A 144,179-nucleotide genomic window follows, 5' to 3' on the forward strand; every position below is an offset into this window, starting at 1 on the left:
GATCCCTGGCGTCAGGGGCAACATCACCTCTTAGTCTGGACCCCTTTTCCAATCTAAATTGTTGGTTGAGAAATATGTGCTGAAATATATGCTTTGCTCTACCCTGATCCAAGAGCTGAATTATTGAGACGTTCAATCAACAGAAAGTCATGTTATAGAAGCATTTCTTTGGAGACATTAAAAATACAGTGCTCTGCGTAAATGAGTACACCCCTGTCAAAAAGTAACATTTTATATATCTCAATGAACACAAAAACATTTTCCAAAATGGTAACAAGACTAAGTTTAATATCACATCTGTTTAACTTATAACATGAAAGTAAGGTTAATAATATAACTTAGATTACACATTTTTCAGTTTTACTTAAATAAGGGCGATGCAAAAATGAGTACACCCCACAACAAAAACTACTACATCTGGAACTTTGTTTGGCCTCCATGATTTTTAATGACAGCACCAAGTCTTCTAGGCATGGAATTAACAAGTTGGGAACATTTTGCTACATCAATCATTTTCCATTCTTCAAGAAAGACCTCTTTTAGAGACCAGATGCTCGACATTCAGAAAATTAGATTGCTTACTAATTAGAACCATTTTCTGCTTTCTATCCATTGTACTTTGACTATTGATTAATGTTATGAATGTTTTAAAAGCACAGACCCAGCATCAAATTGGTAAATGAAATCAACCAGGCCATATGACACACAACATACCAGGCAGGCACAGCAGCCAAAAAACACTCATCTGCAGAATGAGGCCCACGATTTTTATAAATTAGAGCCAGTCAAAGGGTCGCAGAAACAGCAACAGCACACACCTTTGCACCCATATGCACAATATCATCTATAACACAGCATAAAGTAAATGGCTTACCTTTATTAGCCTGAGCATTGAAGTGGTCTCACTGTGGTCCGATGGTCAGGGAAAGCGTGACGACACTTCACACTGTGTCACCGCTGCTGATCTGATGCCAGGCCTACAGGCAGGAAATAATTAATCTTGGGAAATATCACTGGATTTTAATTTCAGGTCCCGAAAAATGTATCACACCCAGCCCGGAGAAAAAATACTGCTGGTAGATTTGGGATTAAATTACTGTAGCATTCACATCTGTCTGACTGACCGATACTAACTGCTATCTAACCGGAGTAAACGGCACGACTAGCGGCTTTACTTCTGGGCAGTTTTTTCTCACGTCATTGTTGTGTGAATAATTTAAATTGTCGTTATTTAGCTACACTTAAAGCTAACTAAAAGCTGATAGTTTGATAGTGTTCCAATCTTCAGACCCAAACAAAATGAATCCATTGAGGCCCACCATCATACGACTGTGTTCCAGCTGCATGATACCTTCCATTATTCCTGTTGACAGTAAATCCTGAACGTTGGGTTTACACATTCTTAACATAGTTCCTGCGTTAGGTATGCAGTGCGACCATACATAGGCATTTATCCAGATTTTTTTGACAAATTACGCACCAGTTGCATTTTGGGAATAGTAGGAATTGTAGTTTTAACCGAAAGTAATGGATAATAAACCTGCTAGATGGCACCATTGCCAAATTATCAAGAAACATAATCTTTTAAGTTTTGACAGTTTTCTAGGCCTCTCATTCTTAAAACTGACTTTCAAGTGTGTGAACAACCTTGCTCCAGAAATACTCTGCCAACTAGTAAACAAACAAAACAGTGGAATTAGAACTAGGAGTGTAACAAGCAATAATTGTAGAACAGTGAAACGCAGGTCAACATTCAGACAGTCATCCTTCTCAGTAGTAGGTGCCAGCCTATGGAATACATTACCACCTGCAATAAAAACATTGACAGAGCTCAAGGCTTTTAACACCAAAGTAAAACAATGGCTGAAACTGAAACAAGCCTGTGAACATTGACTTTTATATACTACTGTACTCGTTTAGTGTCCTGCCCTTTATGTTTTGTGTTTCTGACTATTGTTTATGTATCGATTCTGTCTCTTTCTATATGTTTTGTTTCTTAATGTTTCTGTACTGTTTTTAACTTTGCTCATGAACTCTGTTTTAATAGCAAAAGGCTAACCAGGGACAGGGGATGCAAATTAGCTTCGGCTAGAAAACTTGTATGCATGACATCTGTTTGGTATTTCATATGAAATAATATTGAATGCATTTTTCCCTGATCAATAAACGTCTAAATACAATAAATAACATATTCTATATACTTCTAATCAACGTATACGTGTATATGAAAAGGAGCCTAAGTATTTTGTACATTGCATCACTCTCTCCTTGAGATATTATTAAAGTTGGTAGTTTCTAAACTCTCCTGACAAACAATGTTGGGGAGAAAATAAAGAGAAATGTTGATCCGATCATTTGAAAACACTTTTTATATAAATATAAAAGTTATTTTATTGTGGAGAATGTTAACTTATTAAATCAAACCACAGATCTATGGCTAAAAGGATATTGTCATCAGGCCCGTTTCTAGGATTTTGGGGGCCCTAGGCAAAGAAGTTGTTGGGGGCCTTTAAAAAAAAAATTTCCGCAATTCTGTGCGTTTTAATCACAAAAGAGGTCAAACATACACTGAAAAGTAGCCTTTATTATTTTTTTTATTTCCTACTGAAACTGCTGCTTGCGGCCCTTGGCCTCAGCAAATGCAGACACAATCCCCTCCAAGTCCAAAGACCTGCGGACGTCACTCTCAATTGACATGAGTGCCAGTCCAGAGAGCCTCTCTTGGCTCATAGTTGACCTCATGTAATTCTTTATGCGCTTCAGAGATGAAAAGCTCCTCTCTCCGGAGGCAACCGAGACAGGAAGGGTCAGAAGTAGGCGCAGTGCAATGCTTAAATTGCTGTACAGGTCCAACAGCTTCTCACTGTATATGTAGTCCAGCATTTTAAATGGGCACCTGGATACTTCATCTGGAAAGGTGTGGACAGCAGAGTTGATCTCCAATGCCAAGTCGTCTGCATCAATATCATGGAGGGTTTGTTCCACTTTCCTGCATCTCTCATGCAATTTCCCAGTCTTGATTGTGGCCCTCATGATATCAATGCTGAACAGGAAGTCGTACAGGGCATACACCCCCTCCAGTCTGGAAAATCTGTCTTTTAGGCTGGTGATGGCAGTGTCAACCAAAGGCAGGAAGAAGTCCCTTCTGAAGGCCTCTTCTGGGGTCGATTGGGTTTCATCTGTACTCTCGTAAAGGAACTGCCTTTTCTTTTTACGTTGCCTTTTCTCAGGCAATTTCCTCTCAATTTCCAGATCTTCTGCAATCTCCATTGCATCCGTTTGGCTTGATGCGAGTCCATTTTCCCTGAAATCTTCTAGGTACTCTGTCACTCCCCTCGGTTTCTTTTTTCAGTGTTTGCATTGAAACATCCGGGCTCTGGAGGAGCTTGCTCATATGGTTAACCTGATACAAAACGTTGTACCAGGTTATTGTGCACAGAAGAAAGGACCATGTTTTAAGCTCACCATGTAAGCTTTTTGCTGAGGACATGGTCTCTGAGTCCCCCTTCTCTGTAGCATATGTCTCCAGTGCTGACAGTCCGTCTAGTATTTCAGGTAGATGGTACCGCACTACCTTCACACTGTCAATTCGGGCCTCCCATCTCGTCCCTGAAAGTGGCTTAAGGGTGAGCTGCTTCACATGCTGCTTCAAAATTGCCCAGCGGTGCACAGAGGAACTGAAAAGGTTGTACAGTCGTTGCAGCATACCAAAAAAAGACATGGACAACACTGAAGACTTGGCAGCATCTGACACAACCAGATTTAGTGTGTGACTGCTGCATGGGATGCATAGCGCCTTGTTGTTCAGCTCTAAAATTCTTGCCTGCACACCCTGTTTGTGGCCCATCATATTGCTGCCATTGTCGTATGACTGCCCACGGCAATCTGAAATGCTGAGGTTGTGCTTCTCCAACTGGTCAAGCAGGATTTCACTGAGCCCTTTACCAGTTGTGTCTTCAACATGTACAAATCCCAAAAAATGCTCAGCAATAGAAACAGGTGTTTCACAGTTGACAATCCTGAGAACAACAGAAAGTTGTTCCTTGTGGCTGATGTCAGGAGTGCAATCCATGATCACGGAGAAGTATTTTGCTTTGTGCACTCTTCTTGCAATCTCCTGTAGGATTTTGTCTCCGACCAGCTGAATGATTTCGTTCTGAATGACTCCACTCAGGTAATGCACCTTTGTCTCTTTGCATTGTATTCGTCTGATGTGTTCATTCATTACCGGATCAAACTGTGCTAGGAGTTCCACTTGAGCCAGAAAATTCCCATTGTGGCGATCATACACGGTACTGGTAGTTCCTCTCAAAGCCTGGTTGCGTTCTGCCAGATGGGAAACTATGGCAATCACTCTCCGAATCACGCCTTTCCAGTGTTCAACTTCAAGTTGCATCAACTCCATCTGTCTTTGATCAATCAGTGTACTGGTTTGCAGTCTCCTCTGAAGGTCGTGCCACTTTTTCACATTGTCACAGTGCACCTTTGTGCACTCGTGTTTTTTTAGGCGATAGGAAAGGTTCTTCCATCCACCGTAGCCACAGGTCGTTAAGGCATTGTCACGCTCACGCTTCCCGAAAACAGTACAAGGGAAACAGAACACTCCATCTGTGTGGATGGAATACACCAGCCACGATCGATGTATATTCTCACCATTTTTCATGGTTCTTTTGTAACTGTCCTTGGTGAATCTTCGAGGAGGATTGTCTAAGTTTTGCGGGAATCAATGTCCATGATTTGCACAGGTCCTTTTTTGACTATTTCACAGCGCATACTGCTTGTTAGGACACTGGGCCAACATCCTGGGTCATCACTTAATGTGGTGCTTGCAATACCTACAGGTACCCCAGTTCTGGATGGTGGGGTGGTCTCTGCCATGTCAATGTCATCTTCCTCTTTGTCCTCCTCATGAAGTGGAGATGGAGTTGATGGCACTGTTGAAAACATATAGTTGCAAATTAATTTATAGCACAATTGCCATGTGGTAAGTACAGCAACTAGGGAATGGTGATCTACTTGTATAATGCTTTAAAAAGAAAGGGTCATTTTAATACACTTTCATAGCACATGGGTGTTAGGTGATAAGTTGAAATTGTGCGGCTTAATGCACCTTCTGTTGAACCACTGCTGGAAGTGGTGTGATGCTTCCACTTGCTCCTCCTCAAGTCGTGATGGAGTTGATGGCACTGCTGAAAAATATGTAATTACAAATTAATTCATGGCACAGTTTCATGTGTGAAGTACGACAACTAAATGCTTAAGGTATGGTGATCTACTTGTGTAACGCTTTATAGCAAATGGTCATTTTAATACACTTTCACAGCACATGCTGCTATAACTTTGGGTCACTATGATAGGTGATAAGTTGAAATTGTGCGGCTTAATGCACCTTCTGTTGAACCACTGCTGGGAAGTGGTGTGGACGCCGCAATGTTGTCTTCCACTTGCTCCTCCTCATAAACATGTGACGAAGACGATGTTGATGGCCCTGGTGCAAAAATAAATAAATACATAAATAATATTCTTTTTATTTATATTGCACATTTTGCATGCATTGATCTCAACAACTCAGTTATTCATTAACATTAGTGAATGTCCCACATATTTGAAATGTCCAGAAGACTCTGTGGGCAAGTGGAATGAATACACACAACTATGACTTGAATTAGAAAAATGTAAAGTCATTTTGATAACATCAAGTGTGTTGATAGAAGGCACTAATAATAGGTAGAAAAGAACGTTACCTTCAGTAGCACCAGAGACAACACTTGGTAGAGCGGGATGAAGAAATTTCAGCAATGCCCCTTGGAGAAAGAATAAGTACTGTATGATTAGCTTGGTTATTTTTCAAATGCTTTTGAAATCCTATCATTTTACAGTCTGATAATTGTGGTGAAATAGATATTAAAAGCATTACACACAGTTCCTACTAGGCGGTTTAGTGGCGGTTTCTATACGACTACAGGTGAAGCACTGCTTCACCAAAAAAAAGTAAAAAAAAAAAATAATAATAAAATCTTACAATAATCCCGTTTTCACTGGTTTGAAAACAGAAATACAGTCACTAAGACGAGCTGTTTTCCTGAAATCAATTCTGTGAGTGGCAACAGCGCCATCCCCGCACCCGTGGTGTGTCTGTGTGTGTCTGTGTACTGTCTGTGTCCCATAGAAAAAGCTCAAAGCTATCGGTACAGTTTTTAACGGTGGTCCAGTGGTATTTACAGCTATCATGGAGACCAACAACAACAAACAGCAGAATAGGTTTAGAAAAGGATTAATTGACACTAAAGTGGCTGTTTTCTTCATGTGGCTGATCTGCGCCGGGATGTTAACCGTTAAAATGTAAATAAAGTAAGTAAATCAACCCAATGGTATTCTAGCAAAATTATTGTAAACTCCCATGTTAATCTCCTATTAAATAGCTAGCTACTACAGGAATAACTATTTCACTGGTTGTCTCAAGGCTCTAACGACTGAAAACATATGTGAAGTTTATTTAGGATATTAAGAGGAATTAATCATTGATCAATTTGGCCAGCTGATAACGTTATGAACTTATAGTGAAGTCAAAGGTAGCAGTTTAAGTTTGGTTAGCATGCTAGCATGCCAAACCACTGGTTCCTAGCTAGTCGTCGTTACAACCTCGCTACTCTAGCAAAATATGGTATACCCTGCCTGGCACAATTTTCATGCTGATTGTGTATATTCTACTTACCGGTGTCTTGTTTTCTTTTCTGCTCCTCTTCCCTTTTCTTCTTCTTTTTTTGATTGCCGGAGAGATAATTTCGCTTCATTTTAATTTTTCACTTTTCACTTGCACTTGACGCTGTCGCGCTAATGCATGGGAAAGGGGGGCCCCCTCGAGCTGGGGTATTTCGACTACAATGTGTCGTTGCGCTTTTCGGACATCGCATGCTCTAGGGAGGCGCTGTTGCTGCCCTCGCAGTCGCAGCAGAGCCCTTCATATACAGATGACTGCTTATTATTATGAAGCTATTTAAAATCGTCATTGCTGTTGAATACATGACCTGTCTTATTGGTATGCATGTTGTTTGATTCATGTTGCATTTGTATCAGACTTTTCTTTGAATTTGAAAAAAAAAAAAAAAAAAAAAAAAAAAATCTTAACCTGTCGTCTTTGGGGGGCCTCCTCCTACTCGGGGGCCCTAGGCAATTGCCTACCATGCCTACCTGAACGCGACGGGCCTGATTGTCATACTGTTCCACTCTTATTAGTAGGGATGCACCGATACATCGGCGAGACATCGGCATCGGTCAATGTTAGTCCTATTTACCACAATCGGCACATCGGTAAAATAAGGTGACATCACCGATGGCAGTCGCCGATGTTTATGTTTTGCTACGTGACCGGGAGAAGTCGCATTAGCCTCGTTATTTTTTTTTTAATCTGACGGACCAAATCTGAAGTCAGGGCATCATTTTAAAGGATTAGAACAGTGACTAGGTCTCCCGTAACTTTAAAGTCATTCGGTGGGGGGGAGGGGCGTCTCCTCTCCTCTGTGAGGAGCTGCTGCTGCACGCTGCGCATGCTGCAGGACTTCTGCCCCGTGTACCGGGTGTCTGGAGGATCGGTAAATTAAATCCATTCTTCAGTGTTCTTGGGAGGCCGTCGTATATATTTGTGACTGTCTTATACTTGCTGCTACTCCCGCTAATTTCCAGAAACTTACTATGGCTCGCTCAACCTCTTTCTCGCGCTTACACGTACCCCCCACTCTCTCTCTTAAAGGGATAGGCTGCCTTCTGCATTGTCTGCATTGTGCTACCATTACAGTTTACATAGTAAAACATCGGCCATCGGCATCGGCCGACATTTTTGCAATCGGATCATCCCTACTTATTAGGTCTATAAACCAATATTAAGCAATCATTTATTCAAAAGTTATGAGGCCAAAATGTAGATGCATGACAACATTTATCGTAAAATAAGTTGTTCAAACTTCAATATGTGTTGCTTTTGAATGTGACCTTAAATTGACGAGAAGTTTGATTGTTTTTGCTTTCTGCTTTGATGTTTTGATTCGAATAATAATTTGTTATTACATGCCATGAGGACACAAAATTAAACATTGTATGAGGTCACAAATTGATGTTCAACGAGCAACGCCTTTTTCTCATAGCTAAAAATCGTGGGGGTTTTCCGTTGGTTGGGTTTGACATTTTTGGTAACTTAAAAACCAGCTGATAGGATGAAGACTTCTCAAGACTAATGGAGACCGACAACTTCGTCAATATTTCATTCAGTGGAGTGAAAACTGAGTAACACGTCTTATTACAGAGCATCAGATTTAAACATTTGGACAAAGAAGGGGAATATTGTGTTCCACAGAGACCTCATCTGCGGCTCGGATCGGACAGAAAATTAGCTACTCAATTTGAAAGAAAAGAAAAAAAAAGACTGCATAGTATGCTCCAGAACAAAGGGACAGTAGATTGGTTTCTTCTCAGGACCACATGACCAGTTTAAAGGCATTGCCAGTCAGATGGAAAAAAGCAATCTCATAACAAAGCTTGAGCGTAGGTCACCTCTGCCCTAAAAGGAAATCAATAAAGTGTCAATTCCAAAAATCACCGTTGTTCTTTCCAGGAAAACCTTTACATATATACTAAAAACGCACAATGCTTGTCAATAACCCAATTAACGCACAAGCTTGTGAATTGAATTGTGATTTAATGCGAGAAATCAACTTAGTGTTTTCCTTTTTATCAATCTTTTTCCATCCAATCCCAATATGATCAGAACAAATACCAAATCTAAACTTCCACTACTTTTGATTGAGAAATATTAGCATATTCTTCGTTCAATAAAATAAACCAAATCTATGACTGCAACAGTGAATATCATTTTCTCAAACAGCTAAACAATATTTGCACATTAGAATATTCTAAAATGAGCTTTTCCTGATTTACATAAAACATATTTATAACAAAATAGGACTGGAAATCTGATAGAGCATGTCAACTAAATCTGAAGTGTTGCTTGAGATGTTTGAACGTTTTTGATACTGAATGCCAAAGACATAATATTTAAGTTGACACAAAGAAATACTGCTTTGCAGCCTGTGGCATGAACTAAAAAGGTGCTGAGTGATATGCCTGAGATATTCCTGAAACTGTGGTGATAATAAGGAGAATAATGTGGCAGTAATCTGATTGGGCTACACTATATGATCAGGAGACAGTAACAGAATACAATATTACAGGAGAGAACACCTAGTGCCCACCTGTCTGATTAGTATTGGCTGCAGTTTAATGAATTCTGTAATACTTTGAGATCAGAAGCAGATTCAGAGAGCAGCTCTATTTTCTCCATCTCTGTTATTCTCCAGAATATGACATTTTACTTTTGCTGCACTCTTTCATCACCAAGCCGTGTTTCTCTTCATCAAATATGTATTTGCATTTGGTCATGCTGACATACTGCTTGTGTAAAGATAAAGTTGTGACAGAATTTCTTTACTTGTAATGTTTGTGACATAAAATGCTTCTTCTGGGTTATTTATCCGTGTCAAATTATTTCCAAAGTGCCCTCAAAGGCAGCCTTGAGTGCATCAAATTCAAGCCGAAATTTAGACAGTTTTTAGCGCAGATTGAACATTTCAGATACATTTCCGAAAGCCCAAGGTGATGTCATTGAGCAACTTGCTTTGTCCGACTAGCATTGAAAACCCCAATTATATTTACATGAGCTAATAACAGTATATTTGTCACACGAGACATTGGAAGTTGGACGTTTATTTGCTTGACATATAACTGATGTAATAGATGATAATTTATCAAAATAGTTTTTCTATCCATTGATTATATAATTTAATCAAAATCAAAGTCTGTGGTATTGGCCGGTCTGAAGTATGAGGATAGGAAATTAAAACCTATTTTTAGATGACTAACAATTCTCATTTACCCAACTAAAGGCATTATTCAGTGTGCCAATTGTTCAACCCTTTTAGCAATGGCCGTTTTACATTGCTGCAATAACAATATAGAATTTAGAATTAGAGAATATAGGCAATATGTTACACACACTGGTGCACTGCACACAGGGACATTGGAGGTTAAATATGTGTGACCATACACCTACTTGAAAGGCTCGCTATGGCCACGTAATGATCACACATGCTTGGATCCTCAGGTTGTAATTACAGGCTGCCACAGGCAGGCAAGAGCTGCCACTTCTAATCAGGATCAATACACAGACAAACAGGCACTCACCCACACGCTGTCACTGATGCTTTCCTGCTACAAAAGCCTTCACACAATCAACATGACAAACCACTGTCCAAGTTGTAATGACATTTTCAAAGTACACAGGATGATGCAATAATAATGAATCTCAATCCTCACTTAAGAGTCACTAAAAGTTCATGGCGATTTCTGTTTCTCCAGACACTCTCCCCTCTGTCCTTCTCATTTCACATTTAAAGGAAGAGCTTTAATAGGGGTATGATCTGTAGGCAGAAACAGCAAGAGCATGGACTGATTTAGCTTTAAAGGCTCAATTAATATATTTTAGTGACCTTGAGAGATATCTGTTTTGCATATACTGTACGTGCAAGAAGTTATAGGAATCAATGAACATGCACCTGCTGATGATACTTATTGAATAGAGGTTGAAGGGACAAACATTGCCATAGATGTCAGAAGAAAAGACAACAGGTTTTTGTAAACCGTTGTTCATCACCACAGGACAAATATAGATCCACTAACACTGTCAAGGGCATGTTATGGATTAAAGTTCAGGCCGTAGAAATATCACCAATATTTGAGCTCAAGGCAATGACACAGCAGAATTGTTATAAAAGTATTGTATTTACATTAAAGTCTGACAAGCTACTAGTGTAGCGTTTTAATTTGGCATAAAAAGAATCTGCAGCAGCGCCTGGCAAAACATATTTAAAAAAGAGAGATCTTGCTGGAAAATGCATTAAAAAACATGTTTAAATGTAGCTGCATAATTAGGAAGATTAACAATTAGCCAACGTTTTCAGGAAAGGAACATGCTGCAGTGTAATGATAATCTTAGAAGTCAGGAACTAATCCAATGAAGAACATACGTTATAGATAAGAGCTAATCCTCCTGCGCTCCTCTGTCATGCATTTCACAGGATCATTAACACAAAGCCTGCCGATAGTCTACCTGTGGCCTCCATCTGTCTCTAAAGGACTAAGCTGGTAGTACGTGCACTAGGAGTGAGGATGTGAGAGTGAGAGATAAAAGATCCCTTGGATTAACAGTGTAGTGTTGAAAAGGAAGGAAACGCTTAATCGTTTCTTTGCACTTTATAAGCCACTCAAGTGACCAGCTACATTTATTCTCAAGCACTTAAGACAAATGGGTCAATGCTGGCACTGCTGCCTTTGTTTTCTTGTCCTTTCACAGTCTGTAGCCAAACTTGGGAAGTTTTCAGTCTGTAGAAAAGTGTCCTTTTAACTTTGTAGAGCCACTAGAGTACATAATGTATGTAACCATTAAAAAAGTCCCCCCCTGTTTATAACTTACTATTGCAGCATTCCCAGAGTTATACACTGTATGGAAGAAGCAATATTGCTCTTGTTTTGTCAAAGGTCATAATGAATCGACATCTTTAGATGAACACAATTAAAGAAAACGTCCAGGAAAGTTTATAGGTGGATTTAATTAAGTGGATGGGATTTAACTATGATTGTTAGGGCAATATGTAAAGCGTCTTTGAGTACCGTAAACAGCGCTATATAAATGTGATTTATTATTATTATTATGATTGTCCACAAAGACAGTGGCACACTGTTGCAAATAGTTGTAATTTTATATAAAAAGGAGATAACTTTACATGCGGCTGCAGGAATGTTGATGTTATTTGGTTAGTCCATCACTTTGCTCAAGACTAACATATTTCATCAACTCTTAAGGGGATGGGTAATTTTGGGGGAAACTTTTCAATATTCGTGTTCTTCACAAAAAACTTGTTGCTTCTAGTGACAAGATTTGTGTCTTGTACTCTGGGCAGATGCTAGCAATGTGCCAGTACAGCCTTTCATAACACAGATAATAGTAGGCTCTTATCTTATGTTCTTCAACACCTGTTCAACCTGAGCCTGATCCTGGAGACCGTCCCTGTGATCCCCATCCTGCATTGTTCCGGTCCCTAAAAAGATGACTCCTTCTGGGCTCAATGACTATCGGCCAGTAGCTGTCACATCTCATGTGATGAAGGTGCTGGAGAGACTGGTATTGTCTCATCTCAGACTGCAGGTGAGATCATTTCTAGACGGTCTGCAATTTGCTTACCAGCCTCGCTTGGCAGTTGATGATGCCATTATCTACCTGCTGCAGCGTGCTCACTCATACCTGAATGCATCGAGGTGCACTGTGAGAATCACATTCTTTGATTTCTCCAGTGCATTCAACACGATCCAGCCACGGCTACTGAGTGACAAGCTGCAGGATATGAGGATTGACGCGTCCATCATCTCCTGGATTACTAACTACCTCACAGACAGGCCACAGTATGTCCGGCTGGGCAGTGTCCTGTCTGATGTGGTGGTTGGTAGTACAGGAGCCCCTCTGGGGACTGTGCTGTCTCTCTTCCTGTTCACCTTATATACCACTGACTTTAAATACAACCGAGAGTCATGCCACCTTCAGACATTTTCGGATGACTCTGCAGTGCTAGGGTGTATAAGGGATGGATGGGAGGAGGAGTACAGAGCGCTGGTGGATGATTTTGTGGAGCGGACGGGGAAAAATCATCTACTTCTGAATGTGGGCAAGACCAGAGAGATGGTCATTGATTTCAGGAGGAAGAGGAGGTCTCCACTGCCCCTGTGCATTCTGGGAGAGGATATGGCTGTGGTGGAGGACTAAAAGTACTTGAGAGTGCACCTACACAACAGACTGAACTGGAGGGCCAACACTGATGCTGTGTACAAGAAGGGGATGAGCCGACTATTTCCTGAGGAAGCTGAGATCCTTCAACGTGTGCAGCAAGATGTTGGAGATCTTCTACCAGTCTGTTGTTGCCAGTGCACTGTTCTTTGCTGCAGTTTGCTGGGGGGGACAGCATCTGAGCCGGTGACACCAGCAGACTTAACAAACTACCATAATTAAGAAAGCTGGCTCTGTCATCGGCATCAAACTGGACCCTTTTGAAGCTGTGGTGGAGAGGAGGACTCTGAACTGTTGTCCTTTTCTTAGGTCCCTACAAAATTGGTCATAGCTAGCATGTCAGGTATAATGCATGCACATCTGACATGATATTGCTCTTACTGAAACGCTCCTCTTATTCACTGCTGTGAGAGTTTAGTCCAGAGGAGAAGTCCATCTTCATGTCTTTCTTCATGTCATTGTCAGTGCAATGGTGATCTTATTTGCAAGAAATATACAGACTCCATGTAAGTCGAAGGCCGATAATACAATCCTCGAAACAGTATCAAGGACTCATGGAGTTGTTTTTTTACATGTCAGATCTCATGAGTAATTGAATTACACACAGTAATAGTTTGGCTAATTACTGCAATTTATTGAATGCTTTGGATAAAGCAACAAGGATTATTTCCCATCACAGCATAATCAAATGTATAACCCAAAAACATCTCTCAACTGTACTTTGTATTAGGTTCTAAACTTCATAATTTTGGTCATAAACAGAATATGACTACGGATATCATCTACTGTTTAACCAGTTAAGAGATGAGCATGAATAGTAAGAAAGGTCTTCTGAGAGTAAAGGACAGATAAGGCTCAAAGCATAAGGCCGTAATACTGACTGCTACTCAACTTTATCACAGTGTCAAAGGAGCTAGTGTTAGCATCATCTCCTTCCCAGGGAGGTATTATTAAACCAATAAGAGCAGATAAACTTATATTCATACATAAAATCCAAAATAATAGATTATAAAAGGCAGGGCAGCCAAAGTAAATCACGTTTTTGTAACGGAAATTATTTATACATTTAGACCCCATTTTCGATTTTGCGCGAGTCATGTCCACATACCATTTTGGTTCCAATAGCCTGACATTTATCCTTTTTCTTTTATAATATGAGTTTTCCAAACTTCCAAACAATTAATTGTGGGAGAAAAAACACACACATTTTTCAAATCAAATAAATCAAAGACTACTCTCCAGCACTTAAAAGTCCTCAGTGGCTAACAGTAAGACTTGTCTTATTAATCTTGCAGTCAGTCAGTTTTTTTTGTTTTACAAATTGCGACATGAAATATAGCAACAGTTCAAGATGAGGTTCTTTATGCAACTAAAGCCTAATTTGAGCATTACTGCTGCACTGCTCCGATGTTTTCTACCACTGTGTTAAAGTACAATGATGAGAGAAAATGTACATTTGAGAAAAAGATGAAAACAGATGAAACAGTTTTTGGTTATTAAAGTGCTCTGACACACCATTAATTAGCAGCAGTATGTATTTACATAACATGTGGTTAAGCACTCTTATAAATCAACCATTAAAAAAAAAAAAAAATTACCCATTAAGCAGTCGAAATAAAATTCTCTCTAAACCAACTCAAAAAGAAACAGAAACACTTGACTTCTCTCAGTAGTTGCAGTGACCTCTGGTTATGAAAACATTTTTGTTTTAAATGGATGAGAACTTAACACAAAGTAAAAACAAAATAAAATGTAAAATATCGCCATGCAGCATATCATCCATACTTCACATACATACAAAATTACATTTCTATTTTTCTCTTTTTAAGAATATATTCTGTAAACACTGCTTTACTGTAGGTCCTTTAGGTACGGTTCATCCACATTTCTGCTACCATCTTTACGTTTCTTCATAGAAAACAGTCCGACGCTCCAGCTCTGGCAACTGCAGTTCATTATTTCTACATACTCCTCCAACCCAACTTTTAATACCACTCGGCCAATTTGTTACCCAGTCCAGAAAGAGAATAAACTAGAATAATTTAGTGGAAGCTCTTTTGTGGTGATGATTGTGGCTGTGAAGGCACTTCGACTTTTTCGAAGTACCTGAAAAGACTCCACTTGAGAAAAAAAACAACATAAAGCATCCAAAATAAAAAGAGAGGGATGAGGGTGTTAGCTGAGGACAGTCCACAAGGCTAGGGCTGAATATAGATAAGGCAAAGCATGGGTAGGGTTGGGAAGGGATGGATTAGCAGTCCACATCTCGGGCAGATTAAAAACCTTTTTGATACTTTTCAAAAATGTGGGGAGAGGGTAACAGTAGACAAAGGTGTTTGTGAAAGGTAATGAAGGATTGAACATTCAGAAGCCTTGAAGGAACTCCTGGAGCTGCCTGACCAGCTCCGTGTCCACGGTCTCCATCAGCACCGCAAAGCCCTGGTCCCCCATCATGGCCTGCTGCGCCTTCAGTTTCTCATAGACAAACTGCTGCAGGGAAACGCTGTGCACTGGGTCCTCCAGGGCTAGCTGTGGCAGGACAAAGAAAATCAAAAAAAATTACAGTTAGGATGCTGCCTGAGGAGGTGAATCAAAAAGGAAACTTCTCTTGTTATAAAATTGAATCAATTCCAGCTGAAAAAGGGTCACACTTTTTGCCAGGAGTATAAATAAACACTTTTCAAGCAACACAATGTCTGAGGAAAACAAATCTGAAAATTGCAAGCAAACATGATAATAAGAAAAAACAGGGAGGGGGAATAATTTGGCAGCAATTACAGAGCAATTTGGGGATTTTCGTTTCCCTCTCATTAATCATTGCAGATATGCTGAAGCTCACTCCAGTTGGAACATTTGTAAAGGGATTTAGGTCTGGTTCTGGCTGGGTCAGCATGGGCTTTCACACGATTGCTCTGTAGGCATTCCAGGTTTGATCCTGTGGGTAATACTAGCTTATGTTTCCTTCTCGTATCTTTCACATCTTCTTTGTAGACACTGGCCTGCAGTTAGGTGGAGATTTTTTGGTAAATTTAAAACGTAAGCCAAACTATGCACTTCACTGGCTGCTTACAGTGTAGTAAGATCTCACATTTAATACTGGGAGTCAATTGACCCACAGGGTGAGAAGATACTGACGACCGTGGTGAACTTCTCCTTTAAAATTGCTTCGGGACAAAGAACATGAAGTTGTAACAACGCCTGAAACTACAGGTATATCAGACTCTCTCCGAGTCCTGGGTTGATATAAAATCACTTACTTGAGTCTCTCTGCTAACCTTGTGTTCAATATAAGTCTTCAGTCTATAGAATCTTGAGCACAACTACACACTGCATATTCATTAACAGTTTGGAAATATCAGGATACTGCATTTAAATAAAGGTCTAATCAGAGTAAATGACAAAAACAAACTTAAAAAGCTGAGTCCACATAGAGCTTTCCTATGTAAGCAACAATCAACGCATTTGTTGACAAATAAATCCACAATTTGTTATTCTTCCATCCATTTCTGCTCAAGAAGGCATTATGATGCACTTTTAAAAGCAAATGAAAACGACATTCACAGTAGAAACACCCTCACACTGCTTTAAAGTGACATTTGACAAAAGGGGGGCAACTGTGGCATTGCTATCATTTCCAGATTTGACATACTCTATATAGTACATCTAGCACAAATCTTGCACTAGAGAAAATCACTCAATATATACAGCTGCTGCCATTCATCTTGCGCAGACGACAGCACTGGAAAAATAATCCTTGACAACAGAGTAAAAAGGCAGGGAAAAGTTGAATGACTGACTAGAGCTGACATATTTCTCTGGGCGAGCAAACTCGTCTATTTTCTTCTTCTAAAGGAGTGAAACAAGGGCAGAGGAAAACAAAACACTTCAGGAAAGTTTGAAAGTCTATAAATTAGAGGGTTTCATGCGTACCATTGTATAATCTGAATGTATTTCTATAAACAGGATGGCTGAAATTGTACTAAATTTAAAGGTAATTATGTTAATTTTGCTGGTACATATCACCAGGTGCTATAAAAGTGATATCTGTGGCGTGATTCAATTTCTAAACCTGTGTGTGTGAAACTTAATCCTGATTCTCTCACTCGCTTAAATTAACCCAGGGAGTAATTATTGTTAATTATGTAATTAAATTGCTTGAATTGTTGTCCAACCTTTTGAATGCAGGTGTACTGAAAAAGAGAAAACACACAGTCCACCGAGACTTCATCTTCTTTATGATCTGTCACACACAAAGTTAACCAGGCTTGTGCACTCTTACTCAGTCTCACAAGGGCTTCACACATCACAAACAAAAATAAATTGTGTCCTTTAAGAAGCAGAATATTGTACTGGCAACTCTTGGTATGAGGCCCATCACTGCAGAGCGAACACTTATCATGCTAATTAGTTCTTTGTCATTACAGTGCAATAACACTAGTGATTAGAGTCTTTTGGAGAGTGGCTTAATGGAAAAGCTGTCATCTAACCTGCTCAATTACCTTCAGCAAGAACCAGCTCTGTGTGTGTGTGTGTGTGTGTGTGTGTGTGTGTGTGTGTGTGTGTGTGTGTGTGTGTGTGTGTGTGTGTGTGTGTGTGTGTGCCCCAACATACTCTATTGATTTGTTAGTGTGTGTCTCTGTGGAAACATGGCACAACTCTGATGTGTGTGAGCCAAATTCAAGATCTGTTAAGCATTTTAATCTCTATGAACCAATCTAAGTGGGGAAATAAAATACATTCAGATATTACCTCTTGTTCAGTGGAGAAACATAAAATAACACATCTGCTCGAAGTACAGTAACAAAATGTCTCGTCCAAAGAAAAAAAGAAATCCAACATATTAAGTTTGTGTGCATGAGCACTTTCAGGAATGGGAAAGTTGTGTACATTGAAAATGTACGTGTAAAGATAAAGATTCAACAGATGAAGAGAACATTACATAGAGAGTGACAGCGGGACATAAACAGGATTACGTGAATAGACATAAGCGTAAAGGCAGAATGTTTTACAAAGCTGACATCAGAGCATTGAGATGAAGAGCAAACACTGAGGACACCTGCTGTGCTGAGGCTCTGCACACAAAACAGAAGTGATACAGTTAGAGTAGAAGCTAGCGATAAGAACAATAAGCATAATTCAGTGTCATCGCTAGGGAAAAACAAAGGCTGAAATGTGAAGACAAAGGAGAAGACAACAAAGAACATGAAGTGAGGATGTGATTGCTACAGTATGCCAGGGAAGGCAGAAAAGGAAAGTTAAGAAAGCGCAACAAGGAAAGAACAATGCATCAACAACAAGGAGTATTGTTGTGCATTAAAAAAGGTTACCAGGAAGTGGCATGATGACGTTGTGGCAGAGACCACCATAAAGAAATTGATAGATGCAAACCAGATGACGTGGGAGGTTATGAGAGCAGACAGCTGTACTGCATTGTTAAGAATGGAGAGGAGGAAGAAAGAGGTGTGGGCAACATGAGAGGAGTCACAAATGGATGAAGAGACACGAGGCCTGTGAAAAGCCCTCATCCATAATGCATCCCTGGAATGCAGCTCTTTTCCAAAGCAAACAAAGTAAGAGGTTCCATTCCATTAGTGGACACATCAATGTTATTTAAAATCACCCTCTGCAGGGGATTTGAAAAATCTCCCACTACAACACACACCAACAAGCGTGCCAACACTGCACTGAGCTGTCTAATTGACAGGCCCATTCACAGTCTGTTGCATTAGGAAATCTGAGATTGACAAGCAGCCGCAAATTAGCTGAAATTTAAAGATCTGAGTCAAGTGGGACAATTAAGGACATTTTGATTTTATATTTGGCCTGACCTCTCAAACCTCTTTTTATTTCCATTCCTTTCACTGTTAGTTTCTCACTACAGTAAGCTCCTCTAGTCAGAGGAACACCATGTTTGTAGCAGAGGACATTAAAGGAGAATAAGTCACGCAGGCAAATGTTAACCGGAATTAATGGTCAAACAACCTGCACTTTTCCAGCCTTTATCTCATATCCTGCAGAGCCACATTGTTTGACTACAAACAGGCAAATACAGTATGTGTGTGTATGTGTGTGAACAGATTGATGTAATGAGCTGTGGGGCTGTATGATGTACTGGAGTGTAAAAATGAGCACTAGTGTGGGGGGTTCAGACGATTACAGAGGAGAGATACTAATTTCATCAGAGAATTGTTGACACATCATCTAGAGGCCTTGCAATCCGGTCTACCTTCGGCAACACTAACTAGACTAGCAAGTCCTCAGAAATGATGCAAATCATCATAGTGTTCAAGAAACGTGTGTCACACACGTTTGAACAGTACCACAGTTTTATGGGACATACATTAACCTGGGTGTGGCGACGGATGAATGAGTATTTTATCAGTTTTGGGTCAGTACGTGTTGAAAATTAGGAGATAAATAGGTACCGTGTACAGTTGGAGCACTCATCATTTACCGTCTCAAACAGTCACTGCCTTTCAACCCTTATTACAGTTTTTGCAAACATGTTTTGATATTTATTACTGGATTGGGGATGTCGTAAGCACAAGTGGGAGACATAATCATAAAAACAAAACTGACTGACAAGTGTAATAAATGTGTTTTCAAAAAGCAACAGTATATTCCCACAATACATTCTTCAAGCAGAATGTCCTGTCCTTAAACCTCCATCGTCATATGGCTAGATTATGTAAGTCTGATGCACAAGAGCAGAAGGAACAATATATAACATATGTATATATGAAACATGTTCAGTTCAGGTCAAGGTGGTTTTTTCCATTTTTTAAGAGAAGAAACTGTGTTAGATTTTAAAGTTTGGATTGCCAGGAAGATGAATCAGAAGAGATATTCTCTGTGGATGAATGAGGAAAACAAAAAGGCAACAGAAAGACGGACCGAATATTCCTGTCGAGGCAATAATGCAGGGTAGAGAAGATAAGACCAGTGGAGGCTTAAGGTTAGAAAAGTAATGGGAGTGATGATGAGAGGAAGGGATAGAAAGAGAGAGACATGCTCCCTGCTGCTGCTCACTGCTAAAGAAGCACTGATCTACATCATTGGAAAGAGTGAAAGCTAAATGAGAGGCAAGGTGAAAAGATGAGAGGAAGACAGATGAGATGTGAAGAAAATGGAAGAGGTTTAGCAATTGCCTACTGAGAAAAAAAACTGTGAAAAAAGATTCAAGAAGCTTTATTTATCCCGAGGGAAATTGAGGTGCAACAGTTCAATATAAAGAAGGAAGGAGAAATATACACACAATATAACTAAACTACTAAATATACACTAAATATACATCAAATATTACTAAATATAAACTAAAATAACTAAGTATAAACTAAGTATAACTAAATGTATCAACAATAAGAGCAGCTTTGCAAATATGAAATAGTGAAATAGTTACAGTAACTACGTAGGTATATACAATATACAACAATACGTATAGTGCAAATGGCAGTACAGTAATACGATAACTAATAAAACTAAGCTGAATACTAAATACTAAATACTAAATAAAGTGACATGTGAATAAAGTGACATGTGAATAAGTGACATGTGAAAGTGAAAGTAAAGTGAAATGACAGCATTGCGATGAAATAAAGTGTCACTGAGTCTCCACTGTTCCTCTAACGACCTGAGGTGGATGAGTTAAAGAGTCTGATGGCCACAGGAAGAAAGGACTTCCTGTGGCGTTCTGTGGTACACCGGGGTGGAATGAGTCTATTGCTGAAGGTGCTTCTGTATGAGGTCAGCACCTGGTGGAGAGGGTGAGCGTTGTTGTCCATGATACTACGCAGCTTGCGCAGCATCCCCCTCTCAGACACCACCAGCAAAGAGTCCAGCTGGACCCCCAGGACGGAGCCAGCCTTCCTGACGATCCTGCTGATCTTGTTGGCGTCTGCTGACCTCAACCTGCTTCCCCAGCACGCAACACCAAAGAAGATGGCACTGGCTACCACCGACTGGTAGAACATCTTCAGCATGGTATTACAGACGTTGAAGGACCGGAGCCTCCGCAGGAAGTAGAGTCGGCTCTGGCCCTTCTTATACACAAGCCTCAGTGTTCTTGACCCAGTCCAGTTTATTGTCCAGGTGAACACCCAGGTATGTGTAGTCCTGAACAATGTCGGCAGTCACCCCCTTGATGGAAATGGATGTGGGGGTAGATTTCCTCCTGCGGAAATCCACCACCAACTCATCATTTCCCTCGCTGACACAACCAACAACTGCAGAATCGTCTGAAAACTTCTGCAGATGGCAGGACTCCGAGTGGAACTGAAAGTCTGAGGTGTACAGGGTGAACAGGAAGGGAGACAGAACGGTTCCCTGTGGAGCCCCTGTGCTGCTGACCACAGTGTCAGACACACAGTCCTGCAGTCTGACAAACTGTGGTCGACCCGTCAAATAGTCCGTGACCTGCATCGCCGTCAGCTTACCCCCCAGCAGGTCAGGCCGAATGGTGTTGAACGCACTGGAGAAGTCGAAGAACATGAAAAGCAGTGGGCGAGGTATGCCAAGGCGAAAAAACTGTAATTATGACGACGATTATAATAATGATGATGATGCCGTGCGCCCATAACTGGGTACCTCATGTAAGAAATATATTTTTTAAAATCATTGTAAACGTCTATCTGTGTTGACAGTATCAATAAATTCTAGAAGATGCTGAACATTTTTGGAGCTTGTATGACTTTGTATGACTCTATAAGACCAGGCTGACAAGCAAACAAACACCAACAATGAACAGATCCTTAATTGATGTTATCAATGACAACTTCTCTTTACTTGAAACCATGGACCAGATGGACGACTACTTCCTCCCACTGCACAAAAATGTGGCTAAAATATCTATATATATATGTCGTTTAGAGCCAGAGCCTGCGCAAACTGGTCAGAGCCGCATAATTGGGGTCCCGCCCTCACACACACGCATACAAACTAGAAACACTATTCAGAATATCTCTGTGAACACATTTTTACCACAATATATTGTCAGTGTATCCAATGTCTAATATTGGTTGTTAATTTATTATCTCTTGTTGCACTGGGTGAGATGTCCCTTCATAACCATTAATACAGGCACTCATTCATTTTGAGATGATCCTGCTGCTGTAAATACGTTCTAGAACACCCAATTCACCCTGAATAGAGTCACAGACAAAAGCACTATTTATTTCTGTTTAATTAATGCTGCAGTGCAGAGCTATTTTAGGAAAAGATTCAGCCTTTTTAAAATGTGTAGATCTTTGAGGAGTAAATAAAGATGTATATGGTCAGTAAGAACTGACATGCTTGGGGATGTGTATACTGAGAGTCATACACATTCAAGGGATTAGTTGACTATGAATAAATAAATATATATATAGACACTCATACATACTAACATATAAAAAATATATATATTTAAAAAAAAAATGTAAGTCCAGTAGAGGCTCAGTCAGTAACATTCTGCAACATTATTATATCAAAAAAGGGACAGACATTGATCAACTATACAAATAATACACAGCACCATGAAATACTCATTAAAAAACATCAGTTGGAATTTTTAAGCATGCAAGAAACGAACCACAACAGAAAAAGAGATGGCCTTAATTGGACCCCCTCCCCGAACACAGAAAAACACACATCTCTCTCATCCTTTCCTTTTCTGAAGATCCATAAGTCCATGGTCTTTTGACTTCAAGCGAAAATAAGAACTTAATTGCAGTCATTTCCTCACTTAACGAGGCAGCAGAAATGATGAAACCCTAATCAGCAACGTACAAGAGGGCGTAAATATACAACCCCCTTACCAGTTTGTCATATGGATGCCTATTACCAACACATACCATAAAGTGTTGGAGAGTGAGCGTGTACGTGCAAGAAATGGGGAACACAGAAGAGCTGTAAACCTGGGTAGAGCATGCTACCCTCAACCACTGAGTAATGATGTTGAAAAGACAGTAGTAAGGGAAGCCCCCAAATCGTCTTAAAAAGCTGTGCCTAAAAAGTGTGCATTCAAAATGGGAGAAGTCACTATGGGCTGATAGGATGAGCATTTACAGTTGTAATCATAATCCAAAGAATACAGAGACACGGGCTCACAGTGGAGCTTTGCATCGTGCTGTGGGGTTACCTGCAATGAGCAAAAAACACAAAGATACAAAGTAGGGATGTAACAAAATGTCATGGCACAACATTATTCATTATTTGTGTCAACAAACAGTAACTGCTCAGCCTTATTTTCCAAACCACCATTTGTATTCAGAACCTTTTCTTTGTGCTTTACAAGTCAGAATAACCATGGATTTCCACACAAGTTGACACTATTAAGTAAAGCAGGCATTTCTTTGCCTCAATTTGAGGTGCTTAAGAATAGATTTGCTTGTGTTTGTCTCTTTTATATCATTTCATTTACAATTTCAGTCCTTTTTTCCTGTGAAATTCAACAATACAGCACCATTTATCGTAATTGCTTTGTGAATAAGGCTTGCTGTTCAATTGCCCACAAACCCAAAAGGGGAATGGTTCTAAATTCTAAATGCTAAATGGATAAGCAAAACTACTGAAACAAACCAAGCATGGTTAATGTAGATTTTATTCAACTCTTTCATTGAGCCATGGACGGTCAACTACACTCAAATATATTTTATATTCCATCTTTATACATATAAATAACATTTCTACATTTGCACCAGTGTACATACAATAGATTTATGATGTCAACATAAGTAAAAAATACTTTTGGACTCCTCCGCTCTACCATCTTTTGAAATTGCTTGTGTTAGACAAAATCTCAGCAAATCTTTCAAAATCAAATGAAATAGAAACAGAAAAAAGGTTGAGGATGTGCTACAATGTAGGATGGCCTTGGTTGTCTGTAATAAATAAAGGCCTATTAATAAGTTTGTCAATTCAGAAACAACTTTACTTGTCAAGGCAAACATTAACAGTGCTCTGGGGTATTGGACGGTTGGCCTTGATTTAGAGTAACTGCAAATGGGGCTGTGTGCGACAAGCTGGGTCATTCTGTGATATACAACATACTCTCTGAAATCTGCTGGGCCATCTGGCATACACTGAAAGACCAGATTCATGTATAAAACTTGGGACGATGCAGTCAGCAACTTTTGCAGTTTGGAACTTTCTTCAAAGACATGCATGGTTACAATAAGGGAATGCACAGAATTAGAACGCACTCAGATTGAGGAAGAGCATCCTAGGGAACTACAAAGGAACATTTTATATTTCTTGCAACAACTATCTTGGTAAAAAAATTATTCAAAATGTATGACCCAGGATTTTAAAATGTGCAAACTGTTTAGCTTTTACATTATTACTTGCAGGGCTCAGGTGTCGGGCTTTCTGAGGATAGAGTTATTCTGTTTTGATAGCTAATTAAATGTATGACTATTTCAAATATTTAGAGGTATAGGACAATAATCGGTTATGACTTTGTCACACTACAGAAAAAAATTATAAACCAACCTGTGATATGTGAATGATAAAAAAGAAGAAGAAGAAATAACTGTCAGACTACACTTTTAAATGTTATTTATAAATTGATCAAACTCAGATAGAGAATCAGGTCATTTCGGGGGGTTGTGATGCAACAAAAAACACATTCACTGTTTCACAGCCATAGTGATATGCTATTGGGGCCTATGACAGTAGCAGAAGTTAGTGAGCACAGCAGTCTCTCATGTGCAAGAGACAGACAGAGCAGCAAAGCATGTAAAGACGTTATAGATGTATCAGTCCACCAGTCAAACAATATGTGCTTTTCTTACACCAGTAAGGTTTAGGGCTGAAATGATTCCTCAAGGGACTAGATTACTATAAAGATGTTTAAATAATAGCAGTATCAAATATTTTGACAGCTGCAGCAACAGTATTTTATACTATTGTCCTTGTGTAAATATTTAAACAGAGAGAAGATTCATGCAGATAAAGAATGAAGTTTAATATTCAAGTGGCACTATCAGACCAATTACCTTCCTTTGACAAGACCACATCTTCTTTGTCATTCTGCCAGCTCATTTCCCAGGGAGAATATTATTGCATTTGTAGTGATATATAAATGAGATAGCTTAGTTAACATTACTTAATGATAACTCCCTCTGCAGCCGACTGAAATATGACTGCTCTTGTTCATGCCAATCTGAAGAGGAAAGAACATCCAAAAGATAGGACTCAGGATGTTGTTCCTTTCACTTCTGCAAGGTAAGTTTTTACTCAGTGAGGAAAAGTATCACTAAACTGCTGCCATAATGATAATGTAATTATGTCAATTACATTTAGAGACTCAAGAGAGCCACTTCGTCAGTGTAACTTATTTTCATTATGTAATATCACATGACCCATTTAAGTTTGCGCTCTGTAGTTTTGATGTTGGTAGTACTTTTCTCAACAATCAACTGAAGTATTCAATGTTACCTACAGTGTAACATGTTATCATGGTAGGGAATTTGCTAAATTGTGCTTAACACCTCACACTGTGGGGGCTTTCTTTTTTAACAGCATCTGTTGCCAGTGCCAGCTTAATATTCATACAACAGCATCGACACGACATTGCATGATTTAATTAATCTTATTTGATTCATTATTCCAAAAAGTAAGTGTTTAAATCACTTTTAAAACACGCTTAGGGATATGATTAGTAAAACAAATTGGAAACATTTTGAATGAACTTATTTTGAGCTCTCAATCAGAACCCACAGTAATAAGCTACATACTGTACAGGCTGAATACCCTTCATACTGGTAATTAGTATGTATAAACATCAATTTAACAACTTATAATTGTCGACCAAAGATCAGTTATTCTTAATACTTAAATCTGGTTCATTAACTCACATTAAACAAAAGTTAAATACCGGGCACACTTTAAGCTGTATCGTCATCTAATCTGCAACAACGACACAAACACTGAAAGAGATATAACAGGTCAAATTATTCTAGCATTCCCTGAAGTGTATTGGATTTTTGTATTTTCAACAGCAGGCCAGGTGGCAGTTTTAGTTCAGGGTTTCATTTATAATATAGTGTAGGATCCACACTCAATGTTTGTGTGGATACAAATAAGGAAATGTAAATAAGCAAAAAAGATGTTGAATTATTACACAGCGCAATGCATGCCAGTGCGCAATTCCTTTTATTAATCCCATTTCAACCTTGAAATACCACAGAGCCCACTGGAAAAAAGTCCGATACTTTCACTGTATACTTGTTTTCAGTTTGTCTTTGTTTGCTGTATAGACAACGTGTAGTTTAAGTGTTTATATTTCATGTTTGTTTTAGTAGATCATATCTTTTGTGCAGCGGTTCCTTTACTGCACGACAATTTAAAATGTACACCACTGCATCTAGAATCCCAGATTTTTCCCAGGACTGTTTTATAATTACATCCACAATCATTCAATAAAAAATGTTTCAACGTTTTTGAACACTGCATTTTGTAACTCATACCAATCCCTCTAGAGCAGAATTAAAAAATGTTCTACTCACAGACATATGAAATTGTAACACACGGCCAGCCTCAGTTTTATTACTAAAATACAGGCTTGAGGCCCTTCAAAGTCCATTCATGTATCATGGTTTCCCCCGAGTAATCCTACTAGCATTGAAAAAGAAGTACAGAACACACTACCTCCAGTCTTGTCCCGGTAAATGGCTGTTGAGCTCAGAAGCGACAGAGATGGAAACTCATTTTGATAGCTGGGTGTACGGTAGGCAGCACAAAGGAGAATCTTTATATTGTGTGCTGCAAAAATAACCCTATCAGAGAGGTCTGTTATTCAACAAAACCACATTATGTTGACACTGATGGTCTGCTTGAGACTAGGAGCAATAATAAATATGAATGGCACATCTTCATTACTAAAGCTTTGTGTGGCCCAGAGTGAATTGATAGCACACTGAAACTCATTTCCTATAAATATATACCTACAGTGACGATGCAATTGTTCATTAAAATGAAATAATAAAAAAACGTTGAATGACAAAACAATTTCATGACTAATTGGCACTTTATCAAAGCTTCACAAAGCATTTACGGATCTCTCACTCAACGGCAGCCACAGGGTAATAATAATAAGATATCATTTTCTATCATTTCCTTTCTTTAACATCAAAGCATGCACATTTAATAGAATTGTCATTTAGGGAAACTAAGTCAGTCTTTTTGCTAATCTACACAAAATAATGAAAATTAAGTGGAAATTTCATGGCTAATTCATAAGTGCTGGTAAATGTTTTCCATTCACTCTGAGCAATAACAGCCATAGGGAAACAATGTAAGAGGTTTAATTCTTTATCTTCCTCTTCTCAAATTTCAAAGCACACACGTTTAACGGGATGTCCTTTCATAGCCCCATTCCATCAGTTACCGTTTGACTGGAGGAGCTCCTCTGATTGGAGTTTTAACTTAAGCCCCACTTTGATTACAGAGAGAGGATGTTGAATATTTACCATGCTCTAAACTTAGGAGTTCAGAGTCTTAGTAAAACTATGTTAACATTGGGGAAAAATTGTAAAATATGCTGTAGGGTTTTTACTTTCACAAAATGGCTTATTAATAAAAACACAAGTTTAATTTATTTGTTATACTATGTGTTGAGTTTGACTTTTTATCATTAGGTGGGCACAACAGCAACCCATAATGTACCATAATGCAGTAATTTAGTTTTCATTTTAGACAGATTCCCTCTTGCAATTGTTTGACATTCAAAAAGAACCTTGCCCAATTGGCAATTCAATTTATTTATATAGATAGAAGTTAGGTCTAAAGTAACCTCTGTTTTCTTTCTGCATCTAAGTCAACACATGTACTGTCTACAACAAATTCATGACTCCGCAAGATAAAAACATTGCTAAACAAACTTCTGCAACTGTGTTTGTCTAAGGAGTTATTATTCGGGGTTACAATCAACTTCTGCTGCTTTCAGAATCAGTGAATGTTCAGTGTATACATTTTCACTCGAATCTAAAAAAAACAAATGACCTAACTCTGAGCATAATGTTTATTATACTATCATATGCCAACCATTACTAATACCAACAGCAGAAAGAAGCACTCCTAAAAACTAACTCATTAGCCTAATTGTCTGGAACAAAAAAACTCATCAGTGACACATCCTGAGCACATGCTATAAATGACTAAACCAAGCATTCTGTTCAAATAAATCGAAACTACATTAAACAATAAACAGAGTAATGAGGCTTTTAAAATGGGAGTATGTAATTGGTCTGCACCTGGGTGCCTCCAATATATATAAAGCAATAAGAAGTAATGTGTCTGATCGGCACGAAGCCTAATGCCAAGAAGTGACACTAGAGAGGGTGTAGCTACTTGGGCAAAAAACTACATATCTAGTCTCTGTCAGGGTAAGAGTAAAATATATTTGGAACAACATGGTGTGTTTGAGTCTTGAAAAACATTCTTCAGTGCATCACAGTTTAAATTTCCTACATCATGATGTGTTGTCACCAGAAGTTTGAAAAGACAATTTCTATACACTAGCAAAAAAACAACAAAACCACAAAACTATCTGCATTGCTGCAGCACTGTTCTAACCATAGGAATGAGGGGCACGTATAAATGCTTGTTTCAAATACCCCTATCAGAAGAGACCTGAATTACCTCACACACAGGTAGCCTAAACCATGACACAGCAAAATAGACTAAAGTAAGCTCCATGTTTTACCAAGATTAAAACAAAAGATGATACTGCATCTGGCCTTCATCACTATTCATTGACCAGTCCAAGCAACCTGTGCCTCATTATATCCTGGTTTTATCTGCATAGTTGTGGGGAATAGTGCGCCTTTGTCTCATGTTGGAGTCTAATCAGTGATTAGCATTGACGTACTCCCAGCATATTAAGCTCTATGTTTGTTGTGCCTGTACGTTGGTGTGTAGTAATAAGAAGAATAAGCTTTAGTGTGTGTGCCACCAAAGCACCACAGAGGGAGCCCATGTCATTAGTACCTACTGGTCTTTGATGTTGGCTTTCTCTCTTCTTGTTTGATGGTACTGGCCTTATATACTGCGCACAAGAATCAAATGATGTATTATGTACGAAGGCCAGAACACAGCATCAGTTAGCGAAGTGTAGTTGCCTGGAAGACTCAGATCAAAGAAAGGGGCCCTTCACAAATCCCCAACAAGATAGAGTGGAGCAGTCAACAGCTTCCGAAACACAAAACAAACTCTAGCTTCATGCTCAGAAGAACACAGCAAATGAATTCAGGGACAAATCAGTACACAGCAGTAGTGGTGAGGCAGCCTGGACCATAAATATTAGAGCAGCACCCATGAACACGCCCTCTGAAAGGTTTGATAAATCGAGGAGATGATTTTTCCTCTTTACTATGATTATCAACTAATAAACTCAGATGTATGTGTGATTGTCACTTATCACATATACATTATAGGTTAAATATGTTCCTCTTTAAAAAAAACAACATTTCCATCAGATTTGAGTCATCAATAATGCGCAAGTTTTAGCTAAGACTCTTTCTCTGCAGCAGCCACAGTATTTAAATGACTGACACTTCTGAGGATGGGACAACAAGGGTACTTTGCATTTTACAAAATAAATTAACTTATACAACTTTGTATTGACTTATGTTTGATGTTGCGGTTTCACTTAATTTAGAAATGATAAATAAAGTACTTTTAGAGTAAAATGCGGATTTTTTGCATTGCTCTATTCCATTTGAACTACTCTGTATTTTGTTATCTATGCATTATGCAGAAAATAGTGTTGAAATGTCCTGTTTTTCTGGTACCACTTTGGTTAAGGTTACAAGCGAGCAGAGACAATGTAGGTGGAGTTAAAACACTGCAGACCACCAATTGGTAAGAGATAATTGTCAGTCCTGGAAAATGTGTCTTCTACAGTGCCTGTTCAGGATGTGCTTGTGGCGCTGCTTGATAGGTTTCAAAGTGAGTCTATTCCATGTTGTTTATGGTAATATTATTGTCTACACATATGGCCTCTTCTGCTTTGGAGAATTCTAAGTTCTGACTGGCTGAAACACATACAACCATCTTAATTTAAAGGATGGCGGACCTTTTTGTGTACTATGTACTAGCATCCTACGGCTTAGCAAAGGCGATTTTGAAAGGCCAGCCAGGCGAACTGGGTTTTTGTTGCTTGCACTGCTTAGTAACGGCACGCATGAAGTAGTTTGGTCAGGGCTGGTCTGATAATCAAAAATTAGAAACAGACCTTTCTTACCGATACTGCTAATTACTATTCTCTTCATTTTACCTTTAGGTGTCACAAACAACACCTTTTAGGCAGTAAAGTGGATTAAAATATTAACCACAAGGGAAAATTGCTCATTTTCTTTCTGCCTTTACAGACCTTACAGCTTTAAAAACCAATTAGTTTCTGACTTAGTCAGCTAAAGACTTTGAATCCATTTGATTTCTGACTCCAAAGTACATTCATATACAACACAGTTTTTTAAACTTTAAAGGTTGGAAGTAACAACCTTTAAAAAATGTTGACCTAGAAGAAAGCCATGTTAATGTGTATATATGATTAACCTGGAAATGTAAAATGATAATGAAAAGCGCTGAATAACCTTTATGTATTATTATAATTATTATGTTTGAGTCTATAGAAAAAAGGAAAGATTGCTGCTACAGACTTGACAGCTGCGGTACAGTCACTGTCATCTTAAAGAGAAAATGATCTGGAACTGAGGCCAGATATCGTAATAACCACCAGTGAGTGAATTCTCCAGGAGGTCAAACTGGACAAACAAGGGGCAGCACTTAAAGACCTAATACAATGGGATTCTATAGAAAATGTTAACTAGTGAAAGGAGGGAGGAAATATTGGATTTGTTATCCAAGCTATTTTTCATTTCTCCCTGTATTCACTCTTTTCATCTTTCATGTAAGATTGCAGGTGCCCGCAAGCAAGCAACAAAATCTAATTCAACAAGACAAACCAGCACAATCATACGAATACCACCTGCAGGCAGAGTAACTGTGATGAGACTGCTTGACAAGGGGAGGCGTGAGGAAGTAAGATAAGGACAGATGAGGGGGAAAAGAAGGGGTGGGATTTAACAGAAAGTAAAGTGCCAGGATGGATTGAAGTCTTTTAATATAAGGACATGTGTGTACTCAGTTAGAACATCTTGTTTTCTTTTCTGTGTCTCTGGTACCTTTCACAACTTACCAATCTTTTTAGGGAACCATGAACATTTAGTCAAATATACTCTACACACACCGAGCTCTACAGAAGGATACCTTAGAAGAAATGTAATAACATAGCTGCCGATCATCACATTATCTTAATCAGTAGACTGAGTTTGCTCGCTTGTCTTTTTATAAATGTAAATGCCTCTGCCTTAACTGCTGTTTCTCAGCTGGTGTTATGCTATTTAGAAGTTGAAACCCGCAATAACAATAACTCCGATACAATACAAATGTGGCGTATTATTCCTCGATCCTCAGTATAATATTTGTTCTACCCCTCAAAGACACTAATGTTCATAAAATTACAGAAAGCAAATAAGTAAGAAATCCACAGAGTGCAAAAATATTCATATGCACTAAATGTAAAGGGTACATAGTAGGGCTATGTCAGGGAATTTGGGACTTGACTAGAAAAGGAGAAGCAGGTAAGTCAAGTCTCTATTCTATTCATTCTTAGACCTCTGCCCTGCCCAACTATATCTATTTGGTATTGCTTCACTTTCCTACGTGCTCAAGCTTCTATTTTCCCAGAGGGGGGACATTTCACGTCCACATTGCCAGTTTTCACAGCCAGCCTTTCCGTCTTTACCTGCTGCATGACTGGTAATGCAGCAGGCTCCAACAACTAACCTTACGGATGGTGGACTTACATGGCAGCTTCTGAAAGAAGTTGGCTGATCAAAGTAGCGTGCCACTGAGTGCGAGTACACTTTGAATATAATCAGGCGATGTAGATGTGACTGCTTTAAATACTATCAAACTGCGCTGCGATGTTTGATTCTTCAGACAAGTGCATTGTTGTTTGAATATACTCATCAAAGCGATGCATTGATGCACAAAAGAGAGAGTTTGAGGTTATTACTATTTGGGGAATGTGCTAGAACAAACAATATCCTCTGTCTCTCACTAGCTCTCTCAGACCGGCAGAAACATACAGATTTTAAATGCAGATATGCTTTTACACAGATATTCACACACTGCCAAGCAGAGAAGCAATAAAATAAAATAAAAAATAGACAAATGTTTCAAATGGTCTTCCTCCTCAAACTGCAAACTGTCTCGCATCGGCAGACCCTTGACACTCACACATGCATTCATGCCTGTCCCCAAGCACACACACACCCACACGGGTTAAGAAGCAGAGCGAGGCGCGACTTTAACTCTCCTCTACTCTATTCCCAGGAGCAAAAATTCAGGGTCTGCACTGAGGTGATAAATGCACTGGGATACCGCCCAGCAATACACATACTCACACACAGCGCTGTAAGTCACACAAAGTCACTCTAGAAAATGAATACATATGTATTCTTCATAAACACACAAATCACATTTGTATATAAATGAATAAACACCAACATTATAATTGAACAATACTTTTTTACAATGTGAAGTAGTGCTACAATTTCTGAGCTCCCCAGTGTGACAGAAGAAAGCATCCTCATAGATAAATGCACCATTGTCCTGTTAATTGGTATACATCCCCCACTTGGGGCGTTTTAAAAGTATTCATCAACATCTGTGCTTACCTTAAGTGACTAAAAGCGTACTGCAAGCTATTATTACACACGCAAGCATCCAGGAGGAGGTACTCATGAAAAGCAGCTGAAGCAGCTTTTGAAGCTGAGAGGTGGCTCTAAATCTGTTGACTGGCTGTGTATTAAGTGACCACCTTTCTCTGTGCTTACTGGAGAAGTACATATAGACTGGTCTCTTAAGTATTGGGGTTATTTTAGTTAAGGGATCTTTACTATTGTATTATGAGAGCCAGTGTAGTATAATGTATAACACAGGGGAAAAGACAATCAGAGGACAGGGACGTTCTGTTCAGCAGCATCACAAGTAACACATATATTGAAGCTATTTGTCTAAAATATCAAATGACTAATAAATCAACAAAACAGAAGGCTTAAAAGGTCCCATATTATGCAAAATGCACTTTTTAATGTCTTGTATACATCAATATGTGTCCCCGGTGTGTAAGCAGACTCACAAAGTGTCAGAAAATACAACCCTCTCTCTTTTCCTCCTTACCCAAATCTCTAAAAACGGGGGTACAAACGAGCTGATCCAGATTTGCATTCCATATTACGTTATGAGGCAATTGTGGGCTGGTTTGACATTGAACTCCTGGCAACGTCCCACCCATGTGACACCTCCCAACCTATCGTCCGGAATATACAGTCGGCGAGCTGAACCGCCGCAGCACCTCTGTGTCTTTGTATTGTAGCAGGATGTCTGCAGCAGGGACGTACACTCGTTGTATATATAATACATATAATGGCGTTTATCTAGCGGTAAACACTGAAGAAAGAACCTGTCAAGCTATGTGCTGTATCAGAAACAATGGGCGACGTGTATCAGTATCTCCCGGTAGAAAACTTTCACAGAGGAGAGAGCTGCATGACGCTGCAAAGGGGCGTGGCCAGCTTCAGCTCAGCTCAAATCTAAAGCGACAGTCAAAGAATCAGCATTTCAGGAACAGGGCTGAAATAGAGGGGTATGAGGCATGCTACAATGGGTGATCTGTTTGGTATGTTGAGCAAAACACTTCACTTCATATCTTTGTATAGATATTGCCCTACAATATATTGTTCAAATATAGCATGATAGGAGACCTTTAAGTGATTGCAAAATGATATCCAACACTGTACAAATGTGTGAAAGTATTTCACTGACCAGTTTCTTCCTCTTGTCCTGCTCAGTTGGTGGCTCCTCATCATCACTCAGCTTGGGCTCCTCAAAATTGCTCATCAGCATGCAGCTGCAAACACAATAATATTTAATATTTGTAATCCCACATAAACCTGGACAGTAGGAGACTATTTCTGAACAGTGAGCATTCACTCACACAGACACACTAAAAAGGCTGAACCCTCTGGCACTGTAATACACAGCTCTGCCTGCCTGCTATTCAGATTGGTTCATCAGCATGCAGAGAGAATTTCAAGCAAAACCTTTGTGCTCAGTCCAAGTCTGCAACGTCTTTTATTTCCTTTTACTTGATCCTCATTGTGAGTAGAGATAAGGTAGTGGGTCTTAAATGTCACATTTTTGTACTTTAACACGTGGCATTTGACAACTGGTGATCAGAAACTTAAACAAAGTTGTTTCTAAACTCTTAACTAATTGTGATTTAAACTAGGGAAATATTACACTGGGTTTTTACTATCACAAATCTCATAACATGGCAGCGCATATGAACAAACAGCAGACATAGTTAGAGTCCAACAGGTAACAGAATTTAGCAGGTTCAGAGGTCTCTCTTAATGCAACACCAATGCTCCTCAACAGGACTGCAGTGGTACCAATTCTCTCCACTAGCTTCACCCCAGACTTCCAGTTTTACGCTTTTTCGTGCTTTGCTCAAAAGATATCAAATGACTTCTCCATTGTAGGCTGCGTCTACAATGGTGAGATCAGAGGACTGAGTCATAGCTTTGTCACATGGTGTATCAACCACAAAAATCCAGAAAATCACATTGTATGATTTTTAAGTAATTAATTTGCATTTTATTGCATGATGTAAGTATTTGATACATCAGAAAAACAGAACTTAATATTTGGTACAGAAACCTTTGCAATTACAGAGAGCAGACATTTCCTGTAGTTCTTGACCAGGTTTGCACACACTGCAGCAGGGATTTTGGCCCACTCCTCCATACAGATCTTCTCCAGATCCTTCAGGTTTCGGGGCTGTCACTGGGCAATACGGACTTTCAGCTCTTTCCAAAGATTCTCTATTGGGTTCAGGTCTGCAGACTGGCTAGGCCACTCCAGGACCTTGAGATGCTTCTTACGGAGCCACTCTTTAGTTGCCCTGGCTGTGTGTTTCAGGTCGTTGTCATGCTGGAAGACCCAGCCACGACCCATCTTCAATGCTCTTACTGAGGGAAGGAGGTTGTTGGCCAAGATCTCGCGATACATGGCCCCATCCATCCCCCCTCAATACGGTGCAGTCGTCCTGTCCCCTTTGCAGAAAAGCATCCCCAAAGAATGATGTTTCCACCTCCATGCTTCACGGTTGGGATGGTGTTCTTGGGGTTGTACTCATCCTTGTTCTTCCTCCAAACACAGCGAGTGGAGTTTAGACCAAAAGCTTTATTTTTGTCTCATCAGACCACATGACCTTCTCTCATTCCTCCTCTTGATCATCCAGATAGTCATTGGCAAACTTCAGATGGGCCAGGACATGTGCTGGCTTGAGCAGGGGGACCTTGCGTGCGCTGCAGGATTTTAATCCATGACGGCGTAGTGTGTTACTAATGGTTTTATTTGAGACTGTGGTCCCAGCTCTCTTCAGGTCATTGACCAGGTCCTGCCGTGTAGTTCTGGGCTGATCCCTCACCTTCCTCATGATCATTGATGCCCCACGAGGTGAGATCTTGCATGGAGCCCCAGACCGAGGGAGATTGACCGTCATCTTGAACTTCTTCCATTTTCTAATGATTGTGCCAACAGTTGTTGCCTTCTCACCAAACTGCTTGACTATTGTCCTGTAGCCCATCCCAGACTTGTGCAGGTCTACAATTGTATCCCTGATGTCCTTACACAGCTCTCTGGTCTTGGCCATTGTGGAGAGGTTGGAGTCTGTTTGATTGAGTGTGTGGATAGGTCTCTTTTATACAGGAAACAAGTTCAAACAGGTGCAGCTAATACAAGTAATGAGTGGAGAACAGGAGGGCTTCTTAAAGAAAAACTAACAGGTCTGTGAGAGCCGGAATTCTTACTGGTTGGTAGGTGATCAAATACTTATGTCATGCAATAAAATGCAAATTAATTATTTAAAAATCATAAAATGTGATTTTTAAATATGGATTTTTGTTTTAGATTCCGTCTCTCATAGTTGAAGTGTACCTATGATATAAATGACAGACCTCTACATGCTTTGTAAGTGGGAAAACCTGCAAAATCAACAGTGTATCAAATACTTGTTCTCCCCACTGTATATATATATGCTTGGCCCAACAAAAATTAAATTGGATCTGTTAAAAAGCTTGATATGTCAACATTTCTGCTTTCAAGTCATTTGTAGTTTATCTTTTTGAATTTTGATTAATTACATGATTTAGTTATTAACATATTACACATTGATATTATGCCAGGTATCAAACTGAATTGTTTGATTCCTGGCATCTATTGTACATGATTTATCCATGGCAGCAAGTTTTTCATTGTGATTCAATATCACATAAGAACAATTCCAAACTATTTATGATGACAGATGAATAAAAAGAAAGCTTTTTGATTTAAGATGGATAGGGTGATTACAATACTGACTGCTTTCTGTTGATTGCATTTATTAACTGCGAATAAAACAAAAGGGAATTAAAACAACAACAAAATCTGCGGCAAACTAAGAAACATTTATCCTAATCTTTCTGCCCAATATTTTAGTTTACACAGGTCTTAATCTTCAGTAGGTTAACATATATTAAGAAATTAGCACAATGCTCCCAGGACAGACAGCCAGAGGGGAAAGTGTGTCACATTCAAAGGGCTGTAATGTAAGCGACTACCTTTATTGATATATCAAAGCAACAACCAATCAGCAGATCTGCAGTGTCCCTGCTGCATTTCAACCATATTCATGTATCATGCATAAGCTTTCTAAAACTAAAAACTTAATTCACTGGTGAGTTTAAGGTTTAACAGTAAGATTTTGTCTATTTTTTCTGGTAAGAAACATGCATACTTACTCTTTGAAGGTGCCTGTTTCAGGATCTTCTGTCATTACATCATGCAGCGCCTCTACAGAGATGTTGATGATGCCACAGAACTTGTCCTGGATTACACTGATAAAAAGAGGACAAAGACCCATTAATCATACGGTTTAAAATTCAACAGCTGAGTGTTTGTGTGTGTTAAGTTGAGAGTGAGAGATAGATAGAGAGGGTAGGGTATCTGTCCAAAGAGGCAAATGGCCATCAAGAGCATCATGACAGCAGAGAGCAACAGTCAAGGTAAGATCCTGGCGACACTGAAAGTGATAAAGTGCCTGTCAAAAAGAAAAACATATGGTCATCCAAGGGAAAAGGGTAGCTTATCTATGCCTACCATCAAATAACGTGTAAATACGTGTCAGGATTGACTTGTGTGTATACATCTTTCACTCACCACTGAAGTGGCACAAAAAAAAAAGCCAAAAACCTTCATTGGAAGGGAAGATTGTGGCCGACCCCTCCCACCCCGGACATAAACTGTTTAACCAGCTCCCTTCTGGCAGGAGGCTGTGCTCCAAACCTCTCGCCACCTGAACAGTTCCCCCCCTCCCGCAACAAATAGCCTCGTTAACAAGGCCCGGGACCCCCACTGACCCTGACCCTCAGCCACATCATAGACTCTATGCATTACATTAATGCACACAATGTAACTATATGATTTTTCATTAAAATACTGTCAGTACTGCACGTCCCTTGAAATTCTGCAGACTGCAACTGCACATATTTTATTCATATTTTATTTCTACGGCTATACCTATACTTCAACCATATTCAATATGAATATTGCTATATTTGTAATGTTATTATAGTGTTTTTAAAATAGTTTTTTATCAGTGTTTTAATTGTTGTTTTATTTGTATGTATGTTTATGTATGCACCATGAACACCATGAGTTAACGTATGTGTTAACCTACTTGGCAATAAACCTCTTTCTGATTCCGATTTGGGGTAAGGTTGAAAAACTTTACGTTTTCGATCCCACATGAACATGATCCCATTGCAGTGATAAATCACATATGTTAATTGAATTTCCCAGCTGTAATCAGAGTTTTATTGTCTCTCTTGATGTGTGAACAATTAAAGTCAATGAGGCTTACTTCCTTTACAAACAGCCCTGCAGCCTGTGAGTCTCATTTTCATCGTAGCCACTAAAGCGATTCTTCCAGCTAAAGAACATTGCAGAACCTTAGCTAACTGAACCGGAGGTTTTTAAAATATGCTCGCTCACAACACCCACATCTGATGCTTGGAGACAAGCAGCAGTGATTGATGAATTATTTGAATCATTCTTTGAAAAAATGGAAAAGATGGAAGTGTGTTTCCCATGACAATAGGAATAAAAAACAAAGAGGGAAAAGAATTCAAAGAGACAATGAGCATGTATGTGGGTTACGGGCACTGAGGCATCAAAGGTTCTGTCAGTCTGAGTGCTTGGCTAGGGAGACCCCAGGCAATGCTGGATAAAGTCCACTGAGCATGAAGTCTGGCAAAAAGCTCAAAAGTAAGTGCATGACAGATACATACCCATCCTGTACCCATAGACCTGTCATATTATATTGTCATGTTATATCTTATGAATGGCAAAGACTACTGAAGTATTTACTCATACTGTAAATATTGACAACATTAAAATCATGAGCGAGCTCAGCCACAGCAAACGAGAGTCCATCTAGTGAGCCTTAGACTGTGCATGTGTTAGACTGTAATCCTTTGTCCACACTAGCATGTGAGATAATAAGTACTTCTCCAATCCATTCTACATATATATATGCACAGTAAAGAAGAAAGAAAAGTCAGGAATACAAATGATTTCAAATCTATAAGACATTCAGCACATTAATATAGCAGCAAATAAATGTTAACTCTGTTAAAGATAGTGGAGTAATGGTGTGCTGAGTCACATGGTTGTTACCAATGAAAAAATGTCCCAACCCAGCTTGCTGTTGTGGAAGCATAATGCCCACCCTCATGTTCCCCCTCTGGTTAACACTGGTAGCACTGTCAGCAATGTGGCTGTTTAAACTGTTAGCATCGTTAGCTACTAGCTAACGTATCAGCTGTCTCCATGTTGAGAGCCATTTGGAGGCAATCATCAATCATTACATGTCACTTGTTAGTTGCTTTACCCAAAGCGACTTACATTCTCAATACTTTAGGCAATCCCCACAGAAGCAATTTGGGGTGAAGTGTCTTGCCCAAGGACACATCGGCATGCTGACTGCAGTAGGGCTATAACCAGTGCTCCCCTGATCCGGAGATCAGTGCACTCAATATGAAATTAGTTTTGTATAAAGTCCTTTCAAGGATATTAAAGGATTTTCTCAAAAGAGAATGGAAACTGTTCCAGGTGAATTGTAAAACCGCTGTTCGTTCTAACATTTCACTAATAACATCCTTGGTGTGTAAAATACATTACTGAACACCTCTTCAACTTCTCAAACTGGCAGCCATAGCAACAACTGGTTCCAGGCATTGTATCACGATCCCTTATCACACATTTAAAGATGCCTGTCAATTCTAATTCCATCGAGGGCCAACACTTCTCCAGTGATTATTCTCTAATGGCTGACTAGTGTTAGCTGCTTCGTGCCTGCCATTCAAATCAGTGCAAGAGATACATGATCTGAAAGCTGAAGGTAAGAAGGAAAGAAAAACTGGTCGCAGCAACAACATCAGAATCAACTGTCTCTGTGTCCTCCTCCACCATAATCAACAGGAGGCAGTGGTTAGTGGCATGTGAAGGTTGCACAACATTACATTTGAATCAGTATTAGAATATGTATTAGTCCGTAAGCACAAGTGCTGTACTGATGTATGTGGCGAGTGCAGTAAATCAGGACTAAGGATTGGGTCAAGTTAATTCATTTTTGTATTAAATACGTCTTTAATTTGAAAAACATTCTAATAGCAGAAGTGAGAAGACATTTATGACAACTTGTCTATCTCACAGTTGGCAAAGAGATTGATATACTTGCAATAATTGACTGATAATTGCATGCAAATACAGTATAAGACGTGTATGCATTTGGGGTTGTCCTTGAATACTAGTCTAGACTAAGACAATACGATTTTGGAGATAAATGGACATGTGCTCATAACTTTCTTGGAAAATAGTAAATCTACACCTTGTAACCCTATATATAACAATTATAAAGGTTTGTCTTATTTGAAGCCATTGCAGTAGCACATAATATGTTTTGGCCTATCAAAAATGAATTACAGGACTCTTTGTAATTTGAGTTTGTATCTTTATGGTGTATCGCACTTATTGTCACTTTGGATGAGCTAAATAAAATGTAATGTAATGATTAGTTGATTGATTGACTAATGTAGAGCAGGCCTACAACGCTTATATGCAAGCTAACAGGTGTACTATACATCTTAAACTTCAGGTGGTGTATTAAAAGTTCACAAAGCAGATCAAATGGCTGAACTTTAAAACTTTAGCAAGGAAAACTGAACTAGGAGAATGTTTGATTCCTCTGCACGTAGTTAATTTACTAACTTTGAGAAGACCCCAATATAATCGCGATTAGACAAAATGTGAGCACAGCAGATCCAACCCATAAAGATGTGAATATTGATTTCTTAAGGTCCTTGTTCTTGTTGCTTTTCCATCGTTAAGCAAACTGTCAGTGGTGATGAACTGGGAGTGCCAAAAAAATGGCTGAACAAGAGGTTCTGATGACAAAAGCAGTCTTGGGTGAAAATAGCCTCATGGCTGTGCATGTTAATACAAAGCAAAACATTTGAGTGCGCTTAGATTGCACAAAAGTTTTAGAAAGTTCAGAGGACAATCAGCTTTCAATCTTAGAATGCATCACTATGCTATAACCAAGTTGAAAAGATAAGTTGACAGATCCAATAAAAATCCGTTTGATGAGCAAAAGTTGAAAAAGCATCGTGTCAGGTGCTTTGAAAATACTTTCTGAACGTGATGAACAGTGATGCATCATCTGAAAACAGGAAAGATGCAATTTTCAATGGCAGCACTTACTCTGTAAAATATGATACACAGTAATAGCAACAACAAATGATCCATCCCCTTCTTAAATGAAGCAGACAAAAACTGCAGGTTTATTAAAGAAAGCTGATTTATGCTCCACCACAGTGAAGCACCCTATCCAACAATGAATGACAAGAAATGCATAAATAGATAATACCACATACCATTTGCCTGCAGCGGTTTCACAGCCCTCTAGCGGTGCCTTTTTTACATTTCTGCCTTGAAGCAAATTCCCAAAAGTGCATTCCACTGTACTGTACACAATGCTGGACGATATTTTCTATTTTAGACATGAATTTAAAGACGATAAGTGGGACTTCTAAAGGTTACTGTCAATAACAGCATGACGACGGCTACTACGTTTCAATCCTGCTGAAAATATTGTATCACAAAAGACTAGAAATAGGACCAATTAGGATCCATTCTCCCTTTTAAACTCTGCTTATGTTGTTGTGTATTTAACTTCACCTTCCATGATAACATGTTTGATCATTAAAAGAGATAACACAAACTTCAAAAAATAATTTCTAAGAGTTATTAAATAGTGTACCTCAAGTAAAAGGACACTTCAGACACAATCAGACAGTCTCACACAAATTGTTTTCAGACATGCGCTTATCTCCCATCTGCTACAAACAGAAGCTCATTTGTGGTACTATATGAGTGTTTGAAAAGCTTAGTCTACATTGACTTGTGCTCGCTGATTATTCAATAATGCTTTTTAGGGTGAAAATAAATAGTTTATCATCTAAATCTTTAAGATTGTGGTTCGTTGTTCTGACCCATAAGGGCAGCTACGAACAAGATATGGACCTCTTCTGATTTGTGTTCCGACTATATGAGCGATGATTTGTCAGGCAGCACTTAACCAGGCGTTGCTGTTACAATTAATCTACTGTTGGAGAAGAGGATGGGGGCGTAACATAGGATTTCATGCCTGTCTATGATTACCATATTTTCATTTCAGAAAATGGAGCTTCATAAAATCTTGATAAAAACACGCAGCACCACAAAGTGGATGGGACATCACAAGAAAAGTTCATCATTAAATCCCACAGTTACTACTCTGAAACAAGAAAAGTTTTACTTTGAAAATGAAATTTGAAAACTCCTTTGATGGCAAGAGAGAAGATCTTTTGGTCTTTGGCCTTCCTGAACTTCTGCCACATTTAGGTGTATAAAACACCCAAATTTGTCAAGAGAGAGTTTAAAAAAAGAAACGTATTAGAAAACAATTGTTGGGGCACGATAACTTGTTTTGACAACATGTTCAACTTTGCAAAGAGCTTTTTAAATGGCTCCCATTTGTGTACACGAGTCGTGCGAAGGGGTACTTTGAACCTCATATATCTAAAAGAGTTTCTGCTGTGAATATTTGGCACTTAAAGTAACCGTCTGTGTCAGAAATATCACATTTAACAACCTCAGAAGATTTATTTGCGCAATAATCCACCACAATTCAACTAGTTGTGATACACATATCAAATGAGGGAAGCACAAACATAACTCACAGCAGCAGAAGCACAGAGACATGGGTAATTTACATATTTAACATTCACTGTGAATGTCTCTCAAACAGTCAGAAAGAAAGTAGTATGTTATAAAAAATTGAAAATCATAGAACATGTCTAGGGGTGTAAAAAACATGTGCCCCATGTTTGCCTGCACTGTGCATACATGTTTACTGTGCTGCCGTCTCATTTTCCTGGCACCTTTATGTTAAGTCTGCTGATTTTGTGAAGCGACAAAAGAAGGATCCTTCCAACTGCTATAGTCATTAAAAAAAGAAGCTGATTAATTCAATACATCTTTACTTCCACCAGTTCAAAGCCACATCTTCACACAAATGAATGACTTGTTTCTAACCTGTTGTCGGATGGAAGAAGGGAAAGCAGAGCCAGAGAGGACAGCTTCCTCCTCTCTGGCTGAGTGATGTTGTCCATGCGGTCGACCCACATCTCTATCACACTGCCAAACAACTCGTCCATCTGATGGGGAGAGAGTGGGGGGACGGAGGAGACACAAAAACAGGACATCAATTAAATATACAAAGAGTTTAAGAAAGAGTCACATAAAGAGATTGACAACTCAAGATACAGTGTACTGATAGATTTTTTAAATATGGGTCTACTGTTTTCATAGAAGTGAACAAAATCGACTTTCCATGTTTGTCCTGCCTCATTTACCTCATCGCCTTGTCCTCTATTGTCAAAACATGAGAAGTGTGATGGAGAGGCAACTCTGAAACTTTTATTTATTTAGATAAAGGGAGCATGTTAAAGGAACCCTGAGGCAAGTTTGTGATATTGGGCTGTATAAATTAAAATGACTACAGAACAAGGAAAAGCCAGTGTTGCACTGAGAAAAACAATATGTCAGGATTTTACAGGGGAATGGATGCCCACTCAAAACTAAAAGATTTGAACATTTCACCACTTCAATTCCTTGCCTCATTACGTTTGGCCTCGTTCAGAATCATCCCCTTTTAACAGGCACTGCATGCATACCTGCAAACTCAGAAGGGCTGAAAAAGGTGACAAACTAAACCGTTGTAGGGGGGTCTGGGGGGACCCCCCCCCCCCCAGCCTTTGTACACGTTGCCTAGCAACGCCGCACATGCGCATTATATCCTGCTCCGCTCCGAGTTATAGTAGTAGGCTATTCATGGGAAACGCATGAACAGCACGTTAAGATCTCGACCAAGTCGTAATTAAAAGCAGTTCTTCATTATTTAAGTTAAGCGGCGGTAACGCCAGTGTTAAACACGGTGTTAAACAAGGTGTTAAACACGCAAATGCCGGTTGGTGTGCGTACGGTACTGAGTGTTTATCGGTCCACGGCCGTAATGAACGTGTCGCATTGTATTGGTCCATATGTAATGCGCACGTTCTGTTGTTCCCATTGGCATAGAGCTATTGAACATTAATTTTAACAAAGGATACGGATAACATATCGCCCACGGCAGTTTTGTCATTGTATGTATAGCCTATATTTGTATTACGCTATCATCATTCAACATGTAGAATGAACGTGTAATCTATAGAGTCGATTTACATAGATAATTCACAACCATGAACCTAATCTGGATCTTAAACCTGCCAATTGCCAACAATTGTTACTACATATAAAATATGTTTTCGTTTTTAGATCGCGTGTTTCAAAGGCATCTGCGTCTTGTGTACATAACACAGCGCAATATGAATACTGTCATTTCCAACAGTGAAGCGTTATGTGCTTACTGTAAACAAACTCTACACACGGTCGCCAGCGTTTGTAGATTTTGTTCGTAACTCCAAACTTTTCGTAGCTACTAAAAAGTTGATGAATAGGAAACCGAAATAATTGATCCGAACGGATCACGGATCAAAGATGATCCGTTGCACCACTACTAGCTACTCACTAAACCACACACGGATGTGTATTTGTTCATTACGTGTTCGTTTTCATCCCTCTCAGATCTGACCACAATGACATAGCCGCCAGTAATATCAGTAACAGGACGGATGCTGTGGAGATTAGCCTTCACAAACCTATTATTTTCGCATTGAACGAGGTGACGTAGAACGGGTCTAGCTAGGCTAACTTTAACACAATTCACTGAGGTTAGCTAGCAACCTAACAAGCTGATAAGCTTAAGCATGTTAATACACTTTATTTGGCTCAAATAATTTTACTTCAGCAACGTTAAAATGATACAGCATACAATGTTTTTGCCAGATTAGCTGCTACTAGACCTACCTCAAAACTTGTATCTGTAACGTATCCCAAAAATTGTCCAGAAGAACCACTCGCTGACGACTGAGCAGTCCACTCCAAGAGGGACCGATGGGTAAAAAAACGCGCTGTGGTTTATCTTGCTTATGATTGGTCGGTGGTCGTGGAACGCGAGTCATTTGAACAAAGATTTTATTTATTGTGAAGATAGCAAACTTGTTTCTTGCTCATTATACAGTCTGTTATACAGTCTATGGTTGGTCGGTCTGTCGTCGGTCAGCCCCCCCCCCCCCCCCTAAAAAAAAACTCTTCGGATCTACACGATTCACGTCAATGACATATTTTGAGTTGCAAACGGCGAATTTCGCCGAAAGGTGACTAGTTTGCAGGTATGTGCATGTTATGTCTTTCGTATATTGACAGATACTTGTGCTGAGGAGACAGAAATAAAGCAGGGAAATCAAGTCTCACCTTCTGGCTGCGATCCGAGGCCATTTGAGTGAGGAGAGAGGAGAAGAAGCTGGAGTTTTGGAGCAGGACACGACCCATAATTCCTAGGTAGACGGACATCACCACAGGATATCTCTGTACAACACACACACACACACACACACACGATCACTAATTTTGACGCAGAGACATAACCGTGACAAAATGCTTTTACATAAAGCAAAGTTCATTAAGCATGATAAGGGGAAAGATGATGGCTCTACTGACACAGCAGAATCCTTAAAAAGGCATCCTGTGCTAAACTGAGCTAAATGATCAATGAACACCGCTCTACAGCCTCCATAATTCATTTTTCAGTGAAACGAAAGGGCAAACTGAAAGTAGATGCCGGAGCAGTACACTTTGTTTTTTAAAAGTTTATTAAGATCATCTTTTTTTGTTATTCAGTAAATTAGTGAACATGCACCATAGGTATTATTCTACATATTTTCGACATTGTGTTGAGGTAAAACTCACCTCACCGTCCAAGATACCTCTGAAGACAGCTGGCAGCAGGGGCTGGAACATGTGGGCTCCCAGTATGGGGTTCACCTTTAAAGCTATCTCTACCACCTGCAGAGACACATGAACAGGGAGGATTAGAGATGGTACTCGGAGAGGAAAGTAAGGAAAGTAGCAAGGAGAAACAGAAAAGCGGAAAGGGAGGACTTGGGCCAGAAAATGAGTGTGCCAAAGGAGAAGCAGTGGGGGTCAGACACAGGATGATATAAAGGCAGTAAAATGTGGGAGGCCATGCGGGACAAAAGGGAGTTAACGTGAGCTTCATTTTCCAGGAGATAATACAAGAGTGTAGAAAAGCCTCCTTATAATTGAGGGTCCGACCTGCAGTACGCCGCAAGGTCATTTCCTGAAGTTTGAGCTTCCTGGGTAATTTGCATGAGCATTTAAGGTGAAATAAAAAGAATACTTGAATTCAAAACCTTAAGTATAGCAACAAAAACAGTGGCACAATATGACAAACGTATGGTGAAAATGTAGTATTATATATAGTTTTCCCAAATACAATAATAACAATATTTGCGGATATTGTGGGGTGCTTGCTGTGATGTTCAATACCTCAGTCGTATTTACATTTAGCCACGGAAACTAATCTGAAAGGACAGTGCCGGAGTTCAAACCAGATGAAGTTCCTTCCATCCTGAATAGTTTTCCCTGATTAAACTACATCATTAATCCAGACTACAACAAAATGATGGCGCAACACCGTAGCATCACAATTGGCATTTTTGGGAAATTTAAGCCTGAAATGAGAATGTTTACCTGAAAGGTCAGCAAACACAGAAGCACAGGGACAGGCACTGGGAGGCTATATCTGTCTCTGTAAGTGTGTGAATGCATATGAATGTTTCAAAGGAACACAGGCTGATTACACTGATCCTTCTGTTCCCAGGTAACCCATGTGTGGTGAGCTGCTGTGTGCACACGTTGTGTAGGTTGACAGAGTTATTGTCTGCTGGCTCTCTTTCCTCAGAACAAAGGATTAGCATGAGCCAGATGTGCAGTAATGCCACTGAGCTTTACTAAGCTCCTTGGCATCACACACACACACACACACACACACACACACACACACACACACACACACACACACACACACACACACACACACACACACACACACACACACACACACACACACACACACACACACACACACACACACACACACACACACACACACACACACACACACACACACACACACACACACACACACACACACACACACACACACACACACACACACACACACACACACACACACACACACACACACACACACACACACACACACACACACACACACACTTCTCTTTACCAGTGTAAACACAAAATGTTAGTTGAAAAAGGATTGTCCTGCTCACTTTAACCCCCAAAAGTACTTTATTTATCCCAAGCTGGGAATTTTTTGCGTTGCAGCAGCAAAAAACAAAGAGAAGCAAAACAAATACAAATAATTAGAACTAAAAATAAAGTAAAAATAAAGTTAAAATGAATGAAATGAGGAAAATGAAATGTACAAAAAGGCAATAATCGTATAGTGTAAATGTACAATGTTAAGTGTAATTTGTAATGTCTATCATTTGTCATTAACTTAATTTAATTAAATTCAATAAACTTTGTGTTAGGTTTACTTAATGCCTTTTTTGTAATGCTTTGATCACATAACGATTTTTCAACTTTACCAAATTGACCAAATTAAGGGGCTTAGTGGCTTGTGGGGCCAACACCTGAACATATTAGCGTCCACCACGGGCAAGATTGCAGAGTAAAAAAATACTGTAATAAAGTGTAAAAATGATGAATGCTGGAAAAGAGAATCTATTAGAAGTGAGAATATCAACACTCCCTCTTGCAATATAATAATAATAATAATAATAACCTAGTATCAATTCAGCGCTGTCTGTGTTTGTTTATGGGTGTGTGTCTGTGTGTGCGGACTTTAATGTCTATCCTATCAAACCTCCTATTCAGTAGGCCAACCAGACAAAACAAACCAACACTGTGCTGGAACTTAAGAAGAGAGAGGGAATAAAACAACCCTGAGGGAAGAGAGAGAGGAGGAGAATAAACAGATGTAATAAAGTTATGTGGAAGAGGGATAGGGTGACGGTACCTTGAGCACTTGGCTCTGTCCCTCATTAGTGATGTCTTTCAGCAGATCGCAGAAAGCGCGACACAAGGATTCTGCATAGTTCTGTGGAAACATAAAGGCATGGGGGAGTTTTACATTTAACTTTATGTGGATTTTATTGGAGTATAAAAGTGTTTGTGTGGGATTCTCACCTGCAGGAAGTCTGTGGCAGACAAATACAAGTAGGCAATAATGATCTGAAAGCAGGTCCGCAGGTTCTCCGTGCTCAACTCTGAAACACAAAATTAGATGTTAAACTTCACCAATTAGACAAAAAGGGTTTAATTGATGTATTGCAGGGACAGGAGAAAATGATGGAAAGTCATGTATGTAAGATGATCGATGAACTGGATATGATGTACAACAAGCTAAGAGCTGGGGTTAATCTTGTCCTTCACCAAGGTTTTTTTATTTACTCTGAGACAGGTGCTTTGATGTTTTATCAAAACATCTTTTTGAGTGCTTCTATTTGTGCTCTTTCATTCTGAGAGGAACTTCAACAACAAAAAAAGGAAAAAAACTAAATGTGGTAATTTTAGAAAAAACCCAATTTTAAGAGGCAGAGGATTCAACAAATGAACAACTCAGCAAAAGCTTCACATGCCTTCAATTAAAAGTGTTGCTTATTTGCCAGCATTACGAGGTTGTAAGAGCAGGTGAGAATATATTAAAAATAAGTAATGCTTAATTGCTAAGCATGCTGTTGCCTAATTGTAACAGCATTAAATATTTGTTTTACTTTGTCTTGTTTGACTGATATTTGTCAAAATATTATCTTCAGACCAGGAAGACAGGAAACAGGACACAGAAGAGAAGGATGATATAGTTTGCAATTGGTGAGCGTAGCTGATGAAAAGGAGGACATGAGCAGTATGAGAAGGCTTAAATAAACACCACAACTAACATGTAGACAGTAGGATATAAAGTTTGACACTAATATAAGCTGGCATTGTAACAGACCTTGTTACCAATAATAGACTCCGCAGGTAATACAGACACACACAAATAGGGGGAGAAGTCAGGAAGAGAGGAGAGGGGACTGACAGACAGCTGATGGGCAGACAGGAACTACGACGTTATCACACATCTGCATGCCAACACTCCAAACACAGACTCAGCATATACACCAAGGTTGCGGTCGAATTGTCAGTTTAGCTTAGGAAGGTTCCTAACGGAGTGACATGACCCGAAAGTACCTCAGTGGCAGCCATGATAAGAGCTGTTCGCATTCTCTAGATCAGGGGTGGCCAACCCGTGGCTCTCGAGCCGGATGCGGCTCTTTGCCAAGTCTCATGCGGCTTCTCAGTTCATATCGAATTTTAATTGTGTGGTTTTTTTGCACATACAGTGGGGCAAAAAAGTATTTAGTCAGCCACCAATTGTGCAAGTTCTCCCATTTAAAAAGATGAGAGAGGCCTGTAATTTTCATCATAGGTACACTTCAACTATGAGAGACAGAATGAGAAAAAAAAATCCAGGAAATCACATTGTAGGATTTTTAAAGAATTAATTGGTAAATTCCTCGGTAAAATAAGTATTTGGTCACCTACAAACCAGCAAGATTTCTGGCTCTCACGGACCTGTAACTTCTTCTTTAAGAGGCTCCTCTGTCCTCCACTCGTTACCTGTATTAATGGCACCTTTTTGAACTCGTTATCAGTATAAAAGACACCTGTCCACAACCTCAAACAGTCATACTCCAAACTCCACTATGGCCAAGACCAAAGAGCTGTCAAAGGAGACCAGAGACAAAATTGTAGACCTGCACCAGGCTGGGAAAACTGAATCTGCAATAGGTAAGCAGCTTGGTGTGAAGAAATCAACTGTGGGAGCAATTATTAGAAAATGGAAGACATGCAAGACCACTGCTAATCTCCCTCGATCTGGAGCTCCACGCAAGATCTCACCCCGTGGGGTCAAAATGATCACAAGAACGGTGAGCAAAAACCCCAGAACCACACGGGGGGACCTAGTGAATGACCTGCAGAGAGCTGGGACCAAAGTAACAGAGGCTACCATCAGTAACACACTACGCCGCCAGGGACTTAAATCCTGCAGTTCCAGACGTGTCCCCCTGCTTAAGCCAGTACATGTCCAGGCCCGTCTGAAGTTTGCTAGAGGGCATTTGGATGATCCAGAAGAGGATTGGGAGAATGTCATATGGTCAGATGAAACCAAAATAGAACTTTTTGGTAAAAACTCAACTCGTCGTGTTTGGAGGAGAAAGAATGCAGAGTTGCGTCCAAAGAACACCATACCTACTGTGAAGCATGGGGGTGGAAACATCATGCTTTGTGGCTGTTTTTCTGCAAAGGGACCAGGACAACTGATCCGTGTAAAGGAAAGAATGAATGGGGCCATGTATCGTGAGATTTTGAGTGAAAACCTCCTTCCATCAGCAAGGGCACTGAAGATGAAGCGTGGCTGGGTCTTTCAGCATGACAATGATCCCAAACACACCGCCAGGGCAATGAAGGAGTGGCTTCGTAAGAAGCATTTCAAGGTCCTGGAGTGGCCTAGCCAGTCTCCAGATCTCAACCCCATAGAAAATCTTTGGAGGGAGTTGAAAGTCCGTGTTGCCCAGCGACAGCCCCAAAACATCACTGCTTTAGAGGAGATCTGCATGGAGGAATGGGCCAAAATACCAGCAACAGTGTGTGAAAACCTTGTGAAGACTACAGAAAACGTTTGACCTCTGTCATTGCCAACAAAGGGTATATAACAAAGTATTGAGATGAACTTTTGTTATTGACCAAATACTTATTTTCCACAATAATTTGAAAATAAATTCTTTAAAAATCCTACAATGTGATTTTCTGGATTTCTTTTTCTCATTCTGTCTCTCATAGTTGAGGTATACCTATGATAAAAATTACAGGCCTCTCTCATCGTTTTAAATGGGAGAACTTGCACAATTGGTGGCTGACTAAATACTTTTTTGCCCCACTGTATGTATCCAAGTTCACAAAGGGTTGACAACACACAAGTTCCATGCCAATCGTTACACAGAGTTTTGGACACTTTCCGTGCTTTAGCCAATCAGATCCTGCAGTACCGGAGGCGGGCTTTACTACACTCGCAATGTGACAATGAAGGGAGAGATCTGCTCTGAACTACGAAAATAAAACTCAGATAAAACCGTAATAACTCAATATAAAGTTGTCAAATCAAAACGGTAACCCTTTGCAGTTGTAGATGTGTGTGAGGGCTTGCTCACGGAAAGCTGGCCACCGACACAGAAATACTCCCGAGTTGCTGAATCGCCTTAACAAAATAAATAAGAGAGAAAGTGCATCTCTGTCAGCAGAGCTTCTGTCAGTCGGAGGGTAAAAGTTGAGATAGTTATCATGCGAGGATAATTAACTAAAATACACTTCATTTATTTTCATGAAGCACTATTTGAACCAACCTTAGTCATGGGCTTGTTTTAAATATGAACATTTAAATATTCTTTACAAGCCAGATTTGTAAAGGATTGTTCAAGGCAATGAATGCCTACTTAGTTCAAAGAAGCAACATGCAGTAATATAAAAGTAGTTTTCACATTATTTGAAGTGAGAGTGCACACAATCTTAATGAATGACAATAACTGGCCTCTGGTCTTAATACTGATTTCTGTCAATATCATGGTTTGTGACATTTACAAGATATCTGGCTGAGCAGAGGTATGTGTGTCTGTGTGACGGAGTGTGTGTCTATTGGAGGGTGTGTCTTTGAGTGTGTGTGTGTGTGTGTGTGTGTGTGTCAATTATTGTACATTTTTAGATTTTCATTTTGTATGTGTGAGAGATAGAAAGGGGCACAGAGGAAGAGAGTGAGGGATCACACCAGTGTCATAGCTAGGCCTATCTTAGGTGGACTTCAGCCCACCTAAAATGTTTAAAGCCCACCCAAATGAACATTTTGAAATTGAAAAGAAAAATACATATTTCTTTTATTTCTCATATTAGTGTTGAGAGTTGTGCCCCCTCCCCTTACCAAGACCACACAGTTCTATAAGATGTAGCCTCTTAATGTTGCTCTCAAAGTGCACCAGATGCATGCAATTAACTTTAAAATGTTTTTAAAAAGCTGTGCCCCTGGAGCACACAGAATGGGTGAGAGCAAAAGAGAGAGTGTGAGAGAAAAGTGGGGGGGACATGCATTCACTTTCTTTTTTTATTTCCATACAATTCCAACCTAATGAAGAATATACGTTTCACTGTTGTCCACGTTCATAAAGCATAAAACAACACCATGAGAGAACACGGTGCCGAGTAGATGCGCATTCAGTAGTCCTGTACAGAGAACTGTAGTTCCCCTACAGCAGATGCACGTTAATAACGTCTGCTGGTGCATCGTATATACGTGGGATAGTGTAAGTGCAGTCAGATTCTCAAAGCACCGCAGTCTGTTTTCCTAAGTCCTTTTGAATTCTCTATACACTATTCCTTAACCCCGTGACGTTTCATGCAAAAGTCAAGGAATAGCAGACAGGAATAGACGATAGGAGCTGATTTTTGGACAATTCGAAAGACTATCATCTTTGAAGAAGCCACAAAGGCTCTTTGAGTTTAATCAGATTAGCTTCGAATACAAGGCCATGATGGCAATTACTGTTTACTGTAACCAGGCGTTGAGAGGTAATCATTAAGTTCTTGATGGTTTTCAACACGTGAGAATGTTATTTTGTAACCGGTCGGGTGCTCAGTGCCTGCCTTTACAGAACAAGGTCTGTAAAGGCAGGCTCTGACCAGTGTCAATTTGTTTTAACCACGTGTGATTACCATATACACTATATAAAGAAAAGTATTGGGACACTCCTCTTAATCATTGAATTCAGGTATTTCATTCAACCACACTGAACACCTTTGGAATGAACTAGAACGGAGATTGCGAGCCAGGCCCTCTCGTCCAACATCAGTGTCTGACCTCACAAATGCTCTTCTGGATGAATGGGCAAAAATTCCCACAGACACATGATCTTGTAGAAAGCCTTCCCAGAAGAGTGGAAGCTGTTATAGCTGTAAAGGGGTTCCCCCTTTACAGCTATAACCCTTTATATATATATATATATATATATATATTATTATTATTTATTTATTTTTGTATGGGAGGAGATAAATAACTGGTAAGTACTTAGAGGACTTCCAGTCTAACCATGCCAATGCAAACAGGTTAAAGTTGATGTAAGCAATATGTTTCCCCAGCCATCTGCCAGCCACAGTAAGGTAATGAACATAATGTATTCGAGCATCTGCTATGTGTGCAGGTACATAATGTATTCCAGGGCCCTATTTTCGAATTCAGTCAGCAAACATAAATACTAAAAACAAACAACATATCAGGGAGTGTAACATTACGCTGAACACAGGCACTGTGCAGGCTGGTTAGGCGAGCTCAGATCAAGAGAGGACACTGATTGATTTTAAAACCAATCAGCTACAAAGATTATGCAAAAACAAGAATAAGTAAAAACAACATAGAGGCATGGTGTAAAATGTCAACGCGACATTAATCGCGCATTAAAGGAATTGTTCTTATGTTCCCTTTGTTATTGTGTGCAGTTTATTGTAGCATGGGTACTGGAACGTTGAGCCTCACAGGCAACAGACAGGCAACAGAGAGGGAAGGATGAAAGCCCCACTACAACAAATGCTTCCCTGTGGGCAGGTAAGGCCACTATTTTTCTAAAGAATAAAGCAAAGGCAACAGATTGCTTAACAGTGGGTGAACAAGGACACACTGTCAGCGGACAAGGAAGCATGACAGGTCTGCAGTACGGGAGCCAAATAAATCATCTTTTTCGTTGGCGCATTTTGAGACCGCAACTATTTTCATCATACTAACTAAAAGGCTGCTTTGTCAGTTTCTGTAGTGCACGGAGAAATACAAAAGGGCATCTACAATATTGTCCTTTTTATAGTATTTATTTTACTTTATTAATATTAAGTGACCTTCAATGATAAAAATCAGTCAAAACAAATCCACAAAATATGGATAGAATGGAAATATACACCAACGACTTTAGTGTACAAACATCCAGGTTTCTCAAAGCAGGAATTGAGGCATTACATCAGGTTGGATAAAGTATACAATCCATAACATTTGGGGATATATTTTCATTGAATCAAAGTGCAACGTCAACAATGCAGTTCAAGTAAATAGCATCGGTTGAGATCATCAAATATTAAAACAAATCAAATTCATCTGAGAGCAATTCCTACGACTTTAAAACCTGCCAATATTGATTTTTCACTGCAAAAAGAAAGATAGGATGTTTATTTATGCAAACAAACACTCCCCTCCAGGGGAACACAACCTTGAGAAATGGCAGTAAATAGTAAAGCACTCAGAGAGGAGCGTTGTCTGAGCCATGTCAAACAGTTATGTACACTACAATCACTCAAACAACACATAAACATGTGTGCGCAACCACTGAAAAACCCACAATATTCAGTCAGCACAAAGGGTTGTGCACTTATAAACTGATCAGTAGATAACAATAATTTACATACAGCACATATAATTTACATACTCTCATTCATGCATTTAGATTGTAATTCAATTTTTTGTGCATCTCGAAAGCAAAACAGAGGAGAAGAAAAAAGTAGCGCAGACTTAAACAAGCTTTTAGGATTGTTATAAAAGTAATAATGGTTGTGGGAAGCAAGTCTCACAGCTTCATATCGCAAAGGATGGAAGTTAAACACATTAGTCATCTTCACTGAGTCAGACCGTGAAACTGAAGAAGGCTTTAAACCTCTGGTAGCCTTTAGCTGCTGACATATGCCTGAACAGCTCTATAAGCAACCCTCCAGCGACAGCTGATCAACCTCTTATATCATTGCTTTGAGCTCAGACGCCACCAGTACGACTCCACAGGCCCAGCATAATGCAAATATGTAAGGGAACGCTTATGACTGAGATAGAAGACCACAGGCACAAATTGAAGGAAACTCCAGATTAGATAGCAGGGAAACCATAAGCCTGGACTGACACATTTAACAAAAGGTTATATCTGGAGTGAAGTGTGACCCCAGGAGGAAGAGTCCTGAGAAAACTCCTGAGACAAGGAATGCCTGGTGCTGTGGAATGAAAAGAGGCAATTGTCTGTCACATTGATACTGCACCAGCTTACAGTAAATCCCTATTTTTCTGTGAAGAAAATAGGGCTTTATTCTCAAGAGGGTAAAACACGAGTGTGGGGATGATTGTCATCCTAAGAATCAGTAAAATCATAAACTTATTTTTTGGTTGGTTTATTTCAGTTGGAAAACGTTTGCTTCAACTGCATGAGCGCTTGAGGCGAATGCTGCCCTAGTTCTGGGAGTCTTTGGATATTTTTTCACTTAAATCTCATGTATTTTTACTGGAATTTTTTGTCTTACTTTGTTTAAACTATGCTCTTCCGAAAATAATATGTTGCACGTGTAATTAGTTGTAAACACTTAAACATTAATGCAATCAACTCCTGTAGTTGTAAACCCAATAGGGCATGTTAAAGTGCGGTCGCAGCTTTAGGTTGATTTGGACAGGATTGGATTATTTCGAAAAATATTTTATAGTTTCTTCTTCCACGCAATGTAATAGCCATAGACACAATCAAAAACCCTAACCCTTAAACAAAATTGGGTATTTTGCCAAATCAATATTATAAATGCAATTATACTTTCACAAAGACAAGGCAAGTGAGGACACAACCACCCCCTCCACACACACCACCACCCACTATAATCAAATAGCCACAAAAACATCTGCTAAAGCACTGATTAAGCCTTAGTACATCCTTCATAGCCCTGGGCATTTGCTGCAGAATCCGCTTCGGTTATCAACATTAACAGGAAAATAAGCCTCACATCTGACTGTGATAACGGCCTCTGAAGTGCCTGTAATGGTTGTTGGGGACATTGCTCAAATTTTGGTCATCTCCCAAACCAATTTTGGCTTTACAGTGTATGATGGGAATGGCAATGTTTGCTAAATGATGAAAGTTAACAGAGACTAAAAAAGTGGAGCCAAAATATGTACAAAAGTGCCATAAGGACAGAGTGTTTGGGTATGGCTGAAAAATAGGACATGTTTGAGGTGAGTAAAACCCTATGTTGGGGGATTTAAATGGATAACTACAAATGGAAACTGACTATTTTATTTTGAAAATTGTATATTCCTTTTTAATTCAAGACATGACAATATAGGGAAGTTTAAAGGGACCATCGCAGGAGAGAAGTCAAACCATTTTTTACTGTGCTGATAGCTTTCGCATTGCTATCCTATTAAAGCTCAACTCCTTAAACACCTCCTAATGAGTAAACATGTACCCCTGCAGCTTTCCAGAGAAACCCTACTTGACAGGTTTTACGGTTCACAAAGGACTCATCGCGAAAACATAAAAACAACATGATGAGAAGCCAACTCCCACTGGTGAGGGAGTGACTGCAGTCTTTGAAAAATCATGGACGAGTAATCATGCATGAGAAAAGCAATAATAGTTCAGCAAGGGATTCAATGAAGTAGCAAAAAACAAATTTATAGGGAGACACCCAAGTACGAGATGAAAAAGGGAAAAGCGTTCTATAGCGCTGTGCCTGGAAAAAACTTGAAGCATCTCATATTAGTTCAAGCAACTACAGCTAAAAGATTGAACAGATTCAAATGATCTAGAGATTTAGAAAGATACAAATATATATATATCATAATATCAAACGTTGAGAAGCAAAGAATGCACAGGTTACAAATAAACACACTGCTACAGAGGTTGGTCCCAAATAGACTACCATTCAATCTACAGGAAAGAATGGCACTGGTGGAAACAATGGTTTTAAAGTGATATGGACGTCAGTAGACATACACACAATAAACACAAATGAGCTGGAATGACAATTACCATCTTGAAGATGTATGTCTTCGCCCACCAGTCAAGTTGCAGCTTTAATAAATGCATATCCCTTACATCAGCGGTTCCCAAACTTTTTTTGTGACGCACCCCCTTCTACGTCCCAACCGGGTTGACGCACCCCCTAAAAAAACGCAAAAAAGCTTTGTTTTATCGCCATATAAATAACTTTGTCATGAGACGTCCCACTCGACAGTTTCCCTGATTTCAGCCGGTTAATCATATTTGAAAGAATGCATGAAACGAGTTGGAGCGCATATATCCTAGGCTACAGTGAAACGTAGAAGACGAGAGCGGCTGTCTTCTCCTACGTTTCTATCAAAAACTAATAAATTATAGTTTTTTGATTCAAAATAAAAGGGATTACAAAGGAAATATTTATTGTTCCTGTTTGTTATTGTAGCCTATTGTAAGAAATGTTCTATGGAAAAATCCCAATTAAAAAACAACACTAATATTTTTACACCAGACCACCATTACATATTTCATCTCGCGCACCCCCTGGTGGCAGCTGCGCGCACCACACTTTGGGAATCCCTGCCTTACATCATTTCGCCATATTAGACCCAAATGATGACCAAAAATGTGTTTTGTAAAGTCACAGTTATCTTGAACGTTGAAAACCAAAATCTAATCAGCTCTTCTTTGAGTCAAAGTGTGTGCTGCAGGTGTTTCTGAGATATCTCGTACTGACAACCTGGCAAAATACACTGTTGTCTGAGCGTAGGGAAACATATTTGAAAGAAAAGCAAATTCTAAGATCACTTAATCTTGGCAAGACCAATTAGATCAGTTTATGTGAATTCTTGAAAATATATGCTTTAATCATTTCTCCGATTCCTGCAGAAAATATGTGCAAATTTATCCAACATCTGTGATAGCTGTAATCAGTCATCTATTCTAGTTGAAAGGCCTGTTATAAGAGGTTGTCCCTTGACGGGTATGTCCAGATTGATCCATGGAGCACATTAGCTGGGCAGTTAACTGCGACACCACATTCTTGCAGAGGAAAAGGATTAAGCTGAAAGCTCTCATTGCAGCATCATTGATCTTTATGAGGAAGGGGCTGCCTCAGTAATTGCTAACTGATCGGTTGATCATGAAGCAATGTTTTGCATTCCCAGCTTTGTCCTGTAATTACATGACTGAAGTAAAGGCACTTCATTAATGTTTTAATTTACCTTTAAACTCTAGATAGGTGACTGTAAGTGTCGAATTTATGACAATTATTTGTCCTTTAAGTTAAACAAACAGCAAATAAACCTTTAGTGGTTCCAGCCAGTGCTGAGCATTTTTCAACTTTGCCTCCAATGTTTTTACATCAACAGAAAAAGAGGTAGCATGATCTTTTCATATAGCACGAGCTACTGAATCGATGCCTTGGTGCGTGTACTCTACTTTCTGAGGTCTGGTTCTCTGCTCTTCGTGGTTTGACATGGAAAGTGACCGCCAAGTGCGTAATGTTGGCCTGTTTCAGACCTGGTAATAACATGAGTCTTGCCTGATTCAATCACAAGTGAACAGCTGTTTGTGCAGGTGTGAGTACAAGTCCCCATGGTTTCCGATATTTTCCCATTAATGTGTTCATTTGTTTTTGCTGCTTTTTTGAGCAAAAATGTGCATTTTCTCCATCTGTTTCAGACATGTTGCATGCCTTTCCCTGAACACCTTTTACCTTGAAACAGCAAGTTATTTGGATAAAAAAAGACATGGAAATTAATGGAAATTCTAGTCTATCACTTTCTCACACTAATCAATGTAGTGCCAACAAGGAAAACAACTTCCATGCTGACTCTCCATCATCACGTCAGTGCAGCACTGAGCTGAATAATGTCCGAGTTCAGATCGAGGAGGCAGTGATACAGAACGTAGTGCAAGTCTAACAATTTAACCAATGCAGGGCTCTTGACATACTAATTAGGGAATTTGCTGCTGTAGTTTAGCCGTGATAGAGCGGGGCTCTTTATCAGGCCGGCCAGGCCACACATCTGGCAATTTGCGACAACATACCAAGCCAGACAGTCTCAATGGCCCACCCTCTCAATGAACTAAATGAATGGACCAACAAATGTTGTGGTAAAAACCAGCCAAAGATGATGACTGACTAGTCTGACAAAGACAGAGAAAAAAAAATCCAAGGTACTTTTGTTAATGCTATTATTAAAACGTTATGTAAATAAATGCATGATTGTTAAATGTAAAATGATAATTCACTAATGAAGTGTTCAGTGTTACAAGGACGTGTTTCTAGTACAGTTTGCAAATTCGATCTGACCTTTGACAATAACTCCGAGCTATCATCCTTCATCACAGAAGCTTTGATTTGACCTCTAATACTTAGAGTACTTGGACAACTTAATTAGCTTCAATGAGATTAATATGCTTTAGACTCGTGAAAAAGGGGGAAAAATATGTTTCGCAATAACCAGAGATACAAAGACACAGAGAGAGGGAACGAGGGGTCGGGAGGTACAAAGTGCTGATGAGCAGCTACAACGCTGTAGTGGTGAAAACACACACTGATGGCAATACATTATGTTTAAATAATGGACCCTGCAAATAAGATAAAGGAAATAATAATGACCTTAAGGACAAAAGCATGACATCAGACTGCTACACAGTTTCTTTCGAGAGGAGAACAAGGATTTGGATTAATTCAGGACAGTGCAAATGTGGAGAAGAGAGTTTTGAAACCGAGGTAGAAATAAAAGGTGGTCTAATCTGGGTTTCACTGAGGAACAAAGATACTCTTTATCCTTATAAAAAACATTGCTACAAACAGAATGTATGATATGATCAGAAGCATCAATACAACTTCCAGATTCAGTGTTCCCATTATTCTCTCAACTGCTTTTCGGATGTCCATTAAAACACTACAGGATAAGGAGAAATCATAACAGGAGAAGTAGAAAGAAATAATGAGAATGATAGATGAAGCTTTTGACAATCTACAGTTCAAGGACAACTGTTTATAAAGGTCAATTGACATGATTAAAACAGTCTTGTATCAATTCAGTACTTTGCAGACTTCCACAGCAGATATAAAGTTATAGTTATTTTATTAATCCAAGGTTCTTAGCTAGATTTATAATATTAGTGTTATTGTATTGTCATGCATCGGTCTCACATTGTTAAATTACTGAATTGTCTTCGGTTTTTCTCAATCCACACTCTTGGTTAACATAAGACTGCAGGTTAACATGAAAGTGGTAAGGATAAGAGAAAGTAAGAATGATGGGCGTGCAGCATCAAAGCATCCACAGGATTCTTAAGCACAGACAAAAGCACTGAAGCGCTAATAAATGCATGTTCAATTCCGAAATGCATAAACAAGCAAAATGCTTGAAAGAAGAGAACATACCTTTAACATACATTTGGCTATTACGTTGTGCTTTTACTTTACTAATGGAATGCCGTTAGCTTTTACCTGGGGAGATGTGAATGCTTTTCATTTTCTTTGCTTTAATGTGTCGGTCACAACAAGAGAACAGCTCATCTTTGTAGTATGCACAGTCAATGATGGCAATAGTGAAAAAAAAAAAACTGATGTAACAACATAGCAAAACACTAACAAGCTCCTGTCGGATCACAAACAGAAATGCTATGGTCTTTTAAATGATATAAATACAAGATACGCTTTGATCTTCATCGATCATGGTGAAGCAATGAGGTCTACCATTTTTATTTTTACATTTATACGATTGCATGCAACTCAGGTTTTCAGTGAACTGTTACTATATTTTCCTTCTTACTAGGTTAATCGCCCTGGCTTGAAACAACTAATAAACGCTCAGTAACATGCTTTGGCATGGCGTCAAAGTGTGACAACCCCTTCCTACATACTTAAAATCTGAAAATTAAATAAAGAAAAGTTTGCAAATACTTGGCTTTTACATGCGTTGTGCAAAGGTTTCAAAGGCTTCCTGGCTGCAGTATTTTTAATCACCCTACAGTCACCTATTTGACCTATTGGCCTGTCTTTAGTCTAAATTGTAACGCAACTGTTGCCACTTTGTAATTACAAAGAACTTCTCTTTTCCTTTCCATTGCATTGGCCATTCATTTTCCTGGCATCACTTCTTATACCGTTCATTTCCATCCACGCTTCATGTATAAAGAACTTTTCCCTTCTGTCAAATCACTGCAATACTCTCCCATTTCATTCATCCGTGGGGATCTTCCCAATCCCTTGCTCTTATACTTGTCGTGGATTGTCTATCCACACCATAAGTGATCCAATTCTACAGTATAACCCAATAAGACTAAACTTGTGATAATATTAGTCTGGCTCAGGCGTTATGTGTAGAAGCACCAAATCAATAACACACACACACACACACACACACACACACACACACACACACACACACACACACACACACACACACACACACACACACACACACACACACACACACACACACACACACACACACACACACACACACACACACACACACACACACACACACACACACACACACACACACACACACACACACACACACACAGCATTAAGTTACTCATCATGTCGGCTTCTCTGTGTTTTAAAAGTACGTCATCATGTGATACAGCTTATTTTCCATCTCCCAGACCGACTGTTTGGATCTGAAATGCTTTCTGTTTCTCACCTCTGTACCACACACACCCACACACTCAAACTGATTATTTTAAGAGATATAAGAGAACCCATTATTTGACCTCAGGCTTATCAAAACTATCCAGATTGAATTATAGCAGCATGACTTTTTTCATTTTATATCACTAATTCAATTTATGCTCGTGTTTGTCACACACTAACACAAGTTGAAACACACACATAGCCAGATTCGCTTTTAAACAATGAAATCTCATGTGTGCTCACCCATCAAGGCTGCCATGTTCTGGAAAATTCTGAGCAGCTCTGGGGTTATGACTGGGCTGTTCTCCAGAGTCACCAACCTGCGTGATGAGAGAGAGGGGAGGAGGAGAGCAGGCAAAATGGAAAGTTAAAAGAGAGGAGAATAAATAAATAAGAGGAACACATTGTGATGGAAACTTCTGGAGCAATGGAGACAAAACTCAGAGAGACACAGGAGAGCTGGAACTTTGATGGCAAACACTGAAGGTTTATTATGAAGTTAACGGCCGGAGAATTCACAAGACATTTGCTGCAGCCACGAGTTTACAGAGCGGTTGCTGACCAATTCTGAAGATATCTACTACTATAAGAGGTTTTAACCAGTTCAGAGTGTATAATCAACATTATACATTAGGGAGACTAAACAAATATGGATCCTGAATCCAACTAAAGCTGTCGTACATAAGAAAAGAATGTACGTCAGGAAACCTACGTTCCAGATAAGAAGGGCTTCTGGAGGTCCCTAAACAATAAACTATCTCAGGTCAGCTTGTGCTCGGTCAGAAACTGTCAACAACAATGCGCCCAAGCTGCCCTCCTTAAGGGAGATTACAGCAACCCCAAGGCCAAAGAACTCTGCCATGGGAATAGAGACAGAGGAAGGAGAAAAGTCTGAACTAGGTCAAAGGTTAAACACCTAAGCAAAATATTCCCCTAACACACATCGGCATCCCAAAGAAGGAAAGATAATACATAGTTAAGTGAGTTTAAAAGAAAACAGACGGAAAGAAAGCAAAAGCAATTTGAGATTAGAGAAATGTCAAGACATTTGATGGTTGATTAATCAGTGAGTGTTCAGACACAATGTAGACCGGAGACAAGACAGAGACATAAGACTGTGCCTGTGTGCTACATGTTAAGCAGGGAAGATGGGACAGTAATAAAAAGGTAACCCTGGAAAATGTATTTCTAATAAACCAAACCTTTTGCACCCTATGCAGGCTTAATGCACTTTCAAAAGAAAGTGCAAAGTTTTGCAGTAAAATCTAGAGAGAAAAATCATTTGAAATGGCATGTGCTACAGCAATAACATGAAGGCAAGATTGTGAGGAACATTAATTATCACAGCTTCACCCCCCACCGAGAGTGGTTGTCTGTGAATAAGCAAATTATTCTGTGACAAATTTCACGGTGAGCCCATCTACCACTATTTTGTTTGGCAAAGTGTTTGCAGCTTGGCTCCTATATTTGAACTCAACATGACTCTGACAGTGAATGAGGATGACAAAGAAAAGAACTTCAGTAAATGAAGCGACACAGAAAAGAGTCAAAGACAGAAATGCAGTCACTGTATGGATGGGTGAGTGTGGAACGATGTGAGGTAGGAAGTGAGATCGGCAAGTTTTTCAAGAACGCCTGCATCAGGGATTTTTTTTTTGTAACTCATAAATGTGAAGTGTATTGTGTATGCGTGTCCGTACCAAAGCTCTAGTCCATCCTCCAGCAAATAAACATGTGGCGGCTGGGAAACATCGGTGCTCAGCTGGATGACAGGAAGAAGGAAAGGGTACAGGTTCTTACACTCAGCACCGAGGCCCTGTGAGAACACATAGAAACACAAAATCAATATCAAATTAGGAAAACCTGACAAAGAAAACAACTTTAAAGCCTTTAAGAACAGGATTGTGTGTGCTGATTAGAGAGGAGAACAATTGACTAATAGAAAAGTTCCCCATCCCAATGTTCTAGCCTCCCGGAAAGCATGCCTTCTAAGAACACGGTAATCGCTTAGCCACACTACCACTGCGAGAGTATACCTTGTTCTGACAATATACAAGACGTACGTATGTCAGCACGCTACATGTGCAACTGTTCCCGCTTTAAATTACAAGGAGAATGAATAAATAGTATCTTTTTGTTCTAATGTCTATGCAATATACACAGGGGTGATTAGGGAATATGGCACTTTTAAAACAGCATGGGCCCATTTCCTTTAATTGGATGAGAAACGGCTCAGGTACAGACGCTAACCTCATGTTCTTTATGTGGCTCTATACATTTTAATGGCGGTTCAATTGAAATTGGGTTGAATGGGATGATTGAATTCTCCTTCAGGGATAACTGGCCATTAAAATGTATTGGATGAATCAGTTTAATACACAGGGAACAGGTATTGGACATGTGGCCATAATAAAAGACAATGATGGTGTGAAGGGCCAGCCGAGCAGAGTGTCATTGACCTTGACCTCTAATGTGACACATCGCTCTAATCCCTCACAGGAACACGGTCAAGGACAGAGTAGCTGTGAACGAAATTGAACTCTCTCTCGAAAAAAGTAAGCTTGTCCAGCTCATGTGGAATAATCAAAGTATTATTAATACAAAAGTATGATTGCAATTACCTTATTGATTAAATATGTTATTACTTATTCACAGACTTCAATAAACCAGTTATTTTCTGAACAAACAGTGCAAAGAATACTGTTTTTTTGTAGTATCACAAAATATCACTTTCTTTTTTTGCCTTAGTCAGCACCAAGTGTTGTCTGTATTAAACTCTACATTAGTGTGTAGTTACACGATTTGGTGATCCAAACCCTTTCAGCTGTAAGTATCTCCCACAGCTTGCCAGATGTGTGCTTATGTTAATTTCTGAAAGGAAGTGTGTCTCTTATCACTCAGCGTTGAATCTCCCACTGGGAAGTAATGCAGCGACAGCCACATGGGGATCCCAATATTTCTGCAGGCTAAGACTTCAAGACTAATTGCATCTGCTGCTAACAGAGGGGTTGGACATACTTCTGAATCTAAGGTTCAAATCTTATATCTGCTGGTTTAATGAGCAATTGGATGTGATAATAACAAAGCTGCAAATACAGACGGGCACGACTTGCCTTCCTAGCCACGTTTACATATTTGGCAGGTAAGGAAAAGGTAGTAAATAAAAAAATTAAATGTGGTGCCACAGTAACCCAGCTGTTATGGGAAAAACACCGGACCCAGATCTCTCTGCCCAACCATTTGGAAGTCTGCCTCAGCAAAATGTGGCCAGACACATTTTCAGACACAATTATTCAGACTCACAATCAACACAATAAAGTTTAAACTAAAGGAGCTATGTAATCCATGGAAACATTCAATAAGGTCAACCTCAGTTAAATTGCAATAGCTTTTTGTTACTGTTACTGCTGAATCATAACTTTTGGTCAATTGTTTTTTATCTTGTGATCATGGGAGAGCTGGTTGCCTGCGATACCAATGTGAACCAGCCAGGTGTGTGCTTATAATGCACTAACATTGAAAATAAGGGTGCAACATACCTGTACCAGGTGGATGAGAGTAGTGAGGATGGCACATCGTAGCATGTTGTGTTCTTCAGATTGCTTCCAGAGCAGGGGCAGGTACTGCACCAGGCAGCCTACATATGGCCGGATCTAAAAGGAGAATAAACTGCAAGTTAAGAAGCAGAGCAGATATGACGGGGAGACCATTTTAACCCATCATCAGACTTAAGATAGAGTCTACTATGAATGATGCAGAAGATAAAAGCATTTTCTTGGAGCATTGACTGGGATAGGAGGAAAGTGGTATGTACATTTGTCAATTACAGAAACACTCTTTAATTAGCCTGCGGGTGAAATTGGTCGGTTTTTCCAGCTAAACAGCCATTAAAAATGCATTTCACTTTACTTATCACCAACAAAGAAACATTATGATAATGCAAGCGCGATTATAAATGCACCAATATGTAACTATATGTACTGTTGAAAATATAGCATATTTGCTTCTTAGTATAAATCAGAACTCAACTGAGGTGATCTCCTGAGGCCTCAGTTTGTGAAAGCATATATGGAAGCCAATTTGTCTGACACGTGACGTGTTTGTGGATCAATGTTGACCAAGATCATATTCTTCTCAAGTATGCATTATGAAGATTTACCAGCTTCACTCATTAAGTTAAAGACCATCTATAAACCATTGTCCTCAGTCCAAGTAAGAAGCAAGGAGAGAAGAGCTGAACAGAGTTAACAATAACTGACACAAAGCAGATGACTGATATTGTTTGTGCAGTTACAGTAAAAATGAACAATTGCGCATAAAATTAGTTTGACCTTTTAAATCAAGCTGATTTGTATTTCAGCACTTGGTCAGTCACCAAGTGGTTGTCGTCAGTCTCGACCCTGTGTGAAATTGGAAAATGTCATGGCACACTCTGTAATTTAGGTGCAGTTGCTGTGCAGCCAGCCAACTGTGAGACATCCAACTTTGGCAGTGAATTACAGACTCCAAAAAGTGTTTTTTTTCTGCCATTTTCCTGTGCCTGCTGACCTTTGTGTTCCCTTTAGCTCACTATGTCCGGGCTGCAGACCCCACACGGGGAGGTTTCCTCCATTACACTTTTTTAAAGAGTTGGCTAAGGGCAAAGGGAACTGTAAAATGATAATTTGAGATAAAGCCTTGAGGAGATAAAAAGTAAGAAAAACAGACACACAAACCAGCCTAGGATGACTTCTGTGAGACTGACAGTCGGTAAAGGAGCTTAATCTCATATCTGTCATGTTCATTTCATTGCCTAGTTTGTGAGGCTGCCACTCTTTGTGGCTTTCAAATCCCTTGTGAGAAGAGTTAGAATAGTAATAGGACTTTTACTGACTTTAGATGTTTAGCCAAGGCCGGCGACTCAGAAAGACTTAACCAGACTGACAGTTCACAATAATGAAAGCCCTTTCTGTTAGATATTTGAGTCAGGGGAATGTTTAAGGAAGGTCCTTAAAACGGACCGGAAAAGCACCGTGGGAGGGTCATGAGAAAGGCCTTTTAATAATGGTTAGCAGTTAAATGGATTAGAAGTAAATATTGGATCCTCGTAAAAATTCATACCACTGCGAAAGCACTGCCGTGCGATAAAAAAAAAACGTCGTCATCATGGAAAATGAGAGCAGACATCGGAACAAGGTCTGCTTTAGGCGCTGTGATTTTCAAACAGTCAAGAATTTGACTTTGGGTCACTTTGCCTGTTTCCCAGGGAGTGGAAAATCATTCACGCATATTTATCTTTTAAGGACAGATTGTTGCTTAAGCTTGGTGGTCTAGGGCTAGTGCAGGCTGACACATTTTGTTAATGTGTGTAATACACTGTTTTTGATTAAAGCTTAACACGTCCCTGCAGAGTTTTAATCGAATGTGACCTATGTTCTAAAATGTGACAATTAAACTGAACATCTAAAACTTACCTGGATGTTGACCCTCTCGATGACGCAGGAGATGACATGGAGAACCTGCATCTTAGTGTCACACTGCGTCACCTGCTGCAACAACTGGAAGAGCAGCCCAAAGATAGACTCGAGGTACTAAACGACAAAGAGAGACAATCTAAGAGTTAGAGAAGGAGAAAGGGAGAGCTGAAAATCTGAATTCATTTATAATCTTCTGATCATCACTTGATTTAATACATTCACAGTAAATCCACATTAGTGATAAAAAAGTACTCACTGGCAGGAACTGCTCTGTCCGGAATTCAAAAACATCAACGGGTAGTTATGAGTTAAGGATGAAACCAAACTGCTTAGGACAGATATACTATATGCAAACAGGTCATAAGTTCCTAAGGAACGCCACCAGATGCAGTGAGGCTTTAACAGCAAACAAAGTAAGAAAAGTATAACTCAATTATCTGTTAAGGAAATACTGCTTTGAAAAGAAATAGAGGTACTGGAAGGATATTGAGCTTCAGGGTTGTAGCAGTCTCAATCCGCACCTATGAGAAAAAAAACAAGATAATTCATTTCATTTTTAGTACATCTGGATTAGTGGCCACATAGATAGAATAAATACAAAGTTTGTATTGAAATAAGAGTTAAATTTAAACAAAACAAATAAAAAGAACAGAAGGAGACAGGCACAGATGCACATTAAGCAATTAAACCGAACCAAACCAAACTAAAACTAAAATACATGTTCCTGAAATGGAAGCCTTGAAGGAACCCAAACATAAATATCTCACTATACGAATATATTGTAATAAATGAACACTGTAGGAGTTTGAGTTGCAGCAAACGAGCTGGAAACAAACGGTCAATTGTTATAGAATAAAGCAGCACCTCCACTCTCTCAGACTGGCAGTGTAATCCAGCAGTGACAGTGTGTGTGTGTGTGTGTGTGTGTGTGTGTGTGTGTGTGTGTGTGTGTGTGTGTGTGTGTGTGTGTGTGTGTGTGTGTGTGTGTGTGTGTCTTTCTTTAGAAGCTACATGTGTGAAAGGTCTTTGCCACAGACATTTGAGTCTAAATAAATTCAGGTGTATTTTACTTTTTCATAATGTTCTGACAGCTACATTTTCCCCGGGTCTTGCCAAAGGGCATTGAAATATTTTTGTATCCTCTTGTGAACGTTCTTGCGCTGACGTGTGATTTCTCTTTGTCTCGAGGATACGCATACTAAAGGACCAATCAGTTATTAACAGTTATACAACCAATTGTTTATTTTACAACAAGCTAATATCTTAGCACAGCAAACCAAAGCTGGTGTGTTATTTTCAACGACTGCAATATGAGAAACCATCACATAAAAACAACTTCAAAATGTTTAGGGCACAACTTGCCACTGCAATTCAGCTTTTTCTCTTAAAAGACTATAATTTTTGAAACAACAACATTGATTTCCCCTGTAGTGACATCCAAAAGCAAGGAGTAAAAATACAACTACTTCTCATGGTTTACACCCTGACATTGAGTTGTATAAAAGGATTTACATGATCCACACAGATCTCGTGTTAGTGTTTTGTCATAAAGTGTTAACATGTTATAATTTTGGTTATGTTATCCTAACAAAGCAGATATAGTCATCTTCTCCTTGAAGAACAGCATGGAAGAACATTTACAATTCATTCAGAAATACATGAAACCATAGTTCATGCGATTGAACATCAAAGAGACTTAAACTGACAAACTTATTTAATTGTCCTCCATTCACAAGATATTTAAACACTCATTTTACGTTCAAATGTGAAGATGAAAAGATGTAACATGTACATTCAAGAAAATGAACTGCTTGAAGCTTAATTGACACAGTGTGATTAAGAGATGTAAAAATCCCCCGCTGGGTTTGCAAGATCATAAAATATGGAATAATGTTTGAGTAATGCTGCATAAATTAACAAGCAACATAAGGAGTATGTTGATGAATGAAGCCCATCAGTATTGGCCTTGTTGGAAAATCAAACACTAATGAGATAAAAATGTATTCAGTTCTACAGCAAAGCGTAGAAGATAATAGATAGCTTCATGAACTACTTAGATGGGTCTAATGACACACACACACACACACACACACACACACACACACACACACACACACACACACACACACACACACACACACACACACACACACACACACACACACACACACACACACACACACACACACACACACACACACACACACACACACACACACACACACACACACACACACACACACACACACACACACACACACACACTATTAATTCAGTCAAAACATTTGCCTCATTATTATTCAGTTTCAAATGGTCTTTAAATGAATACTAAAAAACTGCAGGTTCAAACTGAATTTTAAAGTGATCAAAAGTTTAATCAGAGAAAATTGCACTGTACCACCTCACTGAATCCAAACAAGCCAAAGAAACACTTCGGCTTGGCAACCACTCATTACAAAGCAACACGAGAGGCCTGAAGATGTGCTGATGTAAATAATGACAGCTTTGATTTCCTGCATCTTAGATACATTTTTTAAAGAAAGACGGAATTGGCAATAACAGCTCTGGAGTGGGTCGAAGGTTCATTGTGTCTATATAGACAACACTACAAAGACAAAAAACAAATCAACTGGAAATATTATTCAAAGCACATTAGCCAGCTGTAGCTTTCAGCAAATTATTAATAATTACTAAAACAACCTGAAACACAGAACCTTCTTCTATATTACTTTTTTTAAAAGACCAATAAATTATTAATGATAGTTTGTTCTGATTTAATTGTGTGTCTCAGATAATTTAACTACACATTGAATAACTTGACACTGATTGGAAGATATACACAACAAATATTTATGTTTGGGAGCGGGACAATGCTGCCTGATGAAATTTTGATCTAAATTAAAGCCATTACCGTTCACTCTGACTCTAATGACGAGAACCAGTATCAGTCAGGATAGAGGATTTACGGTTTAGTAACCAAAAACATGATTGACTGGGTTATATATTGGTGGATTATATTCATGAGACATAAAATCCACATTAAAATGCCTCGAAGTCTCCCTGCAGTCGAGGAAAAGTTGGGCAGAAATGGGATATACTGTTGACTTGAATGGCTTCAGGTTGTCAAAGAGAGCTTTACTAAAAAATTCTAGAAAAAAATGTTACCTCCACTGGGAATGCAAATGTCCTGGAAATAGAGAAGTTTAACTTGCCAGCAAGATTATGTTTAGCCTTTATTTAGAATCTGTGAATACAAATCTGAGAAGTATGCAGCTGTTAGAAAGAAAGGGGAATGGAGGAAACGTGTATAGAAAATCTGGCACAATACAAAACTACAAGCTGTTGGAATCAGAGATCTGAAATTCATTGATGAGGGCCTATAAACTGCCTCACTAACAAAAGCTCCCATGGGGTGTAACTCTACATCACAAACCAGAATTAAATGTAGAAAGACAATAATAATTTCTATCAGCACAAAAAAAAGGTTATAGTAGAATATTTGACAATAAGCTGAAATAAATAAGCCTGTACAATTAACCTAAATGTACCCATTTCTATAGCAACAAAATAGAATATAATTTTGGCTCCTAAATGGTGAAATGAGCTCCCCATATATTGCCACAAACTGTGGCATCTGTTTCGATTGTATCGTGGCAATTAAAAAAAATTAATTAAAAAAAAGACCGAACTTTCAAGAGTTAGCTTAACGCTTGTAACTAATTACCAAGAACTTACAATGGTATGACTTGCTTAAACTTATTATATCTGCGCTTTCCTTGTTGTTCGGGGTTTGAATCGCTACAGTTTCGCACTTATTGTTAGTCACCTTGAATAAAAGCGTCCGCCAACTGAAATTAAATGTAATTTGGATTGCACCTGCAATTCATTAGCTGCTTTGCCAGGCAATTTGATTAACACAGATCACTGTCAACTCCTCAGGTAGAAATAGCATAACACACATATTAAGCCACAATGAACAGCATTCTGCTCCCAGCCCTGGCATCACGGATAACTGAGCTAATATTAAACTAGGTTTCAGTAGTGAATGTTAGGAGCAGTTAGTGGTTAGTGTTACTCAGCTTTTTGGATGTAAAAAGAATTCAACAGGTGTGAAAAACAAAGCAGCTTGAAGAAGCTGCTTTAAGAGTTAATTTGAAGAACTCACCAATTGCATTTAAGGCACAGACATGTCTAACAGTTTTACCAAGCTCATAAGAACTCCCTGTGAAGGCATATTTGTTGCTGAAGAGGGTCAGTATCTCGGGTGGTTACACAAGCAGATGATACAGCAGAAATAAAACAAAAATGATAACACTAAGCAGGCAGAGAAAAGATCAGCATCAAAAATGTGTTCATTCTATCACCAAATAAGCTCATCCTTATAAATGAAGACAGTTCTCACTTGTGCCCTGTTTACAAAGATCAAAGGAAACCGTTTTAGTTCAAACAATGCATGCAGTTAAATTCCCATTTTGATAAAACTACAACCCTACTAACTCTATAGATGTTACAAGTGTTTCTTGTCAATTAAACCTCTCAAAGTAAAAAAAGTCAAATGTCAGAGTTAAATATAACTGTTATCTTGAATGATTCACTTACATCTGAAGTTCAAAGACTGCAGGATAGCATGAGAGAAATTGATAACCGATCGCACTGATTGATAGAGAGCAGTTTTCTCCATTAGTGGATTGGAAGTTTATGATCAATAATTCATTCTGCCCAAGAGGTTATAATTTGCCCAGGCCATATTGATCAGGAGTCACAGCATGATTGGTGAGCTGGCCAGTGATCTAACATTGAGCTTGTGTGAAGAAAGACTATGGAACAGTTAAGGCTCATAAAACTTCAATGGATGGCAATAAATTATAAAAGCGTCTTTTATTAAAACCATAAATGACGCTGATTTGTTGTAGGGATGAGTATAATAGCCCACATTTAGATACACACAAAGATTAAAACTATAAAACAAGATCATATTATGTGTGACTGTCTTTCATCTGTAGGTTTATTAAAGCAATACTTCATGATGAGCCATTGAATGTATAGAGACAGCACTTGCTTGTATTATACGAGGTTATGTACACAGGTTTAGATCCACTGTAGCAGCCTGCTAATAAGCTATGAAGCACAAGTAATGAAATGAGCAAAATGTGACCGTTCTCGGTTAATTGGTATCCACGGAAAGAGGTGGCTTCAGGCACCATTGCAGTCTAAATGGCTGTGAAAACAACAAAATCCTGGTGCTCTAGACCTAGCTACAATTTATTTTACATTGTTAGTGTCACCATGTGTGCTTCCAGACCCACAAATGGATGATGCATCATGCATGTCACAACTGGGGAAATACAATTAACATTAGAGAGCTGCACAAATGCCACTGAGTTTATGCTTCCATCCATCACAATATTTTCAGAGCATGGTGTTTGTGTGGGCTTTGCCATATGTGTATTATTGCCTTAATTACATTATAATCTTAATTACAGTATAATCATATTGTAAGTGTATTGCAATAAAAAGGGAAGGCAAATAAACACAGATCCAAAAGTTCCTCTACACAAAGATGGTTTGTGAGGTAGGGGAAGCAATTAGACGCAGAGAGGTTGAACCCATAAGTAGAAAGGGTTCAGTCTAATGGGGAGATTAGGTTGAATTGCATTGTAAATAATGCATAGAACTTTTCACACACATCCAAGTGCATGACTCCTGACGCAGGAAACCAAATGATGGCAAAATGTAATTTTAAATAGAGGATGACTTTGGCATAATAATGGCTGCTTTTCCAAAATAAGGATCACAAAGAGGTTTTTCAAGGCCGAGTGAAAATGTTAACTAGTAAATTTGATCAAAACGAGTCCAACAAATAACCTCTTTAAAGAAAACAAAACAAAAGTTTAGAAATGACTTATCTTCAAAAATCCCTCACTTACTATGTTTGGCTTTGTTTGTACAAAGTTAGCAGGGTCATTGATGCAGTTCCATGCCGTTAAGCTGCACTTTCACTAATGGTTTGTTTAATTCATTTACAAAATGAACATATTCTGAGGAAGCTGCCACTCCAGTGATTATGAGCAGTGTACAAAAGAAAACACTGATTAATGTCCGTAACTGCCTTACCACCAAGTCCGGATCCTGCATGAGGCTGAGGATGACCTCGTAGAGTAAAGGTCGAAGATCAGATTTGAACTTGACAGAGATCCACTGACCTATTAGCCAGATCACCCGTCTGCGAATCAACTTGTATCTGAAGAGGAAAAAAGAAAGGGGAGATTAGTAAGTGCTGGCTGCAGAGAAATAATTTATCAAAGTTCTTCTGTGCACTTTTCATCCATATCATAATTTAGAGAAATGAACCAACTGGCTCTCTAATCCAATCTCCAGAATTTAGCTACATTATTTAGGGATCCATTAAAAATGACTGGGCAACTGATTCTACCAGTACTTTTGACTGATCATTTTGACCCCACATATCCTAACAAACAGAGCCAACACATGTGCAATGAACTGTAAATAACCAGAGTGTCAGTTAAATTAGAGTCCTCAGAGAAGTAGCGATCCCGGCACGATTAGAAACGGATCTTAGAGACGCGAAAGGATGACTAAAATCACGACCCGAGCGACAACCTAAAGAAAAAGAACTAGGTGAAAAAAGTGTTTGTTAATGGAAAAGAGGATTTCACTAAAAACAATGCATAGACAAATGTATCCCTCCGAATCATCACTTATGACCCACTAGAGGCGTGTAGCAGTGTCTGCTGAGACCCTTCCTCTCTACCTGGATTGTCTCTTGCCCCCGCTCTGGCTCCAGCTCTCCCTCTTCATCGGGATCTGTTCTGCCCTGGCTGACACTGTAATCAGTGTTGTCTGAGTCAAAACATTTGCTATTTGCCAGCTAGACTGACGTTGGATAAAGTCACTGGCTAATGGCATTCAGCCGGGTATGCGGGGCCAACTTTGAATAATGTGTTGACACATATCAGCGAGCTAATACTGCTAATTCTCCCTTGAACAATGATTGTGGTGTTTGTTTGTTTTTATGAATGCATGGTTGCAAAGCAGCCTTGTGTTGCATGTCCCAAATGTAAAGCACTGCATGTTAGGTGATTTTAAACAGTTGTTTTGGGCAGGCAAGTAGTATCCCTCTCCCTCTGCCCTCGTACCCGTAAAAGGGAGAATAAAGGATAGTGCGATGACACTTATGTTGTTTTATTTTCAAAAATCCATAGGGAGCCAGAAACCACAGTCTGCGCCACCAGCCAGAAGATACTAAACACAGAGGATTTGAGCCTTTAAGATGGGAAACAACACTGTCTTTTGTTATGTGTGTACAAGGACACGGAAAAAGAAAAAAAGAGCTGCTTTCTGTATTTTGCTTAAATAGTAAGTGTAATTGATTTCCAAACACTTCATATTTATCTTTGTCAAAAGCATTTGTGAAAACTTAAACTTGAGCCTTAAGATTACTAACAACATTATGCAAAATGCCATGTGGACTTAATTTCTTATTATCTTAAAAGCACACGACAGCACTTAGACACTCCTGGGTGGAGCAGTGGAGCATGCAAGGAATACAAATCAACTTCCAATTACTTCTGAATACACCAAAGGCAGTTAGATCTGATTTTCTACAATCTTTCATGGAGGCAGCAACATATGGGATAGTTCCAACATGATAGCGCAGGTACAGCTGTGTGTGTTGTAGCACGGCCATGTGCACACACTACAAGAGCTCTCTCAATATCCAGATTCCTAACAGCTTGGCAACAAAATACAGAAACTCATCACAAGTTGAAATCAATAATTTCCTTGTTGTTTTTGGAGGAGAAGAAAACAAATTAAAGAAATGTATTTCGAGTGCTTTTGATACATGGTGCAAAGTTCTGTAAAGGGCCATTGGCAAATATGTTTATGCAAGTTTAGACTTAAAGAACTCGCCTTATTTCTGACAATATCGTCCATAAGCTGATTATTCATCATTCAATGTATCGGTTGAATCGACTAATTCCCAACTCTGTATGCAAAATAAGAGTGTGCCGCATGTCTGTGAATATTAAGTACAAAATATAATCTGCAGCTGGAGAAGTTACGTCCAGTAAAGTCTATTATTAAAGTGCTGGCAAGGTGGAAGAAATGGATGAAAAGGCAGATGGAAGGGCGGGTTGACAGGGGTATTGGGTTATCAGTCAAAGGTTAGACATGACTAATTTACAGTAAATCTTCTCCTCCTCCATAAAATCACACAGCTGTCAGGGATCCTGCTCATCCTCCTGGCAGACACATAGGAAACCCATGTGGCCAAGATATGAACTTAATTAGTTGCAGAAACACAATTTCACATCATCCTTGAACAAGAGGCCAAAGCTTCCGTTGCTTCTATTCTGCACACATTTCGGGATTAAGGGGCAGTGTGTTGTAAAACAAGAAGAGGAAAAGTACAAGTCTAAGGCCTTTGAGAGATGCTTTTTTTTTGTGTGCGTTTCAATGCCCTCAAGCAGTATGGAGATAACTATCAGTAGTAACCTGATTAATTACATCTGGAGAAGGTCATTAAAAGGTCCCCTGTTATGCAAAATGCATTTTTTGATGTCTTTTATACATAAATATGTGTCCTCAGTGGGTAAGGAGACTCACAAAGTGTCAGAAAATACAACCCTCTTGTCTTTTCCTCCTTATCCACATCTCTAAAAACGGGGGTACAAACGAGCTGATCCAGATTTACTTTGGTTATGACGTCATATCAGAAATGTGGGCTGGCTTAACATTAAACTCCTGGCAACGTCCCACCCAAGTGAGACATCCTAACCTATCGTCCACAATTTACAGTCGTGAGCTGAATCCCCTCTGCAGCACCTCTGTGTGTCTGTGCAGGATGTCTGCAGAGGGACTTAGAGTTGTTGTATATATAATACATATAATGTCACTGTTCTAGTGGTAAACACTGAGAAGTCTTTCAGAAATAATGCTGGATGTGGTATGGAACATAATATGGGGTTTAATCACGGCAGCAGTTCAGCTGAGTATCTCCGTTACAAACTTCTCTCTTTGACAGAGAGCTGCATCACGCTCCAAAGGGGCGTGGCCAGCTTCAGGGCTGCTCAAATTTAAAGCGACAGTCACAGAATCAGCACTTCAGGAACAGGGCTGAAATACAGGGGCAACGGCATCTTGCGATGAACAACTCTATATGTTACTCCACATGTTCCTGAATGCCATTGCTGCGACTAAAAAGCCAAATATCCTTCCATTTCAACCAAAGATATGTAAAATAAAGTAGTTTAGTGTTCAACATTTCACCGTTTTATTGAATATGAAGGTTCAAACAGACATCTGTAGAACATGACTGCACTAGTCGAATGGCTTTGCGAGTCACAATGGGAGCCGATACAAGATAAACACATGTAAACTGAAAGTAGTATAACGGCAAGAATGGGGGTCATGAACCTGAACGTCTGTATCATTCAGCTTACCAGCTTACACTTACGGCAGCAATGAATGGGGTTCTTTTTGCTCAGACGTTAACTGTGTGAATATAACAAACTCAATTATGTTGGAGCATAAAGCCACAACAAATCCATACACAGTGGAACACACAAGGGAAAACTTAAGTTAAGCTACTCAGGGCACAGTGTCATTTTACAGCATCTATTGGCCCCCACCCTAACCAAACTCTAAACATTAGTTCAAGCCACCAAAGCCAAGGTCAAGGTCAAGATGCCAAAGTGTTCAACAGCTTTTTGTGCTGACACTCTAAAAATAGAATGGGGGAAAACACTCTGTATCTTTATCTCGCAGTCTGTCAAGTTGACACAAAAAGCTCACTGGCTAGTCAGGGATGTCGATATGGGTGATATTAGGGTGTATGGCTGTGTCCAAGTGGGAGAGTTTTTTATTTTTGCTTAAAAATGATTCTGTCAGTTCTCTGTACCAAGGCACGATTGCTTATTAGGGGTGTGACAATTTGAGTAACCGAGAGGGGTAAAAGATTGAGATTGAATCTATATGTGCCACAGTAATAAGCACTAAAGTATGACTACATGTGTAGACAGTACCCCCAAAAGTGACTGAAGGATTTTTGTAATGTAATTTAATAAATAAGTAAAGAATCTTACCGGCAGCCTGAGGCTCAGCCAGAGGTATAAGTCACAAACAAATGGTTTGGCTGACCTAGAGAGGCACAAAGACCAATGGGGAGAAAAAAATACCTAACCCACAAGAAAAAAGTAAACACATACAGAGCTTGTACATGTCCAGGAAGGATAAAAAAAAATAATAATAATATGTTTCAAAATTTCAATTAATCCTGTGGAAGGTAATGAACACCGCATGAAGCAGAGCGGTGAAATCCTGTTTTTCAGGATTTCATATTAGCAACTCAGATACAAAAATGTTCCTGAGCCTGAGATCATTGCTCATTTGAGTTATGAAGCAACTTCCAGTTAAACATCTAGATTCACACAGCTGTGTCGGCACCAAAAAAGCTAATTTTAACATTGCCAATTGTACAATAAATCAAACATAGGGCTTGGCAATATACAACTTATAGCAATATGCTGATATGGGACTAGATATTGTCTTGGATTCTGGATATCGTAGTATGGCAAAATTATTGTCTTTCCTTGTTTTAAAGGCTGCATTACAGTAAAGTGCTTTAGTTGTCAGAACCTCATCAGACTGTGCTAGAAGTTTAATTATTTGCCTTAATGACTTAATCATTATATCCGCTCTATTGATGTTTCTCAAAACCATTAACTGCAACCTGTCCTTATCTCTTACTTTTCGGGGCAGAGACAGGACACCAGGACATTAACCAGCCTGTCAACATAGAAACTCCACAGACTGTGGAAGTAATTTAGGTTCACCTGGTTTCTCATCAGACAAGGAGACCTTAGGTTCCTGTCATTGTCCCTCAAGTTTTCTAAAGTAGAGGTCCACAGGCTCAACAACACCTACAACAGATGAAGCTCTTTTTTATTCAATGTGTGTGTTTTTTGCCGTAAGGCTGCAGGGAGGAATTAACAGTCAAACTGTGATGCCAGAGGCAGTACAGGCTATACAGTCATTTATTTTGTACTAACATGTAACATATTGCTTGCAATGCAACACCTTTGCAACATTTTTTAAAAACATGACTGCTTTCTTTTCTAGCCCTGAAACACCTAGCTTCTATTGTTCAGCTACAATAGAGTTCATTACCGCTCTTTGCTGGGGTAATATGGAAATCATAATTTTGTCAAACGTGGTAATATGCCATGATTGTTGCCCGAGATAAGTGAGCAATTGCAGCACAAGAATATCTCAAAATGGCCCAAAAATTTATTCAGAACCAGGATTGATGAGAACAAATCTAAATGACCTGCTAAAGGGAAACAGCATGGTAACTGACAGTTCATCTGTCGTTTTAATAAATGGTAAGTCTCAATGGTGCCGAGCATATTGTTATTGATGTCAATTATCTTACTTTTCTTGGTGATATAAATCAAGGTACATGTAAGCAGGTCAATGCTCAGAGGGCCAAGGAAGGCAGGCAGTGCAGCATGACATGGGAATACGCTGGTAACAGCAACAAATGTGCACCAGTGCAAGTGTTTCAGCCAGAAAATCTCTTTGAATGTGACATCTGCTATCATACCATGTAATTATTGTCCTGCTGCTTTTCGTGAGGTTTTGCCAAGTTGGGGGAATATTTTAGCCACCTAGCCATGTAAACTTGTAATACTGTAAGACTTAGATTAAATGTTTACATTTGAAGTTGAGCTGAAAGAATAGAAATACTAACCCTTAGATAACCACCTTTCAAGTCTAAAAAATGCCTCTTTCTGTTTTGTTGCACTAATCAACACAAAAGGTGTGTTCCTCGTCTTGAGAAGACTTGTGGGCACATTTAAAAAATATAAAATGAGGTTGAGAGTTAATTAGCTATTCTAATTATCATAAAAGGTTTTTAATACAGATATTATTTTTCATAGAAATTAATCTGCCTTAACATCCCTTACTTATATTACCATACAGGGTTGTGGCTGTGAGTGTAAACACAAAGCGTGTGCTAATCTGTTGGCAGTAATAAACATGAACAATGCAAAAAATGTTGATCCATCAATCATGCTTACATATCCCAAGTTGTTTGTAACATCGGCATTTCAGCAGCCTTCCAACAGCTGATTTCAATTGGACTTTAACATTTTAGCAAATTACAGAAATAAGTAATTGTTGCGTGGGAGGAAGGATATTTTGAAGACTGCACACTCATGGCATTTCTCTTAATGTGGGCTCAAAAATGCGTGGAGATAAGTCAGCTGGCACAGGCCATTTCAAGTATTCACTGGTCTAAAATATGGCACTTAATATCCCCACAAATCCCCTATGGCAATCCACCTGAAAACCCTTGGAATGAACTTGAAAGTAGCAGCGGTACAGAGGAACATCCACCTATAAATCTCAAGCAGTCGTGCAAAAAACTAATGTCTGCATGGTCAGCTTTGATTTGAAGAGACTGTAGGTCCACGTCGAGTCCCTGCCACAAAGTCTGACAGCTCTTTCAATCATGGCCCAGCAGTATGACATAGGGATTTGTTACTTTCTGGTTGCTTAGTGAATATATCGCATACGTAATGCATAGTTCATTTCTCCAGCATATTGAATAAACTTGCAATGTCTGCAGTTAATTTGTATGCATTTGGATTGCAGCCTATCTAGGTGGAAATTGGTTTAAAATACAAGTAAGTTCTTAGAGAGGGAAAAGGTGGTGTGCTGGATGGGAGGTCACTTTAACATAAAGTATATTGGCTTGAGTTGTGGAGATAGATCAATAACATTAACACTAAAAGCCATATTGATGATCTCCTACAGTTTCTTCTTTGTGGTATTGTGATCCCTTTCTTGGCATTGATCGAGCATATGAGAGCTTCATATTTTCGACCGGCAGGGTTTGTTTTTTTCTCATATGTCTGAGCAAGTATTTTCTTGTGACTATTGCACTCCACTGGAGTCTGACGTAAAAATTGTAACAGTATGTTAACCATGATGACACTGACTGCGCAAAGACAAGCCGGCTTAAGCAAAGGAGCAAGCAACCAAGTGTGCAAACATATGTAGGCCAACACTCACACGCACAAACAATTGTGATTGCTACTTAAGAACAAAATGACACTAATCGAGAGGCATCATCAGTAATGCAGAATAATAAATATACTTAATTTACTCGCTTACGTAAGCCTGCACAAAGCCTGTGGGAAAATCTGATGTCTGACAGTGTGATTCAGCACCCCAGCACATAGCAATCAATAGCAGTGAAAAGTTGATCTACTGTTATTTATATAACTAACCTTGGCTTCACTAAATCCAAACGCAATCCTAGGCAATAGGTCATCATCTAAAGATCCCTCTGTTGTTATAAAAACACATTATTTGGCAGCCTGATGATATGAATATGTTATTAGCCATTTTATCTGCCCAGAAAATTCTCCAGTTTTTATATTACTACTTTTTCTTAAATTGCAGGACTACTACATACTAAAGGAATGCTATGCTGTTGTTTTTTTATATCTTGTTTGTAATGTGCATAAATGGACTACAACAACAGTTCTGATGCAACCCTGTGTTGCAGAATGACCATGAATTAAGTTTGAATCTTTGTTATGAATTTCATTGAGGACACCAAAAACTAAATCATTTAAAGGATAGTTTTGGTCTAGTCATGATTTTCTGAGCCGTTCAACTACTCTACAAACACACAGCTGTGACCACATTGTCTAAGATAAAAATGATTTACCCAATTGAATATAGTAACCCATGGTAAATATCTCAGCAGCATTATTAATACAAAATAATACATTTCATTTATATAGCGCTTTTCTGGGTACATTTCATACAAGCATACAAACAAAGGCATAAAGAAAAAAAGAGTGCAGGCAGGGGCATGCATATTAAAAGAAACACTTGCAACTGGCAGAAAACAGGGAGTTAGTAAAGTAAAGAAAAGAGACATACAGTGAAATAATATGAGAAGGAGCTAAATGAGCCTGCAGGGATTTCCTGTTTGAGTAGACAAGTAACCCAGTGTGTCTTTCTTTTGTTGGAGAAATGACATTACCTGTTGTTGCCGCACAAGCCTTATATCTCAACCCAAATGCATAACCTATGCCTGGAGCTAGACTGTTGTATTTGGGGACATCCTTTCTATTGCTATCAACTCTTCAGTGTATTTTATTTAAATATAAAACAACATTTTGTATTTTTGACAGTATCTCTATAGTGTGAAGACATTAGGATTGTGCTTCCATTTCTATACTGCTTTGCAAGTTCATTTAAAACATTCATTGTGACTCATTGAGGTAAAGACTGTGTTTACATTATAGCCGAGAGAACCAAAATGAGAAACTGGTGAATTAAAACAAATAAAATGTACAATTATTTGAGTACGTTCTATAAGGTTCAACAATAAAAAGGCAGCAACAAAGCAATGTAAGAGCATTACAAATAGATAAGAGCATTATAAACAATACAAAGACACAGGGTCAAACAACCTCAGCACACAGCTCCCGATGTTGAAAATTGTATTTATCAGTAACACATATTAGTGCAGAGTTATGAATAGCATCTAAGTGCTTTGCAACTGCAGCTGAAACAAGCATAAATAACACGTCACTAAAATCTTTGACGGATAAGAAAGTTGGTTCAATAAGCATCCATCTTCAGTGCAGGGGAAAACATGTTACTATAGAACAAGAAAATGTTTCCCTCCATTAACAAGCTGAGGAATGTATTCAAAAGTGGAACTCAAAACGCTGTCATCTTTGAGCAGCTGAAGAAGAGAAAATGCAGAGAAAGAGGATCTTGAATCAGAGCCAACAGTGTGTTTTATCTGGTCCTCATTATTATTGCGTGCATTGGTATGTTTGAGTGCACAAGAAACAGAAAAAGGCTGACGATAGGTGCCGGATCTCATTTGGTTACATTTTTCAGGACGTTTTTATTGATGCCTGTCATAGGCTGAAGCCTCATATCCCTAGTCAGTGTGTCACCATGAGCACAGTTATTCCGGAAACATAAAATAAGTTGGGGTAAAAGAAAAACTTTAAATACCAAAAAGAAAAACATGAAAGTGGAGGTGAACTAAGCATGAGAAAGACCAAAGCAATAAGGTCCCAGGAGATACAAAGTTAGGGGGTTATTAGCACCTGCACGGTGTCACACAGAAACACACTGACGTCAGCAACAACCTGAGCTGACCTTTGGAGTGCTGCAGCCTTTGAGTTTTGATCGTTCTGGGGTCTGTGAGAGCAGGGCACTTCTTTGTTCTTCATATTACTGTCACAGCCTCCCCTTTGGCTTATTTCCTCTCTGCCCTGACTTTTATTATGAGCTCACTATTCATTGTAGCTGAATCTAAATGTCTTTGTATTCATGATGTGATTAGTGGAGTTTGTATAGCTGATTTTCAATTTTACCTATCCTGTTATGATGCTAATGCTGATCTTACGCTCCTTTACAGCTGCTTTATTGATGTGTGAATCACTCACGACAAATGTGTGAATACAAGCAGCAGTTGTTGATGTGACCATTACAGACATTGACTCTAGCATCACTTGGCTAATTATTAGCCTTTTGGCATGCATTGACTGCTGTTGACAGTTATCAATAGCTGGACAGAGGTTAATAGTCTATTAGCTTGAATTACCCTGAAAAGTATGTTAACTATGCAATCCGACAGCACTAATGACAGCGAGTGAGCTCATGTTCTGTTAAATAATCAGCTTAAGAAAAGGAGTGCCTAGCTAGCTTTAGTTTAACTATTATTAGATCATATGTAACATTAGTAAGGCAAAATGTAATTAACTCCAAAAAGTATTAATTTAAAAATGAAAACTGAATACAAACAGGGCTCAGGAAATGATAGAATACCCATATAGTTCAATGCAATTGTGTTTCAACATTTTTGAACATAGGGTAAAGGGATCCATCAATCTGGATCGAAATATCAATTCCATGATGAATGACCCATATTATGGACGTGAAGTAACAACATTAATACACAACGCTGTGAGTGAGCAGTGCTAGCTTTAATTTGCTGGGCCGTGTGTTCAATATATAGACAGAGTGTAGGACATTGATTTAATGCTGCAACTCCTCCAGAGCCCAGACAAGCCCCCTGCTTATTATAGTTAAAGAGTGTTGGCGTCAAAGTTAGCAATAACAACAGTGAGAGCTCACTTAATGCGGGGGGGCTTTTTAGGTGACCAGCTTTGATCATTTGAGTGGCAAGCCGTTCTCCAGCTTTGACCTGCCACCAGACCTTCAACAGCAGATGTTTTAGTTGTGTTTTGTAAATATCACTGTAACTGATTGTGTGAAATGACCATATGATATTGTCTCATATTGATCGCAGGTCTTCAATTGAATCAAATCTCATTTTTATTCTGGCAGATTTGCTGTGATAGCAGAACATATCGTTACTGCACTCCTACCCTGGGGATTTCTTTCTTTCTGGAGTGGAAAATATCTTTGTCCCTAATTATTACACTTTAAAATATCCAGACAAATGGAATTAAAAAGTCAACACTAACCTGTGATGGCTGACTTGAAGTTCTCCGAGAAGCTGATTCTTGAACCACTGGTCAAAGTCCACGTTGTCGAACAGCTCATAAGCTGCTAGTCCTACTGCGTTGTATACTGCAGACAAAACAACCACAATGAAAGTAAGAAAACAATCATAGCATAAGCTACATTCAGACTGCAGCTATATCCAGACTGTTGGCATTTGTATTTGAAAGTGATCAGATCTGCAAGTTTGGTAACTTCATTAGTGACACAGTGAAGCTTTCTAATGTGGAAGCATTAGGTATAATTATGCCCTCCAAACAATCGTATTGTCAAAGTAAATGTATAATAGCTCAATTTTAATAAACATGGCTTAGGGTTCTGGAATATGCTGCATTACACTAATATTTGAGACATTGCAATGAGTTGAGACAACAGGAAAATAATAAAATATGAGATTAGAAAAAAAGAATGACAGTATAAAACAATATGAAATAAAAGACATTAATATTGATAGAGGAGCCAAAGAAGTACTAACTGAAATGATGTTACCCGTTACTATATGTATTTTGTCTTTGGATACATAAAATATGTAAACACCTCACAGACTTCTGCAAAACCAAAAATTAAAGCACTGTTTCAAACATTCTGTTTACTTCCTTGTAGTCCAGTAAGCTGCAATTGTCAGCTATAAAAACCGTTGACGCAGGTGGTCTTGGTATTTTAGCAAATAGGTATGTCACAAAGCACCGTCCATTACAAAATGACAAATGTCTTTATATCAGCCAAGACGAACTAATGTGCCTCTTCCAGTATTTCACTCATTAAACGGATCCGTTATGTTTTGGGTTGGAGGCTGGGATCCTGGGCCCTCCTCTCTAAGCTGTATAATTAGGGTCATAGTCTCAGTATATTACCACTGTTATAACGATGGACTCATTAACAAATCAGGACCTGCAGTTATTAAGTGCCCTGATGGTTCTTCCACTAGCCTTAGCTCTCACAGCACAATTATATGTCACTGCTGCTGCCACCGCACGACTCCATCAACACTTTCAAGAAACTGCCGAGATCTCTGTTGGCATCCAGCTTTAACAGATGACGTGTGTGTGTGTGTAAGAGAGACCCACACACACCACCCTGGCACAATACTTGACCGAATGCTGCTCCCGATGGTGTGTCACACACACACACACACACACACACACACACACACACACACACACACACACACACACACACACACACACACACACACACACACACACACACACACACACACACACACACACACACACACACACACACACACACACACACACACACACACACACACACACACACACACACACACACACACACACACACACACACACACACACACACACACACACACACACACACACACACACACACACACACACACACCTCAAGTATTGTGCCAAGGGTTACATCCACATATGGCCTGCAGGGGCTTGGATCGAATGCTTAAACCCCCCAATTAAAAAAGAGGAATGCACCACCTCACAGCCACAGTTGAAAAAAAAGTTTTACAAGCATCACATTTGCTGTTAAAGAAAATAAGAGAAAGAGTCCAAATCGATTGTGTAATTCACCTGGCATGACAGAAAGACGGCAGACATTAAACGTGTATGTGAAGCCTTTGACTCACCTGCATCCTTCATTAGCAGCTGAACAGTGTCTTCCACATTGGTTGGGCCTGCAAAGACAGATTAAAACTCTGGATTATTTGATTGGCTGGAGTGACGTGCATACAGTTAAAATGTTTACATTAATAACAGACATAATACATAATCTGTAGGATTTATTGGACCCAGTGACTACAGACAGTTGCACCTTGAAGCAGCCTTTTTTCCATTATATCTGTCTTGTCTCGATCATTTTATTGGACTGTTTCTCTACCTCTCTGTTAGCCCTTATTGTGTACTTAGTTCACAACATCAATAGCTTCCTCCCTTCAACCATAGAATTACACCAATCTGGCTTCTTCCTTGCTCCAGCAGAACCCATTTCCACTCTGTCACTTGAACATGAAAGCAGCTTGGGAGAGGGGCCAGAAGCAAACCCCGTAATCTGCCAGTTTGAGCGATAGCGTCGCTAATTCAGCAACAGAACAAGATCTACGCGGCAGTGCCACCAGGGGGAATGCAGTATTTTGTGGTGTGTGTGTACATTTAACAGTCTAGATCTGTGAGTGGTTGTAACTTTGGAGGTTGTCACCAGGGAACTTGATGGTGCGGTCAGGCCCATATATTGCATGTTATACCTTCTGTAACTGCTGAAAGCAACATGAACAATGGTCCAATATGAGATACTTATCACCTTAGTCTAAAACAAGGCTCTATTTCATGATGTTGAATTGGATCTCAATACTGAAGCCCATTTTGTGTAACAGGGAAACTGGGGTACAATCATCAGTATTCTGTAAAGTACATGCAAGGCAAGGCAATTTTATGTTTACAGCATTTTACAAACACCAAGTCAATTAATTTGCATTGTGTGTACAAATTCATTATAAAATGTGTTCCTGCATTAAAAAGGTTGTTAAAAGTAATATTTTTAACAAAATATGATTTGAATTGCAATTTAACTGACCCTGCAGATTCTGAACCATTTCCAGTAGCACAGGTATCAGTGTCTGGTTGTAGTTGTGGAAGATATCCAGGAACAACACTTCCGCACATGGCTAAATAGAGAAAGAGAGCAGAGGACAAAAAGGTCGATTATTTGACATAATTGATTGCGGATGTCATTGTGTTTTTTCTCCCAACTCTGCCCATTCTTAGCAGCCCGCTTTGATCAGGTCGGACACTCAGGGATTTTGAGAACGATTACTGTATTAAAAAGTAATGTCAGTGCATACCCCTCTGTATACACAAAGAATTATTTTATAAAAAGAGGCTCATGCACACACACAGACGCTCAATGGCAATCAATGCCTTGAGCTTCCAGTTCAATAAAAATCAATGAGAAGTTGTCAGGGGATGAGTGAGTTTGTGTGTTAGAAAAAGAGAAATGGTAGTGCACACATCTTCAGTAGTATATTGGTTTAAGATGTCACACAAAAATCAATTTTAAATGAAAGGTTTGAGAAATCGGAGGAATTGGATGGAGACAACTCATGAATACATGCTGTGTGCAATAAGTGCAGGTGTGTGGTAGCCAGAGGTCAGATGACACTTCAACCCAGCTTCACAGGATTAACACAAACAAACAAAAGTGCTGGTTCTTTAGGAAAGAAATATAGACAGCTGGGAATATTGATAGGGGAAGGCTGTCTATAATCAGCCATTAGAATTGGTGACCATGGGAGGGTTAGATAGATAGTGACATTTGATCCATTAACCAAACTGAGCAATGTGTGAATAAGAAGGTCAAAAGAGGGCGATCACTGTGTGGAAAAAGTTCCTGTTTTATGAGTGTAATCAATAAAAGATATCAGGGTTATGTCTGGGGGTAACAGGGGAGCTGCGCCCTCTTACTTTTGGCATGTGTTCTTATACCAAAATGCAGATGTTAAAGTGATAAAACAATATTTCAGTTTAAGACATAAATAAATGATTATTTTCCACTTCGCTCTTATGCATTATTTCAGCCGTAAGGTGGGCGGGAGAATAATTTTGACAGGAAGTGACGTTAGTGCCCTCATACTATATTTTTCTAGAAAAAACCCTGGATATATTAAGCTTCTGCAACATATAAATGTATCTTTTTTGACTTATAGCTGCAGAGGCTTGGAGATGTATCCTTGCAATTTCTGTATGCCAGAATTTGTTTCAGTTGCAGCTGATTTTAAAAGAATAAGAACTTCTTTTTTTTTTTAGGTCAAATGAATAAACACTTGTGGAGATCGTATTACACACTCAACATTATTTTATTAGAAAAACAGCAGAGCAGAGGGATTTCATCTGAAGTGATGAAAGCAAGGAGATGGGGCTCAACACAGAAGAAAGGAAAGAGAAATGAGGGGTATACAGAAAAAATAAGACACAGAAGAGAGGATTATGTCATGACTCAGAAAAACAGCTAAAGACAAACCACTGCCTGAGATATGAGCAAAAGCCTGGGGGACCACTAACTGTTTTATGATGCTGCGATGTATACAGCCTGCCCAGTACCACCACATAAAAAACTGAAAATATAGCACACACACTAAAAGGTACTTGTAAAAAGTAATAAAAAGTCTTACCAAAGCAATTAAAATTGGAATAAACTTCAGTTATGGTTATTTTTATAAAATGTGTGGATGTGTATGCCTATACTTACTCGTAGACTGTATTTCCAAGAGTCTCCACCGCTTTCTTCAACAGCTAGAAAATAAAATAAGTATGAGAGCTGTGTTCCCATGTAGAGCATAAGCAGAAGAGTGGCTGTCTATGGAGGACTGTCAAGCTAATAATAGGACATGACTGAACTATATTCTGGGATGGCAAATGGTTATCTTTTAGGAAATTATGGCGTGAAATACAAACAGTAATTATTTTCTGCGCAAAAGTGCAAATGTGTTCTTAAAAACGTCTGGGTCTGATTAACTATAGAACTGTATCCCAATGCTGTATTGCTGTAAATAGCAGAGCATGACCACTGTTGGTGTTGGTTAAAGTTTGACTGTGCAGATTATCACATAAAACGTAGAGCTGGCTACCTCCCAATTCTGGATTGAACCTGTTAACACCAGCAGCCTGCAGGTCCAGATAAATCTGCATTTTTGGATTAGGCCTGTGTATCTTGGGATGTGCTATTACCAAAGCTCTCAGGGTCCTCTTCCCACATTGCCAACTCCTCCTCTGTGAGGAGGAAGTAGTGTGAGACTAGTCTGCGTCCAATCTCTGTCAGTGTGGGGTGTGTGAAGAACGCCGTCTTGATCTTGTGAGCCTCCAGACTCTCTGGTTTACTGTCTGAGGGCAGGAGAAGGGAGGGGGAATAAAAAAAAAAAAGAGAACAAAAAATAAAGATTGAAGAAGAGATAGAAATGTTATTAACCGTTTATCTACTAAACAAAAAGTCCTCTAATATTAGCACTTAAAGCTTTTGTTTAGTTATTGTTATTGTATGTTTAAGTTATTGTGGAATCACAATTTGAGTGAGAAATTGGGAGATATATTACGTTTTTAAATACAAAAATAAGCTCAAACTCAAAAGGCTTGATTTTTTTTTAATATAAATCTCCGGAAAAAAATAATTAAAAAATAATTAAAAAGTCATTTAACTCAAAGACATACCTATAAATAATAAGACAAGAGAAACTGATAATGCTGAAGTAGGTCTCTTAATTTTCCAGAGCTGTATATAAAAGGGTGAACTAAACCTTAGTACAAGCAATGTTGGTATTCTGTTAGCCATTTGTAGTTTGTGTTCTAACATTAAACAAATTATATTTGATATCTTGTCGTTATCACAACCTTTTTATCCTAAAAGAAAATGTTTATTAAAGAATAGTTTTTTAACAGCAAAAACAAACGCTAGCCTTTTAGGGGAGGATTCTGATATAAATCAAACATGAAAGTGGGTTTTTACTTTCAAAGGTAAACCTACCTATGCTTAAACCAACAGATTTCTCGTCATTAAAACTTCCAAACCTGTGGCCCCTGAACTCCACGTCGCTACTAGCACAGAACTGGATGTGCGGTAGTAAAACTCTCAGACACACATGGATCTACCTGTCTGTCTGTCTGACTGACAGCAGGGGCCTAATAAATAATTCAGATGGCTTCTCGGAGCTGAGCTAGGTCAGTCAAGGCTCAACTTATCTGCTACTCAAAATACTTTTGTTTTCCTGTTGGGAAATTGGAAATGGAAAGCAAACCTCACATGGAACTTGGCTCTGCCGCCAAGGCACACTTAAACATTTGACTGAAACCCAACAATGTACACAAGGACCACAATATGGCTCTGCTCTCTGAGAAAGTTTGTATCCAAGAAAGATCTTCAATAAGTCTCACCAAAGACGATACTATCTGGCAGAACAAAGACAGAGTGCTGTGCTCCACAGCTAATGAAGCACTGAAGGCTTCTGTCAGCTTGAAATAAACATGAGACTTGGTGATGTATTGTGGCGTGCAGTGTTGTGTTTTTTCAAACTCCGTCAGTGATCAGTTTTGAAAAGCTACTGTAGTAGTGTTTTCTGTTGGCCTTAGAATCATAGACTTAAAATTCAAATTTGCTTGTCTGGCTTACATCTTTTCTTTCTCCTCACTGATGACTGCAATTATTGTCACTCGTCTACCGTTCACTTTACTCTCTTGGGTTGTCGTTTTGTTCCTTTTTATTCTAAACCCTATTGCCCCTCTTTCCCACAACAGTCATATCGTACCCTCAATGTTCTTTGAAGGTTTGTAGGATTCATTTTTTACAATCATCTTGATGAGGTTCATGCACTGAACGATGAAGCGCTCAAAGGTCACTCCCTCCCCTGCAGGCGTAAACAGGTAGCTGACGGCAAATTCCAGGGAACGCTGGATTAGGGGTATGAATGCACATGGATGGTACTCCAGGAAATCTAACAACTAAAACACGGGGAAGAGAAGAAGGACAAACATAGAAGAAGGGACGAGAAATATAAACATTTAGTAGACAATATAATTAGTTTGCAACATCTTTCAAACATTCAACCAGTTAATTGATGATCAAATGGACATTTGTCATTTATTAATGTATACTGATATACAAGTCAACTCACAGTTTTTGTGTACAGTATGATCATCTTCTCCAGCTTTTCTCTGCATGTGCTGTCTGGACCAACCTGCCGACCTGAAACAATAATAGCACTGTTACACAGCAGCACACCTAACATTATATACATCTAATAATTTGGCAATTAAAGTGGACATTCCACTAAAAAAAGGTTTTCCCTGTTGTTTTTGACATAAGATAGGTCAATATGAGTTTGTGAACTATGGTAGGTTTGAAAACTATGGAACTTGTCTATTGTATGCAAAAGCCAATGAAAGAAAATAGGCGGAAGATATGGGCCAATCGGAAGTCTCCGTCAGTGTTACGTGGCCAAGCTTAAGTATTATTCATGGTAATGCCCACTTGGTTTGTAACCGGCCATAGAATTTTGACAGAACCAGGCAGAACGAAATCCGGTGACTATCAGACCCGCTTTTCAGACGCAGATGAATTGTGGAGCTGTTTTGGGAGTTGAGCCACAAGCACACTGCTTGCCTCGGCAAAGCAGCAAGCTAACGCTATAAACGCTACCAAGCTTTCAGGCTTTATGCACACTAACTTTACCTGAACTGTGCAGAAATACCGAGATGGGTTTTCATCACAACACGTTACCTCTTAAGCCCAGACGCAGCAACTTTTAAGAAACAGCGTCGCAGGGCATGTTAACATTTAACAACCTATTAATGTGGCATACCCGTTTAATGGGAAGAAACTCAGCAACCAGACCATATTAACCATTTTTACCAAAAGGAAACATAATGTCAACACCAAGTGTCTAAATCAGCACTGAACGAAAACGAGCTACGGCGATTGTTTTTACTTCATGCTATCTGCACAAACATATCATATGAAACCTGAGATTCCACGGATTCCATTGGTATAAGTATCATCACTGTATGAACAAAATTCACTGAACTAGCAGCCAAGAAAGAGCAAGAAAGTTGCTTGACTTTACAGAGCCATAGCTATAAACAGTCTTTGCTGTTTGTGATCAAGGGTTGTGTTCAAGGTCATAAAAACGCAGCTGAAGGTTAATTCGATTTATCTGTGTCACTTTGAAATGATCATTGACAATCTATCATTATTTATTTGTAATAAACTGGTACGGCGCAACAAGCGATGCTATTTTTCAGTTTTTTTCAGGGGCGGGACATTTGATAACTCTCTAAGCGGTTGACCAATCACAACAGAGTCGTCAGCTAACCAATCAGAGCAGAGTGCGCTTTTGCAAAAAGGTGGGGGCATGGGCTCTTCAGAGCGTTTTCAGACGGAGTGAAAAGTGGACATTTATGTACAGGCAGTGTGAGGAAAATAAAGCGCTTTTTCAACATTGAAGCATGAAAACATGTCATAGTGGAGCAACAAAATATATATATGGACCTGAAAAGTAGCATAATAGGGGACCTTTAAATCAAAATGTGACATCTCTGCCATTTTTTGAGGTGACAGGGATTTAACAATGACACGTTGGCAGAACAGAAGCAATGTTTTTGATTTTTTTCCTTCATTATTTAGATGATGCCTCTATACAAAGGTTCACTGCCTTGGCTTATCAACATAGCCATGATGGACCGTATGAAAAAAAAACGTGAACCTAAGAAATAAGTATGGTAAATATTAATAGCAGGACAGTAAGAGAAAGAAAAAAGGGTCACAAGAAACATGCAGAAATAGAAGTATTCTGATTTACTAGTCAGAACTTTTTCACGTTGTTTAAGGTTAAATACGTCACTGCATATAATAAAGTTCACTTATAAAATAACTAAAAAATGACCGTGAATGACTCGGTACCTTTGTTGTACATTGATGCTCCATAAAACCAAAAAAATGTCTCCTGTGGTTTAATTCCTTGTCAGCCTCATTGATGAAACCATTGACTTTCCTCCAATAACTGTTAACAGCCAGGGTCATAGTTTCCTCTCCCTTTGTACACACATTCACTTCTATCAGTCACTGCTAATTCAAAGTGACACAAATATGAATTAATTGTAACCTTGAAAAAATGTCAACGGTGTTGTGACTGACAGAAAATGGATAGGCGACCTCAGATGCAGGAGAGACATCTAGCAGGGAGAGCCAGACATCTGAACGCACCCAAAGGACTGACCCAAAAAAATGCCAGTTTATATAGCTGACCTTATCATTCTGTGCAGAGCGGATTCTCTCCCCAGCCCGACTGTGAGCTGCCTTGCACTTCCCATATCTGCCAGGCCCAAATACCACCAGGAGCCTTACTCCAGTCTCCATTTCCATCAGCAGAGTAAATATTCAAAGTGATATTTGTTGCAGACATCTGCTTATACAGGAGTTTTTGGAGTTGTGTCTGACATTTATCTTTCACTCACTGGGGGTTGTCATGACAAATTTCCATTGAAAATAGGAAAGGCAGTGATAGTGAAATCCAACAGTGAAAGTGAGCTAACATAGCTGCAATTCAACTGGGCAGCTACCACTCACAGGGTGTCACTTGTTGGGCGTCTCATCGCATGGTCTTTCCCAAGGGATTGACTATGATTTTATAAACTCAGGAACTCTAAATGCGTTTTAACCATAGGCTGCCAAAGTAGTACCTTCCCATGGTTCGGGAACTAAAAGCTGGCATAGAACTTCGCTGATTGTCCAAACACTGACAGAGTAATGCTTCCTCTAAACTTCAAGGAGAACATTGGCCGACTCTAATATCAATATCAGAACGAAGGAAGGACATCACTTAGTGAGATTTAGAGAGAGAGAGAGTAAGAGTATACGGGAATATCTTCAAGAGAGCAGGTGCCAAATTGAGAGGCCGTAATGGTTAAAAGAGTGAGTAAATTATAAAACAATTATCACACTAAAGCAGATTACTGTAAAACTACAGAACCAAATACATTTTTCATGAGCATATTTACAAACATGTAAAAAGTTTAAAGTGTATATTAAGATGGGGTAATTGTTATAAAACAAGAATGTTGGGCAGGAACACAGTAAGGGATCACTTTCACACAATCCAACAAAATGTTGGTGGAGGAGACAAATAACTTTGCTTTGAAACGAGACACATACAGGAACGATTAACTTATCATTTTAGGACACTTTTATTGCCCGAAGCAAAGGAAAGAAAGAAATCAAAAGAAAAAGGAAAAATATAAAAGTGAACAGAATATAAAAATAGTGCGGAATGAGGTCAGGTGGATACAGGATACATTTTAAAGAATCCTTAACCTGCTCTCTCAAGACTCACACGCTGTGGGCATAAGTTGTGCTTAAATGTTATAGACGTTTTAAAACCAAGCCCCCTAGCATGACTTGGCCTGAACTTTAATTTGACTTTCATTATGCTTGCCATCATGAGACCTTGACATTGAGTATCGTCTTATTAGACCTTTGAGTAGGTGCACCTTCAGTATTCATTAGATCAAGCACCGGTAACTGTGTTTGTTTACTGAATGGAAAAGCCTCGGATCAGAGATGCAGCAAAGATTTCAGACGGATAAAGACACAAGTACTCACAGCATTCCAAGAACTGCTTTAGCCTCTCAAACACAGCGTTCAGGAAACCCTGAAAGGGAAGAGATGAAGAGAGGGTGAGATAAAGTTTAATGTCTTTAACATTTCAGCAGTTGAATCACTTGTGATTGCATCACCAGTATTGCTCAGAAGCAGATATATTAACAAGGGAATAACTTTAGTGTGTTGCGTGTGTATGTGTTGCATCTGTATCAATGCATAGGCACACCCGCCTCTGTACTCAGAAGTATAAATAAAAGTGTCGGCTTCACATTATGAAAGAAAATCAATTTCTGTGGCGGGGTGCAGATGTGGCTTAAGATAGAAAATGAGATGATTGATGGGATACAATCGGTTAAGTTTTGCCTCAATGTTCAGCCATGAGATCAACAGCAGTTTCATTAATCACACACCCAGCAAGCATAGCCTGCCAGTATAGCTCCTAACAGAATTCAGCGATAAAAGAGGGGTCACAAGAGGGTCACAAGAGGAGCACAGAGGAGGCTGGGAGATGTTGAAAAACAACACACACGACAGGCAACTGTTGACCTAATGGTGGGATTCAGAAAAAGAGGGGGAGGCAAGATGGGTGTAAAAAGAAAGGGATAAAAACACTTGGAGGAAATGCTTCTGCATAAAGGAGTGCGAAAAGGAAGTTTTCCGCTGATTACATTTTTTTTTTTACAGAGGAAGGAAAATGAGGCTCATGGCAGTTCTGGGAAAAATAAGAAGCAAAAGTAAAAGTGAGCGAATGGCAGCAAAGTGGATTGCACTGTTAAGAATTAGATAACAAATTGAGACAGACAAGAGTGTGGTGGCCAACCAACGGGCATTTCCGCAGTAATTAAAAGTTAAAAAGTAGTTTGTACAGAGAAAACAGTCTCAACTAAACAACAGAGTTCAGTGGAGAAAGAATTAAAAGAAAAACAGTGGTTCACAATTTAAGATTAAAGTTGGTGGGTTTTTTTAACTGTGTTCAGTCAGGTTTGGGTGCACAGACTTGCTCCAGGTTTAGAATGATGCAATATACAGTTTATAGGTCATATAATCTCTATTTTGCATTGAAAATAACAAAAAGATGCTCGTTAGCTCCTGGATGTTGCAAAAAGAAGCAAACCCATATACTGTATAGCTACATCAAAATGTTTTTGATTCTGATCAATTGAGAGTCTATTCTACCCTGTAGTGTCTGTTAGACAATCAAGCCAGGAAGATTAACAGTCATTCAACTGAAAAATACATTTCAAATTGATCCCGGTGGCAGCCTGTGTGAGAAAAGACAACGCTCTTCATTCTCAGTGTCAGTGTGTTCCAACTCCCCGCTGCTCACCGGCAATGCTGTGATTAGAAACTGACATAAATAAACATATAGAATGTTGTATATTTAGTTTTTATTGTTCACAACTTTGTTTGAGAATGCCGGGGTTGCCGCTTTCCCAGGATAATTTACCCGCCGTCATGAGACTGAAAAGGTAACCCTAACATTACCAAATCCAGCTCCAGAGTACAGTCCCTATTCCAAGTGCTAGAAGTAACCCGTTTCTAGAAGTGAGAGGAGGTAAAGTGTTCTGCTAACCACACTGGTTGCCATTTTTCCATTATCATTCAATTGATAATAAATGTGCCTCCACAAACAACCAACTTACAACATGGTGCAAAACAGAATTATTAGTTTCCTGTTGTTGGACTGAAGCACAGAGTGGGAAAAGAGCTCTTCACTCTTTGAAGCAAGACACTTGCAATCTTCCAGACCGTTCTCATATTGCACACTACGATTGGAGTCCTTTTCAACTCAAAACACCCACAGCAAAAATATCAGCTTTTCAAAAACTACGAGAGGTTCTTAACAGCCACAGCTGAAAATAACTTACGGCTTACCATCACTTCCATATTCTGCTGTGGCTCTTGAAATCCAAAAACTGTCAGCTTGCGAAGCACTGTGGGGGGGGGTAAAATAAAAACAATCAGTATGCAGGATGTCACTAATTGCAAATTAACCACCACTTAATTTAGTACTTCATATTTAGTCACATATGAATAATTCCAGAAGTTCACAAAATGCCTTCTTAAATAAGATTTCTTAATAGTTTGAGTCATGTGATCAATGCAAAAGGATACGCAGTGAGTTATTGAGGGCATGATTTCCTCGCCAGTTTGTATTTATAGATCACCTCTGTGAGTGAGGATGCAGGTGTGTGGTGTGTATGGGCATGATTGCAAATGCTGTTACCTTTTAGAGAGAGCAGCGTTCTCTCCAGTGAGCCGAGGGCTGCAGTCTCATCTCTAGCATAGATCTGCTGAAAGAAAGTGTCGGTGTGGTGGCTCCACAGAGAGCAGGCAAAGCTGTAGATTCCCGACGCCAGCTGCCAACATACACGTAAAAAGCATCTCACACATGAAAATATTCTGGATCAGTGATCACACTTAAAAGGCATGTAAGTTCATTGTGGTGAGCACACGACATGATTCGCATATGCTTTTGCAAACCCGATTTACATGTGTGCAAACTGTTCCTTTAACATCAGACACTTTGTGGAGGGAAGTACCTTCATTTCAATTGACGATGAAAAACTGGAATTCCATTTTTGAAGGAGATGGATATATTTCAATTTTCTTGCGAAAAAAGGACTTGTTTTTTCAGGCCAAATATTTTTTGATAGCAAGGGATTTGCTTTATTTGTGTTTTGAGAGAAAAAAGTTCATTGTTTATTCTGACGTATTTTATTTTATTTCTTTGATTTTTGTACGTTTTTATTGTTTATTGGTTTTCAAAATTAGGTTTTGGCTGAGCTGGTTTATTATTCTTGTATTTTTTATGATTTTGTGTAAGCTAAAATAAATATGTCCTCAAAGGATATTGCTTAATCAAATATATGTATTATGTAAAAATGTAAATAAAATGTAAAACTGCTATTTTTCATAATAAAAGATAAATAAAAAAAACATCAGAGACTCACTCAGTTTCACTGATGCAGATGCAAATACAAAAGCACTTCCACATAATACACTCATATAGAGCAAAACAAAAGCAGAGCAAAGAGGCACGTCTGAGTCACAGGTCTTATTTGGCTCTAAATGAACTTCCTATTATAGTCACTGCCAGAACACTGGGCCAAAACCAATTACATTTCCTTCCATGAATGCATTCTCCTGTAGAGGAGAAACAGGATCATCAAAAAGGTAGATGAAAGTACGCTCAGTCCCATCAACTGTGTAGTCTGGCCCAGTAGCTCAGACAATATAATAAATCTGCCATGGCACAATAATGAGCTTTGTATTATGCTCTAGTGGTTGGTGTTTTCATAAAACGAATAAACAGAGGAGAAAATAGGTGCACAGTACATCACAGCAACTATTCAAACCCAGTGGCACCATGTTGAAGTTGTTCTGTGTGTAAAAGCTTCATGGAAACTACACTGTCAGATATACTTCAGAGTTAGATGTGATGTTTAGAGAGATGTTCTACTACTTGGTAAAGGACAAACTCACTGAAATTAATCTGAGAAGTCATTGACAGTGTAACTGTTAGGGAAACCAGTGCGGAAAATCTGAGAATCCGTGGTTGGATTGGCGTCATATGCCTACTTAAAGATAAATCTCTACTTTGACAGCACAGCACAGGCTTTGATAGGGGAGCGCATCCCACGGTCCATTTAGCATCAAAGTCTTCAGTGCATCATTGAAAAACTGCAGTGTTAAATGAGGCTCAACTGCCTTTGTTTCTGGTATTGCCTACGGCAAACATTTTGGCACAGAGGATGCATCAGCACAACGTCCAACTTTGTGGTCTCTGTCACAGCCTCTGAAGCCCACTGGTCTGTCTCCGTCACTTTTATTTTCTTACTGTCTCTCTCAGTCTTCTCCCTGTTGGTGTTTTTGATATCCCTAAATCTCTTTCTCTTCATGACCAACTGCTTGAGTCTTTTGCTCTTTGAAACCATAGATGGCAAAAATTAGCATTTGCTGATTCACAACCTCTCTGAAAGTTACGTTAAGTCACACAAACAACTGTTTCTCTGACACAACTTCTCTACACACACACACACACACAACACAGACAGATTTGTTCCACACAGGCATACACGGGGAATCTGGCCATATATCTCAGATTTGACATGTATCATTTAGCAGCTAAACAGCATCTCCTAGAGGACATTTCTGAAACTAAAAACCTGCAACTGTCAGGATTATTTTACTATTTTTGCATTTACGCAGAGAAGGTTTGAAGGAAAAACAGCTAGGATAAAAATCACATGACAGCCAGAGGGCAGAACACGAGAAAAACGAAAAAGAGGGAAAAGGCAGCAAAGTTCAGCAGAAAGTACACTTCATGTTCTTATTGACCTAAAGTCACCTAGTACTCAGCTGTGCAAAGCTGCTGCAAAAAGTGCAGTGACAACAAAAAGCCATCGAGGAATGGCAAATGACCACGAATGCCAAGGAATGAGATTTCAGGTATTACGTCGAAAAGATGTTGAGAATAGACTTACATCCTGGAAAAGCCGCCGGTCCTGTGCAAGACGTTTGGACGCTAGGGTTTTGGTGACATGATAGAATGTTAGCAGCGCTCGGTGCTGCTGCAGGCCGTCCTGACCCTTCACAGACTCGATCAGAATGGGGATGAGCTCTGGCCATTGCCTGGGGCAGTCCAGACGGGCCACCTTGGCTATCAGCACTGCAATCTGAGTCGCTATCTGTCGGAAAAACAGAGAGCGAGATAAATGACCAGAGGCAAAGCATAAACACAGCAGAAGGTGGTTTTAAATGAGTAGTTTGGACAAGTATGACACTTTGCATTTATATAGTATTATATTTATACAGCATAGTGTGTATCCCATCCCGTATCCATGCCCTGTTCACGATGGAATCAGTAACACAGAATAGGTTTGTTTTTAAAATGCTTTAGAAGCGTGTTACATGTTTATATACAACTCCGGAAAAAACAACCAACCACTGAACACAAATGTTTCTTTAATATTTATCTCTACATGTATGGCAGCCGTTCCAGTGTCTGTGGAATTCCAACACAGAGAAAAATTGTCAGTAGTTTATAGAATACAACACAAAAATACAAAAAAAGATTTTAACTCAAAGACATGTCTATAAATATTAAAACAAGAGAAAATCATAATGCTGAAGTGGTCTCTTAATTTTTTTCTGCGGCTGTACATTGTCTCAACATAATGAATGTGGTGCTGGGTGGTAATAACTTATAAACAATAATTTGGCATGTTTAAAGAAACTAATCCAGCCTAATGTAACACCCCTGCAATGATCATACCTTTTAACGGGGCTTGGTGTTCACGTGTTGTGTTTCACAGATAACCTTTGCTAATATGTTGTCCAACCAATTTATCATTAAAGATGATGCCCATCAGTTAGCTGGCAAATGACACTGATGAAGGGATTGTTTTATGACAGTACTTTGAAATCTATTATATGTTCGAGCTTACCGTACCTTAATTGTTTTTGCACTTTTTCTTTTTTTATTCTCAAATCACTTATGTAGCCCATTTGTACATAAATACAAGAAAAACTAAAGCAGTTTATTCACTTTTTATCATTCGATCTCCATTATCATTAACAGCACAACCCACAATCAGTAAAAATAATGAAAAGTTATTACATTGTGCGCATGCTTCGATGCTTCAAACATAGATTCCTTAGCAATCTAATTTAAATGCTTCATAAATAATCTATATGTGTGCACATTTCATTCTAATTGTCAATAAATCATCACGTTTGGAAGAACCGGGTTGAAAACATTAGCCAGTATTATGGAACTCGTAAATATAAACTGTCCAGATGACACTGAAACACCCACACTCACATATATAACCCCGATTGATTGGAGGAGAGGCTGTAACTGGTGAGGGATGCACCTTCCTTTGCTTGGGGTAACAAGCTGTAGGAACCAGGATGAATGGCCGACATTCAGTGCCAATATACAAAGGACTTTATGTAATACGACTACATAATCCACTTTTAAAAGGTTGATCACGGTTCTGAATGCAATTTACTAGAGATTTCTCAATTGCATGTGTTGTATAAAAAACATTATTTTTTTCCTAATGAGAAATCTTACTTTTTAACATTCTAGTAACGTAAAGACAAAAGCACAAAATGCTAAAGTTAATTTTCTGGTTTGCCTGTGATCATTCTGTTTTTTTGGGAGGTACAGCTGGTCTGATCCAACTAAATCTAAATGCCATCAGCAAAATCACCATTGTAATGCATAACCAGATGTGCCACCAACAAATGAAGCTGGCATACCGCAGTTGTGGAATCACTGATGAATTATGTTGAACACAGGGACACATTGGGGAATTGGGAGTTGTATGAACAATTTCTTTGTAAATTGTATTGTTTTGGTGTAGTAAAAGCTGCTTTAATCAGAATTTTAAAAAAAGAAAATCCACCAACCTGATTGACAGGCTCATTAAAGTTTGTGATGAGCCCGGCACGCAGTGACGTCTTCTCCTCTTCTGATAAAGCACTGTAAACAAACCAGAAGGAATGAGGGAGAGGAACACAATGTTGTTTGTGGTGGTTAGGACAACATGCCGTCCCCCTGATTATCAGTGAAACACCATTATAACAGTCCTGCTAGACTTGGGCCAAGTTTATTAAATGGATTGAAGATTTAATTTAATAAGGATGCTGGAAGATATAAGCAAGAACGAGTCTCTCATGAAAGGGGAGAGTGTTAACTGCTGAGTCACAATTTCACTGATAACGGGGTGCCAGTCGCCTTGGAATTGTTGCAGCTCAAACCCTAGAGAGATCAAAGAGACTACTTTGAATATATTCTCAAATTCTGGACACGCAAACCTCACACCTGAAGATGGGGAAGATATGATTATGACATCAATGTGCCAAGCTGTTATGGGATCAATTATATCCCTTTATAAAACTTGATGGTGCAGGACTTGCCAGCTGCCTGATTTAATCAGAAAGCCTTGAATAAACCTCTGCTCTCCTCAAAATCCTATTGCCAAGTCTGCATCATGAGCCTGCGGTTTTGCAAACAGAGTAGAAGGGGGGGCTGGAGATTGACAATCTGTAAAATACAATTTTTCCCATAATGTAGTCTGTTCTGCCTCTGTCAAATACGGCTAAAGCTAGAAGGAGTGGGAGAGTGTTTGATATGAGAAAGAGTGAGGAATGAAATGCACAGTGACCTCAGGCAGGGAGAGTCATATGGGTGGAAGACACATAACTATGGGGGAGTGTGTGAATTACTAAAGTCAGACATATGTGGGGAATCTGGAGAGGGAAGCAAGCTTAAGAGAAATATGGGATGAGAGATTAAATATATATTAACATAATAATATATAGTGCCTTGTTTTTCATTTTGTAGGCAAAATGAACTACAACTTATTTTATTATTTGGTCTGGTTATTAACAATGCTATAACATCAAACTAAAATCCAGGCAGAACATCGCAGCTTTACTAAAGTGAAGAACTTGCTGATTCTTTCTCTTTGAGGGAACCTCACAATATCCAGTGATGATGCATTGATGAAATATTCATATATATATAAATAATAATTAATACCTTAATGTTGTTGAACATAACATTCACACTTTACATTGTATTTAATATTCCATTCAGTGCACTATTATGTATAATATCCTGCTTTATACTTTGTTAATTTCAACAGTGTTTACTTATCTGACAGTTTATAGATTATTTATCTTCATAGTCAACTTTTCTCTAATGCCAGTTTATTTTAATTTCTATTTCTTCTTCTTTTGTCTACACTTTAGCATTGTTTATTTCCAATTCGCCTTGTATTGTATTATTGCCTTGTATTGTAGTATGCTGCTGCGACACAAAAATGTCCCAGTTTGGGATTAATAAAGTAATTCTTATCTTATCTTATTTTACCTCGACTAGGAATATTTGAAGACACCATAGCATTAACATCTGTCCCGAACATGTAACAAAAGCCAGCCAGTCAGACACCCAAAGACAGACGATAGGCTTTGAATGCTCCAAGACCATCTTCCAGCAGACAAATGAGAAATAAATAATCAGGATGGAAAGGAAAAAGAATAACGCTGTGAAAACGGAAGGAGGCAGAACTGCAGACGTAAGCTGTAGTTGGTCGAATAAGAATTGCAACTACAAATCTGTGACAAAAAAAGATCTGAGGAAAATGACAAAGCCTCAAAAACAGGCAGAGAGAGATTAAGACTGATGAATAGAGGCAGTAAGATTGAATGAGAAAAAAAGAAGAGGAGAATGAAGACAGGCAGAGGAAGAGAGAAGAAAAGCCTCTGATGGAGAGGAAGAGAGCAAGGCTGACAGTAATATGGCAACATGAGCGACAAGCCGGCACTCACTGGGGCGCTACTCTCCTCCAGTATCTGTCGATGCCATTTTTGAAGTACAGCACAGCCAGCCACCTGACGTTCACATCCAGCATGTGGTTATTGAAGATATTCTATGAAAAGAAAATACACACATGATTAGCTAACAACATTTTTGTTAACTCAAATTGGGTATTACCAGGCAAGGCTGACTCCGTTTAATACTGTGTGACAGCTCAGACTATGCTAAACAAAACAATGTCTGTACCATTTTGCACAATGTATGTACGGGCAAATGTATAGAAAATAAAACATCATTTATAAATGGAATTGGGCTCTATGCTTAGCTGGGCAGAACACATCCTGGGCCAATTTCTCTACTGAATGACAGAGATAAAACTGAAATCCATCTTCTCCTTTACACCCGGCTGACACGGTAAACAACACATTTCCAAAAATATGTGTTGTTAATATTCGTTCAAGGATCAACCTTATACACAACAAATGTTAGGTGCTGTTTAGGGCAGGGAAGATGACAGCACAATAAGCTTTGTTCAATTATTATATTGTCCCACTTTTTGAACACACTTAATCTTAGACGTTGTTAAAAATATTCTGTGTTTAAAACCTTTTTGAATAATACATTTAAATCAAACAATACAATGGACATTTGAGCATTAGCCTGCCCTTCACTGCATTCTTTTCCCGTGTTCTCCAGCGTCTCTCAGTGTTGTGTCTATAATAAGAGTTATAGTGCAGGTTGGAAAAACTCTCTTATCATTGTTTGAATTAAGGTACTTTAAAGTGCTCCAGAAATTAGCATAAACCCAATATTGTCCTGATTTCATGTACCATACACCACATTCATTAATGCTTTGTTAGTGCTCACTCCAGCAGATGTATTCTGAATATTTGATAGCATCCCTCACCAGGAGGACGGAGTAGAAGCCTGGCTGAGTCTCCCACTGTCGGAGCTGCTCCTCAGCAGGCTTCAGCTCAGACGTGTCCTGACTAGTAGCTTGGGTTAAGGCCTGCAGCACCACTGAACTGGCACTGTCCATATCCATAGCTGAATATCTGCAGGGGGAAATGAGAGGGGGTTGAGGAAGGAACAGACAAGACAAGAGTTTCATTGTTTGTGTGTGTAAAGTTCAGGCTGAGATGGAGGAAAACCAACATCTATCTAAAGTGTCACCGTAGGGATAAACAGCACAAGAACATTTCAAATGAAAACTTAGGTAGTCAAAAATAATCTACAAAGATGGTCAGTCTTTATGGATTTTTGTCTGGTCTTATCTTTTTATCCCCCATGTTATTATAGATCAAGCATTATTAAAAAAATCAAACATAAATCTTTTCGAATAAAGACAATAATTGAAGTTAACCTAATTAGGATAACAAATCCTATATCATTGATGTCACAGCTCAGACAAGTTTGTAAAAAAAAATAGGATAGCTGATGAGAAATGATAAAGTAGTTGATACTTTTTTCTACAAAATTCTGCTAACTTCTCTTTGTCAGCTTTGAGTGCATTGTTTGAGTGTTTCAGTCCCAATTGTTTCAGAAAGTATATCTGACAACTGTAAGAACTTTTATGACTACAAAAGAAAGACATTATTTCTGTCTGTCAATTAATCATTTCAGGGTTTTGCACTCAGGAGCTGAGAGATATATTCTAGACACTAGCTTAATTAAAAAACACAGTTTTCTTTTCAACAGCCATATTACCTAAATAAGCAACTAATGACTCATCTGTGAGACCAGTAGAGGTAGTGTGGTCTTAGTAAGCTGTCTTTAGTGAGCTTTCATTTAGAGTGTGGGTAAATAAAGAGCAAGGCTGCCATCTGCAGCACAGAGACAAATATCCAGCACCATGATCCAATGTGAGCTTCCAGAAATGCATATGAGTTAGGCTGGTCTCCCCGCAGAGAAATACAGTAGCAGTTCTCAGGCCAAATATGTGGCCTTCAAAGAGGGACAGATTATTTCAATAGGAAGTCTCTGAATTATTGATTCAGAAAACATATCTTTCAGATAGACTGTATATTCTTGTTCAGTTTATAAAGTGTGAATGTTGCCAGAGAAGTACCAGCCTCTGTCTCAGTATCTGGTGCTATCAGAAGAGATCAAAATTCAGCTCCCAACCATAATGCAAAAGTGACGACCTTCAATTCACATGTGGGCTAGTATTTTGGTAGGATAAGCTGTCCTTGTTTTGCCTTTTTGGCAAATAACCATCAAACCATGGTTTCAGAAACCTGGACAATAGGGCTGCACGATTATGGCCAAAATGATAATCACGATTATTTTAATCAATATTGAGATCACGATTAATTATCACGATTATTTGTTAAATCTTAACCAAAACATTTTTTATTGACACATAGGCTCATTATTACTGCTTTCACATCCAGGTGCTACATTCCTGCTAATGTACACATTTGTGCATCAAAATAAAATAGGTCTATATCTCGTCCACACTACTGAGTTTTCGTTTTAATCCGGAGTTTTAAAACGAAAACGTGACCATTCACGCATACTGGGCATGCGCGTGCCGGTTGCAGTTGCATCATTATAAAATGCAGAATTTACCTGCACAACAACTGCTACCACAGACAACAAGGTAAACAGCGCTTTTACTTCGTTATCCATGTTTACCACTGGTAGTGAAGGCTGATCCGACCCGATACCCAGCTGATCTGACCCGATCCCCAGCTGATCTGACCCGATACCCAGCTGATTTGAATTTTTCCGGGTAAGAAGGGTCACATGGTAGGAGCGTGACGAATCAGAGAAGGATACTCGTGATCGATAAGACCCAGTCAGAAAGCGCTCATGGGTGCCTACGTTAGCGTTTCCAAAAGTCTGCGTTTCTGCCTGTCCACACTAATCAGCAGCCCCGGGGCCAGCAGCGTTTCCAAAAGCCTCCGTTTTAAAACGAAAACCCAGTATTGTGTTGTATTGTATACGAGGCTTGTTTTCTCCATCACTCTCTAGAAGCGCTAGATTGGCTTTGGAAAAAAACGTTGATACTGAGCGTTCTATGAACCGGATGACACATTTAAAATATCGCTCGATCACGCGATTTTGATCGTGGGAAGCCAAAATCGTGATCGTGATTAAAATTCGATTAATTGTGCAGCCCTACTGGACAAGCATGTATCCCAGTTTTTAGGAACCCAAATATATTAGTTATTACATTTTTCCAAAGACGTCACATATAAAAGTCTACATGTGTGTGATTTGGTTAAAGAGATAGTTCAGAGACACAGTAGTTGTGGTTATTTTATTGGTTTCATTCATTTGATGTTGTCTGAAAGTGTGTCTAACTTCAATCTTGGTTCAATTGTTTAGTGTTTGAAGGGAGCAAATGATCAAGAACACAGAGGCATTCAGGAATTGAGCAAAACTAAGCAAGCAAACTAAGGAGGCTAAGAGTACACTTTCCAAGCTTTGATAACACTTCTATAGTGTTTTCTAAATAAAGCACATTATGTCGCACCTTTCATTCCCACTACATACTGTGTTTTTACCGGGTCAGTAATGCGTGCACCCTGTCCCAATATGCAAGAAACACATACAACATGAATCTTGATTGCCTGCTTAAGACATTTTTTAAAGCAATTTACAACCTGTTTAACATTACCAGGTAAGATGGCATTCTACAATACGACGTAAAACTAACACTTAAATGCTGTTGCAATATTGAAACTACACTTGTGTGAACTAATCTCTCAAGACAACAAAATGTTTTAAAGCTATTATCCAATGTTAGCTAGGTAAATATGGTGTTTTGCACATGCAATGGCCTCTAACAGTAGCTAACCTAGTGGTTAAATGATGGCTGGGTGAAGAAGTAAGCTAGCGGCAGCAGAACTTCATCAGCTAGCTAAACACGCTAAGTGTTGATATCATTATCTACAGATCGGCTACGACTGATTTCACCAAAGTCAATTCGTCCTCTGTCGGGCCTTATTGTAGTATAGGTGAAGCTATAAGGGTCCATATATACATACACACGTTCAGAAAATGATTTCCTCATCATGATTGTAGTAAGTGTTTGCATTGATGTATTACGCATAATAAATGACAAAATCCCATATGACAGGAAGCGTGTCTATGAAGTGGCATATTTGGGTTTTGACGCACAGAGAGAACCAACACAAGCTCAGTGGTAGGTTGTCAAATGCAATCAGCAAGTGTTCCATTACATTTTCATTATGTTTGACTAACTTCATTAGACCTGCTGTATTGCCCATGTTTCTTTACTGGCCCTCTCTGCGTGTCATCTACAATGGAAATAAAACAAACCCATGAAAGGTGCGACAGTCAAGTTTCCAAATGGTGCATACCCCAAACACCAAAGCTAACTTTGCTAGCTAGCAAGCTTAACTTATCCAACAGGGAACCAAGGGCCCACAATATTCGTGGTGCTAAATAACGTATTTCTCCAAACTGACGTCTCAAAATAGAAACATAACACGGGACTCACCTAAAAGAATGACTGCAGAAAACAGAATCGGTGCTGCTGTTGTTGTGGCTGCTAAAGCTCTGCCAATGGTAGTGTAATGGGAGATGAAAACACACGCTTGTAGGAATGGCGCGAGCAACACAGCAGGCGCACTCTGATGACGCATTAGGTTTGGCAGGCGTGCTTTGTCAGTCATGAATGAATGGAGCCATAATGTGTGTACCCCTGATGTCAACTTTTATTTGTATCCAAAATTTATGATGCTCATATATGTTTATGAATGAGTACAGTAAGAAGAGAACAAAAACGAATGAGTTCAATACAATACACAACAAGGGTTTTAATAGTAGGTTATTGATATCCATTGATGTAAACAACGGTTGCAGGCATATCCCTTGCTGTATGGTTATTTATATATATATTTTTTTCTTTTCAAGTGGATAGTTAGACATGTTCGAAACCTGCACATGTGAGATTTAATATGACACTGCATTGAATGTATTCCAAAATAGTCATAAACTGCCATCACTTTATTCAAATGTATCTGCAAAAACTCCACAGATGGCAGCAGAACTACAGTTAGAAGAAATGTCTGGTGTGTCACAGTGGCTTCAAAATAATCATTTAACCTTGAATTATAACAAAACTGTGTCGATGTGCGTCTCAATTAGGAGGAAAGCCAATGAAAATTCTGGAATAAAGATTAATGAGATAGAGATAGACCAAGTCGACGAGTTCAAATTTTTAGGTGTCATTTTAGACTCTCAATTGAAGTTTGATCGACATGTAAAGAGTCTGTGTAAAACTGTCAAAACCATTTTAAACTGCTTTCATCTGATTAGACAATATACACTCCTTAAGACAGCACAACAGTTCATGCATGCAATGATATTCTCCCATTTTTTATGTTGTACAACCGTTTGGGGTCAAGCTATTCAAACAACACTGGCACCAACTAGGTCATTATATAAACAGGCACTGAAAGTAATGGATAATAAACCTGCTAGATGGCACCATTGCCAAATTATCAAGAAACATAATCTTTTAAGTTTTGACAGTTTTCTAGGCCTCTCATTCTTAAAACTGACTTTCAAGTTTGTGAACAACCTTACTCCAGAAATACTCTGCCAAGTAGTAAACAAACAAAACAGTGGAATTAGAACTAGGAGTGTAACAAGCAATAATTGTAGAACAGTGAAACGCAGGACAACATTCAGACAGTCATCCTTCTCAGTAATAGGTGCCAACCTATGGAATACATTACCACCTGCAATAAAAACATTGACAGAGCTCAAGGCTTTTAACACCAAAGTAAAACAATGGCTAAAACTGAAACAAACCTGTGAACATTGACTTTTATATACTACTGTACTCGTTTAGTGTCCTGCCCTTTATGTTTTGTGTTTTTGACTATTGTTTATGTATCGATTCTGTCTCTTTCTATATGTTTTGTTTATTAGTGTTTCTGTACTGTTTTTAACTTTGCTCATGAACTCTGTTTTAATAGCAAAAGTCTCACCAGGGACAGGGGATGCAAATTAGCTTCGGCTAGAAACTTGTATTCATGACATCTGTTTTGTATTTCATATGGAATAATGTTCAATGCATGTGTCCCTGATCAATACATGTCTAAATAAATAAAAAGAAAAGAAAGCAGCTCTGCAGGCAGGATCATTATCAGATCACATTCCTTTTGAAAACATTGCAGTTTAGTTTTTTCCACACTTCGGATCTCGGATTGAAATGTTGCAAGCATGGGCTCGTACTATATCACTGGAAGCTCTTTCTCAAATGGCTTAGCATAAGGTATTTGTAGCTGATCAAGCATGTCTCAAGGAAAACTGCTATGTGTAACCTCATCCAGACTCAACAGTGACCATAAAAGATCCTCTCATAATGATTGATTAGTTTGAGTTAAGCATTTGACCACACACTGGAGTGCTGATGGCAAAAGAAAAACTTTTGTGTGCTTCTTGTGTTAATAGTGAAATAGCCCAAAATCAGAAATTTGTGTAATTGGGATTTTTGAGTTCAGTTCAGAGTTTATCGGCAGCCTGCAATTCTCTGTGAAAAGATTCATCAGTTTTGAGGGAAATTTATATACTTTTATGTGTGTGAGGGTTGAAGGTCTGTCGTTGGTGGGAGAAATGGGAGTGTCCTCCTGCTGGGTTTTTTTTGTTCTTTTTCTCGTGCTTTATTTTAGGTGAATCACTCAGAGCGGACATCAACACAGAGGCTTAAGTTAGAGTTTTTTGTTGTGCAGGACAAGTATGGATTTAATGGAATTGTTTTTCATCACTCTTGGTGCTGTAGTCATTGTCCACTATGGATTAAAACTGCTGCTTTTCAGTAGGATGCTTTTCCCAAGCATATGTTTTCCACTGTCACAGTCTTTTTTCAACTCTTTGGGAGAGTGGGCAGGTGAGCTGTTTGTACATGCATTTTCTCTTATTCATGTTAGACCTTCAATAAGTCATATATCGGATAATATATGCTAGGACATTAGTTGTCATTCACACTTTTTAAAGGTATTTTTCTAGCCGAAGAGAGCCTTTATTTGATATACAGAGGTGAAAGGGGGAGACAGAGGGGAAGACATTTCCTTGAAGTCACATCTTTAACTAACAACTCACTTGTGTGATAAAGCTCAAACTGTGAAATTATTATGGTGGTATGAGTACATTGCTATTTCTGAAGGTCAATTATACAAATATGCCTATGCATGCAAACAGAAATGTGGCTGTAAAGCTTTCAAAGATAAGGAACAGTTTCCATTTTCAGACTGGTGTATACCATACACTGTTATACAAGACTACACTTCTTTAATGCTTGAACTGTGGCAAGTTCTGACTTTCCCTTCAACTATTTGGTAATGTGTTAATACTTATGGAGCAGTTCCTTGCAGCTGCTTACAGAATCAAAATCTTATCAATTATTGTTATCTACAAAACATGTTGCTGCTTAATTGACACATATGAAAGAACATTTTTATTCTGGGTTTATTTGCCAAATGCTTACTGGCGATGGGGTTATAGTTAAATAAGTAACTGATTGAATACAGTGGAGAAAATAGGTATTTGATCCCCTGCCAATTTAGTTAGATTACCCACTTACAAAGAAATGAACAGTTTATGGTATATTTATTTTAACAGTGAGAGACAGAATATCCCCCAAAAAATCCAGAAATGTATATTAAAAAAAAGATATAAATTGATTTGCAATTCATTGGGGGAAATAAGTATTTAATCCCCTTGCAACCAACAAGAATTCTGGCTCCCAAGGACCGGTTAAATAAGTCTTCTTGCTTTAAGAACGTACTCCTAATATCAACTCGTTACCTGGATAAAGACACCTGTCCACAGTCAATAAATCAGATTACAACCTTATCCACCTGAGGGCAAGACCAAAGACATCTTGCGATCATGGTGGAACTCATGTCTAATGATATCAGGGACAAGATTGTAGACCTGCACAAGGCTGGAATGGGCTACAAGACCATCAGCAAGCAGCTTAGTGAGAAAAAGACAACTGGTTTGATTATTAGAAGATGGAAAGAAACACAAAATGACCATCAATTGCTCTGAATCTGGGGCTCCACGATCAAAGATCTCACCTCTCGGGGCATCAATGAAGGCAGCTGGGACCACAGTCACCAAGAAAACTATTGGTAACACACTGCGCCATAACTTATTAACATCCTGCAGCAACCGCATGGGTCCCCTGCTCAAGAAAGCACACGTACAGGCCATCTGAAGTTTGCCAATGAACCTCTGAATGACTCAGAGAAGTCTTATGAGAAGGTGATGTGGTCAGATGAAACCAAAATCAAGATCTTTGGCATCAATTCGACATGTCGTGTTTGGGGGAAGAGAAATGCTGCCTATTACCCCAAGAACACCATCCCCAGCATCAAGCATGGAGGTGGAAACATTATGCTTGTGGGGGGGGGGTTTCTCTGCTAAGTGGACAGGGCGGTTCACTGCATCGAGGGGATCATGGAAGGGGCCACGTATTGTAAAATATTGGCTGATAACCTCCTTCCCCTAAGGCATGTTTTGCAAGGGGGATCAAATACTTGTTTCAGCTGGAGCAAGGAATTAATCTTGCAGGAATCCTACTAACTTGAGTGCAGTGTCAGTGCATTTTAATTGCACCAAAACATTCCTCTGCAGGTCCCTGGGAAGACTCATTGAATTACAAAGCTCTCTTCAGAATCTTCTGAAGAGGTAATTCAGTCTCCCACAGTGCTTAAAAAAGCTCAATAAGAAACATAGGGAATATGGGCTGATCTTCCCTTACTTTCTCAAGCCATCGTTCATTCCATTCCAGCATAGGGGAAAACAGACACCAGAACAGTACGTTCTAGGCTTTATACACACTGCCTTCTTTATTCTTATTTTTCCTGATAATTTGAAATCACATTTGCATGATTTGAATTTCCAGATTGTAGCTGGTGGCTATCTTTTAACCTTTTCCTCAGTGTTCACTCCAATGTTTACATTTGAAAAACCTCAACCAGCCAGAAAGTAGAGGCACAACAGAGAGCCAACAAAGTGATGAAATTATTTCCATATCCTGATGAGCAACTCATATTCATGACTTAGACACAGAGATGGTATTGCTTGTCCGTGTGGTCGGATGTAGCTGATACCATATTTTCTATATTGTTTCCATGTTCACCCTGATGTTTATATTTATCATGATTAGTGACTCAAAGTGTATAGTCAAGTTGATAATGTTTATCTGCCATAAGGGCATCCAGTAGGACATTTGTTTTGTTTTCACTGATGATCTCACTGTGAATCAGCATGCAGCGTTGTAATTTTGGGAACAAGAGAACACATTTCTGGCACTAGGAAACTGGGTTTAATAGGGAGTACAATATGTATTTGATGTCTGTGTAAAAAGTTTAGCAATAAACCATCCACATATTTTTATATCTACAGAAGCGACCTTTGATTAATTCTTTTATTAGCTGTTAGTGTGTGATTCTGTATGGATGGCAGCAGGCTGAGCAGGGTGGCCAAGAGTTCTGACTGCCAAGCACCATCTCCAGGCTTAATGGGGGTTACTTAAGTGCAGCTGGGTCATGTGGAATATGTTATCCCCACCTCTTGTTATGGAGGGGGGGGGCAGAGGATCTCCTCCCAGTTCTTCATATCTCCAAAGGGAGGCATATTGATCAGATCTCCACATCCTGATAAATGTTTGGGATAAGCAGGTTAACTGCAAAAAAGTTTGAATTTGTTGCCCTAACCCCAGAAATCTTAGAAAGAGTCACATTTTATATTCTTATCGTCTGTGCTGTAAAGTGAGGGTTAAAATATTGAGTGGTGAACAAGCACATTGCGTTCAGAACCACTTCTCTCCTCACGACAACTGTCCAGTTTATTATGACAGCACCACAGATGATGCACAGTAATGCTTTTATTTTTTTAAAGGAGTTTTTCCTCTGTTTTGTCACTGTTTTAATTTTTTAAGGACTTTGCACTCATTTGTAAAGAGCATTCAGTTTATCTTTTGAGCTCAAAACATTAGATTTTTCCCACAATGGCTTATTATTACATCACAGTCCTGCTAAACAGGCTTAACCGTATTTGAATAAGTAATGATGCCATGAACATTACTTCATGACTGAAAAAAGTGAGTAAAAGAGCCGATGATCTTTGTAATCAGGGTCAGGATGTGATGGGAGAGTAGTGAGTACTCAGAAACAAACAGCTTTGTTCTGAGCAAATATCTTATCAGAACTGTGGAACATGTTGCTTCAGTACAGCCTGTTAGAATATGATGGGTTGGGTATAGTGTAATCAAACACAATCCTGGGATTTTTCTGAATGCAGAGGAAGAAAGCTGGTGTAGTACAGCCCTGATTCATGGTGCCCATGGCATTAGGAATGAAAAGAATGGAAACTACAGGAGAAAATGACAACTAATACATTTCTGACACTAAACCCTACATCCCTATTTCAGTGGTGACTGGTGCTTCAGAGGGAATAGGAAGAGCATATGCATTTGCAGTAAGTGATTCTTTCAATAGCCCTGCTTGACTTTGCATGTCATATATTTACTCAAAATTGTAGTATAGCACACCAAAGTTAAACATAATAACTAAGATAGAACACCTACTACACATCTTAACGTTTTGTGGGTAGCATTTTTTGGGGGGGGGTTTTTTTACACTTTTGTTTTCAAACTTTGGTAACAAGGGTTATATCTATTTCTTTTCTGCCCAGCACATTATGCAGTTTAAGATAATGAACTATTTGATGCACATCTGTTAATTATTTTCTGGCCACTGTACATTTGTCATTCCTCCAACCGTTCATAACTGTATCATTGCTTCCCTCAGCTGGCTGAAAAAGGGATGAACGTGGTAATCATGAGCAGAACTAAAATAACACTGGACCAGTTGGCTAAAGAAATAGGTAAAAAATCATTTTTTTGTTGGGACAGCTTTTAAAACTTGAATTTCATACACAAATATGCTGTTTGTCATCTGCGATAAAATAAACAATGTACAGTGTATTGTTGACCCTACATTTCCTCTTGTTAGGTGATACCACAGGGCAGCAGGTGAAAGTGATCGTAACAGATTTCATGAAGGACAACATCTTCAGTGAAATCGAGGATCAGATTAGGAGCCTCGACATTGGGGTTTTAGGTTGGAATGTTTTTTTAGTACACAAGTACATGTAATGATTGTATGATTGAAACATTAACAGCCTCCAAAGACACCAGAAAAAAGATCATTATTCAGAACTTAATATCTTCAGATTTCTTTCCCTGTTTAAAATCAGATGTTGATTTTCTACCTCAGTCAATAATGTAGGAATGCTGCCCAGCTTCATCCCCTGCAAATTCCTTGAGACTGCACACCTGGACCAGGTCAGTGGTGCCTTCGCAGTTTTAGATTTGTCTGTTAGTGTTGTTGTTGTTGTTATCGTCGTTGTTGTTGTTGTTGTCGTTGTTGTTGTTGTTGTTGTCGTCGTTGTTGTTGTTGTTGATGTGATACACACTAAAAAGCAATGCATGTATCCTTAAGCTCTTAATATGTTCATTGCATTAGTTTCATCATAACACAAGACAAAGTATTTTTTGCACGTCTACTTATGCCCAAGTATTCCTGATAAATGTCTTTTAGAGGTAATAAGTCATGAATTGTCTTTTTCAAGAAGTTCTTTTTTTAAATATAACTTTATCTTTTTCACATCAGTATTTTCTTTCCCTTAATTATCAACAACGCTTATAAATGTTTATTTATATTTTCAGACAATCACAACAGTGATAAACTGCAATGTGAAAACCATGGCAAAGGTAAGAGTGTAATTGACATTTTTAGCATTTTAACTCTAGGTCACAATGTACTGTAATATTAGTTCTTGCACACAATTACTTCTTGGTGACAGGTGTGTAGTTTAAGAAAAAAAACTTTACTAGGTACAAAACAAATGATCCAACATTTAGTGAGTGCAAGTGATGGATTATTTGTTTTCTTCCAAAACAAATGAATTTATCCTTACATTTGTCCCAAATCAGATGTATTCGATTTTTTCCTCAGATGTGCAAAATAATCCTTCCAGGCATGGAGAGCAGGTTTCCTACATCTATTTTCTCCATTATATGTGATGTGTTCTACAATTAAATCCTAAAATGCATTATTTAAATTGAGTTTGGGAAAAATGTAAGACCAAATCTTTTTTTCTGCCTCCAGGGGTAAGGGGGTCATTTTAAATATTTCGTCTGGAGTTGCCTCTATTCCTTTCCCCCTGTACAGCCTGTATGCAGCATCTAAGGTAAGCACACCCTCCCAACTCAACCTATAGTTTCTCTAACTCACTTTGTTTGATCACTCAGCTGTAATGTTTTTTCTACAGGTGTTTGTGGAGAGATTCTCTCAAGGTCTTCAAGCAGAATACAAAGATAAAGGGATTATTATACAGGTACTTTGATTCATATAGAGACTCACCCTCAATATTGTTAATGGTAATCAAAAGAAGAGGGAGAGAGTTGTTGTCAACTTTACTGTGGCTTTAAAAAACATTTAACACACTTCCTCTTTTTTTATATTCTGCCTGTTTTCTCAGACAGTGGCTCCATTTGGGGTCTCCACTCGAATGACAGCATATCAAGCACCCAACGTAGTAACTCTGTCACCAGAAGAGTTTGTAAAAAGCTCCCTGCTGTACCTCCGAGCTGGAGACAAAACACATGGAAGTGTCTGTCACATAGTTCTGGTAAGACTTAGTGACTGGCTTCTAGCTTACCATCTGATTATGTCAAATAATGCCAAGTATAGAGACTGATAATGTGTGTGTGTGTGTGTGTGTGTGTGTGTGTGTGTGTGTGTGTGTGTGTGTGTGTGTGTGTGTGTGTGTGTGTGTGTGTGTGTGTGTGTGTGTGTGTGTGTGTGTGTGTGTGTGTGTGTGCATACAGGGCTGGTTACTGCAGTCTATTCCTCTCAAAGTATTGTATGCGGAGGCTATGCTATGCAGCCTACAGGACTATGTGAAGAAGAAAGCAGCACTGAAGGTGTCCATCTGTGCAACTTCAAATTTTGAACATATTAAAAATAAATAACCTATAGCCATGATATTTCTGTAAATCAATTATAATTATGGAACTAGTGTTGACAAACCTAGGTTTTCTGTTTTTTGGGGGACTATTGTAACTTGTGAACATTACTTGAAATGTGTTTCTAATACTCCAGTGAAGTATTCATTTTCTGTATGTGAATAGGAAGCTCTTAATAGAATACATTTAAATACATTGAAATACTCCTTTAAAAGGCTCAGTGTGTAGAACATATAACCATTCTTAGTTTCAGGTGATTATACGATAGTTAAATAGATAAGAACTAGGACCTTTATTGTCCCTGCAATGCTCATAAAAGGTTGGATTCTGCAGAAATGTTTCTCAATGGTGATAAGCTCTTCTTTTCTTTTCTTTTCTTTGTGACTGATCGATGGTAAGGTTTTTGAGCAATAACCTGTCTTAGTTCTGATTAAACCCAGCAAACAAACAAATAATTCACACCCCTCACACCTTCAGCACCATACACACTCTAAAATACAAGACATGGCTTTGATGGGCAGATGCAGACACGCAACTGTTTGAATATGAATGTCCTACCAAGATGTCTGACCTAAAGAGTCACTTATCATGGGTTGACCATGCTGTTTAGACAGCCGTGATGAATGATCCTCCCCATGAGAGATAGTGCAGGGAATACGAAAATCGGCTTGAGAAAGATCGAGAAAGAGAGAGGGGGTAGGTCAGAGTGACCCCGAGTTTAGATGATCTATGCCTGCGCTGTCTGTTCAAAAGATAATAACAGCTTTTCACATGAGTATAGTCTTTATTTATGGCATGTGATGCTTATTGAGAAAGTGTTATTCACAAAAAAAACATCTAAAGATAAGCATTACAGAGAAGAAAATGAAGCAACATAACACCTGAAAACACATTCATATAAATATCAAATATATTAGATATTTTATTTTATAACACGTTATAATGTATTCTACTACTGTGGTGGTGGTGATGTGTGTGTGTGTGTGTGTGTGTGTGTGTGTGTGTGTGTGTGTGTGTGTGTGTGTGTGTGTGTGTGTGTGTGTGTGTGTGTGTGTGTGTGTGTGTGTGTGCGTGTGTGTGTGTGTGTGTGCGTGTGTGTGTGTGTGTGTGTGATTTCATTAGCAAAGGCCCATGCAAACTAAAAAAATGATTATATTTTTGGTTTTTTTAATAATGGAGTTTCTTAGTAAGGGATTTTAGTTGTTGCTATCACTTTGCTGTATTGGATTTGTATTGGTTTCATTTTCGTTTCTTAGAATGTATATGTATAATGGTCAATCTCTAAATATACTTTTGTAAGTGTTTTAAGATTGGAAATGTAAAAGCGCATTCTGACAGATCCCTAAATATTGAGTATCTGTAAATATTTATCTTCAAACATCATGATGTTTATAAAAACTTAAAAACTAAATAAAGTTCTGTGAGTTTGAAAAATGTCTGATTGCACAGTATGACTTTGTACTGACTGGCCTGCCATTGGAACAGGTTACTGTGACCTTCACTTCCTTCATTTTATATATAACAAATTCTGGATTTGAGTAATGTCTGTCTGTCTGTCTGTCTGTCTGTCTGTCTGTCTGTCTGTCTGTCTGTCTGTCTGTCTGTCTGTCTGTCTGTCTGTCTGTCTGTCTATTTGTGTAAGGTTCTGTTAAGTTAAGGGATGCATCCGTTTACAATATTGCTTTTAGTGATGACTAATGGCATAGCATCCACGCGAGGAAGACTGGCAAGTACTCTTTGGAAAAAATGGTTACAGGTTTGGTAATAAAATGATCTGGGAGGGTAATAAATAAATAAGCAAACTAACAGTTAAGAAGTTATTGTATTCCACTTAATTTCCTAACGGGGACCCTGTATTAAACTATTTTTTGTACCACTGAAACATACTACTCTTAAGCCTTCATCTTCTACATATTACACATACTACAAAATGGTTTATGTGGGGTGTAATTACTATATATTTAAAAACCAAATAAAACACTCAAGCGTGTAGTTTTTCTTATGAGAAATTCCTGTGATTATGTAACATTCAACATGGCCACTAGAGGGCACCACCTATAAAGATTTCAGGGCTAACTGATTGCTGTCATACAAGCGCGCGCGCACACACACACACACACACACACACACACACACACACACACACACACACACACACACACACACACACACACACACACACACACACACACACACACACACACACACACACACACACACACACAGCTGAGTTTAGGTCAGGAGTTGTAGAAAAGAAAGTAAATTATACTGCAAAAGAAGTTGGAAACAAGATCTAATGGATCTAATATAAATGTACATTAAGTGACAAACAAGCATGCGCGCCTTGCTGCCATAACATATATTTTTGATCTGTCTAAATTATCAGTTTAAATTGTTATTAAAACAATCTCCACCACTGGGAAATTCCATCTGGGTGTGTTACCTTTAATGTTCCTGTAGTTGCATCTCCTTAGAAGCCGCAGTCTGAGCAGTGTCACCTGCAGCAGAGAGTTGTTTACACCGGTTGCTCATAAGCAGGGACTTTCCTTACCTGAGGTGATTTGCAATTTAGTGAGTCAAACACTTTTATGACACCTTGTCATTTACAATTTTTCAAAGTGTTTTTAACATCAAATGAGGCCCTCAGAGTCAATAAGTTATTATTACTACTTTCATAATCACAGGGTGTAGGTCAGGCTATAGTTCTATTCCATTAAAGAGCATCAATGTAGGAGAGCTTCTCTTCTTCCCTTGCCGAATAATAGTTTTTACCATGACTGGGATCATATTAACAAATGTATCAGGTCAAACTGGCTTCGACACGACAAACGCCTCTAGCAGATGAGAGATTTATCAAGAAATGGGTCAAAGGAAAAGCATAATTTTCATTGCACTGTTACCATCCCTTTTTGTGGGTGGTCAGGGCTCCGACAATAGTCTCTCTATGAGGAGATTGTGTTTGCGTGTGTGTGTGTGTGTGTGTGTGTGTGTGTGTGTGTGTGTGTGTGTGTGTGTGTGTGTGTGAGCAGGGAAAAGAAAAAGAGTGAGATGATGCCTTTGAGGATGCTCCCTGCGTGACTCCTCTCTCCTCCCTGGACACTGCTTGCTTGTTGTTTCAGTAAACAGAAGGGTCCAGAGATGATCCAACACAAGCACACAGCCACTGCAGCCCACCCAGGAGCCAAGGTCAGGACCACTAACCTTCAGACACTTACGCACACTCACACACCAAGCCCGCCTCTCGAATAACTTTCTAGGTTGACCCAGGAGTTTTAGTTTAAGTCTAGAACTCATTCACCTAAATTCTTCAGAACAAGCAATCTAACATGGTAATTGTTGAATTAAGGAAGCCATTTACCCACAACTTGGACTAACGCTGAACTCCCAATCAAATATATTTGAGTAAATTATCGGAAAGCAATACATCTCCAAAAGGTAATTACATACACTACCCACTTTTGACATATTTGCTTGAATGGCTTCTCCTGAATGTGCTGTGCTTGTCAGAATGACACACCAGTATAAATATTGGAATATTTATACTGAAATATTTCTGTGACATAATTACCACTTTGTCTCTCAAACTTTGCTGCAGAGCACACAGAGATTCATTCCCAAAGAGGATATTTTAGGGGTTATTATTTCTCACAGGAGTAATAATACCAACCACGTCTCTTCCATCCAGGATGGAGGTCTTTGAAATTCAAGAAGATAATTCAAACCCTTCATCTTCTCCAAAAGAGCCGGCTGTCAGGGACTGGCAGGGGGAGCAGGCATGCAGGAAGAGGAACAGAGGTAGAGAGGATAAAAGAGGATGGAGGAAAGGGAAAGGGTAAAATGGAAATGTTCTAGAGAGAGAGATGGATCAGAAAAAGTGTAAAGAAAACGCCAGTGACTTCTCTGACGGCCCAGTGCTCACATATGGCTAAGCTTTGCTTGTATAGCCTCACTTCAAGGAGAAAGGCCCTGCAAACATAAACAGTAGAGAGGCTGCAGCTGGAGCAGGGAGGCAGCCGCTTGCTTACCGAGTACTCTCTACACTAAACAATGGATCAAGTGACGCACAGGCCTTTGGCAGTGCAACAGAGATCCAGGCGGCTCTGAAAAGCCTTTCTTCCGTACGTTTATATCTCTGCTCTCTCAATATTTACCCTATGGGAAAACACACAGTTTTCCGTTCCTTTTGTTCTGAAAGGAGCAATCGAGTAGACCTCCCTTCATCCAGTCACCTTCAAGACCAAACAGGTTCAGAGAGAACGAGTGTCTTTTGTGCAAAATTAAAGTCATAATTCCTGCACTTCTTGTATGTCATCATACAGCTATGTACAGGTGTTCAGAGCTTAAGCTTTCCTTAAAAGCAATTCATTGATATTCTCAGGCATAGTCTATTTCAAGCGGTGTTGAGGAGAAGCAATATAAGTGAGGATTAGTCCTTTTACCATGTGCATTACTGCAAAACAAAACATAGTGTGTGTGCGTGTGCATCTGTGTTATATCTCTTTTATGGACGGGCACAATGGGGAACGGAAGGGCCCAGGAGCCAGTAAATTAACCCAAATTACAGCTAACAGTTGCCCGGGTAACTGGATAGGAATGAGGGGCAAATGGTGTGTAATTTTCTAACGAAGAAGGGGAATTGTTCTTTTTCACATTTACAGACCTCCTCAGCCTGTTACCATAACAACATGAGGACTCTTTAACCCCCCCTATATGAGTTGTTTGTGTGCTGAGTCACCTTGATATTAAGCCTTGGATACAAACAGTTTATCCTGTTCCCTCATAAACACCTATGATGGTCAACTAAATAGATGTTTTTAATGAGGCTTACATTGTTACAGTGGCCCTAAGAAGAATCCTACAAAAATGATGCGTATTTGCAGAGCCTTAAAGGCTTAGATTCTTGCTGTGATGGAATCCCACGTAAACACGGGGTGGATTATTTCACGAAACATTTCTGCATTTGTGTTTTGTCTGGGCTTCCTCAAATTAGAATTGGATGGGACAGGCATTTCAATCCCCTTCTATAACATGACCATATTTTCAAGTCAAACAGAATATGTGCACCTGCAGAGTTTGGACACAGGAGAGATTTAAATAATATATTATTCTTTGCCTGTTCAAATATAAGCTTAGCTTGGGTAATACAGTTTGATTACTGGCTGTAGAGTCCAAAACCTCCTTCACCTATGTTGATAGGTCATAAGGAAAACAAGTAAGAAATTAACGAATTGGATCTCAATGGCTCTTTAGAAAATGTAATCGGATTATTTGCGACAATTATCCTAATAAACACACATCTGTATGACCCACAACGACCCTCTGTTACCTTTTACCTTTCTTGTTGCTTATTAGACATTCATTTCTAGGGTCTTTAATGCATTTAAATAGAGCTAGTTCTTTATCAGACTCTGCTGGTGTCTGCAAACCTTCTCAACAGAGTGCAGAATGAATTATTTTGAAACCTGAGCCAAAAAGGACTGGAGGCCCAGGTCAGTACGGGTCAACACTCATTCACAGCTTTTAACAAATCAAATCAAACTAGGTGTCACAGCCTGACATCTGAAAATAAATCTACATTGCAAGGGCCACCCTATGCTGCGATTTCTGACTGTGGCGTTTATACCAGTCTTACACACACAGTTTAAAGTGACAGGAAATATAAACAGAATTCTCACTCTGCCCTTGACACAGAGCGGAAACACTAATGGGAGATTTGGAACACACCTTCACTATTTCTCGTGAATCCTTCTAGGTATTGCAAATTACACCACAGGATGTAAACAAATAAAATGCAATCAGCAGACAGACTTGAGACATTGTCAGTAGCCAGTCCTGGGGGTTGTATGTCTCACTCCAGATCCTTGACAGAATCCTGCTGTTAGCATTTAAGATAAGAGAGCTTTGTTTGCCACTGAGCCATGTTAGCTGGCCTCCATTAGCCTCCAACCACTGTCACTTAGAGCCTTTCTATTGTCAGTTAAAGGCAAAGCCTCTCTGCTATCTTACTTCAACCAGACTATGACCAAAATGAGACAGATAGGGATCTGCGGTTCTCAGTTGAGGCTGAAACACAATGTGAAAAGCAGAGAGGGAAGGGTTTGGGGTAAGAGAAAGGGCTTTTTATTCTGTCTGTGATTTGAACAGGTGTGACAAATGTGTGGCCTTGGTATACGTGTGTGAAGATCGTCACAATCTACCACCCAGAAGGCCTACATGCACAAGCACACACACATACAAACCCTAACTGAATTGCGTGTTCTGTTGAGGCACGTAGAGCCTTTTTTCTTTTGTTTATTGATAGCTATCAGCACTTTCTCATTTTTGCTAAACAAAACACACCACTTACACAGAGCAGCACTCTTCAGGGTTCTACTTTCTCAGATTAAAAGAGGGCAGACACAGCTGTGAGGTTTAGCACATGAATGCACGCTCGTTCACATACACCCACATAAAGGCCTTTCTTTTTCACATTACAACTAAGGCGTGGAGTATGGAGTGGTGCAAATTATTTATCACCAAAGTTTTACAGACACTTTAACCGAGAGGATTGGTGGACAGATGAGTGTGAAAGTGACTCGCCATCCCTCTTCTCCCAGCTCCACTAAGTCTTCAACTGCTTATTGTTATTTCACTAATTGCACAGCAGCTCCCACCGTAAGGGTGTTTGCAGCACAACTGAGCTGAGCCACAGACGATCAGATTACTGTGCAGAACACCTGTGCAGGGAAACTAAACCATCTACACAATATACAATCTCATGGGGAGTGGGAGGCAGTGATGTGTTCAAAGTGAGGGAGACATAACAGCCATTAGAGAGCTTTAAGTGATATCTCTGCAGGGCCACCCCGGTGGCAGTCGTGGTATCCAATAACGATGATAGCTAATGCCTACAGCGGAGTGGGATTCCCACTTATCATCATATCAAGTGAAGCCACAGTCTGGGCCTTGATACTGAACTTAAACTACATGTGCACACAAGAGGCAAAACACTTTGTATAGTTTGGTTGAGTACATTTTAAAGCAAACATGAAAAACATTTGATAACTTTGATGGCGTTTGACAGCTTCTGAAGTGCGAGCATTTTATGGTCTTCCCTTGTTTTACATTATTGTAGAGTATTTGGGTTCTCTAAGAATAAGAAAATATCCCTTTGGAAATTTGTGTTGGACTATATTCCCCTTTTGGGATGGCTTCAGGATTTACTACATAGTAAATGCAAATGTGAAAATTATTTCAGAAACAAAACAATTTACGGGGCAATCACTTCCATCAAATGTAAAAAAATGTTCTATTCAAACACCCTGTTTATCAAGCAATATGATTACTCACTAATTCAATGAACAATAAATATATTCAAATATTGACACTAAAAAACTAAAACACTTTTAAAAAGGGTCAAATAAATGGCAAACATAATACAAAAGAAACTGCTGAGAAAGTCTGAGGTAGAAAACCTGCCTTGACTATTCAATGAGGATATTTGTATGCATCTTCTTTAGAACTGCAAAAGTAAACAAAGCACAGAATCAAATTAAATTGTCTCTCTTGCATCATTTCTTCCACAGGAACTTCTCATTAGGCTTCCACAGACTCTGCCTCTCCTCTTTCCCTGACCTACGTCTAGCTGCAATATGAGTGTTGACGCAAACCCTCTGTACTTCTGCCGGGTCTGTTAACCTGTTGATGCTCTCCTCGTTTCCTTCTTTCAGGATGTCCCAAATATCTTTGCGATTGCCCTTTGATACCACCTGAGGTGTAGGTGGGTTGTTTGTGTTTGGAGAGGATATGGAGTCTATAAGGCCTGCTGCCCCAGAATCAGTATGAAAAGTGATTTTGGACGTAAAAGGCGTGTTAGGACATGCTTCCACTGACACGTTGGACAGTGCAGGAGCTGTCTTCGAGCTGCCCCTCTGTTTGCCACCCTTGGGTTTGGGTTTTAGCAGATCATCCAGAATTGAGGTGTCTCCTATCAGATCTTTGAGGAGGGAATGTTGACTGGAAGTAGATGGGGTCGGCTCAGGAGGAGAAGAGGTCAGAGGATTTGTTCTCTGACCTTGAACAGTTTCACTGCTCCTGGAAGACAGTTTCTGCCCTTGCTCCCTTCCCTTTGCTGTGGGTTTGGATAATGTGGTGGACCTCCCATGGCGGAGGTCCTGAGAAGAAGGAATATCTCTGTCTGTGCAGTTCAGGAAAGCAGAAACCTCCCCAGATGTCAGACCACTGCTGCTGGCCTTAACCAAGCCAAGACCACCACCAACTCCGAAGGCTCCAGAAGCAGAAACACTATTCATCTTTGTCCTCTTATGTCCTCTGGCATTGCAGACCGTCTCCTCTTGCTCGTCTGACTCAAGGCTTTCAACATCACTTAGAGATTCTAGGACATTCTTGTGTGGGATATGTTGCTTTTGCAGTGGAAGTAGAACATTATTTTGTCTGCTTCTATGCTTTGTCTGGGGATCAGGAACATCGTCTTGTGGGTGTCTAGACTTTTGCCTCTGAACAGAAACATTGTTCTGTGGAGTTTCAGGCTTACTTTTAGGTTCCTTTTGCAGGGTTACGTTATGTGTTTGAGATTTTGGGGATGTTTTGGTGGATGTTGTGGAGGTAGTTTTTGAAAAGGAGGTTGGTGCAGAATCAGGTTCTGGGAAATTGTCTGTGACCGTTTTGTCAACGTCAGGGTTGTTTAGTGATGTGTAATATTGCCGTAGCCAGGCCAGTCTCTGGGTCGAGTTGTTACTCAGAATCTCACGTGCAAACTGATGGACTGAGGGAAACTTCAGTTGTTCTGCCATTTCCTCTAGCTGATTCCTAAACACAAGCACACAAATGACACGAAGACAGCAATTAGTGTGACAAACAACATGCAACAAAGAAAACAGTGTACGTGTTTAGTAATATCTCTTATTATTAAACATCATATTCACACAGATAGACAGATAGTCCTGACTCAGGCACATGTGAGCATACAGTAAGGTCCTTTAAATCCCACTTAAAATATTGTCTTTAAAAAAAACAGGAAACCTATCGTATTAATCACATATTAAGTGGGTCCAACAGGCCTAGGCTTATATGAATAGTTCTCCACATATTAAGGCTCATATTCAGAGACCCATGCAGTATCAAATGTTTTTCCTGAGCTCCAAAGCAGTCATTAAAACATCGGTCTCACCAGACTCGGGGACAGAAATACTTCAAAGTCGCTGGCTGGCATTTGTGGCTTTCAATGGAAAAACAATAAATAAAAGTAAAAGCAGTAAAACATGATGTGAATGTGGTTTCAAATCATTAAACAGCAAGGTTAATTGAGGGGATATCAATATAACTGGTGTATACTAGTTTCCCTCCCTGGTGAGCCTCTGGGCAGAGATACAGGCTTCCCCTTGGGAAGTGAGATTGGAACCATAAAATGTGTCTGTATATGAGTGTTTTGGGAAGGTGGGGGGCGGAGGTGATGCAGTCGGAGAGACAGAGGTGTGTATTTGAGTATTGTGTGTCTGTACATGTGTGTGAATGCTTGTTAGGAAGTGTGTACATCAGTGTGGGTTTGGAAGTCCTCCGGCGATCATTTTTGGTTAGAGTCAGGAGGGCTGTGGTTGTGGAGGGGAAAACTCCAGCACAGTCTGGCCTGAACATAGCTGGGTAATCTTTGGCATGATGCTGGGAAATAGGTGGAGAGGGAAAGCTCAGAGGTGGTCTTTCGCTAAACACACACACATATAATTCCTGAGGCCCAGGTGGGGGCGCTCAACACCATACCTGTGGTAAGTTTTGGCCTCCTTCCCTACGCTGCCAGGAATCCCTCTCTTCCTACTTCACTCTAAAGACCACCTTTCTTCTTTTCATTCCCTGATTTATTCTTATTCAAACCATGCTTGCCCCTTACATCGAGTCCTTTTTCCTTAACTACATCTACCCATAACTTTGGTCCTCGTCCCTGCCCTCTCCATGCTTTATCCGTCATATCTTATATTTTACAACAGACATTTGTTATTATTTTTTATCCTCAGCTTTTTTTGCACTATCCCATCTGCTGTCGCCTTTGGTCTTTCTTTATTTCAGCTCATCTCTTCTGACACCTTTTTCAGTACCTGCACATGGCATGAGGAGTCTCTCCAATGATGAGGGTCGTGTGTCTGGTGTGGTGCACACTCTTGTTGGCAAAGCTGACTGGATGGTCGACACTGGGCTTCTCCAGTCTGAGAGTAGTGGTGCAGGGCTTACTGTCCAGCGGGCTCAATGACAGACTCTGGTACAATCAAAAACATTTAAGATACCAAACAATAACACTTTTAAAAATTAAGGACGTCTGGGGCGCCCCAGTTATTAGGGTGGAGCAGGCTCCCCATGTCCTCAACACAGCAGTGCGGGTTAAAATTTGACCTGCGTCCCAACATGTTTTTCCCCCCTTTTGATTATTTTTGGCTGCACTCTCCATTAAAGGGCCAAAAGTCTTGACAGAGCTAACATTTTTGGCTGAGATGAGTCGCATGATAACGCATGTAAACATGTGGCGTTAGGGACCACAGATTTGAAAGGTAAAGGTAACCCTGCTGCTACTCATCAAGCACGACTGAGACCTTGTTAAGCTACTAAAAATCGATTATGTTTACCTCCACTCTCATGTTGGTTAAGTTGTTTCAAATACAATTGAATTGATCTAATCCGATTTGGCATGGCAAGATACATCACAGTTTTATTTATTACCTCCTGTGTGCCTAGGAGGTGATTGGCCGGGAGCTGAGAGTACATCTTGCGCTCGAACACGTCTCGTACCGCAGCTCTGCTCATCCGCTCCTCTGCTTTGCTCCCGCCCACAACGCGCTGGTTGGAGTGGGTGTATAACACCTCGTGTACACCCCCTTTCATCAGAAATATACATCATTAATATTGAATGAAGTTTCATTAGGAATTATAATAATTTAATAGAAGGTACTGAATTTACCTAGCACACTGTCGATAGTTCCATCCTTTCCTTTGGATGCAGGGGACGTCTGTCTTTTCAGACTTGTAAATGAAACAGCTTTGGGCATGCCCTGCCTCTCTGTCATGATGGTTGCAGCTCTTTGCCCATCTTTTGGCAACTCAAACCTGGATCTTTCGATCTGTGGAGAGGTTAAGGGACATCCTGGAGATCTCCCTTTCTTAACAGGAGTGTGTTCCTCTTCTGAAGATGTGCATGGCTCAATGTCCTCTGTGTATTTTGATCTGGCCTTGCCCCGAACACTAGCACTTAACCGCTTTTTGTCGTGGTCTACATTTCCTCTGCAACCGTCACTACCTCGAGTCTTTCTCTTGGGCCATGTCTTTGCCTTTATGTCCAAATCCTCTGATTCATCTGAGTAACCCTTAAAGTGGCGCACTTTTGAAACCAACGTTTTGAGCTTGTTGGGTTTCTTTTTGACTGATGAGGCATTTCCATCACTCTGTTTAAACATTGAGACCCTCTCTGTCCTGCCACTATCTCCATTCTGCTGTCGCCTATGTCTGATTTGCTGAAGACGTCCCAGGTTTTCATTCCCAATTTAGGGAGACAGACTGAAGCATTTCCTGCATCAGAGCTCTTGCACATGCCAGAGGAGGCACCCTCCATATTTTGATCCACAGCCTCTTCCTCAGAGGTGCTTTCTTCGACACCTGGACTACTGTCCCCTTCTGCTGACTCTGGTTTCCCTTTGACCCTTTCGAGGAACCTGGAGAAACCATGCTGAAGGAGAGTAATTCGACCAGGACCAGCAGCAGCACTGTTGCCATCCACTGCACCGGGCTTTGAACCCTTTCTCTTAAGACCCTGGTCGTCCTCATCGTCTTCACTTCCACTGCTGAAGTCCAGCACCCCTCTTGGGACCTTTGATGCACCTCGGTTATCCTTGGCTGGTTCATTATTCGATACAAGGTCATCTGTAGGTGGGGAATCTCCAGCTTTCTAAAATGAGACGGTACAAACCATCAGCTTGGAAATTGGGGACTGATTGCAAATAGAATGCAATACAACGTATGTAATAGAAATTCATGTCAAAAATTGAAATAGACAGTGTGGGAAAGATTTAGCTCCAAAATAGCACAAATCGGCTTCAAATTCCTCAACTCCCCTTGTTCTTGCCATCTTTCAGTGGAACAGCCCATGTGAGATATTATTGTGTAACACAAAACAGATGTTTGTTAAAATAAATCATAATAAAAATAAATGTGACACATGCCCTCGATCATGATGTAATATGAATCAAAAGATAGGGGTCATAACATTTCCTTGACTTGTATGAATGGGAGCATTATGGGAGCGACCACCAACAGTGATTCTAATTTCATCAATTTTCCTTCAATTCTGCAGTTCTTGTGTGCATGTTGGTGCTCACACGCCTCCAGCCCCTCTCTGTGCGTGTTAAGACACCCCAGTGTATTCTGTGTTTTTGAAAGAATCTGAAAAGCCTCAGTGGAGCAACAGCCCAGTAAAAAGGACCTGGCTGGGAACTGGATGATAAGGGCTATCGCTGTGTAAATAAATAGCTGAAAAGCAGAAGATAGGCTTCAGTGTGGTCTGCTCCTTCTATCAGGACACACAAGTAATTACATCCAGCTGTTGCACACTGCATTAGAGAGAAAGTGAGAAGCACACAGAGAACCTCGTCCTTCAGTTTTGCAAAACCACAAAGACTTGAGTGTAAAATTGAGTTTTTTGTAAGCCAAAGCCTTGAAGTTATGCTCCACCCAAAATGTATTGCATTGCAGTTATGATTCTTTTATAAAACACTATTAAATATTTTTGCGCTTGAAAGGGTCAGGAACAGTCCGTTCCTAATCAGTGACAAAAGATTCCAGTTGTTGCAGGTTTCCATAGAAACTTCTGAAAATGTAGGCATATTTTTAGGTCAAACTACATCGATGTTAATGTGATGTGAAATTAGCCAAATGAGCCATATGTTGATGAACATATGATTATATGTCAAAGAAGAATTGTTTGAGCCATTTCCAATAATCTTTTTGTTACTTTTCACTGCCAATAAAAAAATATGATATAGATGTATTCTTATCTTCTGAACTCCAGCTACCCACAACTGCCGTGAGGGACCTACAAACTTTAAAACCTACAGCAGCGTGATAAAGATAAGGACCATTTTGGCCCTTTGTTACTTTCTCCAAGTTCCTCCTTTAAAAGTAGCATAACATGTCTCCTTTTGTCACAGTGGAAGATGAATATTTTTCATTATAAATGGAATGAAAAGAAGAATTGAGAAAGGAACAAAGAGAAATAGTCTCAGCTAAAGCAATAAAGTGAAATGAGATTGCATGAGTTGGTTGACTGACAGATGGAAGGGTCCCCGCTTGAGGTAGCCCCTCTTTCACGTGGGAATTGGGAGGATGAGTTGGCCGCTTGGGAGAGAAGACACATTGAGGGATGGGAAGGGGGCTGCCCTGATGTTCTGGGTCTCTGAGAAGGGCACAACTACTCACGCTAACGCCCCCCGTTTCCTCCTCCTTCTCTTCACCCGTGTATGTGCTGCTTGTCATTACGCCGGCCTCCACTTGTCCTTCTCGCTGACAGGAAAGCAAAAGTGATACACACATTTATCAAACTTAAATCATGTCAATAACAACAATCAATTCAATTATGTCCCAATCATCAACACAATAATTATCGTTCAGTTTTCAATTTCACTGGTCTGTACATGTGTATTTAAGTTTTTTATGCATGTCCCTGATTTTCTCAAATTTGAGGAAATAACAGTGCAGTATGCCTCTATAGTTCCTAAAAGAGACCACAGTTAAGTCAATTTGACAACATATAGCATCAGTAAACTCAAAATAAAATAAATATTTTCTTGACTGTTTTGTGAAACATTGTATTGTGACATGAATCAGTGGAAGAAGGTGAGTCCAGTCAGAACGCTACGTCAAAACACATCTTCAATAAAACGGCATGGAGGCTATCTAACCTCTAGTATCTCGCGGGTGAGGCATGACCCTAGGGTCTGCAGCCTGAAGAGGTTTTTGATCCCAAACAGCTCCCCCTTATGGACACCATGCCCCTGCACTGCCTCAAAGTACCGCCGCGCACTCTCCTTTCCAACAACGGAGCACTGCAGTTGCTGAAAGATAGGACATGTGGAAACACTGTCAAAACAAAATCTGGAGCTTTTTTGTTTGACTTGGGTTGTTTGTTAAGATTATCTGGTACCTGTTTGTAAATTTGTCTGAGGTAGATAACCTCTTCTACGGTGCCCAATGAGATCAGCCTAAGAACAGTCACATCCCTGCACTGGCCAATTCGATATGCCCTGAAAACAAAAACAAACATGTCAACACAAAAGCGCTGGTCAGCACATCATATTACTAGGTACACTATACTGGCAGCTGAATCTGGTTAAGATAAGCAGCATCAGAAAAAAAATATGTGAAGTCGTCGAATACTTGGCCCACAGTCTACCTGTCAATAGCTTGGAGATCATTGGCTGGGTTCCAAGTCGGGTCAAAGAGTACAACTACATTGGCCCCTACGAAGTTCAGACCAAGACCGCCTGCCCTGGTAGAACAAAGATAAAGATATTTGTTAAAAGTGCTTGTTCTTTAAACAAACCACTACAGGTTTAAAATGTAAATATAAAACTAAAGAAAAAGCTACTTCAATGTTTGACTAACATGGTGGAAACTAGGCAAAGGTTGATGTGAGGAGAGTTGTTGAAGTCTTTGACAATCTTGACTCTCTCTTTGGCTTTGGTGGTTCCGTCCAACCTGATGTAGTCCAGCCCCTCGGCCATGCAGTAGCTCTCCAACACATCTAACAGCTGACGGGTAGAAAACAACAGTTAATAAAAAGGTACATCTATCTTGTGAATTCAACCATGGCTAAGGTTGAAGAGTTTGTATGGGGGATAAAAAGCAAAGGCTTTACTAACAATGTCCACAGGCTTGTATATTTATAGATATACTAGAGGGGTGATGTGGAGTCTTGCACAATCAAATCTGTAAGTGCTTTATGATTAGCAAAAAAGCTAAACATAGGTCATGAAAATAGGACCTCATAGCAGTGAGAAATAGTATAACTGTCTCAGGTGACAGCAACAATAAACACTCTGCAGAGTTGAATTATCTTTAAAACTCTAATTGCCCCCACACAAAGGCTCACCTATTAATCTATGTCATGAGAAACACCATGCCACCTGCTCCTATTTCTCCGGCAAACAAGTAATCTGCCCTTACAGCAGTGGCAATTAAGTGTGTGTTTAGGCCTGTTCGTGTGCTGAAAGGCTGAATGGATAAGACCGAGTGTATGGCTCTAAAACCAACAAGCATACTTCTCTGTGAGATAACATCAATGTGAACATCCAATCATTTTCCTACGGGTAAACATCTTGCCATGTTGCTCATCCGAATCTCACAATATATATCGTTGCAATCACATTTGCAAACATTTAAATAAACACAAGGTACACACAACAACAGAGCTCTCACCTTGGTTGAGAGAGAAAAAATAAGTATTTTATCTCTCCTTTGCAAGTAATGGTTCAGCAGCTTCTGCAAAACCTGAAAGAAAACACAGATATAGTCACTCGCAGTGAAACAACCCATAATGATCAGATGACAGAGCCATTGTTCCCAAACTATACCTTCATCTTGCCACTGTACAGCGGGTCTGACAAGGCCTCAAATGCTTCGTCTTTGCATCTCCTCACAAAGTCTGGAAACTTTTGGAATACCTTTGCACAGATGCCCCCCACATACTTTTCCTGGAGGATACAAATGAGTTGTTATAGTGAACCAGACTAAGAGACTCCAAGTCTGGACAAACTACCAGATGATAGTTTTAATGAACAAGTGCAGTAAATCAGTGATAGGTTAACATGATTCACCTGTTTCTTACTAGTGCTGGCAGAAGACTGAAGCAGTGCTGCATGGTTTGAAATCTTCCTCAATATTGCCAAGTAACTGAAGTACAAAGTCTTTATTTGTGCACCTTCTGAATTTTTCTGCAATACAAAGAATCACATATTATTTGAATGTTTAATGTTTTCAACCACATGAGTTTTTCATAAATGATAACATTAAAGAGGTATTCCCAAACTTCAATACAATAGGCATTAGTAATAGGCTATCATGATGTTGTTTTTTTGAAAATGTACTGCATTTCACTGTACTTAAAAAGTAGGATGCAGACGTACTAATTGGATCCTTTAAGGACTGGTTCACCTAAATCACACAAAACACATTTTCCCAACTTTGTCCCAACATTTGTTTGGGAATGAACCCCCCCCACAAAGTTTTTCATGTATGAATCTATACCAAAGGTGAATTTCACTTATTTCAGATTTGCAGCAAACAGCTCAAGCCTTACAATGAATTTTAGCTTATTACAAAACACAGCATACAGAGGCACAGAATAGTAAAAGCAGTGAACTAACTACATAGCAGCAGCGTCCGCGGGTTCGTCCACTTTGACAGTCACATTTCTCTGAAGTCCTCAGAATTAACATCACATCTTCAGAGTCCAACACTGTCTGATACACAGTCTGCTGAAAGTCTGTCAGGGAGCAATACACCACCTAGGGAAAAAACACAGTCCAACATTTGTCTAAGTGTTGCTTTTAGACATCATAGATCTCTGGATAATGTGGTAATATAGTCAGGTAGATGGTGAATTGTGAATTTCCAGAAATGCAAAAGTCTCGTTACACTTCACCAATCTTACCCTGTCATCCTTCTTAGGCAGTTGGTCCTTGATGAGAGCTTTAGTTCTTCTGAGGAACCAATGGGAAATCTTCCTCACCAGAGCTCTGACAGCCTTCCTCATAGTAGCTAAGGCACGTTTGGTTGCACTGTGCCTCTGCCCTTGCTCAATCGGATCCGAAAACTTGTTCTTGAAATTTCCTAAGTTGCCAAGACAACCAGGTATGGCCCTTCATAGAATGAAACGTATGAAAGCTAACAGGAAACATTTTTTCAAACCAAGTTGCAAATTGTATATAAATCACTTGCGCTACTTAGGCTACTTAGGTAGCATGCTTATAACATGGAAAAGGAAAAAGTGTTGCACATATAAGGGTCTCCACCTACCAGTCCATGACGCACCACAGCTCCTCAAGGTTGTTCTGTAAGATGGTGCCAGTGAGACCAACTCTGATCTGATAAAAATATAATTGCTTAGTTAATTTTCTTATTATGATGGGGACATATTTCGATATATTGTCTTCTTCTTCTCTCTTCTTCTTCAATATTGTGATGTGTACTTGATGTGCGACTTTACACTTCCTGAAGCCACCACCAATGCCATCTACCAAAAGTATATCTAGTTACACACTAGTAATAATACAATGACAAAAACTCTCCCTGACCTTGCATTTCAGATCCTTCATGGCCTGAGTGATCTGAGAGTTTGGATTTTTTAGCTTGTGGGCCTCATCCACAACCACAGCAGACCAGTCTATACTGCAGGCAGGGCAAAGGTGTATTTGTTAATAAAAAACATTAATTACGCATATGAGAAATACATTAAATCCATGCAATCAGGAAACAGTTATGGTGGGGTTTTTTTGCTTGAGTGAGTTGAGCATGTTTCTTACTTATTAAACTGATCAAGACAAAGGCGCAGGGTCTCGTAGGTAGTGAGAGCGATCTCAATGCGTCCCTTCTTGATGCGAGCCAGCTCATCCTCTTTCCTCAGCCCGTGGACCACCACACATTGGAAGTAACCCCATGTTTCCAGTTCGTCTTTCCAGTTATAAAGCACTGAGAGTGGGGCCACAATGAGGAACACCTAGACCAGATCATGGACACACAAAACAATGACAAATGAATACTAATTTCTGTAAGTACTTATTCATCCTGACATCTTTTATGATTCATGAAATATGTTGTTTAAGTAAAGTGTTTCAATACCCACTTTGTTGGGTTTACTTTGCTTGGAGGGTGCCTGACTCTGCAGAAACTGAGGCCTGTTATTCTTGATATCCTCCCATGTGCCTGTTTTGTGCAACACAGCAGCAAGAAAACCAATGACCTAAGATAACAACAAGAGTTAGAGAAAAAGTCAAATAAGAGAGTCTGCCGAGAAATCAATCAGATATTAAGTTTGAAAATAAGTCTGTGCAACTATTTCGTACCTGTACAGTTTTTCCTAAGCCCATGTCATCCCCCAGGATACAACCTCTGGAACAGATGTAGTTGTTGTAAATGAACCTGATACCTTCTCTCTGGTATTCTCTCAGGTATCTGTTGATGGTGTAAGGGACACTTTCCCCATCAACATCACTCAACTCTAAGGGGACACAAAGTCTGGTGTCTGTAACACTGCAGGGAAACACAGGTTTCTCCTGGATGAAGTTACTCAACCCTGGTCTCAAGAGTTTTGAGACAGGAACAGCTTCCTCCTCTTCTTTTTCTTCATCTTCTGCACCTTTTTCAAGGTGAGTGAATAGCAGCCATGCTGTAGTTTCATTATTATGAGAGATGGAGGTCAGTCTCTTAACTGTGGCTTCTCGCAGGGTGCCATCTCTCGGGTCAGGAGCCAAACAACTGTCCCCCACTCGCCATGTTGCTATAATACAAACATGTAATTTGTTTACTCTTAATTTCTTCTCTAAGCAAGTACAACACTTACTTTAACTAAGGAGCACACTCAGTTTGATTATTATTTAGTCAACAGTAGTCACATTGTTTACATAGGTGTTGTTGAAATGGACGGAAAAGATATAACAAGAAATCCCTACACAATAAAACAATAGTATTTGATGTTATTTGAGTAACTTCAGTAAGTTAAGTTAATGAAAATAACTATGGCTAACCCTTTGCTAGCTGCAGAGGCTTTTTGCGTAGACGTATGGTTGAGTCCAGCTAAAATGTAACAACAGGTAAAAACATGCATTTCAGACCTTTTTCCACTGCAGATGGTGAAGCCATCAGGATTCATTATAGTTTTCCTCCCTCCTTCTCTTCGTGTGGGGGGAAAAAATCATGTAGCACTCTAGCTAGCTTGATTGGCTAACTTAGCTAACATATTGAGCAAAGGAAAGAACGACGACAATATCGAACTAAAAACAGAGACGTTTTAACTGTATCCTATGCTTTATCCTCACGCTGAGTATACTATGAGCCTAAAAGAGAAATACAGGCACAGAGCAGGAGCTGCTGCAGCTCCACTGCAGCTTAGTGATTGTTTATCTATTTTGACAACGGGTAGAGCACTTTCGATACATTTCACCGCTTTGGAAATACGATTCAAACGTTAACCTTAACATTTTAAAATCATTGCCCCACAACTACATTTCCATAAATTAAATATTTTAACTAATGGCTGTTTTATTTCTTCATTATTTCTTTTTTTATTTTACAAATTTCACTGTCGGACATTGTGTTGAAAGTGCTTGGTAGAATCTCAAGTGCATTTATATGTAATAAAATAAAACAAAGTTGAATTAATTTCAGTTTTCAAGAAATCTTGCCATCAAGGGAGAGTTGATGTGTAATAATTAAAATAATTGACATGTCAGTGGTCTTATTAGCGAATATATCGTGGCCCCCGGTAGACCCCCTCACGTCACTCACTATAACACCCCCTGTTGTGTAAATAGCTGTGCAATACATATCTGGCTGCTATACTTTTTATTTTTGTGTATTTTGCAATTGTGTGATTCTTGTATATATATTTTTTTAGTATCTTGGGTGTAACATTAAGCTTCTTGGTTCTGTCTGCTGTAACAATGCTGTGGGACTAATAAAGGTATTCTGATTCTGATATGTCTATAAAACGTTATGATGTTCTGCTGCTTCTTAAAGTAGCCAGCAGGAACATTTATGCTGCCATCCCATAATGTAACATTATGAATCCTGCCAAAAACATGTAAATTACAAAAAGTCATCATCCAAAGCAGTCCTACACATACATTTATAAATATTCATAGATATTATTTTAACTTTCCTTTTATTATATGTGTTCAGTGGGTTCTATATCTTATCATTTTTTACCTGTTTCATTAATTTAATGTTTATTTGTTTAAAAGCTCAAGTTACTCATGCAGAAGACCTACATGTTTGCATTTATGATGTTAATAATACATTAGGAAATAAGTGTACACAATTCCTGGTGTATAAACACCATTTGGCATTAATTCACTGAAAGAAATTAAACATCTGCTAAGATTTTTGCATTATTAAACCCTGGTCAGGGTATTTAAGCAAAAACCTTGACTGAAGAAGAAGAAGAAGACTTTTTTAAAAACACTTCATTACAGGTTTAGTAAATGTACATTTACATCAAGTACAACACAACTCAATTTACCTAGAATAGATAAATAAAAAAGCTAAGCCTTAAAGACTTGTGTAAAGTGCAAATCCTCATTCACCACAGAACATACAATGTCTTTATGGCACCAACGTTGTTTAAAAGCTTCCAAGTCCCCGATGTTTTTATAAAAACGATGCTCTAGCCAGAGTCTGGCTCTGATATTGCACAGCCAGATCGCTTTTGCTTCTTGTCCCTTCCTGTTTCCCACTCTGTTCTTCCTACTTAGGTAAATAGCCATTTTTGCTTCACCAGAGAGGTAGTTTAGGAGCTGCCACCTTTCTTTGCCTGTCTTTCTGTATGGAGCCCCCATGATAAACACGCTCTCGGTAAAAGCTATATTAAAAAGACTAAAAACCAATGTTAAAAGAGAGAAGAAACCTGTGAGTCTCTGGCATTCTGTAAAAACATGGAAAACAGTCTCTCTAAAACCACAAAATGGACAGTTGTTACTAACAGCAGGATTAATGACGGAGATAAAAGAATTGGAGGCGATAGCGCCGTGTAAAATTCTCCACTGGAGGTCGGCAGTACGTTTTTTTAAGGGGGGTTTGTACAGAATCCTCCACTGTGGGCCTGGTCCGTTTCCGGCAGGCAGTCTAGTGCTCCACACAGTGGAGGCACTGTCCTTCAGTCCATTTTTGTTTATGGTTTTTACAATGTTCATGTATATAGTCTTTTTGTCCGCTTTGTGCATGGTCATTTTCTCTGGGTTTGCAACCTTGAGCAGGGGGCCCGTCAGCTCTCCGAGCCCTGGGCTCAGGTATATCTCCGGGAAAGGGTCTGTTGGGTCTGGTTTGGCTCTGCCCTGTCCGTAGCTCCTTAACAGTCTCTGTTCCTCAGCGCAGAGGCTCCGGCTCCAGAGTTGCAGGATCGTCTGGGCCACCCGGACAGAGTGTAGACCCAGCAGAGAGCCCAAGGCCCGGGCATCGCTCAGCTCCGGCCCCACTGCTTCCACCACCTGCTGAAGGCTCAGGGTCCCAGATCTGCGCAGCGCCACCGCCAGTCCTGGTGTCTCACTGCAGCTAACATCCAGCCTGGCTCCATGAATCAGAGGCTCTTTTAACAACCAGTGCAGAGAGTCAGTCTTTGGACACCTTTTATGGTTAAAAAGGGCCCAAGACTTAAAAACACCTTGATAAAAGGGAGGTAACCCACTTAACTTTAAAATGGTTAAATCAGTTAAAAACAGAGCAGCATCCAGCCCCAGGTTACTCACGCGTCTTAGAATGCAGCTGCTCACATCTCTCCACACCAAATCGGCCGGGCCGGTAAGATACCTTTGCAGAAACTGCACTCTAAAAGTGGCTGTTCGGCTGGCCAGGTGGACAAGGCCCTGTCCCCCCTCCTCTCTAGATAAAAACAGCAGCCCCTGTGGCACCCAGTGTAGCCCATCCCAAAATAAATCTACCAATCTCTTTTGTATTTGGGCCAGTAGGCCTGAGGGAGGGTCTACACAGGTAAGGCGGTGCCACAGTTGGGATGCCACAAGGTTGTTTAAAACCAAAACTCTACCTTTAAAAGACATCTGCGGGAGCAGCCACTTCCATTTGGACAGTTTTTCCTCAATCTTCCCTGTGACGTTCTCCCAGTTCTTCTGGACTATATTTGTGTTCCCTACGAACACACCCAGGTACTTTATGCCATCTCTTTTCCATGTCATGCCCTGGGGAAGAACTGGGAGACCGCCACGCCACTCACCGACAGCGAGGGCCTCACTCTTCTTCCAATTGACCCTCGCTGCCGATGCTGAACCAAAATCTGTCACAATATTGGTTAAAATGTCTGCATCCCTCTGGTCACTTATAAAAACAACGATGTCATCCGCATACGCAGATAAAACCGTGTTTCCATTAAAACAGGTAAAAACAGCCCTTGCAATTTAGAGCGTATTTTGCAGAGGGGTTCTAGGGAGAGTGCATAGAGCATCCCAGACAGAGCACAGCCCTGCCGGACCCCTCTACACACTCTAAAAGGAGCACACAGCCCACCGTTGAACTTCAGCACACTCTCAATCTTATTGTACAACACTTTGATCTTAGCTATGAAACCAGCGCTGAACCCAAACTTCTCCATTACTTTCCAGAGGAAGCTGTGCTCAACGCGGTCAAAAGCCTTTTCCTGATCTAGAGAAATCAGACTAGTATCAATGCCCAATGAGCTGGAGACCTCCAAAACATCTCGAATCAGGTGAACATTGTCCACCATGGACCTGCCGGGCACACAGTTTCAAGGTTTCAAGGTTTCAAGGTTTTATTGGTCATATGCACAGCAGATACAGCGTATATGTTGGCAATGAAAAATCTTATGTCGCGTGCTCCTCCAACAACTCAACATACATGGTGCAAAAGATAAATAAAATAGTGAAAAAGAGAGAAGAATATTTACAATATTAACAATACAGATTTGAGGATGTGAAATATATACATATGTGGAATACATTGAAAGTATTTAAATACTTTACACTGTTGAATGAGGAGGTATGGACAGATGCATATATTATGTATAACAGATGTGTATGGCAGATATGTATAATATATAGATATGTGTACTATAAACAGATATGTATGGCAGATGTGTATAATATATATGTATGTGTGTACTATAAACAGATGTGAGTAGACATTCACACAGCTCAGGAGTTCAGTAGTCTTATAGCCTGTGGTATAAAACTGTCTCTGAGTCTGGTGGTCTTGGTCCGGATGCTGCGGTACCGTCTGCCAGACGGCAGCAGACAGAACAGATTGTTGCTGGGGTGATGGGGGTCCTTTAATATCCTACCGGCCTTCTTCCTACACCGCTGGGTGTAGAGGTCCTCCATGGATGGCAACTCCGTCCTGGTGATGTGCTGAGCAGTTTTCACCACCCTCTGTAGAGTCTTACGGTTGAGGGCGGTGCAACTGCCATACCAGGCGGTGATGCAGCCAGTCAGGATACTCTCGATGGTGCACCTGTAGAAGTTGCAGAGTATCCTGGAGTCCATGTTGAACTTCCGCAGCCTGCGGAGGAAGAAGAGCCGCTGTCGAGCCGTCTTGGATATGACCCTGGTGTGATGTGTCCATGTCAGGTCCTCACTGATGTTAACCCCGAGGAACCTGAAGCTGCTGACTCTCTCCACAGGAGTCCCGTCGATGGTGATGGGTGTGTGTGCTTCTCTCTGCCTCTTCCTGTAGTCCACAATCAGCTCCTTTGTTTTGCTGACGTTGAGATGGAGGTTGTTGTCCTGGCACCAAGATGTCAGGGCTCTGACCTCCTCTCTGTACGCCGTCTCGTCGCCGTCTGTGATCAGGCCGATGACGGTCGTGTCGTCAGCAAACTTGATGATGGTGTTGGAGCTGTGTGTGGCCACGCAGTCGTGCGTGAACAGGGAGTAGAGGAGAGGGCTGAGCACACAACCCTGAGGGGCTCCGGTGTTGAGGGTCAAGGTGGAGGATGTGATGTTCCCCATCCGCACTGCCTGGGATCTGCCCGTCAGGAAGCTCATGATCCAGTCACAGAGGGCGCTGTTGAGCCCAAGGTCCCTGAGCTTAATGATGAGCTTGGAGGGCACAATGGTGTTGAATGCTGAACTGTAGTCAATGAACAGCATTCTCACATAAGTGTTCCTCTGGTCCAGGTGGGAGAGGGCAGTGTGGAGGGTGAGGGAGATGGCATCATCCGTGGACCTGTTTGCTCTGTAGGCAAACTGCAGGGGGTCCAGTGAGTCAGGGAGGGAGGAGGTGATAAAAGTTTTGACTAACCGCTCAAAGCACTTCATGATGATGGAGGTGAGTGCAACTGGGCGGTAGTCATTGAGGCAGATGGGTTTTGTCTTTTTGGGGACAGGGACAATGATGGACTCTTTAAAGCATGTGGGGACTACAGACTGGAGCAGTGACCTATTGAAAATGTCTGTGAACACATCTGCCAGCTGAACTGCACACACCTTGAGAGCACGGCCAGGATGCCATCAGGGTCCTGGAGCCCTGTGTGCGTTGATCCTTTCAGAGATCTACACACATCTGCACTGGTTAAAACCAGTGAGCAGGGATCCTGGGCCTTTGGTGCCTCCACAGCCGGGGGCTTCCTCAAAGCGTGCATAAAATGTGTTCAGTTCATCTGGGAGAGATGCAGACACTTCCTCAGCACCACTCGTTGTCCTTTTGTAGTCTGTTATTGTTTTTAGTCCAGACCACATAATTTCTGGCGTTGGAGCCCTTGTAGTTCGACTCCACCTTGTCCCTGTATTGTCTTTTCGCACTGCTAATAGCTCTCCGGAGTGCATACCTGGAATTCCTGTACTCATCCAAATCACCGCCGCTGTGCGCGATGGCCCGTGCTTTAAGTTTAGCTCGGACCTCGCCGTTTATCCAGGGCTTCTCATTGGGAATGTCCGTATAGTAATCCGCGGCACGACGTCATCGATGCATTTGCCGATGTAGCAAATGACCGCGTCAGTGTGTGTGTTTATATCGTCCTCCTCAAAAAACCACCACTCCTGATGCCAAAGCATGGCGAGAGCAGATCAGACTGCTCGACCAAACGCTGCACTGTCCTTGCACAGGCGGGTCCCCCTTCAGTCTCTGCCGGTAAACAGGAGCAGAAAAGAGTATGTGGCTGACTTGCCGAAGGGGGGGGCGGGGGGGGGCTTAATCCATGCCGGGAAAGGGGTGTAAACATGGCCATGTATTTTCCACGCGCGGGGCAGCTACGGCTGAAGATTTTGGGGGACTTTCTTCCCTGTTTGGGTCTGTTTAAAAACCCCGCCCAATAAATCGGCCTCTGGGCCCAGAAGTCTCTGTCCCTGTCGATAATCCCCTACAGCTCCCCATCGCGTGTTGTTTTCAGCGTGCGGCGGGCTACACTGCGTTAGAACAACAATTGAATCCCTCGGCGATAAAAAGGGCCCGGGATCCGATCATGATGTGGGCCAAGGGGTGGGAGAACAGTCCGAAGAAATGATCTCCACCTACACCATTGTTTTGACATGAAGCAAACCCCCCCTTGCTCTTCCCCCGATTTATTGTCCGGTCCTGGCGATGAAGGAGAAACCGGGGGACAATGGGGGCGCCGGGATCGTGGGGGCGACCAAGTCCCGGAAAACCAAAAAAATTACAGGGCTTAATGTCCCGTTTAAATGCCACCCCCGCTACGGTTCGCCCCTTATTATCCAGGAGGGCTTTTCAGAAGTAAACTCGGAGAGGAGGCCCTTTTTTTTCTTTCCCACCTGACCAGACCCCGGCCCGGGGGAACCCTCTGTCTCTCCTCCGCGCTCCACAGGGGAGCCCCCCGGTAAACACGAGACCCCTCCTTGTTTGCATCGTCGTGGGTTTTTGCTTCCACCCCCCGCCTGATGTGTAAAAGTTTTTCTCTATCATATTGGGTAAGGGCTCGCTTGGGCGGGTTTGCTGTTGCAAAAAAATTTAAAACAACCAAAAAAGTAAAACAAAAAACACAAAATGTGGAGTTTTGAGGGGCTCAGACACGGGAACCATCCCGGCGCCCCTTGCCGAGTGACCTGGGGTGACCTGCCAAAAGCTCCCCCAACCTGGTGGCCCAAAACCTTGGAAAGAAGCTTGTAATCCACACACAGCAAAAGACACGGCGCCAGTTTTTGATGCCTGCAAGTTCCCCTTTTTTTGGCAGCACGTGACCCCGCTCTGCTTGCAGACTTGCATAGAGCAAGAGGCCAGATCTCATTAAAAACGCTAACAGGTCTAGACAAGATGTCCCAATACGCTTTAAAAAAAACCCAAACCCAGAGGCCACGTACCAGACCCCCCTGCCCTGCATGCCTGCAGGCGGCCCGCAAATCCTGCGTTTTCAAAGGCCCCCGAGCTTAGTGGGCCTCCTCAGAGACCCGAGTAGTTTCCGCACAAAAACTCCTCTGAGAGCGGTTTTTGTCCCCGTTATATTCATTTTGGTAGAGGGGAATAAAACCACGCCCCCCCTGATCTGGCTTGGCTCTGTTTTTCCTGCCCTGTGTCTGACAGCATGATGGATTACCCCCCCTCTTCCATTCTTTTCCCAGGGCCCAAGAAGAAACAGTGGGGGCCCCACTCATTTATTTTAAAAAAAGGACCTGCCTGCACCCTGAACTTTAACGTCCCGGCTGGCTAAGCCATCTTTTCTCTTTGAATTTTAATATACCTCGTCTCCTTGGCTCGCTTAGCTTTTAGTTCCCCAATATCACTCTCCAGGTCTTTTATAACATGTTGCCTGTGGCATTGAGGGTGTGCGTTGAAAAAGCATTCTTACTCAGCTTTCCAAGGCCCACCACGCCCAGACGCAAACCTCCCTCCCCTGTCTAAAAAAAACTCTAAAATAAGTAAGGGGCCCCTTTAAAAAGTTTTTCAAAAGTTAAAACCGAATTAAAAAACCAAAAAGACTTCTCTGAAAACATTTCTAAAAAAAACATTAATAGAACAAAGAGGATCTTAAAACCCAGGGGGTTACTGCACTTTTAAAAGTATTTAAAAAAGCAAAAAACAATAAATGCGATCTATCTGGCGATGAAATCCACTCTGGATGTGGGGCCAAGTGTACTCCTATCTTTTGGTTCACCTTTTCCATACATCCCCCAGCCGTGGGGGAACCAGCTCCTCAACTGCGGATGCTGGATCGGCTTGCAGGTTTTGACTAAAGATGCTTTTTTCCCTACAAATTAAAACCCCCCCAAGAATAAAAAATCCTCCGTGGGACGCCATTTAAAACATCATTTCTTTTTGTAAAAACAGCTTCCTCTCTCACCGTTTGGGACTACACATTTATAAAAAACACCTAAAAAGGCAAACCTTGCTTTTATCAAAAGCAACCTCCCCTTATAAACGGGTCGCCCCCCAGTGGGACAATTAAAAGACTTGGGAAAAAGGAAGCCCCCCCCCTCCACTGAGAGAGGCGTGGGTTAAAAAGGCTTTTTTTTTTTTTTTTTTTTTTTTTTTTTTTTTTTTTTTGAAAATTTTTTTTTTTCCCTTAATTTTTTGTTTTTTTCCCTTTTTTGGGGGGTTTTTTTTTTTTTTTTTTTTTTTTTTTTTTTTTTTTTTTTTTTTTTTTTTTTTTTTTTTTTTTTTTTTTTTTTTTTTTTTTTTTTAAAATTTTTTTTTTTTTTTTTTGTTTTTTTTTCTTTTTTTTTTTTTTTTTTTTTTTTTTTTTTTTTTCTTTTTTTTTTTTTTTTTTCTTTTTTTTTTTTTTTTTTTTTTTTGGTTTTTTTTTTTTTTTTTTTTTTTAATTTTTTTTTTTTTTTTTTTTTTTTTTTTTTTTTTTTTTTTTTTTTTTTTTTTTTTTTTTTTTCCCCCCCCTTTTTTTTTTTTTTTCTCCCCTTTTTTTTTTTTTTTTTTTTTTTTTTTTTTTCCAAAAAAATTTTTTTTTTTTTTTTTTTTGGGGGTTTTTTTTTTTTTTTTTTTTTTTTTTTTTTTTTTTACTCCCCCCATTTTTGTCTCCTTTGCTCTCTTCCTCTCGCTCCCTCCTTTGCTGCTCTTTCTAACAGTAGGTGCGTTGTGCCTTGTGCTGCTGCGTTTATTAGCGGTCTTTTTTTTTTTGCTATTGCTGTTGCCACCTCTTCATCCTCCATCTCAGCAATCTCCACCTGCTCATCCCATGTTTTCCTCTCCTCTCCTGTTTTCACCATATGCGCTTCGTTTCCCATATTTTCCTCCTGTGTTTGGCAGACTTCACCCGTCTCTACCATTTTGTTTCGATTATCTCAGTTTTTTCTTGTGTTTTTTTCACCATTTTTTTTCTTTTTCTCCCCCCACCTGATTTTCTTCACCTCTACACAAAACAACAACCTCCCTTTCGTGAACATCTTTACCATCACCCACACCTGTGCAACACCCCCGCATGCCCCGTCGGACACCGCAACAGCTGCAAGGTTCCTCGCGCACATGGAGTTACGTGGCCTCAAAGAAGTTATCTCGGAAGACCCGGAGGTAGATGAGGATGACGAAGAAGCTCTCGCGGAAGATGAAACCAAGAACGGTGAGGCATATGCAGAGCTAGTGCAATGTCTGGACAACAAGAGCTTGTCGTTGGTAAGGGACACGAAACGTGATGGAAGAAAAAGCACTGAATATTCTTCGCGAGCACTATGCGGGAAAGAACAAACCCCGCGTTGTGAGTTTATATTGTGAACTTTCCTCGCTCCATAAAGCTTGCAAAGAAACGGTCACTGACTATATTATTCGAGCAGAGATAATATTCACGTCATTAAGAAGAGCAGACGAGCACATAAGTGATGGGCTTCAGATAGCTATGGTGGTTAAGGGGCTACCTGATTCATACAAGCCATTCGTCGTGCACATCACCCAGACAAATGACACTGTAACGTTTGGCGAGTTTAAAACGAAACTGCGAAGTTATGAGAGTACAGAAAAATATGGGAAGAGTGACGTGAATGTTGAAGAAAACGTGATGAAAACTAGAGGGGCAACGAGGTCACAAGGACGAGGAAGAGGAAGAAAATGGACCTGGCTGATGTTGAGTGTTACACGTGCGGTAAAAAGGGACACATGGCCAGAACATGTCCTGACGGGTACCACGTGAGAAGAGAGGAACGAAAATGGGACACACCACAGCGAGGAATGGGGCGCAGTCGAGGACTAGGCCGTGACCATGTGAAGAAAGCTGATGGGGAGACGGAGGCAGAGCCTACATCTTTCAGTTTCTTCAGGATGAGTGACTGCCCTACACAAAGAGGAAACAAGAAGGGTCTCATGGTCGACTGTGGCGCCACAGCACACATGATCAACAACGCCACAAAGTTCAAAACAGTTGACAAGAGCTTCAGACCCGAAGACCACATGATCGAGCTGGCCGATGGATCCAAGGTGAGCGGGATGGCGAAGATTAGGGGAGACGCTGAAGTCTGTTTGCTGGACAGCGAGGGACGACAGGTGAAAACGAGGCTCAAGCAAGCGCTCTACATCCCATCATTTCCACAAAACATCTTTTCAGTCAAAGCAGCGACAGCCAACAGAGCTGAGGTCCACTTCAAGGACGGTAATGACTGGCTGGTCAACAAAGATGGTACCAAGTTCAAAATGGACGTGTATGGTAGGCTGTATTACCTTAGCACAGTAGAGGATGAAAATGTTGATGAAATGTGTGGGTGTCATGACATTCAAACGTGGCATAGGATACTTGGTCATTGCAATTTTGATGATGTCGCAAAATTAGAGAAGGTGGTTGAAGGGATGTCTATAAAAGGGAAACATGACATGTCCAATCAAAACTGTGAA

At 39.7% G+C, this 144,179-nt stretch overlaps 3 protein-coding genes and 1 pseudogene across 3 annotated transcripts; 1 reads left to right on the plus strand and 3 right to left on the minus strand.

Moving 5' to 3' along the window:
• Nucleotides 1-13,496: 13,496 nt before the first annotated feature.
• Nucleotides 13,497-106,267, minus strand: ipo11 (importin 11). Its single transcript, XM_063898124.1, has 30 exons — nucleotides 106,143-106,267; nucleotides 102,579-102,726; nucleotides 101,683-101,783; nucleotides 99,757-99,829; nucleotides 97,824-98,027; nucleotides 95,564-95,696; nucleotides 95,212-95,270; nucleotides 93,337-93,385; nucleotides 89,855-89,925; nucleotides 89,489-89,681; nucleotides 87,921-88,073; nucleotides 87,442-87,485; nucleotides 85,771-85,861; nucleotides 84,827-84,874; nucleotides 83,181-83,286; nucleotides 72,736-72,862; nucleotides 67,109-67,142; nucleotides 66,878-66,918; nucleotides 66,619-66,735; nucleotides 64,705-64,818; nucleotides 62,866-62,981; nucleotides 61,409-61,485; nucleotides 47,822-47,901; nucleotides 47,652-47,732; nucleotides 45,491-45,586; nucleotides 44,996-45,109; nucleotides 42,677-42,798; nucleotides 36,781-36,876; nucleotides 33,761-33,845; nucleotides 13,497-15,415 (listed from the first exon to the last, which is right to left on the minus strand). The coding sequence occupies exons 2-30, from the start codon at nucleotides 102,714-102,716 to the stop codon at nucleotides 15,251-15,253; spliced, it is 2,928 nt and encodes a 975-aa protein (XP_063754194.1). The 5' UTR covers nucleotides 102,717-102,726; nucleotides 106,143-106,267; the 3' UTR covers nucleotides 13,497-15,250.
• A 2,060-nt stretch (nucleotides 106,268-108,327) lies between these two features.
• On the plus strand, nucleotides 108,328-116,101 carry hsd17b3 (hydroxysteroid (17-beta) dehydrogenase 3). The gene is made up of 11 exons (XM_063897849.1): nucleotides 108,328-108,542; nucleotides 112,095-112,141; nucleotides 112,474-112,549; nucleotides 112,678-112,785; nucleotides 112,942-113,009; nucleotides 113,394-113,438; nucleotides 113,683-113,717; nucleotides 113,836-113,917; nucleotides 113,999-114,064; nucleotides 114,209-114,358; nucleotides 114,558-116,101. The coding sequence occupies exons 1-11, from the start codon at nucleotides 108,392-108,394 to the stop codon at nucleotides 114,699-114,701; spliced, it is 972 nt and encodes a 323-aa protein (XP_063753919.1). The 5' UTR covers nucleotides 108,328-108,391; the 3' UTR covers nucleotides 114,702-116,101.
• A 4,790-nt stretch (nucleotides 116,102-120,891) lies between these two features.
• On the minus strand, nucleotides 120,892-133,827 carry ercc6l2 (excision repair cross-complementation group 6-like 2). The gene is given in 21 exon segments (XM_063897848.1): nucleotides 120,892-123,503; nucleotides 124,784-124,941; nucleotides 125,400-125,554; nucleotides 125,638-126,165; nucleotides 126,168-126,618; nucleotides 128,145-128,228; nucleotides 128,627-128,779; nucleotides 128,869-128,968; nucleotides 129,118-129,213; nucleotides 129,330-129,475; nucleotides 130,143-130,214; nucleotides 130,298-130,417; nucleotides 130,541-130,657; nucleotides 131,090-131,230; nucleotides 131,377-131,584; nucleotides 131,742-131,809; nucleotides 132,020-132,113; nucleotides 132,248-132,441; nucleotides 132,568-132,684; nucleotides 132,788-133,221; nucleotides 133,556-133,827. Coding segments are annotated over 21 exon segments (4,722 nt in total). The 5' UTR covers nucleotides 133,584-133,827; the 3' UTR covers nucleotides 120,892-122,245.
• An 8,020-nt stretch (nucleotides 133,828-141,847) lies between these two features.
• LOC134873338 (uncharacterized) lies at nucleotides 141,848-142,630 on the minus strand (annotated as a pseudogene).
• Nucleotides 142,631-144,179: the final 1,549 nt, after the last annotated feature.

This window comes from Eleginops maclovinus, chromosome 12, assembly GCF_036324505.1.
Source record: "Eleginops maclovinus isolate JMC-PN-2008 ecotype Puerto Natales chromosome 12, JC_Emac_rtc_rv5, whole genome shotgun sequence".
Lineage (NCBI taxonomy): Eukaryota > Metazoa > Chordata > Actinopteri > Perciformes > Eleginopidae > Eleginops > Eleginops maclovinus.

What these genes read in the sequence shown, in the direction of transcription:
- ipo11 (XM_063898124.1), bottom strand. Translation starts at nt 102,716, where the DNA reads ATGGATATGGACAGTGCCAGTTCAGTGGTGCTGCAGGCCTTAACCCAA. An exon ending in GAGGTATCTTGGACGGTGAG is followed by an intron (nt 45,110 to 45,490) that starts GTGAGTTTTACC and finishes TGTGTTGTACAG; the next exon opens with AGATATCCTGTGGTGATGTC. An exon ending in CCTCGGATCGCAGCCAGAAG is followed by an intron (nt 42,799 to 44,995) that starts GTGAGACTTGAT and finishes TCTCCCCATCAG; the next exon opens with ATGGACGAGTTGTTTGGCAG.
- hsd17b3 (XM_063897849.1), top strand. Translation starts at nt 108,392, where the DNA reads ATGGATTTAATGGAATTGTTTTTCATCACTCTTGGTGCTGTAGTCATT. An exon ending in CTCTTTGGGAGAGTGGGCAG is followed by an intron (nt 108,543 to 112,094) that starts GTGAGCTGTTTG and finishes TCCCTATTTCAG; the next exon opens with TGGTGACTGGTGCTTCAGAG. An exon ending in ATAAAGGGATTATTATACAG is followed by an intron (nt 114,065 to 114,208) that starts GTACTTTGATTC and finishes CTGTTTTCTCAG; the next exon opens with ACAGTGGCTCCATTTGGGGT.